This window comes from Xenopus laevis, chromosome 4S (assembly GCF_017654675.1).
Source record: "Xenopus laevis strain J_2021 chromosome 4S, Xenopus_laevis_v10.1, whole genome shotgun sequence".
NCBI lineage: Eukaryota > Metazoa > Chordata > Amphibia > Anura > Pipidae > Xenopus > Xenopus laevis.
The window spans coordinates 65941571-66067888 of NC_054378.1; the positions used below are offsets into that span (position 1 = coordinate 65941571).

Sequence of the window (126318 nt, forward strand, 5' to 3'; positions counted from 1 at the left end):
CCAATTGTCATTTTCAGCTGTTAGTTAACATTTTAATAGTATAATTAATGATGACTATAAATATGGAGCATAATTATTTTTATAAATAAAATGCAATAGCATTATTTAATGTCATGTACCGTATTTTACGACATATTACTTTAGTTTGCAAATGATAAAAGATGTACAATGAAATAATTATCATCCTTATTTAGTGCTGACATCTTACACAGCACTTTGGGGGTTACTCACAAATGTGTAGTTAGCTCATATTTGAAGTTAAAGAGGGCGACAATTCCAACTAAGTTAAGAGATTTTGTTAGAAGTAAATTTGAAATATGGTGTATTTCTTTTTTTTTTTTAGCTCCACCACATGCACATCACCCAGTCCCTGCTCCAGTTCTGTTGAAATAAAAGCAGTTGCTAGTTACATTGTCTTTCTGTCCAGTGGGAGCCAATCAGAAATGAGTATACATAGAACCTAAGGGTAACTTTTGTCTCCAATTGGCTTCCATTGCACAGAACAAACTGGGCAGCCAATGATCGTTTTTCTGCAGCACTGGAGCTGGGTGATGTTCATGGAAGGCAACAGAGGCTATAAATTAAGGGCAATGACAGGCAGATCTGCTGCCCACATTAAACAATTGCTAAATCTCTCCAGAAATGCCTTGCCCTATTCTTACAGTACCACTGCAAGTAAATTTTAAATACTTTACTCGCAGCAATTCAGCTCAACCACAGGATAATTCAAGAGCAGGATTTTTTCCAAGATAAACCCAAATTGTCGTGTGTAAAGTAAGGGGAATGGTAGACAAGGAGATTAGCCACCCTCGACAAATTCTATCTTCTGCGGGCGACTCCAAGTGCTTGCCCACTGACTATAAAGTGAATCTACGGTGGTAAAACATATGTGTCCCTTCTGATTTCCAAAGTCACCTTGTAACTTTCCTACATAAGTAGGAAGAACACATCGTGTACTGTACAAATCAACAAAATATATGTTTGTTAAAAACATTAAAAAGCCCCCAATAATGTACCCCTGGACTTCTATACAAACATACAGTATGTGTTAAATTGCACAAGTGCAGTTACTAATAGTTATCAGGTTTTTGCTTTCCTTTTTCAAATTTGCAATTAGTTGCCATTAGCCCCTCGGGATGTTATAAAAAGTGCCTTTTACTGTGCTGTGACTACATCTTGTCACTAATATCACCAGCATCATTGCACAAATCTTCATATATCAACAGGTATGAATAATTCAGTCAATAAATATTTGACAAGAACTCATTGAGCTGGGCTTATGTAAAACGTACAGGTATGGGATCTGTTATCCAAAATGCTTGGGACCTGGGCTTTTTATGACCTTTAGTCCTTAGACGTCTATCTCATTGCTTAATGGTGGAATAATATAATATATAAGGTAAGTACAGGATTGCCAAATTCTCATTCAATGGCCTCTACAGTATATAAGTTGTTCATCTTTTGTGTCTGTTCTGGAAATGTTTGAAATGGAGGGTTTATTATCACTGCATTTCCTATATGGTCATATCAGACTGTGATCACAGAAAATTTTGTCTGGCAGTGTATTGCCCATCAGCCTTATTCTTATTTTCTATAATGTATGGTTAGTTATGTGTGTAATTTACATGATACAGTGCAATAAATACACATTTACACAGTGAATACTTGTGTCAAAGCTGACATGTAAACCTTTTCCAGCATTAAGTAACAAGGGGCTGCAGTGGAAATGACTGACTTTCTGTTACATAGAGCTGAGGTTCTATATTCTAACATGGTCTTTGGTGCGTCCAAGATAGTCACTGGATATATCAGCACAGTACCCTGTGGACAATGCACCAGTGTTTGGGATTTCTAAGTGTAGCCAGGGTGTTCTGTTAAAATGTTGTTCCTTGAGAATCCCTGGTGTCCAGAAAATATATACATGAACGATATACATGTATTTGCTCAGATCCTATCGACAGAGATGAACACCTAAGAAAACTTAGGAGTGATTTCTTTAAACAGGCATACAAACCCAGAACAACAGATAACCAAATCAAAAGAGCTATTGCCATACCCAGGGTAAGACTCCTCTGGTACAAACAAACTACAAAAATGACCCCTTTGTGGTCTCATACAATCCCCACCTAGAAGGCCTAAGCAAAATCATGAAAGGATTCCAACCCATGATACAGGTGGATGATGAGCTGCAAAATATATTCCCAGAACCTCCACTACTTGCATACAGACAAGTCACCACCAACCCTTAAAAAACTAATTGTACAAAGTGCCATAAATGCCCCAGCAGATAGTGGCACAAAAGCCTGCCGGCAGATATGAATATGGCTAATACCACTAGGAGGCTGTAAGATCTGCACCCAGTGGACATACACAGAAGACTAACATTTGACCCAGGACTTCTGTCACCTCACAACTGGGGGTTAATTACATTAACCTAGCTGAGGGACATTGATCAATATCTGCATGGGAAGGATTTCACACCTATTTTTTAGATTGATACCATTTTCTTTACTGCTAGTGTGTATAAATGTTATGATATTTTAGTTTCTGTGTATACCATGCCTGAAGCAGGGACCTAAGTAGTCCCAAAAGCTTGTACTTTTTTTTTAATCTACTCAGCCAATAAAAGGTATCACCTACTCTATATTTTCTGGTTCTTGATCTATGGCTAACACAGTTCCTGATCTATGCCTAACATGGTACAACAATCTATTACTACTGGAAGCAAAACCAGCCTCTTGGGTGTATATGATGTTTACCCAATATTTTCTAAAATGAAAATCCATTATCCCAGGTCCTGAGCATTCTAGTTAACAGGTCCCATACCAATACACTGACCAGATCACTCCTTTAACCAAGAATACGTACAAAAGCAAATATTGCTCAGTTTTCTACAATGTATTACAAATTACTAATCAGTTCAGACACATGTTATAGCCTATATTGCTTTGCTAGCCAACTTGGTGAGATTGATGGTTGTATTGTCCAGTTTTAAAGTAAACTACCAACTATAAAGATCGGCAATATTGATTTTTATAGAGCACCAACAAATCATGCAACACTTTGCAAGAATTTCATAAAAATGTTATAACATTTTTATAAAAGCAGCCTAAAATAAATTAACAAACATGGGTTACAGAATTATAACGTAACATCAGTGGGCTCTCTGCTTGAAAGAACCTACAATCTAAAGGAATAGTTTACAATCTAAAGGAATTAGCTCTAGAATATCAATGCTGCATAGTAGATAAGTAATTAGTTCATGGGTTTACTGAATGGATGGATAGAAATCAAAGTAATCAGCAATTTGTGTGAACTTCATTCATTATCTGCCCTGCAGTGTGGGATACTATAGGTACTGGCTTATAAAACAAGGAGGGCCATTTACTTTAATTGCTGAGCGGAATTAAAAGTGACAGCAGAATTAAAAGTCTGAGACTGACAGTTGTAGTGTACTGCAAACTTAATATCTACCTGCTGTATACCTGCTGCCTACTTTATAAACAATTTGGTAATTTACTTGAAATGATAATTATAATTGGCACTAGTTATCAATCAATCTATCAAGAACATTTTTATTAACATATATTTATAGGGTGCCAACTAATTCCACAGTTCTGCAAAATAGAAGAGCATATACATCAAACATAAAGATTAAATACACAAATATAACACAGTAACTAATTGAAGAGGTCCCCAATCATATAGTTTATATTCTAAAAGAAAATGAATACAATCAATACAGTATGCATGGATTTTAAGCAATCTCACTGAGAATATTAAATACATCCAGTATGTGACTGAACAGGAAATGGGGCCTAGATTACATCATTAAATACAGCTCTCTTTAAAGCTCGTAATAGTTACATTGATTCACTGTTGCAATTAATGTCAGATCTGGCTTAATTATTAGAGTTGTACAGCAACTTCATTACAAGTGTGTTGTAATGCAAGGACACCATTAGGTGGCGATGCAAGGCAAACAGCAAAATAAATGAGACTAATGATGAACACTCATGACTAGGCTTAGATACTATTGATGACAGCCATTGTCAGGAGGCCTATCGGCTCCCAGCGGGAGAAGTCCAGACCAAGGAGGAAGCCCAGGGATTAACGTCCAATACGTGGTACAAAGGGATCAGGAATAAGCGTAGTGAGGATTCAGGCAAAAGATCAGAAGGCAGGCAGCAATAATCCAAGTCCAGATTTCAGGCAAGGGACAAATATCCAAGAATAACAAAAACAGGAATTTAGGAAACCCAGGAACACGAAGTAGCAATTCCTATAATCAGGCATTGAACCCGTGACCTGGAAGTCCTTTTATTTTCAACGTTTGCGGTGAGCATATATATATATATATATATATATATATATATATATATATATATATATATATATATATATATATAAAATATATATATATATATATATATATATTTATATAATATGGATCTCCTTGTAAAGTTCTGGATCCCTTGGTGCTCAGAGTAATGCTAATGGCACACGGAGAGATTTGTCGCCAGAGTTTAAATCTGCACTACCACGGGCGACAAATCTCCCTGAAATGCTTTCCCAACATCATTAAGGAAAATGCAGCCTTCGGCCTCGTGTTTTTATATGGTCATGAAACGCCTCGGTAACTTATAATATCCTTATATTTTACAAGAGGGGGTACTTTATTCACTATATATACTATATATATTCAACTAATTAATTCATTATTTGGTAGAAAAACTGGCACTTTTATTTATTTATCTCATTATTATTTATTCACAGCCCCTTTGGTAGTCCAAAGCCGATGCAAAAGCCTGCAAAAAGTCACTTAAGACACAGAATTAAATCATTACTCGAAAGGAAAGGAAAATGAAAATAGAAAAATACATCTGTAATGGAAAGGTAATAAAAATAGCCAAAATAATTATGTGTTCAAAGTGTAATACTGTAAAATATAAACTCTAAATGCAACAGATAATGTTCACAATATGAGAAATGCTGCCAGTGCTTCATATCTTACATGCCTTGATGTGTTTATAATCAATTAAAATGCAACTAATTATGGTCTAAATTGTCATAGTTATGTCGACTAGAGACAGCAGGCATACGGTATTTAGATTTAATTATATAAGCACGGTTTTAGATGAACCCTGATCACTGCATTAAATTACAAAACATTACAACGAAATAACCTGGTTGTAATGATGCAGCCTTTACATTTCTGTCAAGAGTCTCAAACTTTTTCTTTATGCACATTATTTATTTAGTAATAGAACACAGCTCGTAAATAACTTACATTTTTTAAATGAATTGCTTTATTGATGATGTTCTTTAATCCGTTCTCGGTTGCGAATATTGTAAGCTTAAGGATTTAAGGTAGGAGCAGTTTGTAAGTGAGTATGGTAAGTTCTTGTTGCATAGGAGTGACGGTGCAATCACCTTTTCCTATATGAGAACCACAACCAGGATCCATGCAATAGCCTATAAGCACAACATACAATAAAAGGGTGACATGTAACTTCCTTACATGTTAGAGTATGCTGGATACATTGCTAGTGCATGTGAAGTCCTCCGAGTGCCAGAAGTAGTGATGGGTGAATTTATTCGGCAGGCGCGAATTCGTTGCGAATTTGCGCGATTCGCCGCCAGCGAATAAATTCGCGTCAAAAATTCGCCGGCGACAAAAAAAATTTCCGAAAAAACGGACGCCGGCCTCAAAAACGAGACGCTGGCGCCGTTTCGCGAATTTTGCGCCGTTTCGCGAAATTCGCAAATTTTCCGGCGAAGCGGCGCAAATTCACCCATCACTAGCCAGAAGTGATGCCAAAGCAGATTTTTAACAGAATATTACACACTTTGCTGTAAATCTGTGTAGAGATCCATATATTGTATCCACAGCTATATTTCAGGACTGGCATGTAACTTGATAATATAACATCCATCCTACCCAAAAAATTAACTCTTTGAAAAAAAATGCAGGCCTATGAGGTCACTGCACTGTCCTACATGTAGGACTGATAAACATATGGATAAATATGGATAGTTGCATTAGAAAACCTAGTAGAAATGATGGCATTGTGGTGTGATGCAAAAGGAAGGGTCCTAGACAAAATCTTGCAGTGGTGTCCATGGCCTTCTATATACACCGCTGCATGGGTTATATGTATAATACTGTTTTTATGTATTGATGCCCACCCCAGTCTATTTGGCATCAATTTAATTGATTGAAAAAATATTCATTATACTGTCTGAGAATACATTTATTATGACTCTTTTGGATTAACTTAGTTAAATCGGGTTGAAAAAAGACCAACGTCCAACCTCTCCAAATGAAACCGACTGATAAGAATGTATAAACAAACCTGTTTCTAAAAAAGTTTTCTTGTAATTGCAAAAGAGCCTGGAAACCACTGGACACTTGAAGCCAACTAACATTTCTAACTCCATACATGAAAGATACAAGGTTTGCGAGTGTGAGAATGAAGGCTTAAGCCACGTGCCACTGCTATTTCCACAGGGGAAAAAAAATCTTCATAAACCAGACTTTGTAAATTGATCTTGTAAGAACTGAGCACAGACTACTGAATAAAGTCTTTGTGATCCACATTTAACTAAGGAATTTACTCTGCTGAATATATTACATTAAGAAAGGGCTGTAATGTCATTGACACTATTGGCAGCTGTGTTAAACAGTGAAGAAGCTGGCTTTGTATAGCGTTTCAGTTATTACATTTCTCCAGAGACTATGACTCAATCAAATATTCATACTTCTCTGTAAATACACACTAAACAGAGGATACCCTCAGAGCAGTGCATCCCATTACAAGTGCTCTTTCATGTAACACTGATAATATGCTGAGAACATGCTGTCATGTTTTGCATTTGTATTGCTTTGTGTACTTCTCCGTACCCCAACTGCTAAAAACAGAGCACAAACGATTGTACTGATTACAAGTGTTACATGGCTGCAATTAAAATAATTCTTGTATTGCTTCATGCCATCACGAAGACACTGATTCAATTCTTCTGGTCCATTCCTAACCATCAAACAGGCAATTTTTTCCCATAGGGTGGAAATTAAAGGCCGTGCTCCGATTAATCCAAGAATTTGTATTAGCATGAACAAAAACAGGCCACAGAAAAGGCTAGAGATGTACATTTGCATTAACGTTTTTTTAAACTGCAGAGTTCCAAAAAAGCCTTATAATTTTCACAGAGTATAATGTGATAAACCTACATAAAAGCTAGAGAATGTGGTAAACCCCTCTACAGCTATGACTATTACTATAGAGGTCTTAAAGCAAAATGGAGAGTATATAAAATACTCTAAACATGTATTTTAAAAAGGCAATGATATAATTAGTATAGATGTGGGATCTATTATATGGAAACCAGAATGCTCTGAATTATCGAAAGGCTGTCTCCCATAGACTCCATTTTATCCAAATCCAATTTCTAAAAAATGTAAAAATAATACAGTACCATGTGCATGAGCCAAACTAACAAATACTATAATCAATCCTTATTGGAAGCAGAACCAGCCTATTGGGTTAATTTCATGTTTACATGATTTTCCAGTACACTTAGGGGCAGATTTATCAAGGGTCGAAGAGAATTTGAGGGAATTTTCAAAGTAAAAAAATACGAAGTAATTTTTCGAATACTTCGACCATCGAATAGGATACTACGACTTCGAATTTACTTCGATTCAAAGTAAAAATCGTTCCATTCGATAATCGAAGTACTGTCTCTTTAAAAAAACTTCGACTTCAATACTTTGCCAAATTAAACCTGCCAAAGTGCTATGTAAGCCTATGGGGACCTTCTACAAATTTTTTTAAAGTCTTCACACATCGAATAAAAATCGTTCGATCGTACGATAAAATCGCTCGATTGAACGATTTTTATCCGATCGTAGGATTGCCAAATTCGGTGAAAAAACTTCGAATTCAATATTCAAAGTTTTTTGTACTTCGAAATTCGACCCTTGATAAACCTGCCCCTAAAGGTATGAAGATCCAAATTACGGAAAGATTCATTATCTGCAATGCCCCTGAGCATTCTGTTTAGTAAATTATTGATAGTATTATTAAACAAATAGTAATAGAAAATAGGCAAACCTGCACATCACTACCTGCTATAGATTATCACTTATCTTAGATGCAATATAATTTAGATGTCAGCAGATTTCCAGTATCATAATGCAGGTATAGTAGCTATTATCCAGAAAACGATTACCCTGATATCCTGTAAGTTCTAATATTTGAGGCCATTTCACATACAGTCCATCTTAATCTGTATGATTTTCTTTATCACTGTAGTAATAAGACAGTATCTAGTACATCTGTACTATCTTGTAAGCTATTGTAACTGTTACAAAGCAAAAAATCAGAGCAAGTGCTTGCTATGTTACTACGTCAGTCTGCTCTATCACTTTTCAGCTTTTTTTACTATGAAGTTTGCAGGGCTAAAAAGATACCAATAGTTTCAAACATTGCGACTTTATATTAAAACATTTATTATTTGTGTGAATGTGCCCAACCAAAACCAAAAAAATCTCCCCTCACCTATGTTCACATAAATCCCTGCCCCAATGGAGTTTACAGTCTAAGGGGCATATTTACTTAAGGGGCAAAACTTTATATTGGGTAGATTTCACCAGTAATTAAACTGCTATAGAGGAAACCCTCATACATACCGAAAGTGTGTTGTGTACCAAGGGAGTGTTTAGTAACATACTAAGAAAACCAAGATTATAGTTAGATCTAGCACACTATCCTCATGGGCTCTTTCCAACCCCACACAACAACCGTGTGGGTTTAAAAGTTCCACAGACGCCACCACAATCTATTTTCTTGGTGTTGTGGTGAAAAGGGTCCAATACACCGAATATTAATTTCTCCTTCCTAAAAACTTGGTAAGTAAGGAGGCAATCTGGCAATGCTTATACAGGGATCTATTGTAGCATCCTAAAGTTCCCCTTTTAATTCTTTACTCTAAACTAGAAGCTGAAATAGGTTGGTTTATAGACCTTTCTATATCAATGTAAGCAAGGGGTAAATTAAATGGAAGATTCTGGGGCAGATTCAATAACTCGAATTTGCTCCTGTCAAAGTGAGGCGAAAATTCGCCCATTAGTGAGTTTGCCCATTACAGTGTTTTGCAGATATAAAAAAGATAAGTCAATTATTTGTAATTTGCCACTTAGTGGAATGAATGACCCTGCTATTATTAGCAATAAAACATATGAACAACCAGGGTAAGGTGAACTTTAGGATTCTTGGCAATGGCATGATAACCACCATTTTACCATAAACCACTCTTTCCCCCTGTCAAAGAAAAAAGGAACCCATAAAATGTAATGCATCTACCCCAAGTGGTTACCAAAGGAGAAACACGAATATCCTGCCCCTACTTCACTGGCAAAATGGTTGATACATCTTGTCCAAAATTCCCTGCACAAAAGGTAGGAAAATACACACAAATGGAAGCTTCTAGTGTCAGCGAAGATACAGAAGTGTAAAATATGCAACCACAGGCTGCAGAGTTGCAGGCTTGACATTCACATTTACTAGCTGCTATACAAGCCATTATTTTCAAGCTAGAATTAAATATATTGTGAGTAAAGTGTTATTATATGTCCTAATTTAGACATCATGCACAATTAGTGGGTCTTTCGTAAAAAAGACAAAGCACTGGTATCAAACTACTTTTATTTGCATGTATTACAATAATCCTAATAGTCTGAGGTCCTTTACAAGAAAAAAAAAAACAGTTTAAATAAAGTTATTTACAGTTCAAAAGTATTTCTGCACCATAATGTACCTTTTACCAACAGAACACGATTAATAGTGCATTCACTCCAAATTTGTAAAGCAGACTCATCATAACATGGTTATTAGTACAACAATTTTACAAAATTTCAAACATTTAAAAAGAGCTTGCCATTGCATTAAAAACTTTAAAATTTTAATTTAAAAAATATATAAAAAGTTGAAAAAAATGTAGTGTTCTTTTCTTGTGTTTTTATTAGAATGAATGTGTTATGGACTGCTGCCAGGAGTCTGGTGCAAAATGTCTTTAAAGCAAGACAAACTCCTCTGTGCTAAATCTTTTTAATCTTTTCTTTTCATCCTCTGTGAAAAGGTCATTTTGATCGTAGACTGGAGTACAGACAAAATCAAAGTCTTGAGCATGTCCATTTACAAAGGTAAATAAAGGATAATTCTGCTTGGTTGAAGATTTCAGCACCTGCAGTATTTAAAAATAAAGGCACTTGTTACAAGAGAACTATTTTCCAACGTAAAAATAATCATATCAGCTTGATGCCCCAATCCAAAAAGGTAAAAAAAAAAAAAATACAAAAGCTAAGATTACAAAAAGAGTACAAAAAGCTTAGAAATAAAATTGTTAAGGAATGACAATACAATGTACTATTGCCCTGCACTGGTAAAACTGGTGTATTTGCTTCAGAAACTCTAACTCATATAAACAAGCTACTGTGTAGTCATGGGGGCAGGTATTTAAACACAGGATACACAGTAGATAACAGATAAGTTCTGAAGAATCCCATTGTATATAATGGTTATCTGCTGTTTTACTGTGCTTTTTCTCCTTTTCAGTTTGGAATGGCTGCCCCCATGGCTACACATCAGTTTGTTCATATAAACTATAGTAAGAGTTTCTGATGCAAATCCAGCACAGGGCAACAGTACATTATATTTTTGTTACTTTAAAACACTTTCATTTTTTGGTGCTCCTGTTCCTTTAAGTCATTTGTGATACTGAGCCCTAATATCAGCAATTTAGTATGACCAGTATTGTAATTTGTATAACTAAACCTAAAAAAAATCTGAATGTAAAATTGTTCAGGGTGCTTTTCTAAGCACATTTGCAATTTACATATTTTTTTTCAGTCTCAAAGCTATTTAAGTTTTTATTACCTGCCTTGTAATTAAAATTGTAACAACATCACCATCTGCTGGTCATAGACAGACATACCTTCAGAAAGAAAAGTGTTCTGATGCACCAAGTGCACTGGTCACAAACCGGAATGCATAGATAGATATAGAGATATAGAGAGAGAGAGAGAGAGAGAGAGAGAGAGAGAGAGAGAGAGAGAGAGAGAGAGAGAGAGAGAGAGAGAGAGAGATAGAGAGAGAGAGAGATAGAGAGATAGAGAGATAGAGAGATAGAGAGATAGAGAGATAGAGAGAGAGAGAGAAACTACGATGTCGATTTCATGTAATGATTAACAGAACATAATTACTGTTTGTGTGAGAAATCCCCGTATATACGTACTAAATCATTTATATATTATCATTCTGTAACTCATTTGGCCCTAAAGCTCATCAGTAAAGTTAAAAACAAAGCACAAAGTAACCCATATCTGTATCAACAAGTTAAGATTCATTTTTCTATCCTGTTATGAAAGTTATTAGGGTTACTTATGTTGCAAATTCTTTGAGGATGAAACTATTATCAAATGGACACATTTACTCCTAACCCACTCAATAGAAAGCCCAGTGTACTAGGTTTGCCTTGTCTTAAGTAAGTGTTTAAATAGCAGTGCTTTAATCCCAGAGGTTTGTCCTCCTCACCCCCTTGGAACAACATAACTGCTCTGTCATCTCATGGTGATGTTATCATTACAGTCTAAACAATCTACTACTCCCCTAAGGTCCTCCCATATCCAAACCAGGACTGTGTCACCATCACTGTCAGTGTCAAGGTATTCATATGTATGTAGGGGATGTATATAAAGCTTTGTTACATGTTCCCTCGGATTTAACCCAATAAAGTAATGGCCCATGTGAAACTTCCCAGTGATATGGTAGGGCATAAATTCCCATAATTAAATCCCACTACTGCGTGATGGTGTTTTAAATATAAGGAAAAACTAATAAAATTAATTTAAGTTATAAACCACAAATTCCCATAAATAAATCCCAATACTGCATGAGTGAATCTGAAATACAGATATAAAAAACTAATAAATTCGCACAAGCTCACTGGACTAAAGTACATTCGTTGCTGCAAGAGATATTTTCTGTATCATTTCCATTGAACCCCTGGGAACTATTGCATAATTACCCAATCAAGGATTTACAAAAACAATCCAGGCAGTTAACTAAGCATATTCTTTCGGCTGCTAAATGGAGTCTGGCCATTAGTTGGTTGTCACAAGACATAACATGGCAACGGACTTTGAACAAAATACAGGCTATCTATGTAATGGAGCAGCTATCAGCGCGAGTCCAGGGAACTTTGGACAGATTTACAGAAACTTGGGCTCCGTGGATTAGCTATGTGGCAAACAAACAGCTTGTTTTATAGAACTGTATGCTTACTTGGTATGTGTTAGGTGTTCAATGGGTATTGCAGTGTTATCCGATAACGTAGGTGGGGGACCCTACTCTCTGATCTCTTTTCTCTCCTTCCTTTCTTACCTGTTCTATTTCTACATTTCTCTTCTAATTGGAGATTATTGTTACATTGTTTAAACTTGTGTTAACTATAAGATAGCCTATGCCAATTATATTGTATTGCATACAGTATACATGAGGCTTTATTTGGAACAATGTAAATTTTGTGATTGTGCTCTATTTTATTTTGTTTACCTCTTTTGAAAACTTAATAAAAAATTTGAGTAAAAAAAAACCTAATAAATTCATGTAAATTATATACCACAATGAAACATATGTGCATTAATTCATATGTAAAAGCAATATCTAAATCAAAAGTTCAAGTTCATATTGTGCATAATCTGGCCACAGACGCAAAGATCCGATTGTACGAATCGAGGATTCGTACGATTTTCGCACCGTGTGTGGAGAGTCCCTACATTTTTCGTCCGGCGGAGATCGGTCGTTTGGTCGATCGGACAGGTTAGAAAATTTCTGTCGGCTGCCGATAATATCTCTGCGTGTATTGCCGATCGTACGATTTTCAGTGGAAGACTGTCACTAGCTTTGTCGAACATAACTTTCGTACGATTGCTGTCAGGGGCAGAATATCGGCTGGTCTGTTCTTGAACTACTTTATTTGACCTGAATGGTAAGACTTTGATCTGAATGGTTAGTGGCAGGTCGGGAGATGGGAAAGTCTGATCGTACGTGGATTCTTACGATCGGATCTTAGCGTCTGTGGTTCATTTTCTTGCATCTACAATTCCCATTTTCTATAGAAAACTAAGGGGCCGATATGGGACTGCATTCTGTATTTACAATCCCTTTAATATTATACAGCTAGCTTCTTAAAGGGACAGTATACCCTTTTTTATAGTGTTTGTGCTAAACATACTTTTCCCCCTGTTGTTTTAGCTAGGAAACATCAATACTTTGACACAGGTCAAAATTTGAATCAATACTTAAGGCACATTGCACTTCCTGGTGTCAATAAGCTAAGTCATGAGAAAAGGAAGGGCTTCTTAGTAGAGTAGTGGATTTTTTGACTTTGCTCATTGGGACCAGAAAATAAAAAAGTGACTCAAACCTGCCATTTAAAGCAAGACATAGAATAAGGCATGTGTTTATAAATACACAATACATAATATTTAAACATTGCAATTTATGTTGATATTCTTATGAATAAAGTTTTTGTACTACAATGTAGAGCACTAGGTGTCCTTGCTCACTAACCAAAAGCAAGCACTACATGGATTTAATATTTTGAAAACAGAGACACCTAGTGACAGGTTGGGTAAACATGCATGCACCAAGTAGTATTGTTTCCTGATTGATGCTTTAAATAGTGGCTGCAAACTAAGTCAGTTGTATTTTAAAGGTGCACCCACAACCCATTTTGAAAAGTGAGCAGTTAAAATCATAAACCACATCAGCAGGTTTAACAAACAATTTGGCAGATGTTTAGATGCAATGCTGAAATAATGTCCAGATTATTAATGTGCTTTATAGGGCTTACAGTAAATACAAAAATGGGTTGTTGGGTTAAGTAAGACATAAACAGGTCCAGAAATAAGGCATTTTAATGTATATTAATACGATTAACAAAATTAAATGAAAACTGGATGATCTATGCAAAACAGGTGAAATAATCTAAGAATCTTGTTAGCTGGCACAAACATAGAAATATTTCCTTTTTATGCAATTTACCTTAAAGAAAAAGGAAATTGGGAAGTACCAAATGTTAGGCTCCCCCATTTCTTATAATAGCTTACCTGACACCATGAACGGCTCCTGTTCACTGAAAACTGCACTACTGTAAAAACACCATGTAGCAATTTTCTTTGCTTTCTTGGAAACTTGCACAACTATAGATGAAGCAGATGCCAGGGTCAAGGGCACTTGGACCACAGGGTCTGCTTCCTCTATAGTTAAGAGAACCCCCATGCCAGCCACTCTCCTACCTGGGCATAAGCAGGAATGAGAATGAGTGGGGGTGGTTCTTAGTGTCCGCCAGGGGGTGGAGTCAAGCAACTTATTATTATGCCACTGTTCTTGGTTCTTCACTGCAGCCCCAGGCCAGGTGCACAATCGCAGTAGAGTGGAAAGCTGACTTAGCTTCTTAGTTCAGCTGTTCACATGACTGCACATGCCCAAATGGACCAAGCCACAAAGAAAATACAGCAAGATGGGGATGTGGTGCTCCTACAGCCTCAGATAAGTGATAATAATCACTGGTTGTGTCTAACATATCCCCTCCCCACTGATTATATGCCTTTCCTTCTCCTTTAATACAACATTTTGTCATAATGTCAGTTGCCACCTGTCTATTGCTGAACAAGACAGCCTGCTTTTTGTTGGCACTGCCCAGTTCAATACTGCATATCTAAATTTCAGAATTCTGAAACCTGGTCAAATAACCTACCAATCCCTGTACCCAACTTTAAATTCCCTGCCCCTCAAGGTGCAACGCTATGCCTTGTGACATCAACCACCCCAAATGTGGAATATAACAGGAAGAACTAGAGTAAAAGATACAGCTCTGTCTATTCACTGGCTGACAGAACCTAGCACCCTTGGTCTAGGAGTGAGCACAGCAGTACTTTTAACACTTAGGGGCTGATTCACTAACTACGAATCGAAGGATTCGAACTAAAAATCGTTCGACTATTCGATAGTCGAAGTCTCTTTAAAAAAAAACTTCGACCCCCTACTTCGGCATCTAAAAGCTACCGAAGTCAATGTTAGCCTATGGGGAAGGTCCCCATAGGCTTGGCTAACTTTTTTTGATCGAAGGATATTCCTTTGATCGTTGGATTAAAATCCTTCGAATCGTTTGATTAGAAGGATTTAATCATTCGATCGAAGGAATAATACTATCTGCCCTAAATCCTTCGATTTCGATATTCGAAGTCGAAGGATTTTAGTTCCTAGTCGAATATCGAGGGTTAATTAACCCTCGATATTCGACCCTTAGTGAATCGGCCCCTTAAACATTCTTATTGTGGTAAAAGCATGATATCATTTTCACAATACAAGTTTATAAAATATAAATGTTATAGGTGTCGGACGGGCCACCAGGATAACAGGAAAACTCCTGGTGGGCCCAGGTTTCAGTTGGCCTCTTGCTTCTACTCATTTGGCCTATTTTATAGTCATTCCCGATTTATTTATGGGAACAAAGAGGCTTAATAATGGAAGAATATAGTATATTATGTAGATAAGAGTCTAGGAGAATAAAGAGGTTGAGTGAGGAGAGGAGGTATAACAGTTTGGAAAGTGGGCCCTCAGCCTAAGGTTTTCTGGTGGGCCCCTGGCATCCCAGTCTGACACTGAATGTTATTCTTTATCACGTCAGGCCAACATATTCCGCAGCTCTTTAGAGATCATTCACATCACATTTACACACAGTAGGGACACATCTATCAGATGCCAACAAGACAAAACAAGAAGAAAAAAAACTGTAATTTACATTTTGCTAAATGCACCAATAATATCTACAAGATGTTTTCAAATTCAAACTTCAGTTAAAGCCTAGGCTATTTCAGACTATATAACATCATTTAGGTAATTCAGAATCGATACAGGTTTTTTATAAACATCCAAGAAAACATATTGCTAATGAATTAAATCAGTTTAAAATTTCTAAGAAATCAGCAATGCATAGTTATACTATTTCAAGAGCGCCACCTTCTGGAATCAGGTTAAAATGCAGAGGGCATATAAAAGGCAAAAAGAAAATACAGGTATGGGACCAGTTATCAAGAATGCTCAATGCTTTACACATAAACTCAATGGAATTGTTTTGCTTTCAATAAGGATTAATTATATCTTAGTTGGGATGAAGTATAAAATATACTATATATACACACACATATACTATTGACACAAAGATGGTTTCTATTCTCCCAAAACATGTAGAGATTTACTGTAATTAGAATATACCTTTGTAAGTTCTTCTGCTGCCTTTTCAAACTCTCGAGCATTCCTACAGTAAAATCCAACGGTGCAACTGGGATCCATTTTCTTGAAAGACATCTTCTTAGGAGAAGGACAATGGAAAGACTAAAAAGGAAAGGAAATAGAAACACTAAAATCTTACGAAATACACTGCAAAATTAGAAACCTTAAATACAAATCATGGGCTTTTAATACCCCTGAAACAGAGATGAGTAACCTGGGACCTTCAAGATCAATTCCAAGATGGAACTCTATTGAGGGCCATAGTCTACTGCTCTAACTTTTGTATTTAGAAAGAATGTAGTTCTTTTTTGTGAGATTGTCACTTTCTAGGTTTATGCAAGGAAGAAAACCAAATGTAATGTTGATCCCAGTGGCTCATCAACGTTTTAAAATATTACAGCTGCAAATGTCGGATGAAACCAATTACCTTTACATTCCTCATCCTTCATGATATCCATTGTAATGCAAAGTTTAAATGAGATAATGTGTGTGATTTTACCTAATTAGATTTGCAAATCTATCAGAGTCGACAATGAGCCTGAGCAAAATGTACATTGCTCCACCGGGGTCAATACATCTTTGTCAAATAATTTCTCCACAGTTATTCTACACTTAGCTTTTCAGTTTAATGACTGTACAGATTCTCTTTATGTAAAGTGCTCCATGCACCCAAGTTTATAGCAAACTCTGTGGCAAAATTGTTTATAAAAAAAAATAGGAAAAAATTAGAGCTTGTAAAAGTGGGTTACTTTAATTTTAATTACTTACAAATATCATTAGTAAACTGAGAAATGGAAAGATATACTAAATTACCGTGAAAGTGGGAATTAATTGTGCTCGATAGCTGACTAATATGACTTGATACATAAGCATCTATAAGCAAGAGCATACCTGGGGCATGGCCGCATCTTTTGCACTAAATGTCTCTGCTATTTTATAAGAGTTAATAAGTGGTATTAATTCTCCACTGTAAAAAGCAAATGTATTAAAATCACGTTAATGAGAATGTTAATGTGCAAAGTATTATTTCAATTCAATACTCAATCCAAATGATGGATTTGGATTTCTAATTACCACAAACAGACCAGGATTGAGGGGATGAAACTAAAAAAAAGGATCAGTCCTGCACCCTTGTTACCTCAAGAGGGAAATTCTTTATGCTGACATCGACAAAAGATTGGCAGTAATGAGGATCCATGTAGATCAAACTGTCGTCTACAAGGACAAAACAAAAAGACAAGTAATTGAAAAAGCAGTATTATTATAATATTGCTTACCAACCAATTTCTATGCAGAACAGCAGGAAAAAAAAAAACACTACAAGCTCTGGCAGGATGAGAGACACAGACTGATGATGCAAAGGTTTTACAGGAAAGATTAACTTCTACATAATCTCAAATGCTTGTAAAAGCAGATTTTTTTTAAACAAAATGATGAGTGTCATGTCATTTTTGATAGCAAAATTACTTCTAAAAACAGACAATTATTTTCTAGTATTTGCAAATGAAAAATGTACTGTACTAGTTCAGACTGACAAGGAGGACATGTGGCATATCATTTTAACATCAACTTATTGCACTTAAGCTACTGAAATGTAAATATGTAAATAGAGCCTGCCAAGGCGCAGTATCGCCATCTCATAAATTTCATTAGATAAAAGGTAAAATATGCCTTGTTTATGCAGTGCAGGAAATTAAAGATGCATTTTACAGAAACCAATTACTATGTAGGCTAAATGACAAATGACTGAACTTTTGTGAGCCTGATGAATTAATAGAGGATTCCTCTTGCTATTGTAATTATTCAGCCACTGAATGGTCATTTACAAATGAGCTGGTTTTCCAAGAAAGTTTGAGTGTATGAATACACACTTGTTAAATAGCGCAGCACAAACCTTGAAACCCCACAAAGTAATAGGACTGCTTGGGTTTGCCACCAATAATTCCAATGCAGAATTCAAGGCTTAGAATTCCCTGTGGAATATGGAAAATGCAAATCATTGTGTGAGCAAAATAAATCATTTATCTTGGGGTATCAAATTAACACTCTGAAGCAGAACCTCACAAAAGAATATCAATACATGTCATCTATTATACCTTACAAGAGCAGTTAGCAAAAAAAAAAAAAAAAAAAAAAAAGGGGGGGGGGCAGGCGGTTAAACATATAGGGGCAGATTTATTATGTGGTGGTAAAAACCGGATAATAATTCGCTACACAACGTCAGGCATCACTGCGTAAAACAATGGCGTAATAACGGAATCATTTTTTTCCCCACACTTTTTCCAGCAGAACTTGCTTACAAAGGTCTGATGCAGTGTAAAATAACGTTAGAAAATCTGGCATTCACATGGTGTAAAATAACAAACACCTTGATAAATTTGCCATTTATTTTACACAGCTTTTTACACCATATTTCTGGCAATTTTTGTTGTACACACCATAATAAATAGGCCCCTCAATGTACTGTTATCATGAAGTGGTAAATATCTTTTGGCCTCAAAAATTACTTTATTCCCCTATCTACACTGTGGCATTCTGAATAATGCACCGAGATTAGTCCGTATTAACAGCATTCACTGTGCCAGTTTTACGAATTAATATATATAACTGCTACTAGCACAGATACCAAGGACAGTGGCAGTTAGCAGCAAACACACAGCTCCATACTGCAGTGGTCCAGGAAAGAAAAATGGGCCTTATACAAGTGTTTGTATTGTAAAATGTGTGAAATTAGCAACAGTCTCACATAAGCAATTTAGAAAAATCGCACACCCTCAAAAAGATCAGCCCGGTGCACAATATTAGAGGATCAGCAACCTCACAATTGGTCATTGAAAAAGGATATCGGCACGCGAGGCACACAAGCATTGCTTGACAAAGGGGAGTGTCCCCGAAACGTTGCATCACCACACAATAAACGAGCAGGTTGTTCCCTGCAACGCTAATGCCTTGTGTGCCGATATCCTTTTTCAAATTAGCAACAGTCCCATGTTAGTAACAAAATTACAATAGCCCTTTGGCCAGTTACTGGTGATAATGAGTATTATTATAGCTTACAATACAAACTACTAATAAAGTGATTGCAGTGTGCTCTACAACTTTGAATATTCACTTTTTATTTAAATTTGTTGTGCAATATGTACTCAAAGTGTAACCCTTGTCTTTATGGGTGACTACAATTACTTACCAAAATTTACAAGTACAGTATCCTTGTAAGTGAACTCTTAATGGCACATGATTGAAAAAAAATTGAATCAAACACGCGGTTATCTCCAATGAGCAGTTCTTATTGTAAATGAACACTTGGATTTTTACTAAAATGGACACATATGCTATTAAATGGTATATACAAAGTAGTCAGCACAGCCTCCTGGCTTTTTCTTTCTTATGGTGCAGGTTTCCCATTGGCCACTTTTCCACGGGTATACACTTTGCAGTTACAAGACGAAACAGCACCACCTTCCCTTTAAAATTAAAATGCCTTTATTGGAACCCTTTAGGGCATTACAGCAACGTTTTGGGTCACACCTGACCCTTTGTCAAGCTTAACTGACATTTTACAACACACCTTTTTATACCCCCACCTCTCCACCTAGTGGTTGATACGCATCATGTGATAGGTAACATATTAACCTTTTTAAATATCCAACAATGTTTCCAATAATGCAAAAGATAACCGTTCATGTGTAGCAAATCTGTGAAAAAATAGAAAGTAGAAACATATAAAAATGTTAATATATTTTATATAAAGATTTTATTATCTAAAAATAGGTTTCAGATCATATTCTTTGTTTAAACCTAGAGGGGCTAATGTTTCAAGTCTCCTAATCCAGGAGGCTTCCTTGAATAATAGCTCTTTTAGTCTATCACCCCCTCTACGTTTTGGTTCTACCACCTCAATGATCTGAAACCGCAATTGGTTCACATTATGTCCCAATGCATTAAAATGACCTGCAACTGCTTGCTCCTTTTTACCAGTCCTAATCGCCGACTTATGTTCACGAATACGTTCCCGGACAGTTCGTTGTCTGGCCCACATGGGCATTTGATTACATACACAGCGTAGGTGGAACTACAAGTGAACCGTCCGGGAATCTGAATTGGATTACCCTTCCTTGGATGGTACAGAAATTCGCCTTTTTGAACATTGGAGCAGCAGTTGCAGTCAAAACATGGAAAAGTTCCTTTTTTATTTCTATATTTCAAATCTACACTCCGTGCTCAAATCAGATTTAACCAATGCTGAACCTAGACTTCTCCCTTTCTTATAGGCAATAACTGGGGGTCTCTTAAAGGCTTCAATTTGTGGAAGATTATCTTTTAATAGAGACCAATGGCCTCTTAGAATTTTTGCTATATGTCTACTCAAGACATTGTAGCGTGTCACAAATGCTACATGATTGCCTGTTTTTTTCTCTTTCTTTTCAAACATATCAACCCTACTTTTCGTTTTCACATCAGCACATTGTTTTTTCAAGAGGTCTTTTGGATATCCCCTTGCTTGAAATTTTTGGCACATTTCTGTTAGTCTCTCTTCCGCTTTATCATCTGCCGCGACTATCCGTTTGACTCTTGCCAACTGTGATTTGGGTAGAGCCTTTTTCAGCTGCGGCGGATGAAAAGAGTTGAAATGTAGTAGAAGGTTACGATCTGTTGGTTTCACATATAAATCAGTAAGTAATCTCTTATTTTGTTTATACACTAACGTGTCTAAAAAGGGGATCTCTGTTAGACTAGAGTTCAGTGTAAATCTGATATGACCAAGAGCATTATTAATTTCCGAAACAAATGCCTCAAGGGTCCAATGGGGCCCTGTCCATAGCGCAAACACATCATCGATGTACCGAATCCACATCGTACAGTAGTTTTTATATAAATTATTCGTATATACGAATCTTTTCTCAAATTTATTCATGAATATGTTTGCGTAGGAGGGGGCCACATTGGACCCCATTGCTGTACCTTTAATTTGCATAAAGAATTCCTCCTCAAATGAAAAATAATTATTATGCAACAGTAAAGATAGACATTGAATTACAAACTTTTTTTGAGCACCATCCATGGATTGGTCCCCCAGAAGTTCAACTGTGACAGCCTCTACACCCCCATCATGTGGGATGGAGGTGTAGAGGCTCTCTACATCTAGGGTGACCAAAAACCACTCACTCACATCTTCTGTTATTTGTTGTAATTTTTTTAGAAATTCGCTGGTATCTTGAATATAAGATAGATGTTCCTTTACATAAGGTCTAATTATCTTATCCACAAAAATCGCAATGGGGGAGAAAACAGAATCCACACTGGAGACGATGGGCCTCCCAGGCGGATGTTCAAGCCTCTTATGTATTTTTGGTAAGATATACAAGAGAGGGGTCAGTGGATATGGTTGTTGTAGATAAAACGCCAATTTACTATCAATCACCTGCAAATTTAAGGCCTCCTCCAATAGTGCCTTGATTTTTACTTGTATCCCACCAACAGGGTTACTATTAAGTTTTTGGTAGGTGGATGAATCTGCCAATTGGTGTTTTACTTCATTGATGTAATCTACCTTATTCATAACAACCACTGCCCCTCCCTTGTCAGCCGCCTTGATTATGATCTCAGATTTTTTTGTCAAATTATCCAATGTTTTTAACATGTTACAAGGCAGCAGATGTATGTCACCTTTTTTATATTTTTCCTCAAGTGCCTTAACTTCTCTTAGCACATGTCCAATATAAGCTTCTACAAACGTATTGTCACATTTAGGCATAAAATCACTTGCTGGGAAAAAAACAGGCAATCATGTAGCATTTGTGACACGCTACAATGTCTTGAGTAGACATATAGCAAAAATTCTAAGAGGCCATTGGTCTCTATTAAAAGATAATCTTCCACAAATTGAAGCCTTTAAGAGACCCCCAGTTATTGCCTATAAGAAAGGGAGAAGTCTAGGTTCAGCATTGGTTAAATCTGATTTGAGCACGAAGAGTGTAGATTTGAAATATAGAAATAAAAAAGGAACTTTTCCATGTTTTGACTGCAACTGCTGCTCCAATGTTCAAAAAGGCGAATTTCTGTACCATCCAAGGAAGGGTAATCCAATTTAGATTCCCGGACGGTTCACTTGTAGTTCCACCTACGCTGTGTATGTAATCAAATGCCCATGTGGGCTTGCGTATGTGGGCCAGACAACTAGAACCGTCCGGGAACGTATTCGTAAACATAAGTCGGCGATTAGGACTGGTAAAAAGGAGCAAGCAGTTGCAGGTCATTTTAATGCATTGGGACATATAATGTGAACCAATTGCGGTTTCAGATCATTGAGGTGGTAGAACCAAAACGTAGAGGGGGTGATAGACTAAAAGAGCTATTATTCAAGGAAGCCTCCTGGATTAGGAGACTTGAAACATTAGCCCCTCTAGGTTTAAACAAAGAATATGATCTGAAACCTATTTTTAGATAAAATAATCTTTATATAAAATATTTTAACATTTTTATATGTTTCTACTTTGTATTTTTTCACAGATTTGCTACACATGAACCGTGTTATCTTTTGCATTATTGGAAACATTGTTGGATATTTAAAAAGGTTAATATGTTACCTATCACATGATGCGTATCAACCACTAGGTGGAGAGGTGGGGGTATAAAAAGGCGTGTTCTAAAATGTCAGTTAAGCTTGACAAAGGGTCAGGTGTGACCCGAAACGTTGCTGTAATGCCCTAAAGGGTTCCAATAAAGGCATTTTAATTTTAAAAGGAAGGTGGTGCTGTTTCGTCTTGTAACTGCACATATGCTATTAAAGGCAAAGCAGAGGAGAGCTGGGACATTGGCAGAGATCCCAATTCCTCGACCGGCGCACGTTTAGTGAATAGGAGCGCCTCCCAATTAATTTGTTGACTTGTCCTTTAAGTGGTTTAATAAGAACTGCTCCCCTTTAAATCCATCTTCTATATAAAGGGGAGCAGTTCATGGTTTTAAAAAGTTCATGTGTACAATCAACTGCATTCTTGAATTAATATTTTTAAAGATTCTTTGTATTTTTTAGCGGATTCTGAGATATTGGAAGTTTTAGATAGCTTTATACAGGTAGGCAGGCTTCAGCTTTGAAGACCATAGGTGCCAGCAACCCTGTCTGCACACTTTCACAATTTAGTTAACCCTAGGGTTGTTGACTAAGTTGAGCCAACAGCCAGGAGAAATCTAAAAGTGAAACCAGAAACCAATGTAAATTGAAAATCAATGTAAATTGCAAAAATGCTCAGAGAAGCACCCTGAGCAAGGGTAACAATTAATTTTTAGAGAGGTGTTGAGCTAAAAAATAATCTTTTTTTCTGCCTTTTTCAGCAGGATTCGGCCGAATCATTTTGCCTGGCCGAACCGAATCCAAATCCTACTTTGCATATGCAAATTAGGGGTGGGGAGGGAAATTGCGTGACTTTTTGTCACAAAACAAGGAAGTCAAAAATGTTTTCCCCTTCCCACCACTAATTTGCATATGCAAATTAGGGTTTGGATTCGGTTCGGGGGTTCAGCCAAATCCAAAAGTGGATTCAAGATAGATAGATAGAGAGATATATAAATACACACACACACACACACACACACTACATAATATTTTTTGCTCTTGTATTCTATAAAGTATTTCTCTTGCAAAACAAGAAACATGGTTGCTCCTGCTCATTTATTTAAATGAATAAGTACACAGAAACTGCTTGTGTGGCACAAATATAGTCCTTTGCATTTCAGTGCACAGTAAAGGGAAGTTGTATATTTTGTAATTGTTTTTGTTGCTAGCAGTTTGAAAATCTACCATTCACAAAGGTTTGTACGGATAGAATTACAAAATTAGAGTTTGCCTACCTTCACATACTCAAAATATTCCATATTGGTCCTTTCACCACCAAGTCTCACAGGAACTAGAATTACAACAGCCTTCTCGTTACCCTTATTACACTGCAGGTCATAGACATCAGCATTGTAAACTAGTAAGGAATAAATATGGGATAAAACATAAAATTAATACTATTCAAAACTTATCTCCATTTAAATGAATACGAAAGAAGTAACAATTTTATACAAATAACATCAAGTTTATTCCAGTTTGAACAGGCAACTTACTAGTACAGTCCTGAGCAACATAAATTGTTATTCCCTGCAGTTCTGGATCTGAGCTCTCTTCAATCGCCTTCCTAAAAGAATTTTTCATCAAGAAGTAAAATTATTTTGGGGATATTTATTTGAGAATGTTAAAGGATATTCAGGTTCTACTGTTCTTAAAACATGTTGCAGTTCTGGGGTACTCTCCTGCAGAATAGGCTGTTTCTATATTGCCCCACATATACTCTTGGGCAAGTCACCAAGGAGTTCCATGACCATTCGGCCGAGTACTTTTTACAGGTCATGGAAATCCAAGGTAACTTCCAATATCCTCATATTTTCCAACAAGGGGTACTTTATTTATTATAATACACAAGTTTTAGTGAGTCATGTAACAAAAATGACATCACTAAACACCATTTATAAGGATAGAATTTACAGGATATTCATGGCTTTGTGTAATATACATATACACACACACAAAAAAAAGGTTTTCAGAATAAATGTGTACTAAAAAATAACATACCTCAAAAGATGAGAAACAACTGCTGGACCATACCAGTCTCCTGCCACTTTGCCTGAATTTTTCCCTAGCTTCACAAGTTGATGTAAACCAAAATAGGCAAGTGGGTAGTCTGCAAACCAGGATATTATTTTTCTGTGCAAGTCCTCAGAATATCTTTTCTTTTCACTATTTTGCAATGGTTGCTTGCCTAATGAAACATATTCTTCATTTTCAGGGGAAGATTTCTCAAGCGATGGATCAAGTTTTCTAGCAGTGTTTGCTGTCCAAAAGTCAGATTCAGAACAGAAAATGTCCAGTGCCTCTGTCCAAGTCCAGTCTAAATTAAAAGGTTTAAAAAGTGACAGGTATAAGCTGCATTAATTATCAAACAATTCTAAGCTGATAGTATTTCATTGGCTCAGTGGTGTTTGGTAAGGTAAAGATCATTCTTAAAAAAAAAAAAAAAAAAAAAAAAAAAGATTAGCAAAAACTGAATATATTTAGTAAGAGAAAACTGCCCTCAGTTTATGGTTATTAAAGTAAAATTACATTTTTCAAAACTGCTGTGGAACGGTTTCCACAATAGGGGTAATTTACAGTTCACGAAGAGCAATTTTGGAGGAAGTTGAAATGTTTTTTATCCCCACAATGCAGTGCCCCCATAATGCTAGTGCCATTGCATCCACAAGGTGGAGATGTGTCTGATTCAATTGTGGGTGAAGTGGCAAAGAACGCGGCAGGTCGTGCCCCCATATGGAATTGCAAAGAGCAGCTTTGGACTCAAATACCTTTAATAAATGGAATGAAATTAGTGCAATACCTGCAACAAACTTTGCTTAACTGCAGCTGCATTTGCAGTAAGTAAATGATGGCTAATAGTGTTTTTCTGCTTTAATGGCAGAATATTTAAACAGTGGGATTCAGACAGGATCTCAGACAACTGTGCACAATAGCTTTTGGTTTTTTTTTTTTAAATTAATATTTTCCAAATTTTTTTTTTTTTTTTTTTAATATACAATTTAAAAGATTACTTTTAACTATACATTACAATCACTAGGGGTGACTAAAATGTGTCATAACTTGATTCACATCATACCCCCGGCTGGAGTTCCTGTTAACTACACTACGGGCCAGGGTTCTTGTAAATGAGCACCACAGAGGTATCCTCTTCCTGCTTCTTCTGTCTTTACCTTTACCAAAAAAGTGAAAAGCCAAACGTTAACAAAAAAAAAACAAAAAAAACTTTTCACTCTATTGCACATGCGTCAGCCCCAGGCATTAAAGACAGAAGAAGTGGAAAAAGAGGACCACTCTTTGGTGCTTGCTGAGAGGAACCTCAGGCCAGTGCAGTTTTCCCCTAACAGGAACACTGGCCCAAAGCACCAGGTCACTGGGAGATGCCTAACATTTGGCATCCCAAAGTGATGCATCCCAAAGTGATGTAGACTGTACTATTTACTAAACAATACTAACCTCTTCCCAGGAAGTGTACTAGCAATCCCTGTGCCAACAGCATTTGACCAGTACGTAATGTGCAGCCCCATCCACAATCTGTTGTCCATGATGATGATTCTATTTGGGGAAATTCTTTTCTATAAGTAAGCCATATTCTGGAAATGAAATCCTTCCGAAACTCATCCACATTTCCAGAAAGGTCTTCTTTTGAATCAGAGCCAGAATTAGAACAATCATCGGCTGTTACGCCAGAATCTAAACAGAGATAACACATCTATGATGTTTTATGTTTACTGGGTTTCCCCATCAGAATCAATAAAGTACAATAAGAGTTTATATGCACAAGGCATGATTTCTCCTGGTTTGTGTATTTCAAAGTTCCCACCTGTCTCATATTTTGTGTGATATTTCTGATTTTCTAAAAGCCTCCTAAAAAACTAATTCAATAAGGAAGGATGGCATATGATTTTACGAAATATTTTTTTTTGTTTGTTTGGTAATCGGGAATGCAAGTCTACAATCTGCCTGACTGGTCAGCCCATCTGTTACATACAGATGACTCCTGTATAAAGGTCTGTGTATAAAAAGTAGCCAAGCATCCTAAAAGCAGATCATTCATGCCTGTAGACATTTTCAGTTAAGTCACACAGTAAGCATGCAGGCTTGGGGACAGGAGCCTGGATTAGGTGGAAAGTTACCAGAGCCAAGGGCTTCATGTCAAGGATACAGCATTTTGGTTGTGCTTAGTTAAGGGGAACTATCGCGAAAATTAAAATGTAATATATTAAATTAGTATGCTGCAGCATACTGAAATAAGAAGTTTTCTAAATATAATCAATTAAAAATTCTGCATCGTTTCTGAAATCAAGTTTATCTTCACTATTCCTCTTTCAGCATCTGTTTCTCTTCATTCTATTTTCTTGCAGAAGTTGGGTGTCAGATATTCATTGAAAGATCCAATAAATCATATGGGGGAGGGGCTTCCTTTCCTAGCAGATTAATTAGAGCTCATTCAAATAACAGATTTCAGTACAAACAAAATCTACCAAAATAACTGCATTTTGCACAAATTCTGCATGTAGAGACACATGGGGGCAGATTTACATAGGGTCGAATATCGAGGGTTAATTAACCCTCGATATTCGACTGCCGAATGTAAATCCTTCGACTTCGAATATTGAAGTTGAAGGATTTACCGCAAATAGTTCAATTGAACTAACATTGCACCTCGGTAGGTTTTAGGTGGCGAAGTAGGGGGTTGAAGTTTTTTTTTTTTTTTAAAGACAGTACTTCAACTATCGAATGGTCAAATAGTCAAACCAATTTTAGTTCGAATCGTTCGATTCGAAGTAGCCAATTCGATGGTTGAAGTAGCCAAAAAAAAAAACAAACATTCGAAGTTTTTTTTTAATCTATTCCTTCACTCGAGCTAAGTAAATGGGCCCCATGATGTCCGGTGATTTAAATAGAGTGAGCTCTAATACATCTTCTAGGCAAAAGGAGCCCCCCTATAAGATATATTGGATCTAACTGTCAATGAATATATGACCCCCAACTCCTGCATGAAGAGAGAATGAAGAGAAACAGATAGATAGACAGACAGAAAGTGATGATAAACTTTTTTATTTAGATTCAAAAGAAAATTGATTTAACGTTAGATATTAGGGGGCAGATTTATCAAGGGTCAAATTTCGAAGTACAAAAAACTTCGAAATTCGACCATCGAATTGAAAAACGTTGAATTCGAAGTTTTCACCGAATTTGGCAATCCTACAATCGAATAAAAATCAAAAGAACGATTCGAGCGTACTTTATAGGATCATTTATTTAGTGAAGATAATAAATACAGAAGGAGCTATTTGATTTAAGTGTTAAGCACAATACAGAAAAACTAACAGGGGACTATTATTACCCCCGTTTCCTTTTTTAGTCGAGCAAGTAGGGATCCAATATTTATTCTGGGCGTTTTCGTTGAATTGAAAGGGGATACTTTCCTTCTTTTTCTTCTTTTATATAAACTTGATTATTTTAGAGACAATGCTGAATTTTAATTGATTATATTTAGAAAACTTTTTTTCAGTATGCTAAAGCTTACATTCAATTTTCATTTTTGCAATAGTTCCCCTTTCAATGAGAGCTGGACTAGTGGTCTGTAGAAGAAAGCAATTAGAATGCTGGCTACAGTATTTGTGCTCCTGCTAAGATCTTCATTTTTGCTAGATGTGATAGTAGGACAGGGGTGTGCAGTATATAAGACCGTGGTTACAGTATGAATATGGAGAGCTGGGGATGCTCACTGACAAAACTTCCATATGAAGCAAAGCCCACATGCATCTAATGCTCTAAGCAAATAAAGTGTCTACAATGAAATTTCTAAGGCAAATGTCACATTAAAAATAAGAACTAATCATCTTAATGACTTCTTTCATGATTACATGTATTACTTTTGCCACATGATACAACTGAAGTGGACTGTTACAAGGAACAAATGCCTAAGAAAAGGAGAAGAAGACACTGTAAATTTAAATCTAGACTGCCCAATAGCAAATAAGCCATTTCAATAGCTCGGGCATTTGGTACATTTCAGTAGGTTGCAAAATTTTAGCTATAACTTGGTAACCACGAACAAGAAGAATAGTGTGAAACAGCCAACACAAGCCATTTTCATTCAATTCTTGCCTGAAAACCAGTACCCCTTTGAGTACTGCAGGTATGTGCTGATTTGAGTGACAAGAAAAAACAAGGCTCGCAGAACCAGTTCAGTATAACAGGTTACCATGTTTGCTCTGCTTTTTTCATTACAAAGTAAGGTTTGCTACAGTGATAGATTAGTACTGCACGTAACGTAATAAAGGAGTTGGGTGTGTTTCAGTCTGGTGTTTTTCTTTGAATATGTCAAATTATATCAGATATCTGTTCTATGAATAGCCATTTTTTCTACAGTGGATGTAGAAGTCAATATATAACAACACAAACTGAAGAAAAAGAGAAAAGTAAAACAAAACCAAAAACACAGACACACAAAATCTTACCTTCATATTTGAAATGGTAACATTTGCCAAGTAAAAACACTGGTGAATTTCTCTTGAAGTAGGTTTTTGTTTTCAATACCCAACCTTTAAAGAGGGAAAAGAAAATGAACTGGATTCTAACATATTAGGCTTTTGCACACTGGGGTGTTATCTACTGATGTTTTTCAATGGAAAAAACTACCAACTATGTATTTTCGAAGCAAACCGGCTGTCACTTGTACTGTTACAAGCAGTTTCCATTGAAAGAGCCTTAATCTTTTTCACAAATGATTTAAATTATAGCCTTCATTTAACAAAATATGCATATAATAAAAAAATCCTGAAATACATGAGCTAGCTCTGCCTTTTCTGCATCATCCTACCATAGACTCAGTTAGGTCACACTTTGACTACAGAAATGCTAAATTTTGCATTATATCTAGAGGGGAAAGAGTGCTGCAAGAACTCAAATTCTCAATGATTTCTGAAACATTGGTAGTAATGTTATTTCCAAGGATTCTAGCAAAGTTATCTGCTATTTCATGTTTTGCCTATGAGCCAAATGCAGAATTAATTGTAAATTGCTATACATATAGGATACACATGGACTACTTATAAACACGGAGTCTTGGTGGTTGTGATTCTGCCTTATAGTGCTGAATTTTATGTTTAATTTTGACAGGCATTATCTGAGAAGAGTATGTACGGTCTCTTGAACCTATGTTAACTGGCTGGTGATTTGAGGAAAAAAAATACATTTGAATTCAAACAGTCAAATCAAAGAAGATGAAATATATGTTTAAAGATGCAGTTCACCTTTTGATCAACTTTAAAGGAACAGTTCAGGGTAAAAAAAAAAAAAAACTGGGTAAATAGATATGCTGTTGAAAATAGAGAGATTTTTGTACTTACCGTTAAATCTTTTTCTCTTGTCCTATATTGGGGGACACAGGCACCTTGGGGATGAAGATCCTGCAGCTGAAGAATGGACACTCTGCCTCCTGCTCTGGGCTTCATACTCTGCCTCCTACTACATTCAGTTTCAACCGAAGAAGGAGCATAGCAACCCAAAACAGAAAACTATAAAAAAAGAAAAAAAAAAAAATACTCCACCAGGAGAAAAACGTTTACAACCTAAGTTGTCAAAATTTCAGTGTCAATAAAGGAGGGAAGGCCTGTGTCCCCCAATATAGTACAAAAATCTCTCTCTTGCCTAATTGGGGGACACAGGCACCTTGGGGATGTCCCAAAGCAACCCATGAGGGTGGGACACCGATACCCCTATGATGGTGCTCAGTTAACTGTCTGTAGCACCTTCCTCCAGAAGCTGGCTTCAGCTGATGCCTGTGTGTGTAGCCTGTAGTATCGCGTGAATGTATGAAGGGATGCCCAGGTAGCCGCTTTGTCCCGATGCCGAACTGCTCAGGAAGTACTGAGAGAATGTGTTGAATGGGCTTTTACTTTAATCGGTGGAGCTTTCCCATTCCCCGCGTAAGCTCTAGAGACTATGGAACGAATTCACTTGGCTATCAGAGTCTTAGATGCTCTAGTCCCTCTTTTAGGTCCAGTGGGCACAATGAAAAGAGCTTCCACTTTTCGGATATCCTTAGTGGCTTCCAAATTAAACTTGATTGCCCCGAACAACATCCAACTTGTGTAGTTTACTCTTGATTGGACCCTTGGGTTTAGGACAGAGAGAAGGAACAATAATACCTTGATTGAGATGGAAGGCAGGACGACGGAGCACCACCTTATCCTTGTGAATTATGGTGAAAGGAGACTTGCATGAAAGAGCTGCGAGTTCGGAGACTCTCCTGGCCAATGTGATAGCCAGAAGAAATGCAACCTTCTCCGTAAGAGTGGTAAGAGGTATGTTGCCTAACGGCTCATAAGGATCGTCTTGTAAGACATTAAGTACCAGGTTGAGATCCCAAGGCAGGACTGGGTATCTGTAAGGGGGAGCTAAACGTGTTGCCCCCTGAAGAAAGGTTCTAATGTTATCCTTTAATGCTAGCTTTTCTTGAAAGAAAATTGACAATGCCGATACCTGTATCTTCAGTGAACTCACTGCTAGTCCCTCAGTCAGTCCATCCTGAAGGAAGGATAGGATTTCTGTTGCCTTCCTTGGGTCTAAGCTCTTCGTCTCACACCAAGTGATGAATGTCTTCCACACTCTGTGGTAGATCTTGGCTGAAACAGGTTTCTGTGCACGAAGCATGGTGGGAATTGCCTCAGACGGTGCTCCCGTTCCTTTTAAAATGAAGGCTTCAATAGCCCACTGATGAGAAGATGGGTGGACTATGGGACCTTGTGCGAGTAGATCGACTCTTTGTGGGAGATGAAATGCCAAGGCTATTATGTCTGCAAACCATGATCTTCTGGGCCAGAAAGGGGTCACGAGGAAGGTCTTGATGACCTTCGGTAGAAGTGCCAGGGTAGGAAAGATATAAGTCAGGGAGAAGTCCCACTGAATCACCAGTGCATCCGCTGCATGAGCTTGTGGGTCTAGGCTTCTGGCTACAAACCTTTGGACTTTGCGGTTGTGTCTGGACGCCATGAGGTCGATATCTGACAGTCCCCACTTTTTTACGATGAGCTGAAAGACTGTTGTGAAGACTCCACTCTCAGTGATCGATAATCTCCCTGCTGAGGTAGTCCGCTTTCCAGTTGTCTACTCCTGGAATGTGTACCGCAGACAGAGCTGGAACATTTTGTTCTGCACATGTCAGAATCGTGCTTGCTTCCTTTAGAGCCGCTGGGCTTCTGGTGCCCCCTTGGTGATTTATATACGCCACTGCTGTGATATTGTCAGACTGTATCGGCACCGCCTTCCCCCGAAGAAATGGTGTAAATCTTTCCAGCGAATGTCGGATCGCTCTTAGCTCTAGAAGGTTGATGGGAAGCGATCTTTCCTCTTGGTCCCAAACACGCTGGACCGTTCTTAGGTCCCGTACTCTGCCCCACCCTCGGAGACTGGCGTCTGTTGTGAGCACTGTACAGAGGTAGCTGGGGAAGGGTTTACCGAGGGATTCCCGAAATGGTTGAGTCCACCAGTCGAGCGAGAGTCTTGACTGTGGCAGGGATGAATATCCTGCGATTTAAGTCCTGCCGATCCTTCCTCTGGTGCCGCAGTATTCACTGTTGGAAGTGTTCTGGTGTGGAACTGTGCATATGAAATTGCCGGGAAGGATGCGACCATGGTACCAAGGGTCTGCATGGCTGATCGGAGAGGAACAGTGTTGGCTAACTTGAGGGCTCTAATCCGATTCTGTAGAATCTTGGCCTCGTCTCCTGGGAGCAACGCCCTTCCCTTCCTGGAGTATAAGACTAGGCCCAGGTATTCTATCGTCTGTTTTGGGTGAAGGTTGGACTTGTAGTTGATGACCCAGCCGAATCTGGTTAGGGTCTGGAGTACCAGAGAGGTATGGAGTTCGGCAATTTCTGCCAATGGCTCTTTTACGAGCAGATCGTCTAAATAGGGAATGACCATTATTCCCTGGAGTCTGAGTTCCTCTAGTGCCGCTGCCATCACCTTGGTGAAGGTGTGCGGCGCCGACGACAGTCTGAATGGGAGTACTATAAACTGCCAGTGTTTTCTGTCTGCATAAAATCAGAGGAACTTGTAATGAGTATGTGAAGGTACGCTTCTTTGACGTCTATGACTGTCATGAATTCTTCGTATTCCATAGCTCCCAGCACTATTGATTCCATCTTGAAATGGCAGCGCTTGACTAGAGGGTTGAGAGATTTTAGGTCGAGAACTGGCCTGAGGGAGCCATCTTTCTTGGGGACCATGAGGAGGTTGGAGTAATATCCTTTTCCTCGGTCGGTGTTGGGAACAGGTTGAATGGTTCCCGCTGCTGCCAGGCCTCGGATGATCTCGAGGAACTTTTCCCTGTTGGGCTTTTGCTTGGGTAACCGGGATATGAAGAATCTGCGGGGTGGGCACTGTGTGAATTCTATAAAGAGTCCTTGAGACACCACCTGAAGAACCCACTGGTCTATTACTTTGCTTTTCCACACCTCCCGAAAGGACTTGTGGTGGCCGCCAGTTGAATCTCTTCAGGGGTGGGCATGCCTTCATGCTGAGGTGGTCAATAATGGTATTTTTGGATAATCTAGAGACAGGAGGGTCGACCAAAGGAGGGGTCGACCAAAGGAGGGGACGACTATAGATCAATACACTCTTGAGGGAAAGGGTACGTTTGTGAGAAACGTCTAGAAGGTTGCACCCTGTGATCGGGGGACTTCCATTGTGACTCTAGCTGTTTGTAGGCTGGAAAGAGGCATGGACTCTTCTTTTTTTTCTTAAAGATATTCTTTGCTGGTTCAACCATGGTTGCGATGTCTTCAATATTAAGCGTACGAAGTACCGCTTGAATGAGGCCTTCCACCTCCTTTTGTGTTCTGGGGGTGTCATGGTTTGGGTCTAGATGTTCCTGATCGGACTCTTCCTCTGACTGAATCAGGCCTTCCTCGTCAGAGGGAATGAGTTGTTCCCGTGAGGAATCAGTCGGTGAAAAAGCGTGTTCGCTTAGATCTGGAGGGACGCTGTTCGGTTCTGGAGGGGTGTGATAGATGCTTTAACACCCTGACTAATGTCTCGGGCATGCGGGCCAAGTTCTGAATGCCTGCCAGTGAGAGGGATAGTGCCCTAACCAGATCTGAGTCTGAAGGAGTAGCCACGGGGGGTGGCGAGGGTGCAGTGGGTCTGCATGCCAAACACAGGGTTAGCCGAAGCCGTGTGCAGTTTTGCCTTGCACGTAGCGCAGGCCAAGTAAGAGACCTGGGTGTTAGTGCGTGTCTGAGCTGAGGACTTTGAGGCCCTGGGCTCTTCTGCTTTGTCTGCCATGTGCTCCTGTAACCCTTAGGGATTGTTTTTATTTTTTTTTTTACAAGGAGGCAGGGGTACCCCGAGCTTAATGAAGGGTTACATGGCAGAGAATCACTCCGTTCTGTATGGAGAAGGAGAGAGAGTGAGGGGAGGGTAGGGTTAACTACCCTGAATGAGACGCATGGCGTGCTTGTTCTCCTGAGGGCAAGAACAACACTTGCCTGTCCTTTGCTCGGTTTCCTGGTGTAGTGCCTGCAAAGGAGCCTCTGTTCAGGGCTGAGGAGGAAAGGATACTTGCTTCTTCAGCTCCTCTGAGGCGCGCCACCGGAAGCCAGTGAAAGAGAGAGAGCAGAACCCAGAAGTGCGGCTCAGCGTGGAACGCAAAACCAGCACCAAGAGAGGAAAAAGTGCGGCAGCCCAGTAAGAAGCTGCTGAAGGGGGAAATAAGTAAGAAAAAGAACACCATAAAGGTAGAGAGTACAAAGGGGGGTTGAAGAGTGAGTAACTCACCTGTCAAGCCAGCTGTTCCGTGCCTTGAGTCGGTGCATGAATAGATTTGTATAACAAAACGCATAAATATCTATGCATACATGTATATACCCACGAGACCTGGGATATACCACTGCTGCAGACCTCCGGAGAGTGGGAAAAACAACGCAGGGAGATAGGAGCGAGCCTGCAGGCCTCCGAAGAGCGGGAAGGCTTTCTGGCAGAGGGTATCTAGGAATACCTATCAGCTGGAGGGGATCTTGAAAGGATCAGTGGCCCCTTAGAGTGGCATGATCTTAACCCGGGGTCCTGATCATTTGCTCCAGCCACCAAAATTGTGTCTTCTCCTTCTGAGGACACTAATAGAAACTGAATGTAGTAGGAGGAGGCAGGGGATGAAGCCCAGAGCTGGAGGCGGAGTCACAATTAAGTTAGTGTCCATTCTCCAGCTGCAGGATCTTAATCCCCAAGGTGCCTGTGTCTCCCAATTAGGCAAGAGAATTTTTTTTTCCCCCTAATATAGTTAATTAGCCAAAAATGTAATATACTGTATAAAGGTTGGAGTGACTGGATGGTAACATAATAGTGAGAACACAACTTCCTGCTTTTCAGCTTTCTTGGTTACCAGTCAGTAACCAATCTGTGACTTGAGGGGGGGCACATGGGTCATAACTGTTGCTTTTGAGCTGCATGCTAAGGATCAATTGCAAACTCACTGAACAGTTTCCCATGTGACCCCCCTTAAAGGACCAGTAACATGAAAAAAAAAAAAGTAAAAAAATTCGTTAGTACACATCAAAAAATAAACACCAACACAAATTATACTTTAAAATCACATAGCCTTTATTAAGAAATAATTTACAGAAACTGCACTTCCTGTCCTGTACAGAAACGGCGAAAAGGCGACCATCGATCCTGCTAAGCTCGATTTCTCCTCCTGGCTACTCATGGATGCGATGCAGTGACTGCCCGGGCCCCCTTCCTCCTCCTATACGATGGATTTGGCCGCTGATGAAGAGAAGCGGCAGCCAGCGCAGGGGGGAGAGAAACCCATTCACAAAATTAGCAATGAGCAGCTGTAGGTACAACGGCAGGATCATCTGACGCCTCCTGAGCGCATATCAAAGGAACCTGCATGAACTTTACAGCCTGTGTCTAGTGGCAGCGCTGCTCCAAGCACAACTCCCACAGTCAGGCTCTGTATGGCTCCGGCGATCGTTCTAGTGGGTCAAGTCCGGGAAGAAGAATTCTGCGCTGTATCCTGTGACTAATGCCACACACAGCATTTACACTCTGACATTGTTAGTGCTACTGATGAGAAACAGGGGTACAGGTCTGTAGCGCTAATGGTACAGGATACAGCGCAGACTCGCAAGTCTGCAGTCTAATGGAGTATTTGCAAAGGGAGTCTTTGGCAGTGATAGGGGTTTTTGGTCACGGTGAGGACTATCACCGGAGCCATACGGAGCCTGACTGTGGGAGTTGTGCTTGGGGCAGCGCTGCCACTAGACACCGGCTGTAAAGTTCATGCAGGTTCCTTCGATATGCGCTCAGGAGGGGCGCTCAGGAGGTGTCAGATGATCCTGCCGTTGTACCTACAGCTGCTCATTGCTATTTTCGTGAATGGGTTTCTCTCCCCCCTGCGCTGGCTGCCGCTTCTCTTCATCAGCGACATCATCCATCGTATAGGAGGAGGAAGGGGGCCCGGGCAGTCACTGCATCGCATCCATGAGTAGCCAGGAGGAGAAATCGAGCTCAGCAGGATCGATGGTCGCCTTTTCTGTACAGGACAGGAAGTGCAGTTTCTGTAAGTTATTTCTTAATAAAGGCTTTGTGATTTTAAAGTATAATTTGTGTTGGTGTTTATTTTTTGATGTGTACTAAGGAATTTTTTTACATTTTTTTTTTGATGTTACTGGTCCTTTAAGGTCGCTGAATAACTCAGTTAGAGAGCTGAAAAGCAGGAAGTGGGTTCTGGCTATTATGTTACACATCCAGTCACTCCAGCCTTTATAGATTAAATTTGTGGCCAACTGACTATATTAGAAACATTTTTTATTTTGCACAGCCTATTTACCCAGTTTTTTTTATACTGAACTGTTCCTTTAAAGGAAATGGAAAGGCTTGCAGCACATGGGGGTGCCACATGTAAGGCAGCATTACAACCACTAAGACGCCATGTTTATAAGCAGTGCATGTAACTAAATATATTAGAAAAATGTTTTTATTTTGCGCAGACTATTTACACAGTTTTTATTTCTACACTGTTCCTTTAATATGATGTAGGGATAGTCTGAGAATTAACAAATGGTTTCAAAGTTTTTGTGGTTTTAAGTTTTATCTTATTGGTCATCAGCTCTCCAGTTTATAATTTCAGCAGTTATCTGGTTGGCAGGTGCCAATTTACCCTAGGAATCATGAAGAGTTTGAATGAGAGACTGGAATGTGAAAGTAAAGTAGAAAGGTAATAGAAAATTACAATGCAGCCTCACAGAGCAATAGATTTGGGCTGCTGTGGTCAGTGACCCTGGTTAAAAGCTGGAAAGAAAAAGAAGGAAAAAATAGCTAAGAATAAGACATCTTATAACATAATAAAAGTTGTTTTTAAGAAGAACTATCCTTTTGAGATCACACATTTTTTGCAATATGCAATATGTGTTTTAATGCATTCAGATAGCATTTCAAAACCCCCAAGGTTAAATGGCCATGTGTATAAAAGCAACCTGTAAGAAAGAAGAGCGATTGTGAACTGAAGTTATCTAAAGAATGTGGCAGAAGAGTTTCACACGGTCAAACTATTCATTATAGATATACAATACACAAAAGCTATGAATATCGTGTAAATTAAATCCTTATAAACGGTGAGTTCTGATGTCATTTCTGTCACATGAATCACTGAAACTTGTGTATTATAATAAATAAAGTACCCCGAGTTGTAAAATATGAGGATATTAGAAGTTACCTCGAAGTTCCATGACCTGTATAAAAACACTCGGCCTTTGGCCTCGTGTTTTTATATGGACATGAAACTCCTCGGTAACTTATAATATCCTTATATTTTACAAGAGGGGGGTACTTTATTCACTATATATCAAAATTCTGCTGTATTGACAACAGGACCTGTTCAGCATTGCCAAACTTAAGAGAAACAAAAATAGCTTGTACCTACTGCAAGCTATATCACATAACATAAAAAATACATAAAACTTACTATATTTCATATTGTGCCATGCAGATAAGAACTTAGATTTTAATTTCTCCACATCATCTGTGCCACTGGCTTCCATATTTATGTCTGGAAAGCAAACCCATGCCTTTCTTATTCACATCATTACCTAGTAATGCAAAAAGATAAGGAGTAAATTAGCAGTCAAACTTTTAAAGTGCAAGAAGTTACCAAAAAAAAAAAAAGAATGAATGAAGGCCAACCAGATAGATATGCAGAGGAACTAATATATTGCCAAATAAGACTGCAAGAATTAAAGGACCAGTAACAGTTTTTTTTGGGTTTTTTTTTTTTAAACAATTCGTTTGTACTTAACAAAATATAAAAAAAAAAATTACTTTAAATTTGCAGTCTTTATTAAGAAATAACTTACTGAGTCTCCGCTTGTGCTCCTCTTCAGAAGCCGGCGACGATCCATCGCGCGGCGCTCAATTTCTCCTCCCTGGCTATCTCCTATAGAAGACAGGGAGGAGAAATCGAGCGATGCACGATGGATCGCCGCCCTGTCACCGTTTCTGAAGAAGAGCACAAGCGGAGAATCTGCAAATAATATAATAAAATAAGCAAAAAAACTATTGTTGTTGTGAATAAAGCTTAGATACCAAAAGGACCCTTAATTAGCTAGTTGCCTGCTAAAATACAAGACCATGCTACTTTCATGAATTTGTGAAACCTTGGTCTAGTAAAAATATTCTTCTAAACCTCTTATATAGTTTGAAAATGAATTTGAGGGACTTGATTATTAAGCCTTAAACCACATGTGAACATAATGTGCCACACCTGCTGCATGTTAGGGATCAAGCAATCCTCTTTAAATGTTACAAAGTGAGAAAAGATCCTACTTATTCATGGTTTAAAAATATTGAAATATTTTGGGAGGTTTGTCAGTGTGAAATCCAAAGGCTTTCCCTGTAAAACAGAGACAGACTAGACTGTTAGGGGGTTATCAAAATCCGAATCAATTTGATTTTTTTTTTTTTTTTTAAATAAAAAAAGTCAGACCTTATTTATTACTAAAAAAGCACGATTAGTTCGGGGAAAAACTCAATAAAATCGAGCGATAACCCGTATCATACCATTTTTTCAGATTTTTCCCCCGAATCGCTAAATTTTTTGGGGCTTTTCCCCGAAGAGACAGAATTTTTCAGATTTTTGCCGAAAAGCCCAAAATAATCGGATTTTCAGACTAATTCCAGCTCAGACCACAGAAACTTCCAAATAGGATAGGGACCTCTCCCATTGACCTTGGCAGGTCTGTGATGGCGGATTTTCGGTTTTGGGCATTTCGCAGCCTTGCGGTATAATATATCTTAATAAATTAGCAGATTTTTTTTCCCCACTATTCGGATTTTCTATGAACCTAGAGTAAAACTCACACTCAGGCGACTTCATAAAACAAAGTGTAGCGATTGCTATCCTGCTTGCGATTTTCATTCTAGCCAGCGGGAGGCAGTTCCGGGAGATTAGCTGCCCCGAAAGAAGAGGAAATTTGTCACTGGGCAACTAATCTCCCCGAATCTGAGCGTATGCCTCTGCCCAAATGTACCAGGCGAGCTGTACAAGAAGCAGAAACCTAAAATAATTTCCTTTCACACCCTCCCAGCAGGGGGAACGCTTTATACATAGCAGTCAAAGTGGTGGCAGATAAAACGACTACGCTGTGCAAGTGTCCAGTTGCAAACAAATAATCGATTTCTATTTCCTTTAACCACCAGCATCCCCCCCAGAAAACAAATGAGTTGAGCAACTGTTCGCTGAAATACATATAGGGGCTATATCCAAATCCAGAGCCAAAGGGGGAGGCATATCACACCCACAGGCCCCGGTCCTTCTCATTGAACACACCGAACAACCGATACAAAAGTAAGTTTGCTTAGCGGCACCACTGTCTCTGCCGAGTCTGTACCTGCTCATCTTTTGAGTAAAAGCACGGCGCTCTGCCACTGACCCTTCTCACTGCAGCTCCAGGTGAGGGGGAAGCAGAAACAGTGGAACGCAGGAAGTCGTCTTGAGCTCTCCACTCCGGAAGAATAGGACAAAGTTAGCGTACCGTAATGCTCCGAAAATAACATCCAACCACTTCCCATTAACAGATTTGTGGCAGATTGGATCGGAGGGAGTCGATGTCATGCGAGTTCGAGTGTCAGATTTCCCAAGGGTATGATAAAAGTTTGAACCACAGAAATATGGTCAAACTTTCATTACCTGACAAATTTTGTAAAAGGAACATGGTAATTAGGGGGCGTGATCACAAAATGGGCGTGGTCAACACATTTCCAAAATGTTGGGAGGTATGAGGTAGTAAGGATGAGTGTGGCTTTAAAAACTGAAATCATTCTATTCTGCTGGTCGGTGTTAAAACTTGGAACATGTTAATCATTTCCTGGGACTATGAGGAACGTCTGACTCTCACATGAGCATGAACTCACTCTCCGATTCAATCCGAGGGAGTTGGAATACGGAACGTATTTTAGCAGTATTACGGTACGCTAGCCCCTATCCTATTCTTCCGGAGTGGAGCGCAATACGGCTTCCCTGCGTTCCACTAGATTCCTGCTCCCCCCTCACAGCCGGGAGTTGCAGTGAGAAGCGGCCATGGCTGAGCGCCGCGCATTTGCACAGAAGATTAGCAGGTAAAGACTCAGCAATGCGCAAGGAGGGGCTGCCGTTAAGCAAACTCCTTTGTGTACATTATAGGGGTTAATCAGTTCTTTTCATTGTGTGATGTGTCCAGTGAGAAGGGGCCTAACGGGGGATTCTATGGGTGTGATCTGCCTCCTCCTTCGCCTCCTTCTTTCTGCCGGCTCTGGACTTGGATTTAGCGCCGATCTTTATTTCAGCGAGCAGTTGTGCCATTCAGTCTGTCTTTGTCTGGATGCTGCTTTTTACAATGACAGGAGGAATTGCAAGGTGAATGGATGTGGGGTTGTTGCTTTTGTGTGGGAGGCGCGTCAGACAAAGATGAAGTGGGAGAGGGGCTGCTATTGGGACAAAAAGTGAAGGAAGTGACTGGGAGCAGTTACATTGGCAAATACAACATCCTGACTTTGGTTTGCTTTTATTTAGCGATCTCCCCATTTATTAGGCGGTACCCGATGACACTGGTGGTACCTGTTATAGTTTCATTCCGTTCCACTGAGGCTGACACACAAAACATCACACACACACAATCACACACACAGCAAAGACTGTCGCTGCAGGGCATATGCCGGGGACACTGCTGTGTCTCTTTGTTAGAGGATGGGATAATCACTGACCAGATGGAGATACTCAATAAATAGCCAAATATTATCCCGCTTAGATTAAAAAATAAAGGGACTGTTCACTTTTGAGTTAACATTTACTTTGACACAGAGAGTGATGTTCTGTGGCAATTTGCAATTGATTTTCATTATAATTTTTTGTTTTTTGAGTTATTTTGTTTCTTTTTTTCATCAGCTCTCCACTTTGCAAATTCAGCAATCTGGTTGTTAAGGTCCACATTACCCTAGTAACCATGCATTGATTTAAACAACAGACTGGAATATAATAAGGCTAGGATCTGAATATCAATGTGAGTAATAAAAAGTCTCAATAATGATAAATCTGTAGCCTTACAGGGCATTTGTTTTTAGATGGGTCAGTGACACCCTTTTGAAAGCTAGAAAGAGTCAGAAGAAAAAGGCAAAAACTATAAAAAAAAATAAAAAAATGAGGACCAATTGAAAAGTTGCTTAGAATTGTCCATTCTATAACATACTAAGGCTAAGGCCACACTAGGCGATAGCGCCGCGAATTGACTCGCGGCGACTTTTCGCCGCGACTTTTAAGCCGCAATCGCTGGGGAAACTTTTGCGCTGGCGTCTATGGGGAATCGCGAAAAATCGACAGCGTAAAAACACACGCGGCGATCTTTTTTCTATTGTCGCTCGAAATCGCCTAGCGAGGCAATTTCGAGCGACAGTAGAGAAAAGATCGCCGCGTGTGTTTTTACGCTGGCGATTTTTCGCGATTCCCCATAGACGCCAGCGCAAAAGTTTCCCCAGCGATTGCGGCTTAAAAGTCGCAGCGAAAAGTCGCCGCGAGTCAAATCGCGGCGCTATCGCCTAGTGTGGCCTTAGCCTAAAGGTTAACTTAAAGGTGAACCACCCCTTTTAATTTCTTCAAAGCAAACAAACACATTTTATCAGGGATATGAAATATACATGGGTCCACCAGCTGTCCGTCAGCCAGAACTCCCAGCATCCAGGGCGCTTGTGTTTGTAGTTACATACTAACATGACAAGCCGGCATGTCACTGCTATTTTTATTTCATTCAAGAGTCAGGTTTACATTACAAGGTTTTCATTTCCGTTTTACAAATATATATTTGCTACTAGTAGTACTGTTAAAAGCTGATGTCAAATTTCAGCATAAGGCATATGAGCTTATTTAACTTGACTATTGTTGTAGAATAAGACCGTTTTACATTGACAGATTCAGTAAAGACGAGTCACTTTTAAACTTTGGAAATGCACCTTGTTCAATCATTTGGTCAGTGAGACATGTAATATATAAGTTCCTTCTTTACATGTATCTCATTGACTGTTACTGCTGCTTTATGTTTGTTACTGTTGTTGGCTTCACAGTCTTAAAACAGCTGTAATTGTTTTAGTTACAGTAAAAATAACTGCAAGGTAAACATGAGCTTTGTGCTGGAGAGTTTTTTGCATTACAGTGCTATGTCTATAATGCCTCATCCCAAATTAACATATTTACACATTCCAACCATGCAACCAATCCCTACACACACTGAGTCTAAATACATGCCTACTACCATCTAAATAAACATTAAATAACTCATTCCCCATATATCTAAACTCGTCAGTGCCTTCCTTTTCTGGAATGAGCACGGTGCAGCCTAACATAACCCCCCCCCAAAGCAATAGGCAGCTAATTGTTATTGACCATTTCTAAAGTGGAATCTGACCAGTAAATAAAGTAAGTTAGTACCTGCAGCCATATGTTTGGTCACCAAACTTAGCAGGAGAGATCAATGTGATGACGGGGGAAAGTAAATTAAGATAGGCAAGATAAAACCACTTAACAAATAATCTACAGTATATTTAGGCAATTGTCAAAGAAAGCAATGGGAAGTGCTTGTCAGATATTTATGTTTAATTTCCATTGAGCTGAGAAGGGCTGTGGGGCTTCCAAGACTTACTACTAGTAGTTAAATAAATGTGCTGTGGTGTTTTGATCACAGCAACAAGTAGCAGTCTTTAAGCAGGGGACGTGTATGAGACCCGTTAAAGTCTCTAAATATCGTACACTTTCCCCCTATTGTTGTCTCCGTTGACACTTGCCAGGGAACACTGAATGCAGACGTTCATGAGAGGCTCTAGTTAGACGTGGCTGTACATGTTTTAAGTGCAGTGACAACACTAAACACATCTTGAGAAAGAGATTACTTCATGTGTATAATTTCAATGTTCACGAGTCAGCATTCTACAAACCGACACTGTGGTCCAGTTGCCACCCTTCAGAGTATTCTTTACACTCATTGGGGGTTATTTATTAAAGTCTAAATGGAAAAAACTCTGCTATAGGATTTTTTAAAGCCCGATGCTGCAAAAATTCTGAATCCAAAAATGCGGCATCTCAGACCTGCCGAGGTTGTATATATGTCGATGGGATCCTATTTGGAAGTTTCTTTGGTCTGCGCTGGAACTAGATCAAAAATACGACTATTTCGACTTTTCGGACAAAAATCAGAAAAAATCTGTCTTTTTGGGAAAAATCCAGATAAAATCCTATGATTCGGGGAAAAATTCAGTAAAAAATCGTATGATTTGGGTTTTCGCACGGTTTTATCAAGTTTGTCCTCGATCCAATTAAATCGTGCTTTTTTTAACAATAAATAAGATCACATCATGGATTCTAATTTGGTCGGACTTTTTTATTTTAAAAAATCAGAATAAATCGGATCTTCATAACCCCCTTTTTGTCAGTGTTCCAGAGACCCTTGCTGTTCCCCCCCCCCCCTCAAAAAAAAAACCTGCAGTAAATCGAGGATAAGGTTTATGACAAACCTAATTTCTTCACTCTGTGTTTACCAGTATATATCATGAGAGGGAACTTCCATACTAGGCTATGTGCCCTGACCAAGATATTTTCTATAAGCTTCAGTAGCAATGAAATGCTTTGGGGATAAGACCTATTTATAAGAGACAAGAAATATGACACATTTCAGTCTATCATACATGTAAAGGGGAAACACACAAAGTAGGGGTTGTGCCATTGACAAATACCTTCTAAAGGCTTGCAATCTGTTATCTGGAAACTTATGATACAGAAAGCTCTGAATTATAGGAAGGTCATCTCACATAGACTCCAAATAATGCAATGTTTTATAATTATTTTCCCTTTTCTCTATAGAAATAAAACAATACCTTGTACTTGATTCTATCTAAGATATAGCCAATCCTTATTGAAGGCATCCTATCCTATTGGCTGTAATTAATGTTTACGTGATTTATTTAGTATTAAGTAGAGAGTGATATTCTGAGACAATTTGCAGTTGGTTTTCATTTTTTATGTTTTTTGGGTTATTTAGCTTTTTTTGCAGCAGCTCTCCAGTTTCCAATTTCGCGTATCTGGTGCTAGGGTACAATTTACCCTAGCAACCATGCATTGATTTGAATAAGACACTGGATTATAAATAGGACAGGCCTGAATAGAAAGATGAGTAATAAAAGGTAGCAATAACAATACATTTGTAGCCTTACAGAGCATTTTAGATGAGGTCAGTGACCCCTATTTGAAAGCTGAAAAGAGTCCGAAGAGTAAGGCAAATTATTCAAAAACTATTAAGAAGAAAAAATGAAGGCCTATTTAAAAGTTGAGTAGAATTAGCCATGCTATAACATACTAAAAGTTAATTTAAAGGTGAACCACCCCTTTAAGGTATGGAGCCCAAAATTATGGAAAGACCCCTGTACTTTACAGTCTATTTGCAAATTCAAACATTTTTATATGTTCTCTGCATTCTTTTAGTTGCTCAAACATTAAAATGTCTGAATTCATCCTCCATTGCCTTTTCGCGCAATCGCCTGAAAGTCAGAGTTCAAGTGCCTTTCAGATGAATCTTATCTGCAAACATGCACTGCCCTGTAGCTTTCAACTGAGAATCACATGACTGGCGCCTTGAGGCATTTGTCATAAAATACAGTGGAGAAATATTTGGGGAGTTCTTGAGAAGCATTTTTGGCCTGCTGAAAAATTCAGAAGGTAAAATGCCAAAAATCTTCCTAAATTCCATTGCCATTACCCTAATAGGTTAGTCAGTTTATTTGTTTCAAATGCTTACATTTTATTTATTTGCCTGTACTGGATTTTTGTAGCAGTATTGTCTTAAGAAAACCAGCACTGGTTGATTGAATGCTGTTCAAGTTCTCATTACCCACACAATTGAAATTTTACAATATCAGCATTGAGATTGGATGTGCGTGACATATTTAACGTTATCTGTTGCTGAGCCTCCTTTCGGTACATATGGGCTAAAACTGCAAAATATAAACATAGATTTTAAAAACTGTGTTGAGCAGAGCTCTCCTTACCCTCTGTATCTTTGTAGTTTTGTGTTATTTGTATGTTCATAAACAAGGTTCATTGTTTCACATTTCAGATTTGGGGTTTCCAAGTCCTTGAGGCAATGTAGGTTATAATTACTTTGCAAGCTGAAATGTTTTAAAATTTTTAAATTATTGGATACATCTATTTTTGCAGGTATTTACTAAACATGATGAATAAGATAATACACGTATGGGACCTGTTATCCAGAATGCTCGGGACCTTGGGCTTTCTGGGTAACAGATATTTCCATAATTTTCATCTCCATGATTTTGAAATAAACTTTACATAAACCCAATAGGCTTGTTTTGCTTCCAATAAGGATTAATTATATCTTAATTTGGATCAAGTACAAGCTACTGTTTTATTATTACAGAGAAAAAGGAAATAATTTTAAATAATTTGGATTATTTGCATAAAATGGAGTGCACGGGAGGCGGCCGTAGGGGCTAGTAGAACTTTTTCAAGCACAACTTGGTATGATGTGATTTGCAAATCGGTAATTGATTTTCAGTATATTAGAAATTATTAACCTTTTTAAAAAAACAAGAAAAATTTATAAGCACCACCAATTATAGCTGCTGATACTTTGGGGCCTGTTTTACCAACTTTTGTGTTGGTAAACACAAAAAGTATTATTTATGAAGCTGTGTTTTTCCTGAAATTAGCAGGCAGAATCCATTACAAAGTTATAATGTCAGATTCATTCAGAAATTTACACCATCTCTTTACACCACTTCAGAACTGATATGTCATTTTTAGTGAGTAAACATTATTGACTATAAAGCAGTGCAATTTAACAAGATGTTTAATTAAGATGTGTATTGTAATTTACTCCAGGGTACTTTATTCTCTCAGATTAAAGCCACTGGGAAACATGTGGGCAAGATGTAAAAAGTGGTACATCGTTACAATCTGATTGATATTAATTACCAAGCTTGATGATTACAAATTCATTTATAGAATGCAGCATGATGTTCAAGTGGTCATGTGTTGGGTACTCTAACTCCACTTTTTTACACAGCTGATAAATGTGCCTGTACTGAATGAAATAGGCAATCATGCATTTGCACTAGGGATGCACCGAATCTACTATTTTGGATTCGGCCAAATCCTTGGCGAAGGATTCGGCCGAATACCGAACCGAATCCGAACCCTAATTTGCATATGTAAATTAGGGGTGGGAAAAATCATGTTTTGTGACAAAAAGTCACGCAATTTCCCTCCCCACCCCTAATTTGCATATGTAAATTAGGGTTCGGATTCGGTTCAGCCGGGCAGAAGGATTCGGCCGAATCCGAATCCTGCTGAAAAAGGCGAATCCTGGATTCGGTGCATCCCTAATTTGCACTATGTATTCCCGGGGGCAGACTGATAACTGATTTAGAAATGATATATACCAGCTATATTCTAATTAAAGCAGTTCCAATATACATCCAGTGTCTCAGAAAAAGATACACCTGCATCTATATTGACAAGCAACATTAGAACATAGTTTCTATTTTTGACAGCCTTTTTAGCAAACCGTTAAAATGACAAGTATTGGTAATTATGCTGCAGCACTGCTTTTTAAAGGAATTGTTCTGTGTAAAAATATAAGATAGATTAATAGACAGGCCATGCAAAATAAAAAATGTTTCTAATATAGTCAGGGCCGGAACTAGGGCTAGGCAGAGTAGGCACGTTCCTAGGGCACAAAGCTGAGGGGGCGCCAGGCACGTACCTGCTCTGTCGCCTACCCCGTGTCCGGTCCCATCTCTCCTCGACTGGCACTGGCATCTTCCGCGCAAATGCGTTTCTGCGCATGCGCGCACACATTTCGCGCATGCGCACTGGAGCGCATGCACAGTCGAGCGCGCACAGAGCCGGCACCTTGGCTGCCTAGGGCGCCTCGCCGGGTTGGCCCGACTCTGAATATAGTTAGCTAGCCAAAAATGTAATTTATGAAGGCTGGAGTAACTGAATGTCTAACATAATAGCCAGAATTCTACTTCCTGCTTTGCATCTCTCTTGGTTTCCCCTGATTGGTTACCAGGCAGTTAAAAAATCATATACTTGAGGGGGGGGGCACATGGGTCATAACTGTTGCATTTGAATCTGAGCTGCATACTATGGATCAATTGCAAACTCACTGAACAATTATGTCCCATGTGGCCCCCTTCAAGTCGCTGACTAACTCAGTTACAGTACTAAAAGTTAGAGAAGAGGACGCACACCCTTAAATCCATGATTCGGTTCGGGATTCAGCTTTTTTCAGCAGGATTCAGCCGAATCCTTCTGCTCGGCCAAACTGAATCCTAATTTGCATATGCAAATTAGAGGTGGGGAGAGAAATAGTGTGTCTTTTTGTCACAAAAAAGGAAGTAAAAAATGTTTTCCCCTTCCCACCCCTAATTTGCATATGCAAATTCGGATTTGGTTCGGTATTCTGCCAAATCTTTCACAAAGGATTCGGGGGTTCGGCCGAATCCAAAATAGTGGATTCGGTGCATCCCTATTTAAAAGTATAATGCAAGGTGCTAATCCATCGGGAGACTCCCCATGTGGGTCTCCAAATCTAACATGTATCTAATCAAGAAAGGATTGCACACTCATTTTTTACAAAAATTATATAGTATATTTATTACATAATAAAAAAGAGAAATTTACAAAAATTACAAAAAACAAAAGTGAGAAGTGAGCCCAACGCGTTTCGACCATATTGGTCTTCCTCAGGGGCTCAAATAAGAAAAATTATGTATAATATATATATAATTTTTTTTAAAAAATTAGTGTGCAATCCTTTCTTGATTAGATAACTGAAAAGCAGGACCTAGTGTTATGGCTATTATGTTAGATATCCAGTCACTACAGCTTTTATATATTGCATTTTTGCACATACTATCTATTTACCCAGTTTTTATTTTTACACTGAACTATTCCTTTTATATGTAAGTTACTAAATGTGTTTTTGTCAAGTCTATAAAAAACTTTTTCACTTCTTGCAGTATTTTAAATGTTAAAATAGCTCAGTTTAAAGAAATGTAGATGTAAACTCCTCAAAAAAAGCCCTGGAGCTACCAAATGAAAATAACAATAAAGTCTTTCTCCAGTTACTTTCCATTTTCTATTTGTGACGATTTGTCTATTATTGAATATTGTAAAGTTTCATTTTTCACCTTCTTAAGCAGCTCTGGGGGTTGGGGGGTCAATGTTTACTAATATGATTTGTCTCTTGGGAATGGTTAGTTTCTGTATTGCTTGACACTCTAGCAAATATTACTCAAGAATTATAAAATAATCATTGGAAAACATGTTCTGTTACACTAAAGTTACTACCTATATTGTGTACTTTTTTTTATGTTTTGTAGAACAGTGGCTGCAGAGGTACGAAAACAAATATCTGGACAATATGGTTCTCCACAGCCCCACAAAAACCTAAGCACTGGAGGAGGAAGCTCACATCATGCTTCGGTATTTTTTTTTTTTTTTTTTCAGATATTTTTTTTCTGCTATATCTAAAGTTTTTTTTTGTCTTTATTATACAGATGGTAACAGAAATGTTAGTATGTATCTGTCTCATCTATGCTATATTACCAAAAGTACCCAAATACCTACCTGGCCAATTTGAAACAAAATGGTGTTAATATGAGGATAGTCCTCTCTCTATACCAGGGGTCCGCAACCTTTTTTACTCGTGAGCCTCATTCAAATGTAGAAAGGGGGGGGGGCAACACAAGCATGAAAAAAGTCCCTTGGGTGCCAAATAAGGGCTGTGATTGGCTATTTGGTAGCCCCTATGTGGACTGGCAGCCTACAGGAGGTTCTGTTTGTCCATAAACCTGTTTTTTAATTCAACTAAAATTTGCTCCTAAGCCAGAATTTTTGAAATAAGCACCTGCTTTGAGGCTACTGAGAGCAACATGCTCACGAGCCACTGGTTGGGGACCACTACTTTATACTATAAAAGCATATACTGTTTTTGGAAGGCTTTCCAGTAGGTGTTGAAGCATTTTTGGGCCTTGCTTTAATTCAGTCACAGAAGCATTACTGAGGCTGTGCAGTGATTTCTCCCACTCACATCTCAGCCAACCCAGAGATGTATATGTATATTGCTTAATGCTTAGGATCATTATGATTCTAAAACATGAAAGGGCCTTCCCCAAACCAGTAGTAAGCACTGATTTGTTATCTGTCATTGTACACTGTAGTTTAAAGTCCAGCCCAGTTCATGAAACACAGTCCCAGCGTAATTCTATCCACTTTCCTAGCAATCTAGATAGGGCTGTGGGAATAGAATGGAGTCACGGGAAGGAGTGAGGGTAAACAGGATAAAAGTATACCTGTTACAATGAGATCCCATGTTTACCGCACAATCTATATAACATTAACTATAGATTGGAGACAACTGAGACTTTGATCAGGTATAAGGAGGCCAATACATTATGCAAAAAAGCAACCAGACAAGCTGTCATAGAGAATGAGGGGCATTGGAGGTGAGTAAAAATCTAGACATTGGGGTGGATGTGACCTACTTAGACTTTGCTACAGCATTTGTTACAGTACTACACAGAAAGTTACTGATCCTGGTACCCAGGCTGATTACACACAGATTACCTGCATGGTCACAGAATCAGGGCATTTTGGTTTGGTGTTTTGCGGGTATTCCACGGTTACAAGGCCCGGTGGAAGACTCTACACTAGACATTAAAGTCAAACAGCAACATTTATATTTTTAACAGTGGAAATGGGGTTGCGGTAGATAACTGCACAATCTTATCATGGAATCTTGTGTATGGATAGTCATAATGTATACCTGCCATGTTTTAATATGTCAAAACCAGGCATTCTTTAGAGATTCATATTTCAGCATTATGATTTACTGATCAGCTTTTTAACTTAACCAGATTTAAAAGTGAGCAAAACATGCAGCTCAAATTGGTATACATTTCAGAAATAACGCTTACTTCATTAAATAGTCATCCACCCAATTTGTTCACATGATACAGTAGTGGATTTGAAACAAACTTGTGGTATTGGATGACTATGAGTCTCCGCAAATAAATATGTATCTGTATATTTGTATTTAATAATTAATGCCAGCAGTAAATTGACCTAGGTACACGGGAAGGCTGATTTATCAAAAATCTAATTTTTAAGTTTTTGGAAAAACTGGAAGCTCAAATGTGTGCTTATTTATCAGAAGACTCAAATTTATTAATAATGTAAAACCATTTCAATGCAGTGACATCACATTCTGCCTATCATTTTAGTGAGTCTGGCATATTTAGAATTAATCTTAATAACTCAAAATGAAAAATAGCTTGAATTTTGCTAATACTACTGCTATTGAGTGTTAAATGAGAACTTGCCAGCAAACATTTTATATTTGAGTTTCCGTATTTTTTGCAATTTAAGGGGCCTATTTATTAATTTTTCTGGTCAAGCTTTTTAAGGGGAAAAATTGAATTTTTTGAGATTTATTATGCTCAAAAGCTGCTAAAAATCGGTATGCGAAAATACTCTAGCTAAAACCTGTCGAAGTCATGTAAAAGTCGATGGTAGATGGTCCCATTAAAATTTGAAGGTGTTGTTTGCCTTCATGATGTTTAAGGGCTTTGGGCTTTTTAATGCTGGTTTTCATTTGAAAACTCTGAAAAATTCATGCGATTCAAATTGTCTCACAAGAATTTTCCTCACATACAATTTTCGTTCTGATTTTTTTTAAGTAAATCAAGCCAAAATCTTTGTTGGAGTCAAATTTTTAAATGTGAAAAATGTTGTGGTTTTTTTCTCGGCTCTTTTGACCCAGTCTTGTTTTTGCAGGTTCCTCTTACAGAAGTGGTTGACCCAGTTGATTTTGAGGACTATCTCATTACTCATCCAGTGTCTTTAGACTCAGGTCCATTAAGAGACCTGTATGAGTTTCCTGCTGACGATGTTGAAGTTCTCTATGTTCAGAGAGAATGCAGGACTATGGTGTCTTCAGTACCAGAAGAAAGGTAGGTTTGGAACTCTTTATTTCTAATAATAAACAAATGTTGAGGATGAAAATGTTATCATTTACTCCCATTGAAAACAAGTAACTTGCAGCTGAGTCTGTGGATTGACAAAGTAGAGAACTGGTGAATAGCTATTATGTAACTCTATTTGTTTTTCTATCCATTGTTCAAGAGTTTCATTGAACATACAATGCACACATTTGTGCTTGCTTACCTGTCTGATCATGTGCAGGCATGAATATTACAATGAACATCTTTGTTATTTTTTCATACAGTGAAATGGATTCTCATGTCAAGGATTGCATAAGAAGTTACACAGAAGACTGGGCAATTGTAAATAGAAAGTAAGTCTTCATTTTCAGAATAAACCATACTCGATGGCAAGGATATCAAACTCATTATGTACCAGTACAGTTACTGGAATACCATGTGATCTTTATGCCTCTTTTTTAACATGATTTTTGAATAAAGAGTATATTTTTAATATCATATTGAGTTTTAGGATAACTTTTCTTGTTTTTGATGCAACTAATAATTTGCCATATTTCATGGGAATTCCATGTCTGGTTTGGCAGGGGCAGTTGTGGTGGTGACACTATTCTGCTCGGATGAAGCTTGGCTTCCCCTTTCATGTTCCAATGTTGAGGGCCTAAGGCTAATCACACATGATGGGGATGAACCACTTTTCTCCCAATGGTGGTACGCAGACAAAGAAAACCAGATTGGCTCTCATCTACTCCTTCATGTAGCTCCAATGACTGGCATTGTTTGTGCCTGTGTGCAACTACAATGAGTGGTAAAACATGCATTTCACACCCAAATCCAATTAGTGTAGCTGCGCTCAGGCCGACTTCAATACGTAGATAGAAAAAAGCAGATTGTCTGCATTGTGTGCCCTTATGCAAAACTCTGCTACTTTGTTAAATAACAATACCTGTTTGAGGTTTTTACGCATCTCTACATCTGTTTTCTTTTTGTTTGTACAGTATTACTAGTATCCACAGTCCTTTGGAGTTTCACATAAGTCATAAAATCACCATCCCTCTTATTTGAATTCCACAGATCAGCAAATTGGATAATTTGTGTGTAATTCCTTTTAGGTTTCGGCATGATGCAGCCAGCGTTGGGTACAACTGTTGTATCCTCCTAGTGGTGGAATAAGAGAATATAAATCTACAACATAATACCACAACATTTTAGGTTGCTATCAGATTGAATCATCAGGCATTACAGATTTTAATTTTGGTCCTTCAACTGTGGTGTGATTGAATGGATTACATTGTTTGACAGAGGGCCTTATACACGCACTAAAAATTGAAGGTGTTTGAAATATTGGTCTTTTTTGTGTGACCACCATAAGAGTCATTTGATTTGGCCAACTTGATCACGTGCCAGTATTGGTGTTGGTGGAAGTTAAAATGAAGAATGGGATTGAACAAGTTTTTCATTGTTCCAACAGATACCACAAATTAGGAACTGGCTTTAACCCTAACACACTGGACAAGCAAAAAGAGAGACAAAGGGGTTTGCCAAAGCAAGTTTTTGAATCTGACGAGGTTTCTGAGAGCAGCAGCTACCAGGATGACCAAGTATGATAATAATAATAAATGCGTATGCATAGTGTCTATAGTTGCTGCCCTAGAATATATTCATATTTATCATAATTTGTGTGCTTATGTAATTTTGCATGTGTTTCGTTTTAATAATCATAAATAATACAGGGGGTTATGTAACTTACCATAGGTGAAAGTTTTTTTTCGAGCACCTAGTGCAAAGACCTGCATCCTGATTTGCAAGCAATAGTGCATATTTAGTGTCACATACTTTAAAGGAACAGTTCAGTGTGAAAATAAAAACTGGATAAATAGAGAGGCTGTGCAAAATAAAAAATGTTTCTAATATAGTTAGTTAGCCAAATATGTAATATATAAAGGCTGGAGTGAACAGATGTCTAATAAACAGCCAGAATCCAACTTCCTGCTTTTCAGCTCTATAACTCGGAGTTAGTCAGCTACTTGAAGGGGGGCCACATGGTACATCTCTGTTCAGTGAGTTTGTAATTGATCCTCAGCATTCAGCTCAGATTCAAAAGCAACAGATATGACCCATGTGGCCCCCCTCAAGTCTCTGGTTACTGCCTGGTAACCAGGGTAACCAGTCAGTGTAAACTAAGAGAGCTGAAAAGCAGGAAGTAGTGATCTGACTGACAAGTTATACATCAAATCACTCCAGCCTTTATACATTACATTTTTGGCTAACTAACTATATTAGAAACATTTTTTATTTCTATTTACCCAGTTTTTATTTTTACACTGAACAATTCCTTTAAAGTTCAAAAGAAAAACATCCCATAACTTCAAATGAAACCATTATTATTTTATATTAACAGGATCATAGCAACATTCTGTACTCCCTAAGCCCTTTCTTAAATTAGCAAAAACTTGGCCGGCTTGAGAAAGTAAAAAAAATGTTGTCAAGAAAGTTAAAGCAACCGATTAGCATTAAGCCTTTACGGCAGCTGCAGTATTTTGTGGTCTAGTTTGAGTCACAGCCCCCTGTATGTATAATCTCCCCAGGCTCTTTTTTTACCTTTTAAGAACCCTAAATGGGGTATGGTCCAGGAAAATCTGCAGCAGGAGCAACCACGTGTGTTTACTCGTACCGTATACTGAGGGACTATATATTTCTATATCTAATATAGGCATACTCCTTTACCATTCACAATCCAGCAAGGAAAATATAGATTAAATCATCCCTTTAAACTGTGGTCCCCAGTCTCCTTCATGTTCTGGGTCTTGTTTTTTTTTTTTAAATACACTGCTTTATTTTTATCTCTTGTTTTTAATATCCAGGATGACATCAAAAGACGCTCAATGTCCATAGATGATACTCCACGGGGAAGCTGGGCTTGCAGCATATTTGATCTCAAAAACTCTGCATCTGATGCTCTTGTACCTAACTTACTTGATCGTGCTCCAAATGAAGAAATTGATCACCAAAATGAAGACCAAAGGAAATCAAGCAGACACAAAGAACTCTTTGCATTGCATCCTGCTCAGGATGAGGTGTGCCATTTAGACTGTACATATGTATATATGTTATGAATAATTTTGTTTTTAATACAGCATTTGACTAACGCTAGATTAAACATACTGGTAAAGATATCAATGTCAACCTGCAATATACAACCTTGAAATACACCAGATAACTACTTCTGTTTTATTTCATACAATTAATAAATGGCAACCCTGATGGGACACATACTTTGTTATAAAAGAAGAAAAGAAAGAACTGATATCATATGAACAATTTTTTTCACAGGATGAACCCATTGAACGGTTGAGTGTTCCTGAGGTACCAAAGGAACACTTTGGACAGAGACTGCTGGTAAAATGCATATCCCTAAAGTAAGATTTTTTTTTTCCTCTTTGCTTATGTCTGCAAAATGTTAAATGTTCTCAAATTTGCTACATTTTTCTTGAAAACTGAATAACTTTAATTTCCTATGGAGTTTTGCTTACCACAAGTGGTTAGGTATGCTGCCACAAATGTATAGTGTTTATGTGTACAAAATCCTAATTATATAAAATCTATTTAGTCTGCCTTTAACTTGACATCCTCCCAGTTACCTCAAAGGGATACTGTCATGGGAAAACAAGTTTTTTTCAAAACGCATCTGTTAATAGTTTTAATAATTCTGAGCTGAAATGCATTTCTCAAAAGAGCAAACTTTTTTTTTTTTCATATTTAATTTTGAAATCTGACATGGGGCTAGACATATAGTCAGTTTCCCAGCTGCCCCCAGTCATGTGACCTGTGCTCTGATAAACTTCAGTCTCTCTTTACTGCTGTACTGCAAGTTGGCGTGATATCACCCCACTCCCTTTCCCACCCAACAGCCTAACAACAGAACAATGGGAAGGTAACCAGATAGCAGCTCCCTAACAAAAGATAACCGCTCCCTGGTAGATTTAAGAACAGCACTCAATAGTAAAATCCAGGTCCCACTGCGACACATTTAGTTACATTGAGTAGGAGAAACAACAGCCTGCCAGAAAGCAGTTCCATCTTATAGTGCTGGCTTTTTCTAAAAGCACGTGACCAGGCCAAATTACCTGAGATGCCTGACTACACACCAATATTACATATAAAAAAAAATATACTTGTTGGTTCTGGAATTGAATTTTATATGGTAAGGTTAATTGTTTGCAGTATAAACTGTAACTGAACTGAAATAAAAACGACATCATAAGTGCAGTGAATAGGGTTTGTGCAAAACATACTTTTTGACTATTGTTTTATTCACAAAACAACTATGGTTATTGTTATTTCCTATGCCAATAATCTAATTATCTACCTCACAAGAACCAAACATGGAGTATCTTAAATATCCCTGTTTGTCTATTCACTAAAAGTGAAGCATGCATTCTACATTTGTTTCATGATAATCGCCACAATAGTTGTGGCTGTATCTTCCATTATGAATAAACACAAATAAGCATTTAGAAAATAAAAATGCAAACCCTACCTAAGCATTCAGTTTGTAGGTGTTCTTTGTAAAGTGCTCTGGCTAGCATTTTTTGTAAGCCATCTAGCTTTTCAAACTCTCTTCCATATCACTTGTCCTCCCAAATTTTAGTGCACCAACCACTGTATTCATCAAGTTGCTGGTATGTGCACAGCAACTGTACTCTTGCCAAGAGGTCTGTAGTATCTAGAATTAACACCACAGCTGCAGCACTCGGTTTGTGTAACTAGAAATCAAATGAAATTATACCCCTTCAAACTCACTCCATAGAAGCCGATTACTTCTAACATATAAAGTTCATTTTACTAAACCTTTAGATGAACTTTATTTTATTATACAGCTTTTGCTGTCCTCAGAAAAAAATGCAAGGGTGGCGAGGGAACAGTTATAAACATTTTTTAAACAAGGTCATCTTTTTTTAACCACCACTGTATCCTTCTCTAACCTCTGTAAGCAAACGTGATTTCACAATGTACAGTCTGTTGGTTAATATATATATATCTTTTAGGTAAGGATACAGAGTGTTTACATAAGATAATGAATGTTCAGATTCCAATTATAGAGGATTGTTCTGTTACTGCCCTGTTAAAATGCTAGACATGTCTAGAAATCATTGTATATCTTAAAACTTGTTTTATTTTTTCTATGAAATGTTTGCACAGTGGTCCTGGAAAGGGAATAACATGGTCAGATACTCACCAGGGATGAGTGTGGTGGGTCACAGTTTTTTCAAGCAAACCAAACTGGGGCCATTTACCCTTCACTATTATCCTCTATGTATACTGTAGTCTGTGTGTGGTGTAGGCTTTTGTGACCTGCTGCTGTATGCCACACATATTAAGGAACATAGACATATATATATATAGTAATTTTTGGTGTTTTGTCTGAGGTATTATAATCCAGGCTAAACAAAGAGTCACAACAATGCTTAAAGGAAAACTATACCCCCCAAACAATGTAGGTCTCTATTAAAAGATACTGAGTAAAACAGCTCATGTGTAAAACCCTGCTTCATGTAAATGAACCATTATCATAGTAATATACTTTTTTAGTAGTATGTGCCATTGGGTAATCAAAAATAGAAAATTTCCATTTTAAAAAATAAGGGCCGCCCCCTGAGATCGTAAGATTCACTGTGCACACATACAAACCACATGTAAGGTCACATGAGCCAATTAACAGACAGACTTCTGCCTTTTGCTTCCTCACTTCTTCCTGTTACAGTTAGGGGCCGATTCACTAAGGGTCGAATTTCGAAGTTAAAAATACTTCGAAATTCGACCCTCGGATTGAAATCCTTCGACTTCGAATATCGAAGTCGAAGGATTTAGCGCTAATCCTGCGATCGAACGATTCGAAGGATTTTAATCCAACGATCGAAGGAAAATCCTTCGATCAAAAAATCACAGGCAAGCCTATGGGGACCTTCCCCATAGGCTAACATTGACTTCGGTAGCTTTTAGCTGCCAAAGTAGGGGGTCGAAGTTTTTTTTAAAGGGGAAGTACTTCGACTATCGAATGGTCGAATAGTCGAACGATTTTTCGTTCGATTCGTTCGATTTCGTTCGAATTCGAACGAATTTAACCAATTCGATGGTCGAAGTACCCTAAAAATACTTCGAAATTCAAAGTATTTTTCATTCGAATCCTTCACTCGAGCTTAGTGAATCAGCCCCTTAGTGTTGTAGTATTTCTGGTCAGGTGATCTCTGAGGCAGCACAGATAGAGTCACAAATGGTGGTTCAAGGCAAGAGATGTAAAAGGGCAATATTTATGTAAATATATATTCCAGTTTGGTAAGATTCTTTAATATGTCATTCAATTTGATATAAACTATCTGTTGCATAAGTTTTCTTTTTTGGGGTATAGTTTTCCTTTAAAATCAACCCTCATTGCTCCCTACAAGTATTGCCTGCCTGCAGAGGTGTTTGTCATGCCATTCTTGCCTGATAAAACAGCCATGTGTGTTTGCAGATGAGAATAATATGGCACATGACTACTTTTCCTTTTACATAAAATACTCTTAGCAATGAAGACTGACTTAGGGAGTTATTATATAACATCTAGGTATTATAAAGTAGAATCATTTGTTTTGTTGTTTTTTAGTGATCTGGAACAAATCTTTTAGAATATAGGCTACTTCATTCAAAATATTATGGAATTTAGATTTTTTTTTCTCTTAATCTCATGTTTTTTGTTTTTTAGATTTGAAATAGAAATCGAACCGATTTTTGCAAGTTTAGCTTTATACGACATCAAAGAAAAGAAGAAGGTATTTTCATATTCACTGAATAATGATTTCAATTCACCCATTACAATTCATTTAAATTCACAGATTACAAAGTAAGTTTAGGAGGATAGAGAGAGAGAGATTTTTTTTCTTTTGAGCACTTAAGGCTGTGTTTAATTGAACACATCAATTTCTTCCATCATGATTTACAACTCAGTGGGCCAAACAATAATCGCCTGACCCACAAATCCTCCTGTAGGGTCAAAGAAGGGTTTATTCCCAGCATTTTGCATGCACATGCTCACTGAGCTAGTATTTGCATTGGACACATAATTCTTGAAGTCTTCATGTGTTCCACTGCCATTGTTCTAATCCGTTGATGGTAAAAAAAGAAAGGGGAAATGATAGCTATACCTACCCATCAAGCTTGATTTAGTCTTGTGATATTGGAAAAAAAGGTAATGATCATGTAACATAACAGTGCCATATAGTTATACATTTATTAGCTAACTAAAATAACATTAGCATCAGGTTTTCAGGAATAGGTTTATAAAAAAAACTGCTTGATACAAGTGCTAAACTAAGTCAGCCAATCTTAATGCAACCCATGCGTAGGGTAAATTACTAGACTCACTGACCTTTTGAATTAATTACATAGGTAGTATAACTGAAGAAATATGATTGCTCAGTATGGAAAGAATTACAGTTTTTTCCTTCATGCTTGCTTGCTTAAAAAAGGTTTGAATATTCATTATTAGTTGCATGATACAAGCAATTGTACTAAATCACATTATTATTATTTATTTCATTTGCCAAGTTACAGATATGTATTTGTATAGTATTGTTATTGTTGTTTAGTATAGTTATTATTATAATAAACCATTGCGGATTCTCGTCATGTTATTGCACAGAAGAAATGAATTTTATGATATAAGTTAAACTTTCAATTCAAATAAAAATGGTCTGCATCCACTCTCCTGTACAATGGAATGAAACGTATTGGGTTTTTTTCAAAGCTTATAAGTTCAAATTACTTCTTGTTTTTTTAGATATCTGAAAACTTTTATTTTGACTTAAACTCGGAACAAGTAAAAGGAATGTTGCGTCCATATGTCTCCTCTCCAGCCATCAGTACCCTGGCTAGATCAGCTATCTTTTCAATCACTTATCCTTCCCAAGATGTATTCCTGGTTATAAAAGTAAGACAATTTATACTTGACATTTTAATTTCCTAGGTGAATTTGTTATTTTCACAACCACAATTATGTATTTATATTCAATAAATAAGTTACAATTATAATGACAAACAAAAGATAAAAGTAAGACAATTTATACTTGACATTTTAATTTCCTAGGTGAATTTGTTATTTTCACAACCACAATTATGTATTTATATTCAATAAATAAGTTACAATTATAATGACCAACAAAAGATTTACAAAACCATAAATGCTTTATGTAAGATTACTACAGTGGCACGGTATTATGTTTGAAAGAGTTCAGTTTTGATTTAGCTTCACCATTTTTATTATACTTTTACGTCTAGGGACATTGACTTATTTAAATATTTGGATGAAGTATTTTCAGAGCAATGTAATCCAGATTAAGACAAAATGTATATGTAAAGATGGTTGGGCAGTGTGTTTGCAATTGGCCCAAATCTATATGCTTTGACAGCTATGCACTTTTCAGCCCTCTGGAATTGTTCCTTTTCACCTTTCATTAACTTAGATGAAAAATGCATGACAGTCAAAATTCTGGTACTAATGCAAAACAAACACATACGTATAAACATCAAACCTCACAAGTTGATCCTACCATATAGGTGCTCCTGCCCCAGGCCCTCAGCTCAAGGGAGCTGATAAACCGTATATAAGGAGACAAAATGTTGGAGCAAGGCACTTGAATAGGTCAACCATGGATCAGATAAATGTTGAATAAAAATAAAATTTTATTTGTATGAAACACTCATGCCTGACGCGTTTCGCGTCTAAGACATTTGGTCGTAGCCTATGACTTAGATACGAAACGCATCAGCTGAAAAAAATGCCCTGTATTGTATCGCATGTGGTATCCACAATAGGTGTAAATGCCTTACACATACAGGTATTTTGAAATTAGTGCATGGATTGGATAACTAATATGTATAAGGTTTTTTTTTTGCTATCAAAGTAAAAATATGTTTGACACAAACTGGCTGATTTTAATAAAATATTTTTAGCTGGAGAAGGTGTTGCAGCAAGGAGATATCGGAGAATGTGCAGAACCTTATATGATATATAAAGAAGCAGACACAGCAAAAGTGAGTGCAATTCCATTGGGTCTAATGATTATATGATCTAACTTATGGAATGACCCCTTATCTGGAAAACCCCAGGTCCTGAGCATTCCGGATAACAGGTCCCCTACCGGTAATAGGTTATGTTGTAGAGGCTTATCTAATCTCACTCCAATGAGCCATATATTTTACCTAGAATTCAGAGCTCTTACCAAGCATCCTAGCATAATTGTTGGTGCGATATGACCTACTTTTGATTCATTGTTGTGGCCTCTGTATGGGTGTGCCATATGGGCATAATGGACTTCATCAGTATTGGCTTTATAAAGCAATTCAGCTGCCACAAGTAGTATATTCTATAGAAGTAACACAGCGAAAAAAAAAGGAAACCTGGAACTACATTGCAAAGCAGACACGAGCAGTATTTTTGGTCACAGGGTACATATAGACAGGCCAGGTGCTAGTATTTTACTAAACATTGTAGTTAATGACATAGTTGTGACCCCGATATTGTGCATTATGACCACAAAAGGATGGTCACTGAATTTGCTTCCAATATCTGGTTTGATGTTTGGTAACCACTAATAGAGATACACAGACTGTAGAATTGGTCTAGTGTACATACCCCAGAGATTTAGTTAATCAGAAGTGCTACATATAGAGCTTTACATTTAACTTTTTTTGAAGAACAAGGACAAATTGGAAAAATTGAAAAGTCAAGCAGATCAGTTTTGCCAGAGACTGGGAAGGTACCGCATGCCCTTTGCCTGGACAGCAATTCATCTGATGAACATAGTGAGCAGTGCTGGGAGCCTGGAACGAGATTCCACCGAAGTAGAGATTGGCCCAGCAGGTATATAATTTTCATATTTAAGCATGCTTTCAAAAACAATTCCATTTATTTGTTCTACAGTATTGAAATATTTAGGGGATGAAGACTGCATTTGTGGGATGCGGCCCTTTCATGACATTCTGCATTAGTTTTTTTTGTATTACTCTTGACAGTGGCCGAGGGCAAAAGATTGGATCGGTCTGATATGGCCGAGCATATAGGTGGTCATATTGGGCCATTATACATTTGTTTGGTAAGGTGGATGGCCACCTTATGACTTGCCCTATTTGGTTAGGCAATAAAACATTCTGATTAAAATTGTGTCACTTAGTAGAATTGCATGAAAATCCGTGATGGAAGGAGTCCATAGGTGTGGCCTTAGTAAAGTGACAAATACAGTGTAAACTTAAATAATATGCACCACCTCTGGGAGGGTGACACCAATTCATATTTTTTATAGAGCGTAAAGGCTCGTGGTCAGAGAGAAGAAACTCCAGCATTGTTGGAAGGCGCTCATTAGAACGTACCACTAGTGGTGATGAGTCATGTAACCTGACTGCCTTTCGACCTGCAACACTTACAGTGACAAACTTCTTTAAACAGGTACCTTATTAAATCTGCTTAATTTGTTATTGTTATGTCTGCAAAGATATAAACAAATTGAGTTGGCTATTCATTGATTCAGTCATTTAACGAATCTACCTTTATTATCTATGTAGGCAGCACTGCACATCAGAATAATATATTAATAGAACAAACAGGGGTCATTACAATAAAAAATACAAAGTACATCTACATTAAAGATTAAGAGCTAAGTTTCTCCTCCCAGATGAGAGGAAGGAGGTCACTGCATTATACTTGCCTGAACTGGTTCACATGCTGTGTGTGTGTGTGTGTGCCCCAAGAGGAAGGCTTTGATTTTATTTTTTTAAGAGACTGAGGAAAGATTCTGTACTCGCTTGGACAAGAGGAGGAGAATTCTGCTAGCAGTATGTAACACAAACTATAGAGGGGAAAGGTCGGAGGCCAGTTAGTAGCAGGTTATAGTAATCTAGGTGGGATAGGATGAATGTCTCAGCTGTTGCTTGTGAAAGAAAGGGCTGTATTTTGGCAATATTGACAGACTTAAACGGTGGTGTTACTATGGTCAGAGAAGAAGGGATGAGTCAAAGACTATTTGCAGCCATTATGCTGAGTTCACATGGTTATTATAGGGTAAAATAAAAATTTACCTAATAAAATAAAAATCGAAACAACTTTCCAATATGTATTTATTAAAAATGTGCTGTGCTTTAAAAATTATCTGTAAAAACAATTGCTAGCAGCATTTGGTTGTTACTTTTTAAACAATGTTGCAAAAGTCTTTGTTCCCCAGCAAAGACAACACCGTGGACTGTCTTACATTGTTTCAACAGTTTGAGCATAAAATAGACAGGTATAGACAAACTTTCAATAGCAATACATATGCAAATAACTTAAAAAACATAGAAAATTTGTAATGAATGTATATTTCAAAGTTACTCAGAATTATGTTTTCTTTTATTAGGCAAAATATTTTTTTGAGTTGACTTTCCCTTTAAAAGGGAGAGTAGGACCAGGTTTAGGCTGTGATATCTGTCTATTGGTCTTGTGGCCTATATGCAAAGGCAGTATATATAACCATAATGAAATGTATTCTAGTTCCTACATTTCTCATGGTTTCTGGACCTGAATCAGATTTGTTTAAGCCTGGTAGAAAATCAGATGTTGATAAATTAGTTTTATATTTCCCATTTTTTTCTTTTTTTAAAGGAAGGAGATCGACTGAGTGATGAAGATCTATATAAATTTCTTGCGGATATGAAGAGACCATCATCTGTGTTAAGAAGACTGCGACCAATTACTGGTATTTAGTTATAATTCATTTATTAGTGAAATATTTTTTCAGGTTATTAAGTGGGTCAGTTTAGATGTCATTCATATAAACTATATTGATCATGACATTATAATGGAACAATTACTACTAATAATAGCAATACATGTTGTAACTGTTCTATGGAATGCATGGGCCCTGGATTTTTAGTATATTTCTGTTTGCATTAATTAAACACTATGGAAAATGGCATTCCCATAAAGATAGCAGTAGTTCCCATGCCAAACACAAATCAGCCATGTGATGTCTATCCAGCAGAACTTAATAATAAGTAACAGTGTAAAGTACCATTATCTTTCTTTAAAAAAAAAAAAGTTTCCTATACTGTGGTTTTTTTGGTTTTGTCTCCCTAATAAGTCTCCTCAAAAAATGGATTACATAGATACATGACAATGAACAAATAATTTGTTTTATTTTTCAACCTAAACTACTTTTAATGCCACTAAAAACTGTTTCTTCTTTTCATTCAGCTCAGCTGAAGATAGATATATCTCCTGCCCCAGAAAACCCAAATTACTGCCTAACTCCAGAATTGCTACAAGTGAAACCTTATCCGGACAGCAGGGTGCGGCCAACAAGAGAAATATTGGAGTTTCCAGCAAGAGATGTGTATGTCCCAGATACTACCTACAGGTCAGTAAAAGTTGTTTTGCATCAACCCATTTTTATCTTGTAAACTTCAAAATTTATGTATGCAATCCATTATCCGGAATCCTGAAAGCTCTGAAAAAGAGGAAGCTCATTTCCCATAAAATCCTTTCTAAGCAAATGTATATTTTTATTGTTTCCCTATTTCTCTGTAATAATAAAATAGTGCCTTGTACTTAATGGTTGCATAGGTTGACAGTTGCAAAAGGCTAATTTGTCTGCCAAGTATTGTTCTACTTGGGTGCAGAGTGAGCAATATTCTGTAACATGCCATTCAATTATATGGGCCAGTTGTGCTGCTATACAGTAGCTTTTAAAATCAGAAAAACAAAGATTAGTCTAGGAGACTTATTATCCTAGACCTGCTTAGAACACAAAGTAATCTGAAGTGCCCTAAAGTGATAGAACTGGAACAGTATAGCATGAATGAAGTAAATTAGGAAGTATAGACATTTTTAATGCAAGTGCTTTACTCAGCTATGGAAGTCATTATTTCCTCCATGAGTGAAGCATTCGAGGAGAGCATCTTAAACCACTTGGATCAACTGGGGATAGGTCGTCATAGTCAGAGGTAAGCTTGACTCCGATATATTTTAAGATTTTGGGTTGCCAATAAAACTCAACATATATATTTTTATCTATATGTTTTGGAATAGTAGTATTAACAGTGTAACAACACTAAAATTGAACTACAATTCTCATATGATATAGGAACTGCAGTTCAAATACTGGCCCCAATTAACAACTCTAAACCAACAATGAAGATGAACTACAGCTCCCCTCTTTGCACAAAAGGGAAAAACTCTCTTTGCACAAAAGGGAAAAACGTCACAATACCAGCTATTAAAACAAGCTATTAAAACAATGATTGGGCAATTTTCCAGGTCTTATGAACTGCCCATATATGGGAATTGGATATATGTATTAACCTGAGGGGGCCCGTATAAATACTGTACTTTGTTTTTATGGGATAGAGTATTTTAACTTGAGGGGTGTATAAATGAAACCTGTATTATGTCTTATAATTTTGGTGCACATTATCAATTACAATGCTATGATTTCATAGAGGGGAGGTGTAGTTGGTTTAAATTCAGGGGCATCCAGGGTGCTAGCACAGAGAAGCACAATTGTGCTCTCTGTGCTAGAAAAGCCGAATTCCAGTTTGAAAATAGGAAATTAAGCTCTTAAAGTTACCATGATCTGCATTTTTGCCGTCCCTGCTAATGAGTGGGCCATTGGCACCTGACACTCACCTCATTTGCGCAGCACCCTTGTTTAGATTACAATTTTGGATGTTAACATTTAGTCCTGTGATCTGGCCAAATTCTGTAAGCAATTTAGACTAATTTTGAAGAGATGTTATAGATTTAGTGATAAAGACCAGAAAATATTTTTCTGGTACTAGGCTAGAAAAGAAAGCACAGTGGGCAAAACTATAATTGCCACAATAAAATGAGCTTGTCTCAGACATTCTTAAATTAAGGGCCAGATTTACATAGGGTCGAATATCGAGGGTTAATTAACCCTCGATATTCGACTGCCGAATGTGAATCCTTCGACTTCGAATATCGAAGTCGAAAGATTTACCGCAATTAGTTTGAACGAACGAAAAATTGTTCAATCGAAACAATTAAATCCTTCGAATCGTTCAAATTGAAAGGTTTTTCTTCGACCTAAAAATTGTTAGGAAGCCTATAGGGACCTTCCCCATAGGCTAACATTGCACCTCGGTAGGTTTTAGGTGGCGAAGTAGGGGGTCAAAGTTTTTCTTAAAGAGACAGTACTTCAACTATCGAATGGTCGAATTTTTCGAACAATTTTTAGTTCGAATCGTTCGATTCGTAGTCGAAGGTCGAAGTAGCCAATAAAAACATTTGAAATTCAAAGTTTTTTTTATTCTATTCCTTCACTCGTACTAACTAAGTAAATGGGCCCCTTATTGTCTGTCTTCATCTCTTCCATGGGAATCCAGAAGTACATAAAAAGGTTGACTATATAAAGTTTTTTTTTTTTTTTGCGCTGCATGATGTTTTTATTGAAGAAACATTCAATGGAATGATCTTACGGTATTTACGAGCCAACAACTGTTTTTCAGGAACAATTTTCTAAATATTACACTTTTATTCCTTGTTTGTTACCCCCACCAATTCGGAGATAGAAATATTTCATTCTCCTTTGAACAACCTCTAATTTCTAAATAGCAATAGATGAGTGCAATGAGCACCTGAGAGAGCTTGACATTTTCTTTGAAGGTTAAGAGAAATATAACTGTGTAATCAATATGACAAGCTAATTACTGTTATATCTAATCTACTGGCCCTTTGGGAATGGACGCCAGTGTGATGTTCAGCGAAATGTGCAGGTAATTAACCAAGCAGCATACTTATTCTTGCAATCATGTCTTCACAATATGGACATTTTTAAGGATATTTTTTTTAAAGTTTACAGGTGGCAGCCTGCTGTATGCTTGCTAGTAAAAATGTTTGCTGGCAAATTGCCATGCAAAAGATCAAGTTTGCATTCAGGAAAATAATTTCCTGCAGTGAAAAACATGCAATCAGTGCTGGCTTTTTACAGTTATTGGCTTCTGTTGCAGTAAGTCCTGTGTATGAACAAGATTTGTTAGCGTCTAAACAAACAATATCCTCTATAGCAGTGATATGTATAAAAGCCACATAATCATGTGTAGCCAGATTGAGTGTCTAGTCTGACAGCTATTACAATATATGTTGTCCATACAACCTAATAGCAGTCCATTACAGCACAGTCCATAACTCCATAGCTCACATTTGATATATTCCAAACCATGGGAACAAAACTTTGAACTTGCATGTCCTTGCATGTCATTGTGTTCTTTGTCAGTAGGTCATAGTGATCTTTGTTTATTGGTGAAAAAATAAAGAATATACTTTGCTAGCATTACAAGCGTTGAGAGAAGCAATTTTTTAAAAATTAATGGTATCACTTGCAAACATCTGTAAATGTAGTATTGTGCAAATATGTGAAAAAATATTTTGGAACTTTAATATTTCAAACTTTTCTGGCACTTAAAGGGGAACTGTCGCAAAAATGAAAATGTAATATTCGCTTTAGCATACTGAAATAAGAAACTTTCTAAATACAATCAATTAACCGTTTCTGAAATAATCAAGTTTATCTTCACTATTCCTCTCTCAGCATCTGTTTCTCTTCATTCTGTCTTCATTCACTTAACAATTAACTTAACAAATTCAAAAATTGTGCAGTTTATTGCAATGAAGCTTTATTTACCAAAAAACATCAGGTTAGTAAAAAACACATAGTTTACATAATATGAAAGCATCCAGTATAGATAATGGTTTAAGAATAATGGTTACAATTTTAAATGAAAATGAAAAACTGCATGAGAAATGTTATGTAGTATAAAGCCTGCCTTTATATCCTTACCTTTAGGAAAAATATATCTGAACAGTAAAGTTTATACGTGTAAGTCAATATGACTCAGAATAAAAGGCAATTTATTTGATTCTCTTGAAAGTGATTATTGCAGGACGCACGTCAATTTATTATCTGCATCTATTTCCCCCTCTTGTTTTTTATTTTTACAACCTCACGTTCTAGCCACCTGTTCCACAAATTTCCCTACACACACATTTACTCTTGAATTAAATATTCCGACCAACTACAAAAACAGGATTGTTAAATTAGGGATGTCAAAATTTCGCCGCGTGTGTGGCAGTATGAGCAGTGTCAAACTATAGCATGCAGACACATACAGAGACAAGATGTCAACATCAGTACGGAATATTTAAAGGCCAAGTCATGCCATGTTCACCACTGCAGTCATAGGTGTACAATGGAGGATTCTGCTGGATAGACAGGTAACTAGCGGCTCGAAAGAGACATTTTGATTTAGTGATTTCAGGCATTACAGGGATATCAATCCATCATTATTATAAATAAATAAAAGTACTTTAAAACACAAGAATGGATTTTTAAAAAAATCCTTTTTTTTTCTTTTTATATTTTGTTGGGAATTCCCTTTACATAATTTTTACAGTTGCCATGATATGTTTATTTTATTGATCCTTAATTTAACCCTTTTGCTTAATGTAACTTCAAGCTGAAATAAGTATGGGCCTAGTTAGCCAACCCTCAGAAAACTTCCTTGATAGTAATTGCAATTCTTTCTTCTGCTAGCTTATATAATACACACAAGGAGTTAATTAAGACCATCCGCTTCATAATGCTATTTAAGATCTCCTTCCAGATCACCAAATCCACAAATTACATCTAGTAACTCTATAGTAACGCAGTCAGAATTTGCTCATTTGAAGTTGGATGGGTGCAATGTACAAGGCAGAATGACATAGAACACATTGCCTTATTCAAAACTGTCAAGATCCATGCGATAGAGCATGATTTTTGTAGACTTGAGTGAGTATAACCTCCCCTTTTCAGATTTCCAGTATATCCCTTGCCCTCTTCGTCTGTCCAGTTTTGTCCTTGGCTTTTGTTTCATGTACTTTCCATTTAGATTTGTTCCGCTACAAGCAGTATTCCACCATCCACCTACAAAATATACACAAAATTGCTGATTTACAGTTCCCCTCGTTAATGTTAAAAGCTAAAATAAAAGTATAAATTATACGCAAAAACATGACCGTTCTCCATAACATTACTATTTACAACACTCCGCTCATTCATTTTGGACAAAATACTGTACAATAGAAAGCACATTGTTACATTAGATATGGGTCACCCATGTGATCCCAGCCTAGAAGCTGTTTTTAGCAATTGAATCTGATATTTTAGGTGTCCAGAGCCTGTAAGGAATACTGTAAAATGTAAAGAAATTCCAACTCTCGCAAACACAGAAGAGGGTTCAGCTAGCTTTGGGGGGCTGAAATTGGCTGGTTTTGGCCCCATCTGGCCTTAGCCTTAGTAGGGCAGAATACTGTGTAATTGTACCTGAAAACCTTTCTGCTGGACATTTTAAATCCCCAGAATTCCGATCATTTGTTGAAAACGGAAGTTCTTTCTGTTCAGGTAGACCACTGGGAATGTTTCCTGAGACCTGTGAAAGCTGGAGAGCATAACTGGTATCTTGATTTCCAAGAATGAACATATATTCCGCAAATTGCCAGTTTTCCTTCCAGTCCTGCAGCTCAATATGCAGCATATAATCTGCTTGCTGAGAAATGGCATGGATCTTCTCAAGGCCTAGCCAAAATTCACCTGAAATGACAGCAGGACAAGCTTTAGACTATTGTCTAGTCTAGTAAATTCACTGACTTAAATTTGAAATTAAATCATGAATCATTTAATCATTTCCCTTTTCTGGAAACAAAACTGTTAATGGCCATGTTGTCTGGTAGACATTTTCAGTAAATAGGATTATGTATGTGGAATATGCTGATTTGATTCTTTGACTACTTTAAAAATAAGCAGCTTTATTGTCTTTTGAGATCCTGCGCACAGAAATAATTAAGCTTCAAGACCATATGTGTATCTTAGAGAGGTTTCTAGTTGTTTAGCATGCAACAGAATTGGACATGCTATCACTGCAGCCAAGGAAATAACTGTACTCTCCATAATGGTTGCAGGCCTAATATATTACCTTGTTCATCTTGAACGCAGTTCTGCGTTCACATGCATTTATCTGTTACTAAAGATAAAGTATATACTATGAAATGTTTCTTCTAAAGATGGAAATAAATTAAATTGTATATATGTCCTCATGTAGATTGTTCAGAGCATTATCAGACTACTATAGCTATTGATTAAATATATTTATTTTCTACTAATGTACAGTGTACGTACAAAGGTAGATATAAAATACTGTGGGAAAATTGAATAACTTGCATAAGCATTTCTTTGACCATTGATTAACTAAAGCAAACAATGGCGTATCTGTCTTTTTTCAACAGCCACATGTGATTGGCTCTCGGTGGTAGGAAGATGGGTTTGAAAGGGTGTTTGCTTTTACTATCCATTGTGGGCCTTTGCAGGAAGATACAGTGTGATTTTTTATAGATAAGCATAAAAATGGCAAATTTTACTGATGCAGTTTATATATATATATAATATATAATAACACATTTTGCATATGCATCCATGTTTGGAACACACGCATTAAAGCCCTGCATGTAGTGCTCCAGATAATTGCAGTGGGCATTGCCCTTTGTAAGTAATAAGGACATTTTTTTTCCAATGTATGGTACTGTTTATATAATGGTATAATTTTACCTGTAAGTTCTCCAAAGCCATTTAAGTATGTTTCCCACGTCTGGTTAAAATCCACTGACCCATCAATTCTTCTCTGAATTACTGTGTTTGCATTATCTAAGAAATAATGTCATGGAGTACTTAATTAATAAGTATGCTGTGCTGCTTAATTGTTTTATAAGAATATGCCCTTTATTTAACAGATACCTCCTTACACTCTTCTTTATATAAATTTTTAGTATGTTATAGATGTATTTCTTCTGAGCAACTTCTCAATTGTTCATGACTGGATTTTGAATTAGGTCAATAGCACATGCAGCACTTTTTTATTTTCAGCACTTTTCATGAGACACTGACTGGCACTGCCTCCTATGTTTTCCATTAAATTAAATGGGAAATGCAAAGTGGTGAACATGTTTTTGGCACTTCTATGCATCATACATTCAAATTAATAGGAGCAGTAGAGGTAGCCAGGGACATATTTAATCCAGCTGAAATATGCAGGTCACTGATCGGTATGTGTATACCCGGCCTAACTTTTCTATTCAGCCTGTTTGTAGCCTGCACCTGAAAAGTCTTCCTTGGTTGTCAGGGGTCAACTAACAAAAGTGAACTGTGAAAGTTCAGTTTTGTTATTATATTGCTTTTTGAATTGCTCATCTTTTTTTCCAAGCTTTCTGCTTTTAATCTTCCATTGTGACTTCCGAAAAAACTGGTACCTTGTTGCTAGTGCTTAAAGTGATACTGACACTAAAAAAGTACATGTTAAAATATGAATGTACATTAAAAGTTACCTATAGGTCATGTTGATCGTTTTTTGCTGAGAGGTATGTTTTTGTAAGTAAACGTTAGTTGAAGTTTGTAAACCTGACTGTCCCATCTCAGCCTGTCAGTTAAAGTTTACAATCCTTACAGATACCTGCTGCACAAATATGGCAGCCCCCTCATACAGGAACATGGGGCATCAGACAGGTAATGTAAAAGCATTGTGCAAATACTTTATGGCAAAGTTATAAGTAGCTTTCAAAGGTAATATTATGATAGATGTAAAAAAGTAAATTTTCTGGTGTCAGTATATCTTTAAGCACTGTAGCAATCATATGAGCTAAAATTCCAAGCCCAAGAGTCTAAAAAGTCTAATTGCAAATTGTCCTCGATCGTGTCTCTTTTAACAGTTCATTTACAGTTGAACTACCAGTTAAAGATATACATGTCCTTTCCTTGGGAAATAATGCTTCTCTCATAGCTAAAGTATAACACTGCATTTCCTCTGAAGAGCTAGAGATTATGAGAAATATTTTGTTGTAGTCTCAAATAATTTACCTTCTGTTATTTCACAGTATACATCAAAAGCCATGCTTCCATTTGGTCTGATAGTATAAATACCACTTGATCTTTCTCCCCTGTTATAAATGTCATTGCAGTCACGACTGTCTGTTGGAAATGAAAAAATTAAATATATTGTCGAAGTTTATACTTGCATATAAGACATCATTTGATGTCAGAATAGCTAATTCACATAATATTTTCCATATTACAGAAATGCCTTTGTATGAATTTATAGTTGTAGTTCCATCTCACCATTTTGTTCCAGCATTCCATCTGTTGAATTGCTTAAGTACAAGGAGCCAGTCCTACTTCTTCTGATAGCCAACACACTCTTTGCACTTTCCTGGAAATCTGATGGGCTTAGCTGTAAAACAGTTTCAGAAATAAGTAACCGTGCCTGATTAAAAACATTAAGGCTAGGGCCACACTGGGCTGATCTTCCGCGGGCAGTACAGGTAGTCCCCAGGTTACATATGAGATAGGGTCTCTAGGTTTGTTCTTAAGTTTAATTTGTATGTAAGTTGAAACATATACAGAAGCAAACTCAATATTTCTGAATGCAGAATAGAAAGGAGGCTACTGCCCACAGCATTCACAGGCCGGGATTTGTGGAAAGGCCCAGGCCTAGGGCAGCAGAATTTTAGCGTTGGTTTGGATGCTGGGGATTGCAGGAGATACAATATTTTTTTAAATTTCCTGTGCACCAATTCCCAGTACTCTATACCGATTCTGGAATCTTGCACATGTGCACAAAGGAAGGGGAGGGGCAATGAACAACAGCAGGCCTAGGGGCGCCTGCTATGTAAATCCGGCCCTGTGTATACATCCAATACATCTGAAGGTTATTGAACTTACAAAACAGGACAAATATCTATTATCAAGGCATGGTTTTAGCAGATAAAATATTTTAAGGGGAACTAAAAGCTGTTATAAAACTGAATAGTCTGATCAGAGTCAGCAAAGTATGTATGAAGTAAATTAGTAAGATGAACTATAGAAGACATTTTTGCTTTTACTAGTATTACAATTTAAAACATTAGCAGAGGTGCAAGTCTGATAATCCCTGTTATCCATGGATTGTTTGTGTGTTAACACACACATACACACACAGATATTAATGCATATATAGATACAGATATAGCTAACATTTTCATTTAAAGATGAATACATGAATACCTTGTCTTCTAGGTCTTTTATTTGAATATTTTGATGGTCAAGTTGCATGTGCTGCTCTTGTACCACTTTTAGTATGCGTCTGATATTTAAGTCCTGCTGCTCCACAAAATTCTGAAATAGATAAAATGAAAATTATTTTTACTAGGACACTATGGGTAACAGCATTTACAAATTCCTGAGCTTTCTAGATAACCGATCACATGCATGTACCATCAAATAATAAAAAACACATTAGACATCCACACCAAAAAGAAGGTGGCTAGAATGTAGCCATTTTATATTGGAGCCCGAAAGAAAGACCACTGTTGGGCATATTGGTGTAAATGCAGGACTGGAAAACTTTACAAATACTGATCTTCACCGACACCCTTGAGCTGCAGTGGTTTAGCGGCATAAAAAAACTGTTGTAGGTATAGCACAGGTGAACTATATATACCCTTACAAACCATTAGTGCAAACAAATGTATATTGTTCTTTTCATGCATGGAGTTCAATATGGCAAAGCTATTCTATTATTTAGTAATTAGGAGCATCACAACTATATAAACAAATCACTCTCCAGCATGATTCTTCATATTTCTGCCTGTATCTCAAACTTGGTCTTCAGGCTGTTATACATTTAGAGTTAATACAGCACATATATATATAGTGACCAGCTCCATGTTGTAGCTCCCACCCTTCCCAACTATAATCAGGTGATCCCACTGGTGTCTAATAAAAGGGCAGCCAAGTTTGGGAGTTTTACTTTGAAAGCAGCTAGTACATACCTCCCAACATTTTGGAAGTAAAAAGAGGGGGATAAAAAAAAAATTTCCGCATGTAGCGCAGCAATTTTTTGACCACACCCCCTATTTACCATGTTTGTTTTACAAAATTTGGCAGGTTATGAAAGTTTGAAAATATTTCTCCTTCTCTAAACTGTGTTTTTGTGTCTCAAAATTGTTACAAAGTATCTTATTTGCGCCTGTTAGCTGTTCTGGGCTCTCTGCTAAAAGCCAATTAAGTGAGAAACTTTGTTTCTTTTTCTGGCTGTTCAGTGCAGAGAAAAGAGGGACTTTCCAGTACAAATGAGGTACTGCGGGTTGAGCTGTCAAAAGAGGGACTGTCCCTCCGAAAAAGGGACAGTTGGGAGGTATGCTAGTAAGTTGCAGGTTAAACTTGGTCCCTTTGTAAAATGTATGATGAAGCAATAGAATTCTTAATGAATCAGATGAAAATTGAGCATAAGACTGGCCAGATATGGGATGATTTTGATGTAGTTGGCCAGCTTAAATATATTGCAATATATGGACAAACAATCCCTGTAATGTCTTTGTCTTAAATATATTGATAATGGGTTGAGTGTGAGGGCTCTTGTATTTGTGCGCATATACATATATATATATATATATATATATATATATATATATATATATATATATATATATATATATATATATATATATATATATATATATATATATATATATATATATATATAATGTCCAAACAGTGAACACACTCTTTCCGGGTTTCAAATATATAAATGGGTGTGTAGGTCAAGGATGAAAAAGGCCCCAGTATGGGCCGAAACGTTGGAAATGCATTGTGAATGAAGCACATCTTTTTCTTCATGATAAACAAGGAGTGTGGGTCCATTTGCTTTTTTATATAATATATATATATATATATATATATATATATATATATATATATATATATATATATATATATATATATATACAGATATCAAAAAAAGGTCCGCACACATAGGACTTGAATAAAAAGAAAAAGTGTAGTTTATTCAACGTTTCGACCCAGTCACTTGAGCCGTCCTGAGGACGGCTCAAGTGACTGGGTCGAAACGTTGAATAAACTACACTTTTTCTTTTTTATTCAAGTCCTATGTGTGCGGACTTTTTTTGATATCTGTATATGATTGTTGCTTGTTCCAGCACTGAGGCATCCATTTTGTGTTCTGGGTGCACCGACCCCATGCTGTTATATATATATATATATATATATATATATATATATATATATATATATATATATATATATATATATATATATATATATATATATATAGTATATACACACACAAAGCAAATGGAACGGACATCCATAATCGGGGATCAAAAGCCAGGGTGCCAGTCCATAAAAATAAATAAATACTGCAGTAGTTGACAGCACTCCAAGGATGATTCCAACACGGCAACTAAATCAAACAAGTGAAGGTTTATTTGAATCCAACATTTCGGTTCCACACAGGAACCTTCGTCAGGGAAGGTTCATGTGTGGAACTGAAACGTTGGAGTCAGTATTTATAATTTGTTGTTTCTGAATTTTGAGTCATTTGTTTGACATTTCCCTATGAATCCTCATAAAAATAGCGTGTTCATTTTATTTATAACCCACCCTCCTATAAGAGAGATACCAGAGAGATGCTCAGGTTTTTTTTATCTGTGCAATGAAGCTTATTATATGAAAACTTCAGACTGTTTGGGCCAGATCAAATAGCATTCATTTTAAAGCATCTAGCAAGAAAAACAATATATTTTGTGGAAAAGGGCAACATTATGAATCTTGTATTTTGAATGATGGTTGACGTGATCTTTTTAACTACAGTATATAGACTATGCTGAGCACAAAAGAATGAAGTTTAATAAAATGAGTAGCATTTAACCATCAAATATAACCCAGTAAATAGTACTACAGGTATGGGATCCATTATCTGGAAATAATAATAACATTGTACCTTGTTGTTGGTCCTAACCAAGATATAATTAATCCATAATGGAGTAAAAACAATCCTATTATATATAATGTTTAAATTAATTATATTTTTGTGAGATTAATGTAAGGAGATCCATAGTAAGAAAAAAGCCCTCACCTGGAAATGATCCGTGTCCCGAGCATTTTGGATAACCGGTCCCATAACAGTATTTTAGAACAAAAATAATTGTGCAGCTTTATTGACTGTCATGGACAGAATATTTCCAGAGTTTTTAAGTTAAACTTACTTTCAGTGATGATATTTCTTTACTTTCCTGACCTTCTGTTGTTCCTTGAGTGATTTGGAATAGTTTTTCCTCCAGACTCCCAACTTTAGCTTGAAGTTGTATCTTGTCTTGCAGTAAGTTTTCAACTTGGGAATGAATTTTACGGGATATGTTTTTTAGCTCTTCATTATTTACCTGCAGCCTGGAAGTTGTTTCTTTGAGCTCTTCTTCCTTTTCTCTGATCTCATTTGTTTGTTCAGAGAGATCAATGACGGACTTGTCAAAAAAATTTAGTTTTTGAAAGATCTCATTAATTTGACCCTTCGTCTTGTGGACAAAATCTTTCAGGCCGTGTCCGAGCTGCAGTAAGCCATTAGCTAAAATTCGTACATCATCAAGCATAGCAAACCTTGATTTTGATTCAGTGGACAAGGAATCGTATGCCGATTCATCTTTTTCAGTTGCTGAAAGCACCAAAGGGAAAATGAAAATCAGGACCAAATTCATTTTGCTGTTATAGACCTTATGGCAAATTGGCTGACCAGAATGTATTCTCTTGGTTGGCATAATTAAGTTTATATATCCTACAGAGATTAACCACAGACAGTGCTGAGTGGTTAATAATTAAAGAGGACATTTGAACCTAAGTAACCCCTGCACTCCCTGACCTGCTTAATAAAAAATCACCAAATTAACTGAAAAAGACACCTCTGGAACTGTTTTTATGTGCACTTAAAATATTGGAAAAATTAAATAACATCAGCAAGTCAATTTGCTGTTTTTTTAGCATCACATTTATTATAAGACGTTCTTCAAAGGAGGCTTTATTAAAAAAAAAAAAAAAGCATCAAATGTAGTGATATACACGTACGGTACAACTGGGTCACAAAATGTCTTCCGACCTAACTAGCATAGTGTAAACGAATGTTCTAATACATTTTGTTTAGATACAGTTCTATCAACTTTGGATGGGTAACTGTAAACCCAATAGCTCTTATGAATTAATCGGTAATACCACCCTCCACAAAATATGTTGTCTTCAACCAAAGTAATCACTTAGGAGCTGGTGCTCTTTAAAGAACTGGTGTCTTTGATAATCCCCTCGGTGAGGTAACAATTTGCTAATATGTTTGAAGTGTTGTCTTAGTTTCTGGGGTGCTCTCAGGAGCTGTCTCAATGCAGATTATAGGCATCTCTATTTTGCAAGCAGTATCAATTACTTCCAGGGTATTTTCCACCAGTACTAGCGGCTGTTACCATAGTGTAGTTTGGGATAAAGCTTTAATCCACTCCTACTATCTGAAATTAGAGTTAGAAAGTATTTTCAATCATCCTGGATGGTCTCTTGGCCATAATGGATGCTTTGGGAAAAATGGTGGTGGCTCCCAGCCAAACCAGACCTTCTACAGGATGCACCTTCCTTCCCCAGTAAGTGGTTTCTAGTTCCTCCCACCAGGTCCTAGGATGAAGGATGACCTCTAAGCTGATAAGACTGTATCCTGTAAAGGGCATTGGCTGATGACACTACCACCATCTGTGGGTGGAGGAACCAGTGTTGGAGGGAGGTATCTACTGTCCACTATGGATATATAGTAAATGACAAAAGTATCATACCAATATTTTTTTGACCCAGTGTGGACAAACCCTGCTCCAAAAATGTTAATTAAAAGAAAAAACATTTTTTATTAAATATTCGAGGTGTTTAACAAAAAAGGTATAAAAGATGCCCAAATATATCTGTCACACATTTCACCCTTGTAAAATTACTGTAACTACTACTAATTTTACAAAGCCCTATAAGGCTTATTCAAAAAATAATAATTTATCGGGCAGATAGTGTTTTTTTTTTTTTATCATTGCGTAGATACAATAACCAGAATGCAAAGGAAACTTATGGTTAAAATAAAAATTTTGGAATGTCCTGTCATGTCCTTTAAAGCTGACCTGTGTATTTTTTGTTTTGTTTTTAAATTTGGAGATCTCAGACTAAACTTCTTTAAATTAAGCGATAAAAGAGAAAAATAAGTTATGTTATGTTACTGAATTCAGCCTTGGAACAGTTGAGCAATCAGACATGATGTCCCAATTTAAAATGTAAATATAACCTTAGTATCCTTAACATTATTCCTATGTGCATATAGTACATTCAGAAAAAAGAAATATAGCAATTACCTTATAGAAACAAATGCAAGCAATGGAAAATTGTTATTCACTTAGCACTTTTGCTGCTTTCACACTTTTATCCCAGCATCACTGAGCATTAGTGCTCCAGAGATGCCTCCCTTATCAGCTTCTTAACACCCTGGTGGTGATCCTGACTGATAGTAGATGATATGTCCAGAAAATTCCATCGGCAGATGCAATGTAATAGCTGGCTCATGGTGAGCCAACACCTAATGGATCATCAGTTGAGAAGATATTGGTCAGACAGCCCTCTGGAAGCCCCATACATTGGCAAATAAGCTGCTGTGTTTGCCAGCTTTGATCAGCCTGTGTATGGCCAGCTTAAGGTCTAAAGTCCACTTTAAGGTCTAAAGTGCCACTTATTGTAGGACAAATACCCTCTGCGGTACTTCTGGGTGCAGAGTCAGATCACTGGCTTTCACAGTTGGTGGTGCACTTCTGCTCCATATGTCTGTTTAACCCCCAGAAATGTTGTCACCTTGTCACATCTGTGGCTGTAAAAGCTAAGAGCCAATTAACATGGTCTGAGTTCTGGTTATTGTTTCCTAAGAATTTTTTTTCACTTGTACCCATTCATCTGCACTTCTGTTTCCCTTGACTAAATCATGTTTTGTTTTTTATATTTGTCTTACAGAAATCTTCTCTATGTTTATCCTCAAAGCCTTAATTTTGCAAATCGTCAAGGCTCAGCAAGAAATATAACCGTAAAAGTTCAGTTCATGAGTGGGGAAGATCCGAATAATGCCATGGCAGTAAGCAAAATTACTTCTTTAAACGGTTGGCATATCTTGTCTCCGTAGAAGGCAATACTTTGTCTTTGAAATAATGTTGCCCTTCCATCTGATTAATGTTTTTTGTTGGTTTTTAGGTAATTTGTGGCAAGTCAAGTTCCCCGGAATTTTCGAAAGAAGCATATACAACTGTAGTATATCACAACAGGTGAGTCTTCTCTTTCATTGCCCTATAGACACTTGCTAGTTTTCTCTTAAGCTTCGCTTCTATAGAATTCTGTTGTGCTAAATGTTTGATTGTCGGTGCATGTGTTGACTCAATGCAGATCATTTTAAATCTGCTGATCCTGGATTGCAAAGGGCTTCACTTCTGGTTGGACAAATACAGTTTGGCCATCCATCTTTTTTGCATCCATTTTACACACTGTAAAGGTTACTTCATTTGTAGTCACCAAAGCTGTGTGTTTATTTTAATTTTCCCCATAACTTGTGAAAGACCATTGATTTGACACCATTTAAATGTCTTCCTTTATTATATTCAGATCACCTGATTTCCATGAAGAGATAAAGATCAAGCTTCCAGCTACACTTACCGATCATCACCACTTACTCTTCACATTTTACCATGTCAGCTGTCAACAAAAACAGAATACCCCCCTTGAAACTCCAGTTGGATATACAGTATGAACACCTTTTTCTTTATAATTTTATTGTTTAATACTGTGAAGCTGCAGGAAGAAGAACTATACCCTAAAACTGAATCAAGCTTGAAATACTGTATGTTTTATATACTGTACTGCACCAACCTAAAGGTTCAGCCTTGAACATTGTCCACAAAAGCTTAATTAATTAATCATCAGCCTTGTTTTGGTGACATTTATATTCTATATCTGTTGCTATGTTCAGGTAAAAGCAGCACATAGCATACGCTGTGAAAAGAAGATGGGGAACTTTATCAGAGGCATAGATCTGTGGTTGCCTTGGGCTGGTACAGAACCCTAAAATTAATGTGCAGTATTTCTAACCTGCTTATATGTTAAGCTTTAGGTTAATGCCACACAAACCTTAAACTCAGCCTGCTGAAAAAGATAGGCCAAAAATCAGCCCCTATGCAGCAATAAGCCCCTTAACTTACCTGCACCCTGATTCATAGTTTTGGAATACTCCTGCATTTTGAAGCTGAAATCCACATGTGCCTGCACCTGGGCAGACACAGTAGTTCTGGATGGCAGCATGGTAAAGGGCTAATTACTGCATAGGGACTGATCCTCAGCCTGCTCTTTTTAACAGGTCGTATTTCAGCCCTCTGTTGCATAAGCCTTAGTTCTCCTTTACTAAAATACATTAAAAAATCATAATCTTATTTGGATTCTGCAATACAAAAAATTTAATTGCACAATATATTACATTGCAAATGTTATTTCTGTGTTGCATAGCTTATGTGTGGCATATTTTTAGTGCAATCTAACTGTTTTTTAATTTTATTACATTCCTGTGCACTGTTGCAAACATCAAATCTTTTTTTTTTTGGTTGCCTTCTAGTGTCAAGTTGGTTGCAAATATTGTTCACATTGCAGAAATTTTTTCTAACACCTTTTTCTACATGGAACGGTAGATGTATTCATTAACGTGTTTTGCTCTGAGATGTTTGAATATTTTAATAGATTTATTTTCTTTCTGCTTAAGTGGATACCAATGCTTCAGAATGGCCGCTTGAAGACAGGACAGTTTTGCTTGCCTGTTTCCTTAGAAAAGCCACCACAGGCATATTCTGTGCTTTCTCCAGAGGTCAGTGTTTAGCAAGGACAGAAATCAAGATATTTCAGCAAAACATTGCTTGAATTAAACTATAACTATCTTTTAATGTGTTTTCTCATTCTAACCACATCTTCCGCCTTCTTTCCCATAACTTGATGTTTCAGGTCCCTCTTCCTGGAATGAAATGGGTGGATAATCACAAAGGAGTTTTCAATGTCGAGGTTGTTGCTGTTTCCACTGTTCACACACAGGTAAGTACATTTAAAGCAAATTACCCTGAATAATAGGATCCTATGGAACAGGGATAGTCACCCCTCATTTTTTTATTCTATATTGTTATATACTATCCCCCATAAATATGATGGATACACCAAAGCTGTTTTTAAACTTCTGGTTGAGGCTGATTTGCAAAGTTTCCTTTCTTGTTTGATATCCAAAGTTTCCAATCTTGTTTCCAAACTTTGCCTGAGCAATATGTGTTTTTTGTTTTTTTTTTAACTTTTGGCTCTAATACATAGGACCATTGTCTTCTTTCCAAGCCAAACCAGCCCCCCACTACCACCAACATAACTTTCCAGGTTGGATGGTGATGATTAGCAACTAGAAGCATGAATACTTTCCAAGGACAGGTTCCAATGTGCATGAGAACAGAAGTGACATAGCTAAATATGGTGGCTGCTGCAGTTGCAGTTACGGATGTGCTATGGGGGAGCAGTGAAAGCCAGGGTGATGTGGTTGGAGAGTGGAGTTGGTTCCTCTTTAACATAAATAGGACAAGCCTCCTTCCAACAAAGGTGTCATCAGTAATAGAAAATCAACAGAACACTCCACAAATACACATGAAGAAGTTATATATATATATATATATATATATATATATATATATATATATTACAGTTTAATGTGTAACAATGGTTACGTTGCACCCATTAATACATTATTTGCTAGCTCTAATGACTGCTTTATTTTTTAGGATTCATACCTGGACAAGTTCTTCGCTCTTGTTCATGCTCTGGATGAGCATATGTTTCCAGTTCGAATAGGTGACCTGAGGATCATGGAAAACAACTTAGAAAGTGAGCTGAAAAGTAGCATATCAGCTCTAAGCTCTGCTCAGTTGGAGCCTGTAGTACAATTTCTTCACCTCCTGCTTGATAAATTGATTCTTTTGGTCGTACGGCCTCCTATCATCGCTGGGCAAATTGGTAAGTAAAAGTAAACGCAATTGTCAATTCAATATAAAAAATGATCTGGTCTATATAACATGTTCAGGATTTGACAAAGTATTGGATTAATAATGACTCTTATGGTTCAGTCATCCCACTTTCAAAAGAATTGTTTTTGTTAGTTAACCTAGGTCAGGCATCATTTGAGGCTATCGCTTCCATCACAAACAGACTCTACAAAAACCTTGAAGGAAATCACGATCAGCATGGCAGAAATAATCTTCTTGCCTCCTACATTCATTATGTGTTCCGGCTGCCAAACACTGATCCCAATTCACCTTCGCCAGGTAAATTACCTCCTAATTTAAGTTTTCTCTTAAATCTTCAAGAGGTATGAAAATTATAATTATTTGCTTAAAATTGACTTTATGGTCTTTCTGTAATTCAGTACTTTTAAGATAATGTGTTTCCACATAAGGAATTGCATACCTGTACTGATGCTTATTGTGAGCAAGACCTGTGTAAAGCCATATTTACTCATTTCATATCTGCAGGTCCTGGTGGATTGGGAGGATCAATGCACTATGCCACAATGGCACGGTCAGTAAACAGACCAGCAAGTCTTAACTTAAACCGATCCAGGAGTCTTAGCAACAGCAATCCTGATATATCTGGGACCCCAACTTCACCTGATGATGAAGTGCGATCAATCATTGGTAGTAAGGTAAGAACTAGCTTATCTAAGCACAATGAAACATCCCTGCAGGCAGAATATATAGTTTGTTATTAGACGGAGTTTTCCTCCTGAGCTACTCCACAGCGTCACATTTTCAGCTATATTCAAGTCATGTCTTTGCTAGTATTTCTCAGTCCCTTTGCGAAATACTAGCAAAAAAAATACTAGTTAAAATGGTTTTCTAAACCAATACCATTTGGAGTTGTGTAGGTTTAGCATCCAGCAGTGAAGTGCTGTTTATTACTGTTTACTGTATGAGGTCAGTTGTTTTTATTTCCGTTGCTGTTAAAATAGCCATTATGTTTAGAGAAAATTGAAGTTCTAAGATTTAGAGATACCCAACTCCTAGGACATTTGGGATATCAATGTTGTGTGTGCCACTAGGAGATAAGCATAGCCAGTAAAACACCTGCCAAGGTCTGGTCGGTGTTATAGATGTAGCTCCTGTCCCCCCCCCCCCCCAACCTGTCCCAATCATACCTTTTTCCTTCCCCGATCTGCTTCATAACCAGCTTTGTCTGTATACGCATCAACGGCCTACCCTTTTATGGCTTTACGCTGCTCCTGCTATGTTGTGATCCGTTTCTATCATGGCTGCCCCCATCCCCCACAAGATGCCGAGATTCTTTTAGAAAGGTGGCAACCCTGCCAGGAGAACAAGCTTAAAGCATATTCAGTCTGGTCTAAAAAACATTTCTTTAAATTGTACCTTATACAGGCTCATTTTTTTTTAATTTTACACTGTGTGGATACTGCCATTTTTTTTTCTTTTCAGATAATCTGAAATGGTACCTGTTGTTTGAATTGAAACCCCTACAAATGGGGATTATTTAAAAAAAATGTTCTCTTATGGTGCTACTTTGTAAATTGAATATTCTATTGTTATAAGGAATCCTCATCTTTACTTGTTATTGATCTGGGATTATGGATAAGGTTTTATGTTTGCATCTCTCAGTACAGCATTTGTATGCTGTCTGATAACATGTTACTAGGGCTTAAAGGAGAATAAACCTGGCCCTCGCTGCCTACTGTAATATTTTATATGTGTATGCCAAGTGCTATTTATATCACCCAATGGCTAAACTGCAGTTTTGTGGAGAATAGTAAGTATTACATAGGCTCTCCCTGGAGAAATAGATGTCTGCCCAGGGCCTCAGTTTTATAAGGTTATTCTGGTGTTTAGTGTACAGAAATACTTTCCCTTTAAATAAAAATTGGAAAGCCAGAATATTCCAATCTCTAAATAGTAACCTGTTGAGTATGTGACAAAAATGTGCTCACTAAATCTACTTACTTAATTTATTTTGCAACAGATCAATTTATTCCCACAGAAGGCTTAAAGGAAAAATCACTAAATACTTTAGAAAAACAAGTTCTACCTGTAATTATTTTTATAATTATATTTTCTAAAGCAAAATCTTTTTTTTTTTTTAACAAACATGGATTTAGTATTTTCAAAGATCCTAGTTCTATGCAAAATGCAGTGATACTAAAGTCACTCCTTCAGCTTTTTAGACTGCAAATATATGGGACATTGCTAAGGGATCACTTCTACATGCAAAATGTACGTTGCGTTAATAATGCAGTTAGAGCTGCCTAAAGGGGCAGTATACCCACATTTTAACATACGTTCAGTGCTTGGGCAGAACATAGGTTTTTGTCTAGTGTTTGAAATACCGTATGTATAGTTTTGTCAGATTGGGAAGAGTAGGTCTGTTACACTTGTGAGACGAAATGCAAAGTGTGAAGCTGCTCCAGGTATTACTGCTTTAACAGAAATGCTTTTAAAGGACAAGGAAAGATAAAACTAAAGAAGTAGGCTAGAAATGTAACATGTATGTTTTGGGCTTCTGTACCAGCCCAAGGCAACCTCAGCCTTTTAGCAGTAAAGATCTGTGTCTCCAAAGATGCCCCAGTAGCTCACCATCTTTTTTCCTGCTGATTCACTGCACATGCTCTGTGCTGCTGTCGGTTACTGAGCTTAGGGACTAACTCAAAATATACATTACACATAGAATATAAATGTCACTGTATAAAGCTGATTAGTTATTGATATAGATAATTACTACTAGTATCAGAATTTAATAATCATTCCTGTAGCATCTGTTTAAATGAAAGGCCAACCTAATTTTTCTGCTTGATAATTTGCAATGACCCCTAAGCTTAACTACTCAACAGTTGCTCAGAGCCCACCGAGCACGTGAGTGTCACAGATACTTTCCAAGATGGTGACCCCTTGTGACAAGTTTGACTTCCTGGATCATTGCTGCTATTGAGAAGCTGAAACTTTAGGCTGGTGCAGTAAGTTCAGTATATAAAACATGGAATTTTTATCCCTATTCATTTTAAGGGTTTAGTTCTCCTTTAAAGACCTGAATTTTATTGTAGAGTTGCTTTTAATTTAATGTCATCCACAGTATCCTATAACTGAAGTGTTAATTCTTTCAGGTTTGTTTGACAAATGTTAATGTTTTACTCTCTTATTTGTCCTGTTGAATCAGCCAAGTTTACTTTTCTGCAAAGGGTTATCACTTTCTTGTATTATTTAAGGTAAAGATAACATTTAAATTGTAGGATATTTTAAAATAAAGCTCCCCATAGACGCGACGATTCTTCTTGCCGAACGACCGATTTTAGGGAAGTCCGACCAATCCTTCAAAATTATCGTGCGGTTAGTGGGATTCGAACAATGGTACATCTTACGATTTTTCGGCTGACATCTGTCAGGAAATTGATCGACCAGGTCAAAAAATCTTTGTCGGCCCCAGTGCAATCTATCTATGTTTGCAGGGCCAAGCAGGCAGCTACCCCTTGTTTTCCTGCCAAATTAGTTTTTTTAGTTGATGGTAAATTCATACGATCATTCTGAGAAGATCGTGGTCTCACAATCAGGATCTGATCTTTTAAAAATCTCAACATCTATGGCCAGCTTAAGGCCAAGGTCTTTTATCTTGGTGCAGTTCTTATCTGTTTTCTGCCATGCCATGATATATGCTTGTTTGAAAGCCATGTGGTATTAAAATAACATATCATAACATTTGGGGACAGATTTATCAAGGGTCAAATTTCGAAGTGAAAAAACTTCGACCATCGAATAGGGTAGTCCGACATTTGAAGTCGAAGGATTTTTACGATTGTACTTCGAATCGTACGATTTAGTGATGCACCGAATCCACTATTTTGGTTTCGGCCGAACCCCCGAATCCTTTGCGAGAGATTCGGCCGAATACCGAACCGAATACAAACCTTAATTTGCATATGCAAATTAGGGGTGGGAAGGGGAAAACTTTTTTTACTTCTTTGTTTTGTGACAAAAATGTATACAATTTCCATCCCGCCGCTAATTTGAGCGATCGTAGGATTTGCGCTAAATCCTTCGAATTCGATATTCGAATTCGAAAGATTTAATTCAAGGGTTGAATTCGAGGGTTTATTAACCCTCGATATTCGACCCTTAGTAAATGTGCCCCCATATGTCAGCTCTGACACGTTAAAGGTAACTGTTGTACAAACTGATTTGTACAGTGTTATTCCTTTTGTTTTTTTTTCAAAAAAATCATGCCACAACATTTTTCACATTTACTTATTTCGGCAGACTAGTAAACATTTATTGCTTCCGATGGTTGCCGGTGTTAATTTTATTGATCTTGTCATACCGTTGTTATTCTCTTCTATGTAATTTAGCAAAACACAACATTTGTTGTGTCATTAGGCTCTCTGTAGTGGCCTCGTGTGTCAGGGTGGTACATTGTCTGTGTAAAGGAAATGTTATGGAAATAGACTAGATGCAATTTGTTCATCAAGGATTATTTTTGTCTTGTTGTAACACTACTAATAATATATGAAGTGCCTTGATCTAATTTTTTTTGTCTTTTGACTTGAGATGCTGTCTAATCTCTGTGCCTGTTTTGTATAACCTGCAACCAGTAATGCATTTCCTCTCCTTTTCCACATGCCTTCTTTCATATGATCAGGGTTTGGATCGCTCAAATTCCTGGGTAAACACTGGTGGTCCCAAAGGTGCCCAGTGGGGAACTAACCCTAGTCCAAGTGCTGAAACAGTGCAGGTTGTGTTTCTAATGATGAATGCTTTATGTTTTTGCCTCACATCATTCAAGTATACGTTTGTCTTCTATATCTATTAAAAACAGCACTCATTGCTCAAACTGTATTCACAGTTGTTTCATACCACAAAAAAAAAACATTCTGAAATGTAAAAATGAGCTGGACGTAGCTACAAATCAGGTTTTTATTTTGCATGACCGTACATATTAAAGAGTTCATAATAAAGCAACAGTGGCTATTCTAATTAAAACAAGTACAAACATATCAATGAGGAACTTACCTATAGCATTTCCCATGTTTTTCTTGGATATCCATAAAAAGACAAAATGGATGTGCAGCTGTACTTTGTAAATATAATACAGATGAGAGTAAAAACAATATGGCATTATTGTATAGTGGAGGCATGCCTGAATTAGTGCAATAGGATGTATTTAATATCCATAATTAAAATATCTGTCATCTTGCAACAGAATATTCAAGATTCAATCTGAATGTGTGTTAAATCTCCTTTTGAATCTTAAATATTGCAATAATAGGCTATATTAAGGGAAGGTTCTCTTGCCTTACTGTTGCTTTACATGAACCCAGCATGCTTCTTACTTTAACTGCTTGTTGTGCATGGAGATGTCCAAACTATTGTATTTACAAGCATTTACAGTGTGTTTTTTAAATACATGACTCATTACCACTATCATCATATGTTTTGTCAAGTCTACATGGCCATGTATAGTTTGTTTGTTTGTGTTTTCCTTGCTTACTATAGCATAGATTGTTTTACACTATGATACACAACACACATCATAACAGCAGGATTTTGTTATGAATTTTGTTGTGAATTTTGTTGGACTCCACCACTTCTTGACTGTTCAAAATGTCGCTTGTTTTATTTGGAAGGTTCCAAAGTTACCTCTTTTAATTAGAAAGTGTCATTTTATTCTATGACATTCCTTATTCACACCGCAACAATGCCCATTGCCCTTTTTTTTGTTCCCAACAGTGGCAGAAACACAGTGTGAAACTGCATAGTTTATTTTCATGTTCTGTATAGTTTGATCCAATTTGTACAAAGTACAAAAAGTTAGATGCAGCCTGCTTAGGAATTTTTTGGCATTTATACCTGAATGCAAGCAATAGATGAATAAATCACTGTTGTGCGAATTGTTGCATGTGTTGGAAAGCTGTTTTTATGTTCTTCTAAAATGACTTAACAATTACACCCCTGCCTCTTCAGTAACCAGCGTTAAGGTGGCTGAAATCGTGCACTAATAAGCATATAAGAAATTATATATATATATATATATATATATATATATATATATATATATATATATATATATATATATATATATATATATATATATATGTTTGTGAACCCTCTAAAATGTTCTATATTGTTATATGAATGTGACCTAAAACATCATCTGGTTTTCAAAAAAGTCCTAGCAGTAGATGAAGAAAACCTAGTTAAACAAACAATAAATTATGATATTTGGTCATCTATGGTTTTTGAAAAAAAAAATGATCCAATAACATATGTGTGTGTGGCAAAAGCAATGAATCGTGCTCTTGATATCTGATGCAACCCCGACTCGAAATTTAGCTCATTCCTCCATACAGAACAGCTTCAGCTCTTGGATGTTGGTGGATTTCCTCATATGAACCGCTCACTTTAGATCTTTTATGTTCCATTTGTTTAACTAGGTTTTCTTCATCTACTTTTAGGACTTGTTTGAAAAGCAGATGATACCACCATAAATATATATAAGTATATGTATGCATATATGTGTGTGTGTGTGTTGGGTTGTTTTGTACACTGGTATGCAAAGTTCATAGTATGAAGTAATTGCTGTGAATGAATAAAAGGAAGATCGACTTTTCCACAGTTATATATGCTGCAGAATTACTAAACCAAAGTTTATTATTCCCGCCATCACTCATTCATCTCCACTTCGTAGGCAATGGATCGATGTAATCGTATGTCTTCGCACACTGAGACGTCGAGTTTCTTACAAACTTTAACTGGACGATTACCAACCAAAAAGGTAGATTCATGTAATCAGGGTCATTTTTCCTCACTTTATACTTCCTTGTTTCTCAGCTTTATCTCTGATTCTTTTCAAACACATAAAGAAACAAATTGTACCTAATGACTTCAAATAAGAGTAGACTTGTAGGCCACAGAGCAGCAGTTAATCATTTAGGTAGTGTTCAAAATAAAGACTAACAAAATAAAAAGTTAGTTTGTTGTATATTTATAGGTGAAAATAGCAGTGTAGCTCAAATATTAAAAATTGTGTCAGGAACAAATTGTTATGTAACCTAGAGTGCATTACGTGTTTTTGGTATGAGTTGTTGCCAAGCACTTGCTGCATCATGTCTTGACATGTGTCTTGTGAAATGCATCCGCCATACATGATCACGTGCCTGTTTTCTTTTTTTCTGACTTGCATTTGTGTTTGCTAAAGTCATGTATTTTGATGGAGAATACTTGTTTCTTGAAGAACTTTATGGTTTACAAGAGAAAAGGTTTGACATTTCATTTTTCTTAGCTTTTCCATGAAGAGTTGGCTCTGCAGTGGGTGGTTTGCAGTGGAACAGTGCGTGAAGCTGCTCTTCAGCAAGCCTGGTTCTTTTTTGAGCTGATGGTAAGTTTGTTTGAGTTAACTACTAAAAGGCAGCATAAGCAGTAATATAATAACAGAAGTGAAGCTTGCTACAGGTATAGTAACCCGAAGCAGATAATTAGAAAGCATCACACATGATTTCAGCCTGACTGGAAAGGCGCTTCAACCGTTTTAGGGCCATGTTTGCTAACATTGGAGATAAATATCACTGGTGATTTGTCTCTTGGCAACCAGTCACTTGTGCTAAACCTTCACAATTTTTTAACCATGAAAAATATATGGTTTTCTTTCTTGAGCTAAACATGACAAACATGGTAGCTGTCCCATGCTTGGTACTTGCAGGATAATCAACCTTGGGTGGTATACAAAACCTCCCTTTGTTGTGACTGCTTTGTTAAAAATAGTCCATTATACAGGGGGTAGCTTATCTGTGCAACGTACTTTACTTTTTGCAACCACTTTCCCTATTTGCCCCCCTTTGTTTGCTAAAGAAATAACAAAAAACGTATATTTTTGTAGATTAAAACAATAGGCAAAATGTATGCTTAGCGCAAGCCTATTCATAGCACTTTTGTTGAGCAATGGGGTATACTGCCCCTTGATCACATGACACTTGCATGTAATTGTTTATAATTATATTTATTGCAATGTATTGACCCTTGTCTGTTTAATTACTTTTTTTATTGTAAAAATTTTCATATCTGTTTATACATGAAGCATGGTCTAAATAAAGGCATAAACCCCCTCTTCCAAACACATTTGTTTAGAAAATGGAGGGTTATGCAGATTGAAAATATCCTGTTTCCAGCTATAAAATAATATATTCTTGAGATTTGTTTCATTAAGCAATCATTTTACTTAATTAACTAACTAAATTAATATGAATATTTATTTGTTTAAAATGATTTGTAGGTGAAAAGCATGGTACAGCATCTGTATTTTGCTGATAAACTTGATTGTCCAAGGAAGCACCGGTTTCCTGAAAGATTCATGGATGATATAGCTGCCTTAATCAGCACAATGGCTAATGACATTGTCACTCGGTTTCAGAAGGTATCCAGTTTTACTATTTATGCCTACTTTTACTCATATAGGCACAACATTTATTTTGTCTGTTTTTATATAATGACTTGTTGCTGTTTCCATATTTGTTTAATTCAGGTGTGTTCATGTCATAGTTTAGATATGTTAGATGCATGTACAATTCTCTGCTACTTATTGAGTTATATATTTTACATTAAAATAGCTTATATTAACTGGAAACAGATTTCCTTTTTTATCCAAGTTTATGTGTCTTATGTATGGGTTTTTAGTAGGGAGTGAATGCCAAAAGACACATCTAACCAACATCTATGATCTATCTTTTGTTCCTTTCTTTTATGCAGGACACAGAAATGGTGGAAAGGCTTAATGTCAGTCTTGCATTTTTCCTCAATGATCTGTTGTCTGTCATGGATAGAGGTTTTGTCTTCGTTCTTATTAAGGCTTATTTCAAACAGGTAAATTTAATCAGATGAGACCATTGTCTTTATTTATATGCATTAGCTATAGTGCTGGCATTAGGGACAATCCGATCATGGCAAAGTTCTACTAACTTGGCTAAACATACCTTAATCCTGCTTAGAACACTTTTATTTCACCTTTTTGTTGTTGTTATTGTTTTTTAGAGATATAACTTTTGAATCGCATCTGTTTGATCAGCTGCATTGCCATTTTTTAAAAATGAGCACAATTGAACCAAACTTGTAGCTATGAAAATTGCTTAAAAGAATTGTTCGGTATAAAAATAAAAACTGGGTAAATAGGCTATGCAAAATAAAAAATGTTTCTAATATAGTTAGTTAGCCAAAAATGTAATCTATAAAGGCTGGAGTGACTGAATGTCTAACATAATAGCTAGAACACTACTTCCTGTCAGCGATTTTAAGGGGACCACATGGGACATAACTGTTCAGTGAGTTTGAAATTGATCCTCAGCATGCAGCTCCGATTCAAAAGCAACAGTTATGGCCCATGTGCCCCCCCCCCCCCCCCCAAGTCAGCTCTCTTTGTTTCCAAGCTCTCTTGGTTTCCACTGATTGGTTACTGCCTTGTAACCAATCAGTGGAAACCAAGAGAGCTGAAAAGCAGGAAGTAGTGTTCTGGCTATTATGTTACACATAAAGTCACTCCAGCCTTACATAACATTTCTGGCTACATGACATTTCTGGCTAACGAACAGCAAGAAAACAACAGCCTGTCCTTATTCCACTTAACACATGTAATATTTGTGATACTGTATTTTTAAATGTATTCATGTATATATGTATCAATCCCTGTCTGTACTATCATTTTATTGTTAGACATGTGTAGATCTGCTAGATTGTGCTTATGGCACTTTGTAGTGAATGTAGCTTGAAAATAAGGAAATCTGCTTATCTACCTCTATTTAGAATGGGAAATTACTAGCAGAGGTTAAGGTTGTTTTGCTCACCTTTACCCTGTGTCTGGTGAGGATTACAGTTATAGAAATGTTCTATGTAGCATTGCCCTTAGTTTTCCATGTGGACCAAGCCTAAAGTTCATCAGCAGGAACTCTATCATAAATCATAACTGGACTGCATATTGTCCTGCAAATGAAAAAAACACAACTGAATACAAATGATCTACCTTTCTCAAGCTCAAGTGGATTTGCTTTTTATATTTTTTGCAGGTCTCATCAAAACTGTATCTACAGCCAAATCCAAGCATATTGGTCTCACTGAGGCTGGATTTCTTACGTATAATTTGCAGCCATGAACACTATGTCACATTAAATCTGCCCTGCAGCTTGCTCACTCCACCTTCATCTCCTTCTCCTTCTGTTTCATCAGCAACTTCCCAAGTAAGTCAGAATTTTCACCTGCACTCTCTGAACATTAAAGGAACAGTTCAGTGTAAAAATTAAAACTGGGTAAATAGATAAAAATAATAAAAAGCGTTTCTAATATAGTCGGTTAGCCACAAATCTATAAAGGCTGGATTGACTGGATGTCTTAAATAATATGCAGGACCCAACTTCCTGCTCTTCAGCTGTCTAACTCTTAGTTAGTCAGTGACTGTTCAGTGAATTAGCAATTGATCCTTAGCATGCGGCTTAGCGGAAACTTCGGGCCACTTCGGAAAGCCGAAGCGATCCAAGTGCCATCCCACTGGCGTTTCACATTCTGTATTTGCAATTTCTACAATCCGCAGTGATATTGCAATTTTTGTTGCCTGAAAGGCATACAGGAAAGGGACAAACAACCATCTACACTTCTTCCATTTTCCCGTGACAAATGGCCCATTCTACAGATGAGAAATTACATTTTTGTGGTATAAAACCAGTATCAGGGAGCAGTGACGAAAACACTTCCAGCTGAAGTCAAGTTTAGTGCAATATGGAGTAGTAAAAGTAGCATTAGACTTGAAATTGTCGGTGAGATTTTTGGGTGACATCCTTGTCCAAGAGCTACTTACGACTCTTATATGGCAGGGATCAAGAGGAAACTAGCAGTGACCCCTTGCATTTAATGAGCTGCAATAAAAATGGCTTTTGGCCTTGGCCATTATCACATAATAGATGTCCTGACCTCATGTTACTTACTTTTTTTTCCCAACAGAGCTCTGCATTTTCTACAAATGTCCTGGATCAAAAGATAGCAAATATGTTTGAGTTGTCTGTGCCATTTCGTCAGCAGCATTACTTGGCAGGCCTGGTGCTGACTGAGCTGGCAGTCATTTTGGATCCAGATGCAGAGGGGTAAGTCTGTAAATACTGTACTGTACATTTTAAATGCATGCCATGGTTTATTTATTTTTGTTTTTGTAGAATTGTGTTTTGCAGAATAGTATTTTTGAGTATATCATATCAAAAATTATGATGAATGATGTAGATATAATAAGGTTTTTTTTTATTTTAAAAAAACAATAACCATCCATCTTGCAAATAAGTGCAAACAAATGTTAGACATGGTGATTAGAGTATGACTTATATTTTATGCCTCTTGTCTACTCTGTACTTTGTGCCATTGTCATCAGTACTGAGCACAATGAGGGAGGTGGAGCATACCTCTCAGCACATCCAGTAATGTAACAAGCTTTGCCTGTAGTAAGCTATATTAGAAAATATGCAGCAAGGTTAGTTTTCAAAACAAATGGAATGGGAAGTTGTGCTAAGTAGTTACATAGTAAGTTAGGTTGAAAAAAGACACGTCAATCAAGATCAACCTTTTAACTGTTTTTAACCTACCTAACTGCCAGTTGATACATTAATTGTTTCCTTTATGACCTTATATATGTAGTAACACAACCTTACCTGCACCTGCTCTAAGCAATCCAGCCCAAGGCTGATAATTACATAGTAAATTGAAAGGAACAGGATTAGGTTGAAAAAAGACACACATCCATCAAGTTCAACCTTTTAACTTTTTAAGTAACTTTTTAAGTAGCTCTTAGTAAAAAGGGAACAATGTTTATATTAAGAACAAGGCAACATATGCTTTTTTTTGTGGGATAGCATTGCCATTGACCATGGTTAGATTAAAAGCTCATTAACTTCCATGTTGTTTTTAACGGTCTCATACATACCACTCATATTATTGTAACTCTCTGGGGCACATTTACTTAGCTCGAGTGAAGGAATAGAAGAAAAAAACTTTGAATTTCGAATGTTTTTATATTATATATTCGAAGTCGAAGGATTTTACTTTGACGGTCGAATATCGCGGGTTAATTAACCCCCGATATTCAATCCTAAATAAATGTGCCCCTCTGTGTCAGTTTTACTTGTGTAGCTTGAGTATCTATAAGTTGTTAACTGGGGAACATAACGAATGTTGGAAGCAAGCCTTTTTGAACCATTTGAACTGTTTAATGTAGCTAGTTTCTATTAAGAAATGTATTTAATTGTGCATGCCAGAATGTTGTTAACTTTAATGCTTATTTTGCTCTGTAAAATCCATAACTATCCAGAATATCTAGTTTGTTTAAGTATATTTTTGCTGCTGCTAGACAGTTGTATTTGCTCAGCAGATAACTAACTGCAGTTACTCAACTCCTTTACAGATTGTTTGGATTGCATAAGAAGGTCATTAATATGGTACACAATTTACTATCTACTCATGACTCTGATCCCCGGTATGCTGATGCAGAGGTAAAGGCCCGAGTGGCCACGCTGTACCTCCCTTTGATTGGCATTGTCATGGAAACTGTTCCCCAGCTTTATGATTTTACAGGTACTTTTTGTATTTCTAAGGTCACTGACCAGAATTATGCATCCTACATTTCTTTTCTTAGCTCAGTAATTCAGTTAATTTTGGGAAAAGAATGGTTTATGTAAACATAATGCTGCACTGAAATATTTTAGCGTTTGTTTTTATATTTCTATAAGTTTATATAATTATGAGCGTGTTAAGAAGATTTTCTGAAAGGATGGGAGATTTTTGGAACTGTAACTTTTAACATTAAATCTTTTAAAATTGTAAGGGTAAAATATAGAGATATACAGTATGTATTTTGTATAATTATTTTAAATTGTTCTTTAATTCTCATCCTTCACAAGCAGTGATTATGTGACAGAGTTACAATAGGGTTGTTTACCTTCCAAACACCTTTTTTAAGTTGTTTCCAGATTATTTACCATAAATAAATACTTTTTCAATTGCTTCCCATATTTTATTTTTTACTGTATATCCAAAGCTGAAGTTTAAATTTTAATCTTGCTGTCTCTGTTGTTTCAGTCTGGCAGCTCCGTAATCCACATGCAGACTCTGAACTGTTACAATTTGCTACATTAGTTGATACATTTCTCAGCAGCATCTGTGGAATATTAGCAACTATTGTATTAATTATAACAGCTGCCTTTAATGAAACTCAGAGATTCTGTTCAGCAGGAACAAAGATAACAAATTTATAGATTCTGCTCAGCAGGGACAAAGATAACAAATTCATCAACTTGAAACAGTTAAAGAGTCGGTGGAGGGGTTGAACTTGATGGAGTTTGGTCTTATTTCAACCTAATTAACTATAGGAAACCCCCCAAACTGCTTTAAATGACATAAGAAGGTAGACAATAAAACTCTAAGCTTTAAAATATTAGAAAAATGGTCACTGTGAACTGCCTGAATCCAACTGAACTGAAAAAGTGTTGGAAGGTTAAAGGGATACTGTCAGGGGAAAACATGTTTTTTTCAAAATTCATCAGTTAATAGCGCAACTCCAGCAGACTTCTGCACTGAAATCCAATTCTCAAAAGAGCAAACAGATTTTTTTATATTCAATTTTGAAATCAGACACGGGGCTAGATATTTTGCCCGTTTCCCAGCTGCCCCCTGTCATGTGATTTGTGCCTGCACTTTAGGATGGAACTACTTTCTGGCAAGCTGTTATCTCTCCTACTTTTTTTTAAGCTCAAATAGAAATCTTAATATGGACCAAGAGGTTTGGTTAAATGTATCTGTCTAAGTCTAAGACCTGTTGTACATAGGTAGTATAATGGCAACAGCACAGAAGAAGATAGGTTGCTTGCGAGAAATCGGCTACCATTAGCAACAGATCTCCCAAAAAGACTTTTCCTTTGACTAGCATTCAGATGTTGAAACACAATACATGCAGTGATTGTCACATGTAATGTGTAATGATTGCTTTAAATGGTGGGAGTTTAGTATCAGCTAAAATATTTTCTCCTTATTTGCAGTGTAAAAAACAAATATGCAGGATTAAATGCACAATTCCCCCTTTTTTCTTCTAAAATGCACTCTCTTAATGCAGTAAATAAATAGAGGGCATTTTCTTTTATGAAGCCATTGCATAGCAACATTTCCCTCTTCGTTACACTCAGATATTAAATATTTCCTGTGCAGAATGCATAAGAAAGTTTTGGGAAAAAAATTACTGAAAAAAAGTATTTAGCTTTATTAAATTTTATTTTTAAAGTTTAGCTAGTGTTCATCCCAAAACGGTGTTACTAAAACTGTTATTTACATGTCAAGCACTTAAGTAGGCATAATATAGTGGTATAATAGTGTATTTTTTAATTGTAGTGCCAGCAACATATTTCCAGAAGTTATTCTGGTCTTGTTTTAATTTTTCTTTCTGTTCTCTACTCCACTAGACTCGAGTTATCTGTGGAAAAGTCCAGCAATTCCCACTAATCATATTTGTTACTATCTTTATTAGAGAGTCACAATCAGCGAGGAAGACCGAATTGTACAACAGCTGATGACCATGATGGCGATGGTGGAAGTATGATCAGTCAGTCAGTTGCCATGGCTATAGCAGGAACATCAGTTCCACAACTCACAAGACCAAACAGCTTTCTGCTAACATCAACAGTAAGAATATCTGTCAGCTCTCAAACATGCTTATTAAAGGGCAGATCGGACTAGTGTTTGTTTCTTAATTGCACACCATTTCCATCATCTCTTTTGTCTAATAAAGGTGAATTCTCTTTGTTCAAGAAACTGTAATGTCAGCTTATAGCTCAGTTTAAAGATTATGATTAAAGTTTTAAAGGATATGTAATTTTACTTTGCCAGAGCTATACATGTGCAGTACAGTTTTAAGGGGAATCTAAATGGCAGGATTCTAACATTAAGGTACCCTGAGTTCTGAATGAAAATGGAGCTGACATTTGTAATAATTAAAAGGTTCTGTTTGCTGACCAAAGATGTACAGTACACCATAGTTGTATAGCAGTGGGGGATACAGACCTTTTTGTTATATGCAATGTAAATTAAATGTAATTAAATGAATATAAAAATAATATTGTGTTTTTTGTGTTCAGGCTTCACGGCAGCATACTACGTTTTCAGCAGAATCTAGCCGGAGTCTGTTAATCTGCCTTTTGTGGGTTCTAAAGAATGCAGATGAGACTGTTCTGCAGAAATGGTTTACTGACCTCTCCATCCTTCAGCTAAATCGTTTGCTTGACCTCTTGTACCTGTGTGTTTCCTGCTTCGAATACAAGGTAAATCTCCACTTAAAGGTCTTTTTTGAACCACACCAATTTCTCCAGTCATGCTCAGATAAAGTCTTTTGTTTATTTTTAATATTGCAGGGTAAGAAAACTTTTGAACGGATGAACAGCTTGACTTTTAAGAAATCCAAAGATATGAGAGCGAAGCTAGAAGAAGCAATTCTCGGCAGTATTGGCGCCAGACAAGAGATGGTCAGAAGAAGTAGAGGTCAGCTTGGTAGGTTTATAGCCCTGCCTTCTATTTATGTTGAAGGATGATATACTTCAGGGGGAATGTAATTAATTGTGCTCATGAAAAACATTTTGAGCAAGTGTCTATGAAGGTTATCTTAACAAGGTAAACTTATTAAGTTATTATTATCATAGTTATTAATTTAAATGCAGAAATTACTAGTACAAAAGCTTCCAGTAATTTGTCAAGCTTTGAGTTCCGTCTTGAGAATAACACCTGCAGAAATGACATTTTTATTTCCATATAAAACAAGGATAGGCAAACTTCAGTGTTCTGTGACTAGAAAAACACTTCTTTAGTTGAAAGTAGACCATTTTATTAACAGTGATATGTTGTAGAGGGGTCTGGCATTTCTGAGAGATATTTTATTATATTACTGCATTGCATTGGTGATGTTCTTAGCTTATCTGTATGAGGCAGGGCCATTCTGCTGTTGTACTGTTGAAATTATTTGCTCCTGAATAAAACATTGTGTAGGGGAGATATACATAATTATTTATTAGGTCATTCTGGCATGTTAAAATAATTACAAGATAAGCAAACACATTGCATTTTATAGATGGCTTCCTGTAAGGTATTTTGGCTTAAATGCCTTTGAAGTGTCGGCAGTGAGATGCTGCACATATGTATTCTTTTTTATAAATTAGATGCAGATGTAGGTGAATTAATTATTTGTAGGGCCATGCACGTTGGCAACTGTTGAAAAGTTTGTGTTCAATAATTGTGTTGGTAAGAGGTGCCTTCTATATGCATTTTGATCTCTATTAATAAAAACATCAAAACATTTCCCGCACAGTGTTTTTCCCTTACATCTGCTCCTTTGACAGTCATGAAAGAGTAAGTAGTTGTATTGTTAGAAGGAACTATAGAAAGCCATAGTAGATAGCTACTATTTATATTTAAGAAATTGCTACACCCACTTTTATCTACACATTTCTACAGTTGAACCTTGCCTGGTGGACTGCAGGCTTCCTTATGTCTTGTCAATCCTTTATTGTGGGTTTCACACAGTGACAATTCCATTGTAATTTGTTTAGTGCATACCAAGTTCCAGTGCTGAACTGGTACTTCATTTTTTTGGCAGAGAGAAGTCCGTCTGGAAGTGCATTTGGCAGCCAAGAAAACCTACGCTGGAGGAAAGAAATGACTCACTGGCGGCAGAACACTGATAAAACAGACAAGTATGACACTTTTTAATCAATCTTGTTAATTATGTTCAGGCCATTTTATTTTAAACACTGCACTGCTGCCTTCCAACTGGAGCATAAGAAAACACTTCTAGGAATGGATAACTATAAAAATAGCTATGAAAAAGCAGCCAAACTCTGTAGTTGCTTAATAAACCTAGTGTTTGAGATATTACATGATTTATCAGTGCTCTCACTCAATCTCACATTTCATTTCCATTGCAGTCAGACAGTTGGGCATTCATAGTTGCTGACTTACTGTATGAATTAGCTAATTCCAATACTGTATTTCCATATCTTAGCAAATAATTGTCACTCCATGTACCAATCCATAGTGTTGAATTTTGCTAAATTCTTATAGGTAAAGTATTACAGGTTAAATTGCCTGCACAGGAAACTTTGATAAAATATGTGTTTAGTGATGTTCATAGTAAGTTTTAAATTCATTGCCTGTTGTGTTACTATGATTAAGTTGCAGAACCCTAATTTTCTTCAGAATATTAAAGGGCATAACTTAATGGAAAATAGAATAGCAGAAAATTATCGTTTTTTTATGGGGGAGTTAGTCAAAAATCAAAATAAAAAAAAAACAAATTATAAAACAAACTGCTGCATGTTGTTCACCTGTATGCAGTTCCCATAACATATTTTATCTTTAATTTTAGCATAATGGGTAATGCGTATACCACCAACTGTATGGTTACGTTTCTGATCCTACACAAATTTGAACGCCAGTCACATTCTGGGCCCCTGCTGGACTGCACACCCTTCTCTTAGGCTATCCTAATTTATAATTCTAATTGTTTTTCCACATGTGCTGTTTACTGTATTTAGGAGCCACAAACCAGCAAGGTACTGTTGCATTGGTGTGGTATTATCTTCCATCTGGTTTGTGTATTTGCATCTTGCACAGTGTGCCTGTTAATGTTTCCTTCTTTTTAATTCTAGTTTATTTTCCATTGTCAATGGGTTGCTGATATTCCATGAGTTAATTATGTTTAGGGGTGCGTTGTGTACACTGTAATGGGCTTTATATGTTTTACAGTCTGGATCCCTTCTGTCTGTCCATTTTTGCTACTTTGCACTGAAATGTGTTACTCTTTTTACCATTGTAAAATGCAACCTGTTTATTGTGTTAGGCTGTGTTTCTTATCCTTATCCCCATCCTTTAACATTGGTCAAGGCATGCCAAATACTAAGGGGCAAATTTACTTATGGTCGAATATCGAGGGTTAATTAACCCTCGGTATTCGACTGGCGAATTGAAATCCTTCGACTTCGAATATCGAAGTCGAAAGATTTACCACAATTCGTTCCATTGAACGATCGAACGATTACATCCTTTGATGTAACCTTCCCCATAGGCTAACATTGACTTCGGTAGGTTTTAGGTGGCGAACTAGGGGGTCAAAGTTTTTTTTTTAAAGAGACTTTGACTATCAAATAGTCGAACGATTTTTAGTTCGAATCGTTCAATTCGAAGTCGAAGGTTGAAGTAGCCCATTTGATGGTCGAAGTAGCCAAAAAAATTTTAGAAATTCAAAGTTTTTTTTTTATTCTATTCGTTCACTCGAGCTAAGTAAATGGGGCCCCTTACTGTATCTTGTACAGTGAATACTTAGACATTTACACTCCTTGTTTACAATTCAACATTCATGTTCATTTTAATATGGCAAGTTTAGTTAAGGGGAAGGGGAAACCATTTTTTACTTCCTTGTTTTCTGACAAAAAGTCACTTGATTTCCCACTCCTCATTTGCATATGCAAATTAGGATTCGGTTCGGCTGGGCACAAGGATTCGGCCAAATCCGAATCCTGCTGAAAAAGGCCGAATCCCGAACCGCATCCTGGATTTGGTGCATCCCTAATTATTATATGTGGCGGTAGGAATGTTTACATGACACCAAGTTGACATTAAAGAATAACTTAATTTGATAATACCACTTTCATTTTAATTGTGCAAGTTCATTTGACATAAACATATACTTCTATAAAGAAGCAAGGCAGCAGTCTGTAAACACAGCATTAACATTTTTCATTTCTTGTGATAGACTGCTTCAGGTCAGATTCTGACCCTAAGTTAAATGAGAATTTTGGGACAGTGTTTAACAGCTCTGTGATGGGGTAACTGCCCCCCCATTCAGTTTGAATAGCAGTTACCTGAATTGGACCTTGGGGGCTCTTAAATGCACACTTTCCACAACAATGGTGATAGACAACTGCATATAGTGTATCGTAACAACGGAACGGGTAATGATGAGTGCATTTTTTTCGCCAGGCTTGTATATGCAGCAGAATTCTGCACTTCTGCAAAATTGTTCTCAAAACTGCTGCGAAAAATTTAGTCGCAAAAAAATGTCGCCAAGACAAAATTTGTCAGCAACACTAAAAAGTCGCCATAAGAAAAAACTCCTATTGACTTTAATGCATTTGGTCAAAACCGTTGGCGAGACAAAAAAAACGCCCATTGACTAATGCATTTGGAATGAGAAAAAGTTGTCACGTGTGTAAAAACAATGTTGACGCCTTTTGACTTCAATGCATTTTGCTAATTTTTTCATAGTTTCGCAAATTTTTTCCTCACACCAAACTCCACTGTTACCATACAACTCTTTATTAGAAAAATGACCTGACTACAATGAGGACAAACTAAGGTTTGGCTATTACTTTTCAATCTACATATTGAAGCATCACTGAGATAGTTTGTTGTAAAGATTGGACATAACTGACATGGGGCTTTATTGTCAGATTTCACTTTTTTCAGTTTAGTAAGCAATTGCTTTCTATAGAAAAAACATCACAAATAGAAAGTAGAAAGCAATTGAAAAGGTCTATTTCTGGTAAACTATCTGAAAACAACTCAACTAAAAAGTGTTGGAAGGTGAACTATCCCTTTTATCACAGTTTAAGAAGTTATGCTAAGTAACAAACAGTACTTGGGAAATCATGGTGTAATGTCCTGTTCTAAACCCGTCTTTCTTGCATTGATATTGTTTGCTGTGGTCAATTCTGTCTTCTGTTGTTAGTACCTACAGAACCTCTGTTGTTGAATATTGCCCTCACCATTTACTGTATGTTATGTTATGTTATGGAGCACTTACTTGTTGCACCTTTCACTCTAGATCAAGGGCAGAACTTGAACATGAAGCACTTATAGATGGAAACTTGGCAACAGAAGCAAATTTAATCATACTAGATACTTTGGAAATCATTGTTCAGGTGAGTTTACTGCATTGTTATGCTAAAAGCAATCATTTTACACTGACTGCAAAATTACCCATGCAGTGATGCTTATGCTTCAAAATAAAATTGGAAATATTGCATCCTTTATTGGCTAATCCTAACAACATTTTTTTTTTATGCAGACTATTTCACTGACTGAATCCAAGGAGAGCATTCTGGGAGGTGTGCTTAAGACTCTTTTACACAGCATGGCATGCAATCAGAGTTCTCTCTATTTGCAGCACTGTTTTGCCACACAAAGAGCCCTTGTTTCAAAGGTAAATCCTGCAACATTTATTTGGTATAATGGACTGTTTATTATATCCCTACGTACAGTATCTGAGCACATTTAGGGCGTTCAGCTTCTGCTAAGCATTTACCTTCATATTACTGACTACATTTTATTGGTCTCAATCCCCATACCCTCTGGCCTGTTTGTATATTTACTATAAAGAAAGGCAAAAGGAAGTGAAAGCGAGGGATGAAACAGTCAGACGAGGGCAGTAGAGGCTTTAACAATACTGCAACTGTAAGAAATCCGTAACACCTTGATAGAGGCTAGGGGAAAAAGTAAGGTAAATTACTCATTTATGTATTAATATTGCCAGTAAAGGAAAAATAATATGTATACTGGTCTCTTAAAATAATTTGTAAGTACATAAAGAAAAGCAGTTAAACCATTCACAAATATTAAGGTTAGAAGCTATATTTATTTACCTCATTTCAAGTTGGGCGTCCTTTGCTAATGTAGAAGTTCAGCTGCAAATATGGAATTTAACAAAAATTAGTCCGTATAATTAGCCATCAGCAGCCCACTGGGGGTGTTTACAATGGCCCTTTAATACATTACATTATTACTTATTAATCTAATACATAAGCTGACAAAATGAAAATGCTTTTGTGAAGGAACTACTTTGCATTGTGCAAATACCTATATTGCAGTAGCCCTTGAAATGTAGCTGTTATAAGGATATTACTTAGTTAGCATCATAAAGCCTGCACAGTAATCTGGAGTAATGTATTATAAAGCACAGTTTACAATCAGTCTGTTGCTTTCAAACAGATGACTGATAAAGATTATTGGTTACTAGGAAACCCTTTTACTTCAGTGCCTGAAAAAACATAACTCATCCACTTTTTTTTTTTACTAATTTTGGTTGCCTTTGTTTCAGTTCCCAGAGCTTTTGTTCGAGGAAGAAACTGAGCAGTGTGCAGACCTGTGCTTAAGATTACTTCGGCACTGCAGCAGCAGCATCAGTAACATAAGATCACATGCTGGTGCTTCTCTGTACCTGCTTATGAGACAGAACTTTGAAATTGGAAATGTAAGTACATATACCCAGTGTTAAGCAGTAAATGGAAGTGAATGTTAATTGGTGTTGGCATAATTTTCTTGGCCACAACTAAGTATAATCTTCACCCTTATGTTACTATACATTGCCTGTGTTAAATCAAACATGACACAAACATCTGCTTAATTTCTCTATGAGACCATTGCAAAGTTATAGCTTAGTGACTGATTTATATTAACTTTCTTTTACCATATTTATCCTGTTTGCTGTGGGCCAAACGTTTACATATATCAAGTTAAATGTCTCTTTAAATAGTCTTAAAGATTCCAGAATGTGAAGTCTACTTGACTTAAGTATTGGTTAAATAGAAGTACACCTGTGGCTGTAGTTAACATAGAGACACTTCATGACCTGAGAAACAAAACTGTGGTCCTCCACACATCCAGTTTCTTTTTAATAACAATTTCCAAAAAGGTGAAGGCCAAACAAGCATTTGTACAATTTTACACAAATATAGAAATTGTGGGGCCACACAGACACCACAGCATTCAGGAGAGAGGTTCACATTAACTGCCAGGCATGAGAAAATGATGCTCTGAAGGTTTAGCTGAACCCCAGGATAACAACATAGGAACTTGTAAAGCAGATGGAGGCATTGGGCACCAAATTATCAACATCCATAAATAAGGGGCAGATTTATCAAAATTGTTTGCTCAGATTTTAATAAATAAAAACTCACCTGTGTTCTGTTCATTCTTAAGGGATTTTTAAAAGGATATTGATCAATGGGTGAAAAATGAAACTCGCCATTTGATAAATACACTTTGAAAAATGCCACAATAGAGAATAGAACATGGTTGCGTTTTTGTTTATTAAAAATTTTGATAAATCTTCCCCTAAGTGAGTCGTTTATCACCATGGCTTTGGAAGGCTGTTGTGCAAGGAAAAAACCCTTATAGAAGAAGACAGGTGAGGATTTAAGCTAAATAACACCATCCAATATGTGAAGTAAGGGGTGCCAGCATCATGCTGTGTTTTGCTGGAAAAAAAAGGACTGGAGCAATTCAGAAAATGCAATGGCATCCTTGCGGAAGGAGAATTATGTAGAAATTCTGAAAAACCTGGTTGCAACTTTGTCTTCCAATACAATTATCTAATTCTAAAGCATGTATCCAAAGTTGTAACAAAATGGCTTTAAAAACCCCAAAGTGTACATATTAGAGTGGCCGTCACCCAGACAAGTCCTGAATCTGACTGGAAATTTGTGGACTGAGCTGAGAGACTCTGTCAAAGCCAGGAAGCTCACAAACCTGATTGTCAGTACAAGTTCTGTCCGGAGGAATCGGTAAAAAGTCCAGTAAGGTATTGTGATAAGCTTGCAGAAGCCTTCTCTAAGCATTTGATTCATGTTAAGCTATGAAATGGCAATGCCACTAAATACTAACATATTCATATAAAATTTGACCCACAATAAATGTAGTAAATATGAAGCTAAAATAAATTGTTCTTTAAGCTACTACTCTGAACCAACCCCATATAGAGCAGATGTATTATTTGACTTAACACAGACAATATATGGTAACATAATATGAATGAAGTTGTATACAATTGAGTATGAACATCTTGCAGCATACTGCAGCACTAGTAAACAATACAATAAAAATACTTCTTATGATACCATCCCTCTAGTTTAAAATGGATACAGACAGTGTTCAATTACTAAATGCTTGCCAAATAGTTTGTCATGAACCAAAGCAGTATGCAGGGAGCAGCAGTCTAGATAAGATGAAGAATTATAGTTTAATTATAAAGCTTGTGTTTTTAACACCAGCTCTGAAAACAAAGTTAAACCTCAGAATGACCACAGTTCTATGCAACTGAGCTATCATCTACACAATTGTAGAAGCAAGCAAAAATGCAGACTGAATCTTATGATTTGTTGTTTTACAGGATTAAGGGGAAGATTGACTAAATATCAAGCTGGCGAATTCAGAGGGATTCCCAGAAATTCCATATTTCATTATAATACATTATAATACAAAAAAGCCATAAATATATAAACAGTTCTTAGTGATGTAAATCATTATATTTGGTGCTTCGTAATGTAATTTCTGTCATGGGACTCACTTAAATGTGTGCATTATAATAAATGATGTACCCCCTGCTGTAAAATTTGTAGCCTTCAGCCTCAAGCTTTTTTCGCGTTATTCCTCTGTGAATTGTTGTTAATTGCCACATTTTTAGAAGCCATTACATAAACACAGCCAAATGTATATTTTGCCTACATTAAAAATAGTTAAGATGGAACTTTATGGAAATTTTGGAGGCTATAGCATTCTCCAATTGTGAAAGTTATGAATTTGTTGCATTCCTAAAATCATATGTAAATATCAAAAATACTCTTTTGGTATTATATTCTTCAGCTTCTCAGCTGTGTTTTAACCATCATTCTACCATTTTCTCTTTCAGAATTTCGCAAGGGTTAAAATGCAGGTTACCATGTCCTTGTCATCTTTGGTAGGGAGATCTCAGAATTTCAATGAAGAATTTTTAAGAAGGTCACTAAAGACTATTTTAACATATGCTGAAGAAGATCTAGAATTACGGGAGACAACTTTCCCTGAGCAGGTATGTTAACATGAAATTTTGTAAGAGAATTAAATTGCTGTGCAGTCCAGTTGCCTTGGGTAGATAGTCCATTCCAGCACCCTGGTTCTTGAAGGACATGCTTAGAATTTGGGTCAGACCTTGTCTGAAATTTCTTTGCAGGAGGTGGAATTTGATTATTTTTATAATTGGAAAGGTTTTTCTTTTTAAATGTTACATGTTACGTAAAAATCATGTGTAGCCCTGTAGGGTCACTGGTGAGTATCAACACAGTAGCAAGTTCTTGTCAAGACTAGAAATAAGACAATGAGGCCTGGCCAGAAAATGCCAAAGGCTTTTTAAAAAGGGACATTTTTATTCAGGCAATTGCTGGAAAACCACTGTATCACATTGACTGGTTTCTGTTTACAAGGAGGATCTATAATGTGTTTCATATTTGTCAAATTTCATTTCACACCCTGAGTGAATTATACTTGGCCTATAGCAGTTCCTACCATCATTTTGTTATTTTCCAGACCATTAGTTGTATTATTTTCCTTACATTCTATGTTTTTCTTGCTTTAGGTCCAGGATCTTGTGTTTAATCTCCACATGATTCTCTCTGATACCGTGAAAATGAAAGAACATCAAGAAGACCCCGAGATGCTTATTGACCTGATGTACAGGTGAGAAAACTTATGTAGTCGGGGAGTTAACCCCTTTTTTATTGTGCTACCAAAAATATCAACGTTTGTGTTGTGGAAAACTTAGTGTTTAACCAATACATTTATAGACCCGGAGCATGGTTTTTACTTATATACTAATATATAACAACTGGTTAATTTATTATACATTTTGTGCATAATTTGTTGTGTATAAATAAGAAGTACCTGGAAAATGAGTAACTATGATCCTGGCAAGAAGAACCTGGTGTACTTATCATAAAACAACAGTAGATGGAGTCACAAGTGCAAAGTCTATACAAATCTGCCACCTCAATGTCTTATATTTTCCCTGTACTTGCTATTGGTATAGGCATAAGATTTTGGGGCAGATTTATCAAAGAATTTCAAAGTTATGTGAATTTTTTACTTTTTTTAACTCTAATAAATTCGAACATACTCACAACTCAAATAGGAGGTCATTTATGCAAAACTTGAACGTCTAATATTCAATGGAATTCGAACGTCCCAAAAATTGGTTTCGAATTGAGTTTTCCTCCGGGAAAAAAAACTCATGTCTCTTTGACTCATTTCAAAAATTTGAATTAGAACTGTTTCCAGGGTTGAGTTGTGATAAATCTCACATTTGAATTCAAGTTGGTGATTTAAAATTCGAATTTGTGCAAATTTCGAAAATACAAATTTGAATTTACCATTAAATCTGCCCCTTTATGTGTGTTTTTTCTGTAACATTTATTTGTAATAGAGGTTAAAAAGCTTGGATGGGAAGAGAACCGCCGAAAGCCTTTTATAAAACATTGGAGAACATAAAAAACAATAAAATATAGAGACACAATCTTTATATTTGTCCTGGCTACTAATACATTTCATAATGTTTTGTTCTTTTGCCAGAATTGCAAAAGGTTATCAGACGTCACCTGACCTGCGCTTAACCTGGTTGCAGAATATGGCAGGAAAACACTCAGAAAGGATCAATCACGCGGAGTCGGCTCAGTGCCTAGTTCACTCAGCAGCTCTTGTGGCTGAATATTTAAGTATGCTAGAGGATCGCAAGTACCTTCCTGTAGGCTGTGTTACCTTTCAGGTATTTATCATTGGCAATTATAAGCAGTCTTTTAGATTGTAAGCTTCTGATGATAGACTGGCCACAAGGCCATCCCTTCAAGTTATTTTTACACAAATCCTCTTCATGCCTCTGAGAGGGCTTGAAGAGGATTATGGTCAGGGTAAGATCTTAAGTAACTTGTCCGCAAACATTGTCGTAGATTGCAAATACGTTTTTTTCCCCCCCTTTTTATTAAGGAATAGCTATCCTAAGAGTACTTACATTTTATTTCTAAAGCCTGTGGGATAAAAGAAAACCACTACCCCAGACTAACAAGAGTTAAGCTACAAAATAGAACATAAAAACCAATTGGATTTTGACTTAAATAGCAGAAATTGATTTTAGGTTTAATAATTAGGTCTAGTATTGACTTTTTAACGAATGCTTAAATCTCATTCAGGTATAAAATCAGTGTTAAGTTGTATTGACATTTTTTTCCCTCAGAATATTTCATCTAATGTGTTGGAAGAGTCTGCAGTGTCAGATGATGTGGTATCCCCAGATGAAGAAGGCATTTGCTCAGGAAAATATTTTACAGAGGCTGGTTTGGTGGGACTTCTAGAGCAAGCAGCTGCCTCCTTCTCAATGGTAAGAATCTTCACATTTTACATTTATTTCTTGTATTAGTATGCAAATAAAAGTTTATAGAAAATTTGTGAAATAGTTTCTCTACAAAGTTTTCTCTACGGTAGTTAGCACTTTCTGGGGCTAACCGGGGTTAGGGAAAGAAATATTTGGGGCGTCGGTGACAGAAATTAGACAGTTGCAGAAAGTGAAATCATCATAAATAACCAATTGATTTATTATTTCTGTTGTTTTTAAAAAATATGGCACCTTTCATCCAGAAAAAAAGTGCTTCTTGACTCCCTGCATGTACTGCTGTATGTTTTTCAGGCTGGTATGTACGAAGCAGTTAATGAAGTCTACAAAGTGCTTATACCCATACATGAGGCCAACAGAGACGCTAAGAAGCTCGCCACAATTCATGGAAAACTCCAGGAAGCATTTAGTAAAGTAGTCCATCAGGTAAAATCTACACATGTCTATTGTTCTAGTGTTTTTGCAAGGTCCATACTGAAGTAAATAGACATATATCTATTTTTGTTGGCTTGAGTTCTCCAGTTGTTCCCAAGTTGTCTTTCTCAAAAGCAACATGTTGTGGACACCATTACATATATATTTGTTTCCAAGCCTTGCCGATAAGTGTTTGCATATCATTGGGGCAGACTAGCAGAAAACAGCCTAAACACAGATTAATTTTTCTGCTTTATTAACCTCATATTGCAATAAAGAATGCCTATTAACATGTTTAGTGACAAAGCGTAAGCCATTTCATCTCTTTGATCAAGACCAGTGGCATCCAACCTGTTTTCATCCAGGCTTCAATGCAGAGCAAATGCAGCACCCACACCGTATATATTTAAATAATCACTACCAAAATGTAAAAAAAACCTAAGTTGTCTACAGTTGCTATTGTTATATGTTTTTTAAAACTGCCTTGAAAAAAAAAAAACATTTCTAACAATAACAATTGTAATCAATGTTTTCTATAAGAAACATAAAGTAAAATCTTTTGGATTCCTATATCAGAGCAGGAGAAGAAGAAGTAGCAAAACAATGCAAGGCCTGCAATGAAATAACTTGGGCCTTACTTTATTTGCAAGGAAGCTTGTAGGAGGAGGCACAGCAGGTTAGGCTGGAGTATTACTTATATATATATATATATATATATATATATATATATATATATATATATATATATATATATATATATATATATATATATATATATATATATATATATATATATATATATGTATCACACCAGCCTGGCTTGACATACAGAAGCGACTCTCCTCTTCGCTGTTTGAGAGTCGTGAGTTAAAAGTAGCTCAGAGCTGGGAGTGACTTTGCAAAACTTTTTTACTTATTATTTACAATTTTAATGGAGGTGAGTGCGGTAGAATGCAGTGTTACTCAAGCTGTGGGGTCTGCCGTTCTTAGCTGCTGAGGGCCTGGTAGAATCCATGCCCCCAAACATGGTAGCTGCTGCTTCATAGGGTAAAGTGTCAGTCTCCCATTCATGTGCACCAACACAAGGTCTGCATTCCAGACATTTTGCTTACAGTTATTTATTTATTCTGTCAGAGAAATTCAGAGTTGTAAAATCAGAGGTGATAATTCATCTATGCTAATCAGATTTCTTGCCGGCTGGCTAGTTCATAGCAACGTCTTGTTTGGTTTCTCTTTCATTAACATTGACAACTATGTTTATGCATTTACTCAGGTTTGCTGTCTCTTGTCAGAAATGCCATTAATGTATGTGGTTGGTTTTGTCTAGAAACATTTCTATCTGTGCTCTTACTTGACCATATTTGGCACTCATCAAATCTCAGCATTATTGTTTCTTTTCTGAGCTGATATCTCCCGTGACACTTTTTTTTTTTTTTTTTGCCTTTTATTACACAGAGTACTGGCTGGGAGGTAGGTAACATTTCAGTCAGTAAAGAACTGAACTTCATTTGCTTTGCCCACATGTGCTAGCTGTGGGAGATCTGTCTGCTGTGACCTGAATCCATTAACCAAACGATTGTCATATATATTTATACATACACATACCTTTGGTCATGGTGAAATTAAATGTGACATTAGAAGGTAGTGCATGACTTGAACACGTTACACTAATAAAGTTTGCTGAATGACACTTTCATCATCAGTGTGTTGTTTGTTTCAAACGTTTTTCTTTCCATCAGTGTCTGTTTCATCTTTTTACCCCAAAATAAGGGGTCGATTTAGAGAACTTTCATCTTCGAGCTGATTGGTGGAGACACAAGAAAGAAAAAACCTAAATCCTAAATAAGATTTTTCTTTTTAATAACGTATATATATTTTTGTAGAATGAAAATATTGAATGGTATTGCTTTTTCAGTCTGGTGATAAGCAGATTTCAGAAGAGCAAATTTCAAGTTTCCAACTGTTTGATGTGATTTGTCTCACAGGCTTTGATTTCTGCCGCTTGCTGTGAAGTGCTTTTCGTCCATAGCTCCAAACTGTCAGAGAATATTGAGTTGGGGGTTATAGTACCGCCAAACCATTAAATTGCAAATGTCAAGCCACTGTTACATAAAAGTTAAAACAAAAATATTACATTGGTTTTGAATTTTCTTGTGAGCCACATGATATCAATTCATACTATGCATAGTGCTTAAGGATGCTGTTCACATAAGTATTATAAATATTGTACAAAGACCATGTCTGTTATACAGTTTATGCTAAATCGACCCCTAAAGTGGATTTTTGTATCAAATACAATCTTATCTTCCTTCAGTCAAGTTTGCATGGTAACACATCAATCCATCCACTCCATCCTTTCTGTCCTTCTTCATCCGCATGCCTTTCTCCACCATTACTAACAGCCAAAACTTTGTTCCCATTGCATGTTAGTCTCCCACCTCTTTACCCATTTCTTACATATTAACTGCCTGGTTGCCACTGTTGGCACCAGAGTGGTTAATTAGTGCATTATGTTGATTGCATTTGTATGCTGCCAATTGCTTATTTGTTTTTGGAATTTCCCTAATTAAAATACTTTCTGTTTTCTCCTCTCCCTGGTTGCTGACCCTCCTCCCCACTTTTATTCTTGTCTGTTTTGGTAAGTTCTACTTTGTGGATTTTTTTTTCTTTAATTTCCTGGACCAAAAAGAAAAAAGTTTTGACCTTTGCATTGCCAGCTTAAGTAATTGGAAAGTGTCTTAGTCCAAACAAAAACAGGAACGTATTAAAAAAATGTTTTTTTTTCCCGAAAATTATCAATTTTTGCAATCTGTATTTCATGTTAATTAACAGTTTGCCTTAATGGTGATAAATTACTTAGTTGGCATTTTACCCTTTTGTGCTTGGAATGGAATGTGATATTTATCCCAATAATTTTAAAAGGTGTTTACCATGTACAGGTATGGGACCTGTTATCCAGAATGCTCGGGACCTGGGGTTTTCCGGATAACGGATCTTTCCTTAATTTCGATCTTCATGCCTTAAGTCTACTAGAAATTCATTTAAAAATGAAATAAACCCAACAGGCTGGTTTTACTTCCAATAAGGATTAATTATATCTTAGTTGGGATCAAGTACAAGATACTGTTTTATTATTACAGAGAAAAAGGAAATCATTTTAAAAATTTGGATTATTTGAATAAAATGGAGTCTATGGGAGACAGCCATTCCGTAATTCGGAGCTTTCTGGATATCGGGTTTCCATATAAGGGATCCTATACCTGTATAATAATCATGATTCATGGTGGCTGTGCTCTCTGCTGTTTCACTGGTTCTGATTATGGGCTATATGGTGCAATGCCTTCTATATTCAGCTATTCTATTATTTTTTTACAAAATAATAGCAACATTCTTTTAGTGACCTCTATTACCCTTTCTGCTACCATGCAACTATCTTTTTACATATGTAGGTATAGAATCTATTCTCCAGAATGCTTGGGATCTGGGGTTTTCTGGAAGTTAATCTCCATACCTCAAAGGAGAAACAAACCCCTTATTAAAAAAAAACCCTACCCCACATATACCCCCCTCCCCCCAGCCTAGCTGCTACCCCAAGCAAATGCCCCTAACTTTTTACTTACCCATCAGTGCAGATTCAGGGATCGGACTTCACGGCAGCCATCTTCTAGGCCCTTGTTTCTTCTTCTGGCCCCTTCGACAATTTCCATCAATTTTCGGTGCATGCGCAGTTTTCGAGAGCCGGGAAATTGCTCCAACTGCACATGAGCCGTCACAACGGTCTCATTCTCAGATTACAGAAGACCTGGGATATGGCTGCCGTAAACTGCGATCCCTGAATCTGCACAAAGAGTAAGTAAAAAGTAAGGGAAATTTGCCCGGGGTAGCAGCTAGGTTGGGAAGGAGGAGGGAGGGGGTCTATGTGGGCTAGGGGGGTAGAGTTTTTTTTAATAAGTGGTTGGACTATGAAGATTTTCATTCATCCAGGTCATAGTATATCTAGTATAGGTCAATCTAAAAACAACTGGACTTGCTGAGTAATCAATGAAGACCTGTCTGCTACATACAATGCTGTTCTAACATCTGTACCCTGGCGGATTCAGAACACTTCACACATCCATTCATGCAACTCTCACAAGCCATTCATATGCCGAGAACTTCCCACACCAGTCAGTTGAACTGAAGAAGCTGCTCGGATGAGTAGTGAAACGTCTTCATTGATTACACAGCAAGTCCAGTTTTTTTTAGATTGACCTATACTAGATAATAAGTGGTTTGTTTCTCCTTTAAGTCTAGTAAAAGTCATTTTGACTTTAATTAAGTTCAATAGGATTGTTTTGCCACCAATATGGATACTTGCAGCTTATTTTCTGTCAAGTACAAGGTACTGTCATTATTACAGTAAAACAATGTAATTATTGGCTTAAAATGGAGTCTATGGGAGATGGTCTTCCTGTAATTTGCAACTTTCTGGATAGCACCTCTCCTGTAACTGTATATGTATTTTACTAGATCCTATATACTCATGAAGCAGTTATCTCATGTAAAAATATGTTGATTTTTTCATTCTTGTTACAAAGCAGTTCTGTACAGTTTTCCTTCATTAGCCAGCTCTGAATTTTGGGGGGGGGGGTGGGATGATAAAGTCTTGATAAAGTTAGGGACTTACCCTGACACAATCAACACAGATTTTATTCATTAATAAGTTAAATGATGTAAGGGAATAGACTAGGAATTTAAACTGTCAGTGGGAATTTAACATTCAAGAAAAATAAAAAAACATTGTACTACTGTCTTCAAGGTCCCTGTCGATTATAAGCTAGTGTCCAATCACTGTACTTTTATTAGTTTTAATCTTTTGACAAAAAGGTCCTGGCAAGTGTGATTATATAAACATCACAAGGGCTCATTTATAAGTGAATTTGCAACGCACACAATCTGCTGGCTTCTTAATGCCATTTACAAAAATATTTGTGCCCATGCCCATTCTCTTCAACTTGCACGGCCCATGGATGCAAGAGAGTACTAGAATTAGTTCTTGCACCTTCCCTAAGCAATTAAGATGCACTTGGTAAACCATACACTAAAGTTCTTTTTGGCACTGCATGCTGAAAGTGATGCACTTCATTCACACACTAAGAAAATCAGTACTGCAATTTTCCAGTGTCGCATGAAAGTTGCAGCACACGGTATTACACTATTACTATATAAAATATTACAATGGAATTGTAGGAAAGAATGTTGCAAACACACACACACACACTCTGTTCTGCCAGTGATCTGTCTCAGTGTTGGTATCTTTATAACCAATGCAGTTGCCTTACATTACATATGAAACTAAGTGTATGTATATGCTATATTCTCTTCCATAGTTGTGTGCATAGGCCAAATAAATCTATAATGTGTCTGCTGTATTCTAATGTATGTGTTCCCTTATACATAGGATGGAAAGAGAATGTTTGGGACCTACTTTCGGGTTGGTTTCTATGGGACAAAGTTTGGAGACTTAGATGAGCAAGAGTTTGTGTATAAAGAACCAGCAATTACAAAACTAGCAGAAATTTCCCATCGGCTAGAGGTAAGAGTCCTGTTTACTTTTTTAAACTTCTGTCAGATTTTTCACTAGGGAATGGGTTCAAAGTCATTACCGATAAAGATAAAGCATTTTTGTTTGTGTATATTTAATATAGGTGTTGCAAAACTGTAGCAGAAGCAAGATTGCTTGTATTAGTATTTGTTTTTGTGGTACTGTATGTAATGCATTTCTTACTGAAAATGGCACCAAAAAATGTCGCATTTAAGCAAATCTTCAGCACTGCTCAATATGTTGGCTCTCTAAACATACATGTTAATAATACAATCTTAGTCTCATAAAGAATTATTACATTGTTCTATTTAAATCTTTGTCCTGTTTTATGCAAAATTATTTTTGCCAGTTAGCCATGGTTTTTTATTAAATCCCCCACCCAATGCTCAAGCCAGTGTTTCAGTGCAAACTGAAGGACTCCATATGGCAATATGTTTTAAATGTTTTGTTTAGTTATTTTCAGTTTGTATCATGTCCTCATATATATTTATTTATTTATATATATATATATATATATATATATATATATATATATATATATCTATCTGTATATATCTGTATATATGCAAAACAGAAAAAAAATGTTTTTCCTTTATTTTCTTAGGGCTTTTATGGAGAACGCTTTGGAGAAGATGTTCTTGAAGTTATTAAAGATTCCAATCCAGTTGATAAATGTAAATTAGATCCTAATAAGGTAACTACACAGATTCGTTTGTCTTTGAAATGTACCCTTTTTAATGCATGCAGTCACATACCTTCATAAAGAACAAGCCTTCCAAGATATTCATGTTTTGTTAAAACGGCTAAGGAATCCATTATTCAGCAACTGAATTACAGAAAGGCCGTCTCCCATAGACTCCATTTTATCCAAATAATTAAAATTTTTAAAAATGATTTGCCTTTTCTCAACAATAATAATAAAACAGTACCTTGTACTTGATCCCAACTAAAATATAAGTGATTCGTATTGGGTGCAAAACCAGCCTATTGGGTTTATTTTATGTTTAACTGATTTATTATTAGACTTAAGATATGAAGATCCAAATTACAGAAAGACGTTATCCAGAAAACCCCAGGTCTGGAGCATACTGGATAACAGGTTCCATTCCTGAAGGGGGGGGGAGGGGGGGGGGGGTGTGTGTGTGTGTGTGTGTGTGTGTGTGTGTGTGTGTGTGTGTGTGTGTGTGTGTGTGTGTGTGTGTGTGTGTGTGTGTGTGTGTGTGTGTGTGTGTGTGTGTGTGTGTGTTTTCTTTCCCTGACGAAGGAACCGAAACGTAGGATCACAATAAACCGTATGGTTTCACTTTATTGGATCGTTTGATTTTTGCCTGTGAGTGCCGTCATTTCTGCATTGACTATATATATATGTGTGTGTATATATATATATATATATATATATATGTGTATATATATATGTGTGTGTGTGTATGTATATATATATATATACACATACATACATACATACATACATACATTTCCTGTGTAAATGCCCGGGTGCCAACAAATATGTAATGGTATATCTGCAGGAATACAGAACCCTGTTCTTTGTTCTGTATTCTCCTGACGAAGATCCCTGTGGGGGATCGAAACGCACTCTCAGGACTTATCTCAAAGATATAAATGCTTTATTCAGAAAATAATGTTTCGGCTGCAACTCAGCCTTTGTCAAACCAACTCAGCCTTTGTTAAAGCATTTATATCTTTGAGATAAGTCTGAGAGTGTGGCTTCTTCGGTGGAGGATTGTATGCAAGATTTGATGCGTGCACCCAGGCAATGTATACTGATTTATCGCGAGTGCTGTGATAGATATATATATATATATATATATATATATATATATATATATATATAGATATAGATATATATATATATATATATTGCCGTTTTACACACACTTTAAAGTAAAGTATGTTGAAGACTCATATGAACAAAATAATTTCTGATATACAGTGTGTTTCTGGAAATTACACATAGGGGCCGATTCATGAAGCTCGAGTGAAGGATTCGAATGAAAAAAATTCGAATTTCGAAGTATTTTTTTGGTACTTCGACCATCGAATTGGTTAAATTCGTTCGAATTCGAACGAAATCGAACGAAATCGAACGAATCGAACGAAAAATCGTTCGACTATTCGACCATTCGATAGTCGAAGTACTTCCCCTTTAAAAAAACTTCGACCCTCTACTTCGGCAGGTAAAACCTACCGAAGTCAATGTTAGCCTATGGGGAAGGTCCCCATAAGCTTGCCTGTGATTTTTTGATCGAAGGATTTTCCTTCGATCGTTGGATTAAAATCCTTTGAATCGTTCGATTCGAAGGATTTAATCGTTCGATCGAACGAAAAATCCGATCGATCGCAGGATTAGCGCTAAATCCTTCGACTTCGATATTCGAAGTCGAAGGATTTCAATTCGAGGGTCGAATTTCGAAGTATTTTTAACTTCGAAATTCGACCCTTAATGAATCTGCCCCATAATCTATGTAAACTAAATGTGCATATTATGTAATAAGAGATATGGAGTTGTGACTTTCATAGATCTTATTTGCTGTGTGTTGTTTTGAGCATCCCAGTTGACTAACAAGATCACTTGGCATGCATAATGAAAAATTTGAAAATTAGCAAAATCCCCCCATAACTGCCTGCCATCACTCCCCTCCACTCTCCCTCCCTGCACTGTGCATTAGTCAAAAAGAAGCCCCATAAAAAAAAGCCTGACCCTAAAATGCAGAGCAGCGGAGTTCCCGGGCACTATCTTTTGACTCTACATATTTTTCCGTGTCTCTCCGTCAACACAAAGCCTGCGAGAGCATGTGCAGTTGGGCCTAGTTAGTAATCAACTTCAACTGTGCATGCTCCCATAGGCTTGGTGTCCATGTTGAGTCTGGAATAGAATGCAAACGGGCAGAAAATGGTGCCCTGAAACTCTGCTGCAATGCTCTGCATTTTATTTTTAATGGGGAGGTTTAGTTCTCCTATAATGAGATTATTAAATTAATGATTTTTTTGCTTTAGAAAAACAAGTTGTGTCAGTTACTGATTAGTTGATGCTTTCCTTTAGGCCTTCATTCAGATAACCTATGTAGAACCTTATTTTGACACCTATGAAATGAAGGACAGGATTACATACTTTGACAAAAATTATAACCTGCGACGATTCATGTATTGCACCCCATTCACACTGGACGGGAGAGCCCATGGTGAACTTCATGAACAGTTCAAGAGAAAGACCATCCTAACTACCTCACACGCATTCCCGTATATTAAAACCAGAATAAACGTCATCCATAAGGAGGAGGTGAGTCAGCTCCAGTGCTGTTTTTATTTGGGAGTTTGGTGAGAAGGGACAGGTAAGGGATTATTGTAATGCAGACCATTTTAAATATTTGCAAATGTGCCCACATTAATATGGCACTTCATTTTACATGGTATTGCCCCGGCATAATCTAGTAGAGCTGAGTTGATTTCATGATGTAAGGAGTGCAGCAGCTAAAATCTTATATAACTGACTAATGAGATATAGTCAAGCCCACAGAAGGGATTTAAAATGCACCAGACCAGCAAGTTTGCTCTATCCAACAGCTCTTTTTTGGCTGCATACTGCAATTCTGCATGTCATATACAACTGAGGGCAGCTCTAACCTGCTTAGCTATGCTTCTTTTTTAATTGAAGTTTGTATCTGTTCAACTATTTTTGCTAATAAATGTCCTGTTTGCAAAAAAAAAAATAAAGGTTTGCAATGTATACTCCTGTAATTAACAATACATGCCTTTTGATCCCACAGTTTATTGTGCATTGTGTAAATGTGCACACAGATTTTACAGCTGCAGAGTAACTGCATATAAAACATTTTCAGTTTTTGGTGAAATTGGTAATGTACCTATGTTTATGATTATGTTTGGCATCCACACAAATGCTTATATGTTAAAAGCAAGTCCTTTATTCGAAATGATGCCTAAAATCATATTTCAGGGCACTGAGGTTTTTATACGTAGCATATCAAGTCCTGGACAATATGACTCGAGAGAGATGTATTTGTGCACATTCAACATCTCACAAATGTATAATGATGGCATACAGTCCATATGAAATGGCCTAATGTTTCCTGCAGATCATTTTAACTCCTATAGAAGTCGCCATAGAGGACATGCAGAAAAAGACTCAGGAGCTGGCATTTGCAACTCACCAGGATCCAGCTGACCCAAAAATGCTTCAAATGGTACTACAGGGTTCAGTGGGCACAACAGTGAATCAGGTTTGTCATTGTCAAGTGTGAATTGTTCTGGAATTTACAATGGAATCAAAATGTGTAACTTTAGGTGGCTGTCCGAGGAAATGTTGTGTATATTATGTGGCAATGTTACCCAAGCTAAGCTTCACAATGCAATAAATAAATAAAACAAATAGTGTTTTGTTCAGCAATTCAGTGCAGAAACCTGGGCATTGAAGCCAATAACCTATATGACAGCAGTGTCTGGCACAAAAAAGAACATTTCAGAGTCATTTGAGTACCCATTATGTCTGGTCAACAGACAGCTTTTCGACTGCTCTAAGTTCCTCCCACATTCCAAAAACCTAAGGCAGCTTGATTGGCACGTGGTAACACTGACCCTAGTGTGTGTGAATGTCCTAGTTACATTAGATTGTAAGCACCAATGACGAATGATGAACAATCTCTGTAGAAGGTTTGCAGAAATATGCCGCCAATATATGAATAACAGAGAAATAATAGACTATTAAAATGAATGTACTTTTCTTCTAGGGCCCGCTGGAAGTTGCACAGGTGTTCCTCTCAGAAATCCCAAATGACCCAAAACTGTTTCGGCATCACAATAAGCTACGACTTTGTTTCAAAGACTTTACAAAAAGGTAAGATCACTCTTTGCTGCTGCTTATTATCTGTTGATTTAGAAAAACAACTAGTGAGTGGGTTTGGAAGAGAAAAGAGAGAGCTGGGTAAATTTAAACGCAGCTGGAAGCAATATAGAACTTGTGTAAGGAGTAAAACTGAATTAAAGGAAGTTTATTAAAATAAGTCCTATGAATGTGTTACTGCTTCAGTGCTACCCATACTTTGCATTGTTCATTGTCATGAGAGTCACAAAATGCCAACTAGATAGTCGATGGTTTCCCTGTGATATTCTAAGATGGGGCTTTGTCTGCAGCTTATCTTAAACTTCCCTGGATCTAAACCCAGGTTTTATCCATGCCCTCAATATACCCAGGCCACTCCCTATTTGCCTAGATCATGCCCACTTCCACCCCAGACCAGACGCCTGCTCCAAGCCTGCAATAAATAAGGGTTACTCCTGAAATATCCATGATGGTTGTCAGGTTTGTTTCTGTAAAATAGTTGCCCCTACAAATTAAAAACAGCAGCTATAGTTCTTCAAGTATGCTTTGGTGAAATAATAACCTTGTAGTTTACATAGATGTCTGTTCAGTTACTTTGTAGAAAAGTATATGAGCAGTGGTGTAACTATAGTGCGCTGGGCCCCACTGCAAAAAAATCTTCAGAAGGGCCCTGCGCACTCTGATCCCATCCTTCCGCCCAGGGTCGGACTGGGGGGGTCAGGGCCCACCAGGGCTGCCACATCAGGGCCTCGCAACCCCCTAAGGGCCCCCTCCTCAGGCACAGGCCCCCTCCCCAGTAATCTCACCTCTGCCCACTCCCTGCCCTCGGCACGCTCATTTGTGGGCGGGGCATGAGGCAGAGCCGAGCAACCAGGCAGAGTGGAGGGGGGAGGTCTCACTCTTTGGAACGGGTCTTGCCCGGCCGGGCCCACAAGGGCTGGGGCCCACCGTGTTTTTTCCCGGCGTCCCGCTGGTCCAGTACAAGACTTTTCCTTCCCACTTCCCATCCTGCCTCCACCCTGCCCACACCCCACCTCCGCCCACTCCCATTCGACTTGCGTCCCAGGTAAGAGCGCGGCTAGGTAGGAGGCGGGGTTTATTAGCTTTTGAGGAAACAGAACCCACAGTCTGGTCCCCCTTGTTCCCTTCTACCTCTATAGTTATGCCACTGGATATGAGTGAGATAAAAATATACAGTGTTACTCATTAGCAATTTTAGATGAGTTGTGTTGGTAGGCATACATATACATACATAGGAATGGAAAAGTAGACTGACTGTTTAGGGGAAAAGAAAGTTGAAGATCATACCAAGCTTTGTGTGGCAGGTGTGAAGATGCACTACGGAAAAACAAGAGCCTAATCGGACCAGACCAAAAGGAATACCAGCGGGAACTGGAGAGGAACTACCATCGTCTGAAAGAATCCCTTCAACCTCTTATCAATAGAAAGATTCCTCAGTTATACAAGACTGTTTTGCCAGTTACCTGCCACAGGTAAACAAATTACTGCTGATCATTTATTCCATATTTGAATACATTTAAAATTAGCAGAGCTGCATAAAGTATTCATTGTTGTTTGACCAAACCAGGCTTGGAATTACAATGGTAATTTGGTAATATATTATCTGTGATTATGGATGTGTGGGGCAATCTATCTCTATGGCCTCATGGTACATATGTTGAACAAGGGGATATACTCCCCCCCCCCCCCAATATGCAAGAAAACTTTATCCCCTTACTTTACAGTAACATCAAATTTAAACTGTGTTACTTTGATACAGATATTTCATGGATTCCTTAAGAATAGGGTTGCAGTCTGTTTTAAACCAGAAAGCCAGTCGGTTTACACATGTTGTTCAATAGAGCAAATTTCACCGCATTGAGCAGGGTGTGATGTCATAACAACATCCTCAAACAACTTTATGTCACAAGCCCATCCCTGATGTCAAGACAAGGCCTGTGCCTTTTACAGTAGGGTGGCCACTCTACTTCAGACTGGTTCGAGCACTTGATAAAGGGGGTTGATCCCCTGAAACGTTGTGCAGAGATCCAAATAAAATATGTGTGTGTCATCTGAATCTTCTTGGTTACTGCTGGTTCCACTTTTAAAATATGTAGACTGTTGGAGTTAAAGCCATAACTGAATTGGTAGCATATTCCAGGGACGCTATAGAGGGCTACTCTTCAGTGGACAAATGGTTATTGCTTTGTGTTACCTTATCTTCGGGTTGTTTATTATTATTTCTATATTCACATTCAGTTCCATAATTGGTAAGTGTAATGGTGCTTATATTATCCATATCTTCTGTGCAGGGATTCTTTCAGCAGAATGAGTCTCCGGAAAATGGACCTCTGAACAGAGCGGTACTGTTGAACCAGTGACGAGGAACATGACTAGTTTGTGAAATGAAAGCTGGCTTTGCTTCAGGACAAGTCACAGTTAACTCAGCATGAAGTATTATAGACAATATGGCCATTCATTTTCACAGGAACACTTTTGGTCAGTTTTGACTCGCTAAATTGTGTTACTTTGTGTCTGCCTTTTTTTTTTTTGTACTGTGACACAGAGGTACAAGAACATTGTTTTATCACTTATTTATGCAAGGTTAACATGTATTTAGTTATTAATTTATATTCAAGACATTTCATTTTTTATGTTTGTTTTAAGGTACTGTCCATTCTGTGCAGATTTGCCAAATATGTGGCGTAAAAATACAATTTTTGGTCACAAGATAAACCAAGGGATATGAGTGTTGACAGATTTTTAATGTGGAAGAAAGTTGCATGGAATGTCTGTTCTTTGGTCAAAGCCACGTGCAATTTATAAACCATGACAAACTGTTTTTTCTTTTTATGTGTTAAGTCAATTACAGTCAATAACAGACCCCAGTGCAACTATTATATGTAGGCTGAAATGTATATATATGTATTCATTTTCATGAATAATATTACAATGTAGGAAAAATAAAAAGGTACTTTTCAACATTATGGATGGTGCATCTTTTACATAGTATTTCAGGTTTAAAAAGTTGCAGTTGTTATGCTCTAAGGGTGCATTCACAAATCCCTGTCCAAAAAATAGACCTGCGACTGCTCGTTGAATAAAAAGGGGCAGGGGAAGGCACCCCATACCTTGCAAGTCATTTTTAGGCACAACCTTCATCAGGGGCCTTCTGTGTGAATGTTTGATCTAGCACTCCCTGCAAAGAGCAGGGAGTGCGAGCTGAGGGTGCCACTATAAGAGAAGTCAGCTGGCATTCCTGTGCTATGGGCAAGATGGGGGTGCCCAGGATACCCACGTCAAAACGTGCACAGCGTCATGACGCCAGCGCGTCAAATGCACAGCATCAACATGCAACGTCAGCATGTGACGCATGACGTCATCATGCTCATTTGGTGCGGAAATCTGCCTATAAAAGACACCTGAGCCTTGCAGATCTTGCCCAATTGTAGGTTCAACTTATTGTGTTCCTGGGTGTGATATACTTCTTCTGACCTTGATTCCTGTTATTGACTTCGGACTCTTATATTGACTTGCTGCCTGAACTGACCTTTGCCTGGATTTGACTACTCTTCTTCTTTAAGCCCCTTGGATACTGGGAACTGTGTTGGAACCTGCTGCTTCCTCCTTGGTCCGCAAATCCGAGCGGAGCCTTCAGGCCCTGACAGCCAGAGGCCCAAGAAACAAGAAAAAAATGGTGCATTTCCTGTCACTGCTTTCTGCCATTACTTGCCCTTTATGTCTTCACATTGTGTCTAAATAATATTGTAAAAAATGTAAAATAAAAATCAAACCACCTAAAGCTGGCAGAATGCAGTATTTGGGGGATAAGCTTGATCATGGCAAAATACATGATTGAAAAGGGTTCTTTTTTTTGGTTTTTATTTTGGTGAGCTCATTTTGTGAGTGTTGTGAGCTTTTACAAAACAAGGTATGTAGCAGTGACGGGCCATGTATTATTGTCACCCAATGCACCAAACTTACCCCTCCTGCCAGTCCGCATACCAACTGCCCATCAAACATACAGCCCCCCCCCCATCAGTTGACAAGCCACCTGCTGCCAGTACCTAACCAAACCTCCCACACACAATACGGTTCGTAAGCCCTTTCTTGCTACCCCCTTGCCACTTTCCAGTTTTTCCATATTCACCCTTCTGTCCCTCGTAGCCCTCCAATGGTACGTTCTGCCTACCCATATTTCCAGCTTTGGTATGTAACAACCCATATACTAGTGCGAAAACGTTACAGGTTGTCTAGTTTGACCAGTGCAACATCTGTGCTATAAAACCCACATACAAAAAAAAGACTTATCCCTCACAAGGTTGAAAAGCTTAGGATGTGAGCACTACAATCAATAAAACCAATCCCTAACCCATAAAACAGTAGCACATGGCAAGTAAGAAGGGGCCCCTTCTTTCAATGAATTGATAAAGATAATGTAAGTGCTTGCCAAAACTGTTGCGGAAGTCCATCAATGAGTATTCAATTAATGTAATGCGCTGTATTTGGTAAGTCACCAGTTGAAAAGTTCAGATTCAGAGCATGAAGTTGAATCTGGTTTTCCGTATTGCAATGGTTTTTGTGGTGCAAACTGCCACTACACAGATTGGGCTGAGGTCCTATATAAAAATGATAAAGATTGTAACTGAAAGCTTGTACCTGACCTTATAGCCAAACCTCTCCCCCCCATGGACACTGCAGCGCTCTCATCCACTCAGCTCTGATACTCCATTACTTAAATCTGTGCAGGAACCATCCAGGCAAATAGTAGTGGATTTGTCGTTGTGAATAATACAGAATTTCTCAAGTGTGACTTTCGCAAGAGCTATTCCCACTAATAACTCCCTATCAAGATCTCCACCCTAAGGTTGTCATGTATCTTGTCAATGTCTTGAAATACATTTCCCTGGAATCAGCCTTCATGTAAAAACCATAGATATATTTGGCAATATTGAGCAGCATGTTACAATTCTGAATATTCAGCAAATGTTTGTAGATTCTATGCTTTGACCCTCTTTTTAGTCTCGTCTACATAAAGGCTTCTGCAATGGCAGACAAACAGATAAACCACATGGGCAGACTTATTATTTATGAAATACTGAATAAAATACTCCTTAGAGGCCCATAAAAAGTGTTTGACCTCTTTTTAATAAAAGGGCATTGTTTACATTTACTACAGCTAAAGGAACCATTGTTTTTACAGCATCTCTCTTTATTTATGCAACTTAAATGGTTAGTAACCAGCTGTTCTCTTGTTTTTCTGATATAAGAAGCTTGGTCACTCATCGATCAAGCAGCCAATGTGTTGATCAAACTTCAAAATGTTCCAATGTTTGTTACCAGTAGAACATATAGATTTACCTTGAGCTCAAAGATCATTAATAGTCTTCTTTGAAGCTTAATGCCTGACCTCTTTGACTCTTTGTTTGTTTGTACGTGAGAATACAATGGAGTTTCCCTGGATTTAGATGGGTATTGATATGCTGTATGAAAAAGCTCAGATTATGTGCTTGAGTTTTAAATTCTGTTTCAGATGTACAAATTTTATGTAGCCTTAGGAGCTGTCCTTTGGAGATCCCCTCAATACAGCTTTTGGGATGAAGAGGTCTTGCATGTAATAAAGTGTATTAGTTACTTGTTAATTATGCCCCAAAGCTGTTCCAAGTCCAAATCCAAAACTACTCCATCTCAAACCTGCTGAATTCTTGTAAAAGTCAACGGCAGATGTCCTATTAACCATTTGAACATGTTATAACCCTCACAAAATGTTTGTCGTTTTTCGGGGTTTGATGCTAATTTTTATGCAAAAACTCTATTTGTTTGTGGAATCTGTGCATCAAACTTGAAGAATCCGGGTTTCCTCCTCCTCCTTCTAAAAATACACATTTTTTTCCTTACCTGATTTTTCGAGGTTTGTTACTGATAAATAAGGGCAAATTGTGGTTTCTAGTTTGGTCTGACTTTTTTGATTTAAAAAATTAGAAAAATTCAGATTTTGATAAATAACCCCCTAAGAGTTCTCAAAGGCACATAAGAGATTTAGTAGGAAGATGTAGGATTGGTTTCTAATGACTGAAAGAAAATCTGACGTGCTTTAACTCTAAATGTTTGCTGACCACTGTTTTAGAGGAAACTATTACTGAGTTATTGCCATTGGGAACTGCAGTAGTGCATCTATGTTAGTAAATCAACCCCACAAAGTCTCATATGTGAGCAAAACCTTGTGCAAGATGCGGGACACAGTATTTTTATTCTAGGTTTTAGAAATGTACTGAAATTTAATCCATTACATATGGATCCACACATCTGGCCTGTTTCTTCTCAGCGTCTTGGGACCGTTGAGAAAACCACTATGTTCAGAACTTGCCCTCCTATTTGAAAATATGCTGATAACACAATCATGGGAGTCTGGCGCTGTAAACTGAGTGTATTTTTAACAAAATATTTGGATTTATTCTGTTTATAAAAAGACACAGTATGCTATTCAATAAACAGTGCTGTTGGCATCACCTTAGATACTTGTCGGCATTAGTTTGTCCCAATGACAGAGAAAGCATAGTGTTCTCAGATGTTCTCATAATTATTCTTTTAGGTATACAGGCATGGGATCCATTATCTAGAAATCCATTATCCAGAAAGCTCAGCATTCAGGCCCCCATACACAGGCCGATAAAAGCTGGGCCATCCGACGGGCTTCACCGATCATAATCTGGCCAAAAGTTGGGCAGATCTCAATCAGGCAGGATAAAAAATCCCGTTGGATCGCGGATCTGTGCATTTATGCAATCTGAACGCCCGTATCGGATGCATTATTATCCGATCATTGGGCCCTGGGGCCCACGACTGGAACAGCTCGATATCGCCCACTTCAATGTGGGCACATCAGGGAGAGATCCGCTTGTTTGGCGACATCGCCAAATGAGCGGATCTCTGTCTATGGCCACCTTTAGGGAAAGTCCGATAGATTCCATTATAATCAAAGAACTCACTAATTTTTAAAACAATTATTTTCTTTTTCTCTGTAATAATACAACCGTACCTTGTACTTGTTCCCAACTAATATAAAATACATCCTTATTTTAGGCAAAATAATCCTATTGGGTTTTATTAATGTTTAAATTATTTTTAAGTATATTTAAGGTATGGAGATCCAAATTATGGAAAAATCTCTTATCTGGAAAACCCCAGGTCCTATACCTGTATAATAAAAACAGAAATATATTGTAAAGGCTAAATAAAGTATGTCTATAATTGCAGATGAGAATCTGGCCACAAATCTATAAGGCGGAGGTTTTGTTATGTCTTTGAACATTTGAAGGGAAATAGCCTTTGGCCTCTGATAACTTTATTTTAGATTGAACAGAACTGCTACAATAATTTTAAAGACAAATGTAAAATTTAGGAAAAATCTGAAACATAATTTTTAACAGACACTCTGGACTTCATGAAGCCACACATAGTGAATGCCCTTGGTTGGTTGGTTGGTTGGTTGGGAGGTGCCCTCGTGAGACAGGAGTTAGTATTGAATGAACAGTCTATTAAATGTCTTTTTCAGTTGAAACAGGAATGTCTAAACTTTGTAGACAAAACCAGCAAGAAGTCTGCTCCAAAGCAAATGAATAGAATAAATAAATATGTGCATACTACTCAAAATATAAAGA

General features: G+C 37.1%; 3 protein-coding genes across 19 annotated transcripts; 1 reads left to right on the plus strand and 2 right to left on the minus strand.

Annotated features, from left to right (window-relative positions):
* Window positions 1–9690: 9690 nt before the first annotated feature.
* On the minus strand, window positions 9691–38075 carry atg4c.S (autophagy related 4C, cysteine peptidase S homeolog; the record flags this gene model as incomplete). The annotated part of the gene is given in 10 exon segments (NM_001094780.1): window positions 9691–10245; window positions 16344–16463; window positions 17500–17576; window positions 18256–18334; window positions 24210–24331; window positions 24468–24538; window positions 24973–25288; window positions 26425–26661; window positions 29439–29522; window positions 37952–38075. Coding segments are annotated over 10 exon segments (1353 nt in total). The 3' UTR covers window positions 9691–10074.
* Window positions 38076–40235: 2160 nt separating this feature from the next.
* dock7.S (dedicator of cytokinesis 7 S homeolog) lies at window positions 40236–121644 on the plus strand. Of its 17 annotated transcripts, none has more exons than XM_041561364.1 (51): window positions 40236–40450; window positions 48907–49009; window positions 51362–51537; window positions 51813–51881; window positions 52997–53126; window positions 54390–54602; window positions 54859–54944; window positions 58271–58337; window positions 59345–59494; window positions 60517–60597; window positions 61261–61426; window positions 61866–62008; window positions 63197–63290; window positions 63788–63950; window positions 78477–78594; window positions 78711–78781; window positions 79116–79254; window positions 80260–80361; window positions 80496–80582; window positions 81305–81536; window positions 81680–81844; window positions 82052–82221; window positions 86208–86300; window positions 88254–88340; window positions 88848–88943; window positions 89835–89975; window positions 90308–90421; window positions 91615–91785; window positions 92543–92682; window positions 93987–94156; window positions 96099–96253; window positions 96706–96888; window positions 96979–97114; window positions 98214–98310; window positions 99151–99168; window positions 101439–101535; window positions 101682–101816; window positions 102711–102863; window positions 105300–105458; window positions 106002–106102; window positions 106991–107183; window positions 107649–107792; window positions 108099–108230; window positions 109674–109688; window positions 113668–113793; window positions 114407–114496; window positions 116864–117100; window positions 117915–118058; window positions 118566–118672; window positions 119983–120150; window positions 120970–121644. In XM_041561364.1, the coding sequence occupies exons 1-51, from the start codon at window positions 40380–40382 to the stop codon at window positions 121010–121012; spliced, it is 6441 nt and encodes a 2146-aa protein (XP_041417298.1). In that variant the 5' UTR covers window positions 40236–40379; the 3' UTR covers window positions 121013–121644. The 17 variants fall into 17 exon arrangements, with proteins under 17 accessions (XP_041417298.1, XP_041417300.1, XP_041417299.1 ...); XM_041561366.1 differs by having other exon boundaries at window positions 96979–97105; XM_041561371.1 differs by having other exon boundaries at window positions 40327–40599.
* Window positions 67917–76174, minus strand: angptl3.S (angiopoietin like 3 S homeolog). Its single transcript, XM_018260768.2, has 7 exons — window positions 75680–76174; window positions 72678–72788; window positions 71754–71865; window positions 71496–71606; window positions 70194–70289; window positions 68916–69182; window positions 67917–68516 (listed from the first exon to the last, which is right to left on the minus strand). Exons 1-7 carry the CDS (start codon window positions 76163–76165, stop codon window positions 68329–68331), a joined length of 1371 nt encoding a protein of 456 aa, XP_018116257.2. The 5' UTR covers window positions 76166–76174; the 3' UTR covers window positions 67917–68328.
* Window positions 121645–126318: the final 4674 nt, after the last annotated feature.

What these genes read in the sequence shown, in the direction of transcription:
- angptl3.S (XM_018260768.2), bottom strand. Translation starts at nt 76,165, where the DNA reads ATGAATTTGGTCCTGATTTTCATTTTCCCTTTGGTGCTTTCAGCAACT. An exon ending in ATACTGTGAAATAACAGAAG is followed by an intron (nt 70,290 to 71,495) that starts GTAAATTATTTG and finishes ATTATTTCTTAG; the next exon opens with ATAATGCAAACACAGTAATT. An exon ending in TGGCTTTGGAGAACTTACAG is followed by an intron (nt 69,183 to 70,193) that starts GTAAAATTATAC and finishes CTGTCATTTCAG; the next exon opens with GTGAATTTTGGCTAGGCCTT.
- dock7.S (XM_041561364.1), top strand. Translation starts at nt 40,380, where the DNA reads ATGAGCATGAACTCACTCTCCGATTCAATCCGAGGGAGTTGGAATACG. An exon ending in GTAAAATGCATATCCCTAAA is followed by an intron (nt 54,945 to 58,270) that starts GTAAGATTTTTT and finishes TTTGTTTTTTAG; the next exon opens with ATTTGAAATAGAAATCGAAC. An exon ending in ATTCTGTGCTTTCTCCAGAG is followed by an intron (nt 80,362 to 80,495) that starts GTCAGTGTTTAG and finishes TTGATGTTTCAG; the next exon opens with GTCCCTCTTCCTGGAATGAA.